The 116,473-nt window shown below is 61.4% G+C and overlaps 17 protein-coding genes across 70 annotated transcripts; 8 read left to right on the top strand and 9 right to left on the bottom strand.

Annotated features, from left to right (window-relative positions):
- Positions 1 to 721: 721 nt before the first annotated feature.
- Positions 722 to 1,719, bottom strand: LOC308182515 (uncharacterized protein; the record flags this gene model as incomplete). Its single annotated transcript, XM_080567325.1, has 1 exon — positions 722 to 1,719. A coding segment is annotated over one exon (630 nt), but the record flags the coding sequence as incomplete, so codon positions are not given.
- Positions 1,720 to 6,253: 4,534 nt separating this feature from the next.
- On the top strand, positions 6,254 to 11,238 carry ZNF683 (zinc finger protein 683). Of its 2 annotated transcripts, none has more exons than XM_080567290.1 (4): positions 6,254 to 6,873; positions 8,487 to 9,143; positions 9,434 to 9,562; positions 9,654 to 11,238. In XM_080567290.1, exons 2-4 carry the CDS (start codon positions 8,601 to 8,603, stop codon positions 10,086 to 10,088), a joined length of 1,107 nt encoding a protein of 368 aa, XP_080423416.1. In that variant the 5' UTR covers positions 6,254 to 6,873; positions 8,487 to 8,600; the 3' UTR covers positions 10,089 to 11,238. The 2 variants fall into 2 exon arrangements, with proteins under 2 accessions (XP_080423416.1, XP_080423415.1); XM_080567289.1 differs by having other exon boundaries at positions 8,448 to 9,143.
- A 188-nt stretch (positions 11,239 to 11,426) lies between these two features.
- On the top strand, positions 11,427 to 22,441 carry CRYBG2 (crystallin beta-gamma domain containing 2). Of its 2 annotated transcripts, none has more exons than XM_080567204.1 (19): positions 11,427 to 11,577; positions 14,428 to 16,589; positions 17,222 to 17,266; positions 17,346 to 17,464; positions 17,809 to 17,965; positions 18,049 to 18,188; positions 18,289 to 18,415; positions 18,497 to 18,660; positions 18,829 to 18,955; positions 19,180 to 19,322; positions 19,404 to 19,530; positions 19,618 to 19,650; positions 19,751 to 19,863; positions 20,074 to 20,203; positions 20,477 to 20,616; positions 20,706 to 20,829; positions 21,256 to 21,414; positions 21,761 to 21,920; positions 22,020 to 22,441. In XM_080567204.1, exons 2-19 carry the CDS (start codon positions 14,493 to 14,495, stop codon positions 22,106 to 22,108), a joined length of 4,194 nt encoding a protein of 1,397 aa, XP_080423330.1. In that variant the 5' UTR covers positions 11,427 to 11,577; positions 14,428 to 14,492; the 3' UTR covers positions 22,109 to 22,441. The 2 variants fall into 2 exon arrangements, with proteins under 2 accessions (XP_080423330.1, XP_080423329.1); XM_080567203.1 differs by having other exon boundaries at positions 17,219 to 17,266.
- Positions 22,442 to 24,093: 1,652 nt separating this feature from the next.
- LOC308182509 (uncharacterized protein) lies at positions 24,094 to 38,650 on the bottom strand. Of its 3 annotated transcripts, none has more exons than XM_080567317.1 (6): positions 38,515 to 38,650; positions 30,633 to 30,885; positions 28,593 to 28,757; positions 28,263 to 28,372; positions 25,721 to 25,991; positions 24,094 to 24,471 (listed from the first exon to the last, which is right to left on the bottom strand). In XM_080567317.1, the coding sequence occupies exons 3-6, from the start codon at positions 28,739 to 28,741 to the stop codon at positions 24,444 to 24,446; spliced, it is 558 nt and encodes a 185-aa protein (XP_080423443.1). In that variant the 5' UTR covers positions 28,742 to 28,757; positions 30,633 to 30,885; positions 38,515 to 38,650; the 3' UTR covers positions 24,094 to 24,443. The 3 variants fall into 3 exon arrangements, 2 of the variants coding, with proteins under 2 accessions (XP_080423443.1, XP_080423444.1); XM_080567318.1 differs by lacking the exon at positions 38,515 to 38,650 and adding an exon at positions 37,507 to 38,191; XR_013941840.1 differs by lacking the exons at positions 28,263 to 28,372; positions 28,593 to 28,757; positions 30,633 to 30,885; positions 38,515 to 38,650 and adding an exon at positions 27,646 to 27,786 and having other exon boundaries at positions 25,721 to 26,997.
- On the top strand, positions 28,316 to 40,348 carry UBXN11 (UBX domain protein 11). 3 transcript variants are annotated; one of them, XM_080567274.1, is made up of 12 exons: positions 28,316 to 28,452; positions 28,705 to 28,805; positions 29,590 to 29,644; positions 30,685 to 30,761; positions 31,267 to 31,378; positions 32,791 to 33,008; positions 33,343 to 33,420; positions 34,786 to 34,906; positions 35,902 to 36,005; positions 36,242 to 36,309; positions 37,033 to 37,179; positions 38,085 to 40,348. In XM_080567274.1, exons 2-12 carry the CDS (start codon positions 28,722 to 28,724, stop codon positions 38,257 to 38,259), a joined length of 1,239 nt encoding a protein of 412 aa, XP_080423400.1. In that variant the 5' UTR covers positions 28,316 to 28,452; positions 28,705 to 28,721; the 3' UTR covers positions 38,260 to 40,348. The 3 variants fall into 3 exon arrangements, with proteins under 3 accessions (XP_080423400.1, XP_080423399.1, XP_080423401.1); XM_080567273.1 differs by having other exon boundaries at positions 36,242 to 36,399; XM_080567275.1 differs by having other exon boundaries at positions 28,415 to 28,452; positions 29,595 to 29,644; positions 36,242 to 36,399.
- SH3BGRL3 (SH3 domain binding glutamate rich protein like 3) lies at positions 39,870 to 41,910 on the bottom strand. Its single transcript, XM_080567321.1, is given in 4 exon segments — positions 39,870 to 40,792; positions 41,187 to 41,354; positions 41,723 to 41,829; positions 41,832 to 41,910. Coding segments are annotated over 4 exon segments (405 nt in total). The 5' UTR covers positions 41,896 to 41,910; the 3' UTR covers positions 39,870 to 40,726.
- Positions 41,911 to 43,128: 1,218 nt separating this feature from the next.
- Positions 43,129 to 54,968, bottom strand: CEP85 (centrosomal protein 85). 4 transcript variants are annotated; one of them, XM_080567211.1, is made up of 14 exons: positions 54,857 to 54,968; positions 53,843 to 53,915; positions 53,146 to 53,298; positions 50,236 to 50,960; positions 49,453 to 49,586; positions 48,462 to 48,579; positions 47,882 to 48,067; positions 47,365 to 47,517; positions 46,931 to 47,085; positions 46,302 to 46,425; positions 45,783 to 45,833; positions 45,591 to 45,698; positions 44,730 to 44,958; positions 43,129 to 44,461 (listed from the first exon to the last, which is right to left on the bottom strand). In XM_080567211.1, exons 2-14 carry the CDS (start codon positions 53,895 to 53,897, stop codon positions 44,298 to 44,300), a joined length of 2,355 nt encoding a protein of 784 aa, XP_080423337.1. In that variant the 5' UTR covers positions 53,898 to 53,915; positions 54,857 to 54,968; the 3' UTR covers positions 43,129 to 44,297. The 4 variants fall into 4 exon arrangements, with proteins under 4 accessions (XP_080423337.1, XP_080423334.1, XP_080423335.1 ...); XM_080567208.1 differs by lacking the exon at positions 54,857 to 54,968 and adding an exon at positions 54,000 to 54,406; XM_080567209.1 differs by lacking the exon at positions 54,857 to 54,968 and adding an exon at positions 54,009 to 54,406.
- A 1,176-nt stretch (positions 54,969 to 56,144) lies between these two features.
- On the top strand, positions 56,145 to 56,744 carry LOC308182254 (claudin-19-like; the record flags this gene model as incomplete). The annotated part of the gene is made up of 1 exon (XM_080566528.1): positions 56,145 to 56,744. The coding sequence occupies one exon, from the start codon at positions 56,145 to 56,147 to the stop codon at positions 56,742 to 56,744; it is 600 nt and encodes a 199-aa protein (XP_080422654.1).
- A 438-nt stretch (positions 56,745 to 57,182) lies between these two features.
- On the bottom strand, positions 57,183 to 63,960 carry CNKSR1 (connector enhancer of kinase suppressor of Ras 1). Of its 3 annotated transcripts, XM_080567207.1 has the most exons (21): positions 63,824 to 63,960; positions 63,229 to 63,386; positions 62,573 to 62,763; positions 62,407 to 62,491; positions 62,132 to 62,173; positions 61,829 to 62,044; positions 61,703 to 61,762; positions 61,215 to 61,283; positions 60,857 to 60,976; positions 60,605 to 60,711; positions 60,078 to 60,199; positions 59,830 to 59,984; positions 59,586 to 59,616; positions 59,291 to 59,463; positions 59,133 to 59,206; positions 58,890 to 58,961; positions 58,723 to 58,796; positions 58,430 to 58,494; positions 58,240 to 58,354; positions 57,763 to 57,944; positions 57,183 to 57,688 (listed from the first exon to the last, which is right to left on the bottom strand). In XM_080567207.1, the coding sequence occupies exons 1-21, from the start codon at positions 63,873 to 63,875 to the stop codon at positions 57,485 to 57,487; spliced, it is 2,367 nt and encodes a 788-aa protein (XP_080423333.1). In that variant the 5' UTR covers positions 63,876 to 63,960; the 3' UTR covers positions 57,183 to 57,484. The 3 variants fall into 3 exon arrangements, with proteins under 3 accessions (XP_080423333.1, XP_080423331.1, XP_080423332.1); XM_080567205.1 differs by having other exon boundaries at positions 59,830 to 60,199; XM_080567206.1 differs by having other exon boundaries at positions 59,830 to 60,199; positions 60,605 to 60,690.
- Positions 63,961 to 66,554: 2,594 nt separating this feature from the next.
- ZNF593 (zinc finger protein 593) lies at positions 66,555 to 68,325 on the bottom strand. The gene is made up of 3 exons (XM_080567320.1): positions 68,092 to 68,325; positions 67,194 to 67,256; positions 66,555 to 67,039 (listed from the first exon to the last, which is right to left on the bottom strand). The coding sequence occupies exons 1-3, from the start codon at positions 68,286 to 68,288 to the stop codon at positions 66,898 to 66,900; spliced, it is 402 nt and encodes a 133-aa protein (XP_080423446.1). The 5' UTR covers positions 68,289 to 68,325; the 3' UTR covers positions 66,555 to 66,897.
- Positions 68,326 to 69,586: 1,261 nt separating this feature from the next.
- LOC308182506 (uncharacterized protein C1orf232) lies at positions 69,587 to 71,134 on the top strand. The gene is made up of 3 exons (XM_080567311.1): positions 69,587 to 70,273; positions 70,365 to 70,462; positions 70,674 to 71,134. Exons 1-3 carry the CDS (start codon positions 70,013 to 70,015, stop codon positions 70,933 to 70,935), a joined length of 621 nt encoding a protein of 206 aa, XP_080423437.1. The 5' UTR covers positions 69,587 to 70,012; the 3' UTR covers positions 70,936 to 71,134.
- Positions 71,135 to 71,267: 133 nt separating this feature from the next.
- Positions 71,268 to 74,142, bottom strand: FAM110D (family with sequence similarity 110 member D). Of its 2 annotated transcripts, none has more exons than XM_080567294.1 (2): positions 74,048 to 74,142; positions 71,268 to 72,824 (listed from the first exon to the last, which is right to left on the bottom strand). In XM_080567294.1, exon 2 carries the CDS (start codon positions 72,744 to 72,746, stop codon positions 71,676 to 71,678), a length of 1,071 nt encoding a protein of 356 aa, XP_080423420.1. In that variant the 5' UTR covers positions 72,747 to 72,824; positions 74,048 to 74,142; the 3' UTR covers positions 71,268 to 71,675. The 2 variants fall into 2 exon arrangements, with proteins under 2 accessions (XP_080423420.1, XP_080423421.1); XM_080567295.1 differs by lacking the exon at positions 74,048 to 74,142 and adding an exon at positions 73,145 to 74,035.
- A 1,326-nt stretch (positions 74,143 to 75,468) lies between these two features.
- On the bottom strand, positions 75,469 to 88,390 carry PDIK1L (PDLIM1 interacting kinase 1 like). 16 transcript variants are annotated; one of them, XR_013941833.1, is made up of 5 exons: positions 88,164 to 88,321; positions 86,376 to 86,677; positions 78,910 to 83,730; positions 78,245 to 78,294; positions 75,469 to 76,000 (listed from the first exon to the last, which is right to left on the bottom strand). XR_013941833.1 is itself a non-coding variant. In XM_080567293.1 (3 exons), exons 2-3 carry the CDS (start codon positions 86,658 to 86,660, stop codon positions 82,987 to 82,989), a joined length of 1,029 nt encoding a protein of 342 aa, XP_080423419.1. In that variant the 5' UTR covers positions 86,661 to 86,677; positions 88,262 to 88,390; the 3' UTR covers positions 75,469 to 82,986. The 16 variants fall into 16 exon arrangements, 3 of the variants coding, with proteins under 3 accessions (XP_080423419.1, XP_080423417.1, XP_080423418.1); XR_013941835.1 differs by having other exon boundaries at positions 75,469 to 78,294; positions 78,910 to 79,030; positions 79,656 to 83,730; XR_013941837.1 differs by having other exon boundaries at positions 75,469 to 77,851; positions 79,656 to 83,730.
- Positions 88,391 to 88,551: 161 nt separating this feature from the next.
- Positions 88,552 to 93,652, top strand: TRIM63 (tripartite motif containing 63). Of its 11 annotated transcripts, none has more exons than XM_080567251.1 (9): positions 88,552 to 90,501; positions 90,603 to 90,769; positions 91,741 to 91,906; positions 92,192 to 92,287; positions 92,417 to 92,650; positions 92,794 to 92,816; positions 92,990 to 93,114; positions 93,213 to 93,290; positions 93,430 to 93,652. In XM_080567251.1, exons 1-9 carry the CDS (start codon positions 90,013 to 90,015, stop codon positions 93,438 to 93,440), a joined length of 1,389 nt encoding a protein of 462 aa, XP_080423377.1. In that variant the 5' UTR covers positions 88,552 to 90,012; the 3' UTR covers positions 93,441 to 93,652. The 11 variants fall into 11 exon arrangements, 6 of the variants coding, with proteins under 6 accessions (XP_080423377.1, XP_080423376.1, XP_080423374.1 ...); XM_080567250.1 differs by having other exon boundaries at positions 91,738 to 91,906; XR_013941821.1 differs by lacking the exon at positions 92,794 to 92,816 and having other exon boundaries at positions 92,966 to 93,114.
- Positions 93,653 to 94,462: 810 nt separating this feature from the next.
- SLC30A2 (solute carrier family 30 member 2) lies at positions 94,463 to 97,705 on the top strand. 6 transcript variants are annotated; one of them, XM_080567270.1, is made up of 8 exons: positions 94,463 to 94,635; positions 94,906 to 95,105; positions 95,321 to 95,467; positions 95,615 to 95,768; positions 95,843 to 95,999; positions 96,170 to 96,275; positions 96,362 to 96,496; positions 96,593 to 97,705. In XM_080567270.1, exons 1-8 carry the CDS (start codon positions 94,586 to 94,588, stop codon positions 96,736 to 96,738), a joined length of 1,095 nt encoding a protein of 364 aa, XP_080423396.1. In that variant the 5' UTR covers positions 94,463 to 94,585; the 3' UTR covers positions 96,739 to 97,705. The 6 variants fall into 6 exon arrangements, with proteins under 6 accessions (XP_080423396.1, XP_080423395.1, XP_080423394.1 ...); XM_080567269.1 differs by having other exon boundaries at positions 96,362 to 97,705; XM_080567268.1 differs by having other exon boundaries at positions 95,321 to 95,768.
- EXTL1 (exostosin like glycosyltransferase 1) lies at positions 96,964 to 105,340 on the bottom strand. Of its 6 annotated transcripts, none has more exons than XM_080567241.1 (13): positions 105,302 to 105,340; positions 104,459 to 104,587; positions 103,054 to 104,334; positions 100,237 to 100,330; positions 100,042 to 100,149; positions 99,549 to 99,668; positions 99,330 to 99,462; positions 99,127 to 99,236; positions 98,668 to 98,763; positions 98,501 to 98,587; positions 98,132 to 98,292; positions 97,870 to 98,041; positions 96,964 to 97,784 (listed from the first exon to the last, which is right to left on the bottom strand). In XM_080567241.1, the coding sequence occupies exons 3-13, from the start codon at positions 103,986 to 103,988 to the stop codon at positions 97,602 to 97,604; spliced, it is 2,199 nt and encodes a 732-aa protein (XP_080423367.1). In that variant the 5' UTR covers positions 103,989 to 104,334; positions 104,459 to 104,587; positions 105,302 to 105,340; the 3' UTR covers positions 96,964 to 97,601. The 6 variants fall into 6 exon arrangements, with proteins under 6 accessions (XP_080423367.1, XP_080423368.1, XP_080423370.1 ...); XM_080567242.1 differs by lacking the exon at positions 105,302 to 105,340 and adding an exon at positions 104,964 to 105,013; XM_080567244.1 differs by lacking the exon at positions 105,302 to 105,340 and adding an exon at positions 104,964 to 105,002 and having other exon boundaries at positions 96,964 to 97,742.
- Positions 105,341 to 106,509: 1,169 nt separating this feature from the next.
- PAFAH2 (platelet activating factor acetylhydrolase 2) lies at positions 106,510 to 114,628 on the top strand. Of its 7 annotated transcripts, none has more exons than XM_080567284.1 (11): positions 106,510 to 106,555; positions 107,807 to 107,901; positions 108,178 to 108,328; positions 108,553 to 108,649; positions 108,735 to 108,803; positions 108,937 to 109,051; positions 110,035 to 110,148; positions 110,288 to 110,379; positions 110,462 to 110,632; positions 110,749 to 110,897; positions 111,227 to 111,562. In XM_080567284.1, the coding sequence occupies exons 2-11, from the start codon at positions 107,812 to 107,814 to the stop codon at positions 111,319 to 111,321; spliced, it is 1,143 nt and encodes a 380-aa protein (XP_080423410.1). In that variant the 5' UTR covers positions 106,510 to 106,555; positions 107,807 to 107,811; the 3' UTR covers positions 111,322 to 111,562. The 7 variants fall into 7 exon arrangements, with proteins under 7 accessions (XP_080423410.1, XP_080423409.1, XP_080423411.1 ...); XM_080567283.1 differs by having other exon boundaries at positions 106,532 to 106,587; XM_080567285.1 differs by lacking the exon at positions 106,510 to 106,555 and adding an exon at positions 106,641 to 106,663.
- Positions 114,629 to 116,473: the final 1,845 nt, after the last annotated feature.

Below are 116,473 nucleotides of genomic sequence, written 5' to 3'. Positions count from 1 at the left end.
CGTCCCCCCCCCCATTTAGGGGCGAGGACCACCTGCCAAGGGGGGCGACGCGACCCGTTTGGGGGGAACCCCACGGGGGGAGGCGAGGACACGCGTGGGGGGGGGCGGGCACGGGGCAGAGCCCCTCGGCCTTTACCCGGGGGGGGGGTTTTAGGGGGGGGGGGGGGTTCCAGGACACCGGCACCTCCCCACGGCCTCCTCCCCCCGGCCTCCCCCCCCCTCGCACCCACCCACGCGTGTCCGGGGCTGGGGGGGGGCGGGGGGGGGGGGGGGGAGGCCGCTTAGCCCCGGAGCCCCGGGGAGCGGGGCCGAGGCCGGGAGCGGGGCGGAGGCCGGGACAAAGGGCGAGGGCCCGCGGCCTCCCCAGCCTCCATTTCCGGCCGGAGGCTGCGGCCTCCCCTCCCGGCGGGGGCACAGCGCCTCCCGCCGCCTCCCTCCCGCGTGGTGCGAGCTGCGCGTGGGGGTCACCCCCCCCCCGACCCCCCCCCCCCCCGTTGTGCCCCCCCGGAGAGCCCCAGGAGCGGCCTCAACCCCGCTCCGCGCTGCCTCCCCACGCGGGATGCCGTCCCGAGGGGGTTCCTGGAGCGGGGGGGGGAGGATGCGAGGGGAGGTCGGGCACAGGGGGGGCGTCCCGGGGGGGTTCGCGGTGGGGAGGGGAAGGGGCAGCCCCCGCTCGGGGCACCCCCGTGAAATCCCGCGTGGGGGAGCCCCGCGTGGGGGGCGCCGCGCCCCCGGGCTGCGGCAGCGCCGCCGGAGCTGGCCGCGGTGCTGAACGGCGCCTGTCCAGGGTGCTGCGCCGCGGCCTTCCTCCGCCCCCTCCTCTTCTTCCTCCTCCTCTTCTTCTTCGTCCCCCTCATCATCATCACCTTCTTGCTCCTCCTCATCTTCTTCCTCCTCCTCCTGCTCTTCACCTCTTTCCTGCTTTTCCTCCTCTTCTTCATCTTCCTCCCCTTCCTCCTTCTCCTCCTCTTCATCTTCTTCTCCCTCCTTCCTCTTCCTCCTCCCCATCTTCTCCTTCTTCTTCCATCCTCCTTCTCTTCTTCTTCCTCCCCACACTCTTCCTCCTCCTCCTCTTCTTCCTCCTCCTCTTCATTTTCTCCTTCTTCCTCCATCCTCCTTCTCTTCTTCTTCCTCCCCACACTCTTCCTCCTCCTCCTCTCCTTCCTCCTCCTCTTCATTTTCTCCTTCCTCCTCCTCTTCATCTTCTCCTTCCTCCTCTTCTTCCTCCCCATCCTCTTCCTCCTCCTCGTCTTCTTCTTCCTCCTTCTCCCCCTCTTCTTCCTCCTCATCTTCTTCCTCCTCCCTCTCCTCCTCTCCCTCCTCCTCATCATTGTCCTCCTTCTCTTCTTCTTCCCCTTCCTCCTCCTCTTCCGTTTCCCCCCACTCCTCCTCCTCTTCTCTCTTCCTCTTCTCCTTCTCTTCCTCCTCCTCCTCCTCGTCTCCTTCCTCCTCCTCCTCCTCCTCACCCACCGCTCCCAGGAGCCCCGCATTGCCCCATCCCCGCGGAGCCAAGCAGCCCCCCGGGCTCCCACCAGTGGGTTCGGGGGACGGAGGAGGAAGAGGAGGAGGAGGAGGCTGGTTTTCCTCCTGCACCCGAGGGCAGCGAGGCAGGTGAGCCTTCGGGAGGACGTGGCCAGACCCGGGGCAGGGGTGTCCGTGTGCCAGCGCGGTGGGGACCTGCACGGCCCCCTGGGGCTCTGCGCCCTCCCAAAGCGCGGCTCAAGCAGAGGCACAGCGGGGCCGGGCAGGGCAGGAGGCGTCCACTGCCTGAATAAACCAACGCTGCGCACACGCTGCCATCTTTACAGCCACGATGACAAGGATAGACGGCGTGGGGGGAACGCCACTAACGCGCCTCTGACTCACGACATCCCCCATGAGTCCCCAAAGCCGAGTCCCCAAAGCCAAACCCCCGTGTGGAGGTCAGAGTCCAGCCGGCTGCTCTCCCTCCCAGTATGACCACCCTCCCATACTGGGGACGGACTGGCCATCCCTCCAAAGCCCCCACCGCGTGCCCTCAAGGGCGACCACCTTCTGCTTCCATCCCCGCTCTCCGGCCCAGGCCAGTTGGGGTGCGCCCCATTTCCCCTCCCACCCCCGGCTCCCCACCAAAATCTGAGCGAGGAGCACGGAGGGAACCCGCGAGCGCATGGGGAACAGGGACTCCACCTTGGGGGGGGGCCCTAAAGACCCCCCTAAATCCCAGCCCAGCGAGAAGAGGTGCCGAGAGCTTTCAGCAGGTACCGACCAAAGCCGGGCGTCCCCTCTGCCGCCACCCCCCCCCCCGAGCTGCCGCCAGCCCCCGGTGGGACCGGGCTGGGGCCGGGGGCGCCGGGCAGCGTCTGGCAACCTCTCCTGGCCGGCCGCAGCTCGCCTGCCTCCTTTTCCTTCTCGGGTGGGGGTGTGCGGAGGGACAGGAGAAAAAAAAAAGAAGGAAAGGACAAAAAAAAAAGAAGGAAAAAGTAAAAAAGGAATAAAGAAGACCAAAAAAGAGGGAGTAAAGAAGGAAAAGATAAAGAGGGAGTAAAGAAGGAAAAAATAAAGAGGGAGTAAAGAAGGAAAAAATAAAGAGGGAGTAAAGAAGGAAAAATAAAGAGGGAATAAAAGAATGAAAAAATAAGGAAAGAATAAAGAAGGAAAAACAAAAAAAGAACTGGGGGAGACTTTTCCATCTCTCCTTTCCTCTCCGCTCACCTCTCCTTCCAGCCCCTCTCCGTCCACGCCAGCGGGATGTGGGGATGTGGGGATGTGGGGATGTGGGGATGTGGGGATGTGGGGATGTGGGGATGTGGGGATGTGGGGATGTGGGGATGTGGGGATGTGGGGAGGGGACAGCCGCCTGCCCACGCGTTTCGCTCCCGAGCTCGGCCCCATCACACCTGGAAGACTCAAAGAAAAACGCCCAGGAGCAGCCCCAGCCTGCGCAGGGGATGAGGGGCGCCTCCGCGCTGACATGCCCCCCACATGCTTCGCAGGGCCGGGGCCAAGTTGTGCAGAGCAGCCCTGAGGAATGTCCCTGTCCCTTCTGTCCCCGGGGGGGACACCCGGGTGCCAGCACGGCCTGGGGACGGGCCACATCGGGGGCATCCCGTAGCGGGGCAGGAGGTGGGCAGAGGTGTGGGGCCATCTCCTGGGGGAAGGACGCAGCGAGGCGTCAGCGCTTCCCTTCTCCAAACCAAATCCTTCCAAAAATAATCCAGCACTGCGCACCGGCTCCCCCAGCCCCTTCCTGTGCCGGCCTGATGGCAGGACTGCCAGCCCCCTGCGACACTTTCCTGTACACCTTTAAGCTCAGCGCCACTTCTCAGTGATCCCAAATTTCTGCCCGTCCTCGGTGACTTCCCAAATGACAGCCCCATGGGGGGGGGGTGACCCAACCTCGCTTCCCCCAGCCCCCGCGATGCGGCCCGCAGCGGCGACGGCCCCGCGTCATATTTCTGTGTGTGGCGTATTTGTTTTTTTTTTTTTTTGGGGGGGGGGGGGGTGTTGCTGAATGGCGAATGCAAACGGGAAGGGGACTCCTTCCTGTTCTTTCAGAGCCGGTCGCTGCGCCTGGCTCCGCTTCAAGGGGCTAGCCAGCAAAGCGGCCGCTTTCACAAATAATGGCTTCATTAGATTGAAAGAAGTGGACAGTGACCTCTCCGAAATGGACTTTCTGACCCCTGCTGACCTCTGGCCCCGGCTCTGACAGCCGGTAAATCTTCCCCCTCGCCGTACGGCCGGGGCGAGGGACGAGCAGCACCAGGCACCGCGGTGCCGCCGGTGCCGCCCGGCCTGCCCGGGTCCCCAGCCCCGCAGGATGAGGCCCAGGGGCTGTGCGAGGCACGGCAGTGGCAGAGATGGGAACCGGTGTCCTCTCGGTGCTGCAAATCACGTCGGTGGCCGGCCCGGGGATATTGCATTTCCAAGGGCTGGGGCTCCGGTGCCACCTCCCAGCATCGCCGCCTGCCCGCCGGGACGCCCAGCCTGGCTCAGAAGCATCCTCGGCGCCCACGCTGCCTGCCGTGAACCAAACCCCCTCCTCCTCCTCCTCCTCGTCCCCGGTCACCCAACCTTCTGGTGGGGAAACTGAGGCACGAGGGGGACACCTCAGGAGCCCCGAGGCTGGCACTTGGCCCCGTGGGCACGGTCCCATCGCCGCCCGCCCGCCTCCTCCCCGGCCCTGCCCGCGCGCCGCTGACCTTTGGCTACGAAGCGATCAATAACGGAGGCCACGGTGCTGCTCCTCCCCCTCTGCCGTGCCCCCTCCTCGTCCCGGGGCCTCTAATGAGCCCGGGGCCTCTAATGAGGCCGGCGGTGATTGAGGGACCCTCGGGTACCTCCCCTGGGTGGGGACACCCCCAGACACAGGTGTGCTCCCGAGGATGCCCTAACGAGGCGTCCCCTTCCCAAAACCCCCAAAATGCTCCCCCGGCAGCGGCATGGCTCAGTCAAGGGGCGAGGAGAGGGCGTTTGGGGTGTCCCGTGGGGTGCTGCCTGGTGCCACGGGTCCCTGCCGTTTGGGTGCGGTGGGAGGGGTGCAGGGAAGGGTCCTGGGCCGGGGCGAGGGGGGCTGCGGAGGCTCGGCAGCGCCTCGGTGCTCCCCCAGCTCCCCCGATCGATCGGCTGCCGAGCGGGGATTGATCAGGATTGATCGGCCCCATACATATTCCTGCTCTCTGATAGAGGGAAATCAATAGCTGGAAGAGATCCTCCTCCAGCGTGGCCTCTCCAGAGGCAGAGCCCTCCAGCACGCCGGGGCTTGCAATCCCCTCCTCACCCCCTAAATCCCCCCGCCCTCCCCAAAGCCTTGCTCCCCCCCAAAACCAGCCGTGCCTCAGTTTCCCTACCCATAAAATGGGATTTGCGCCCGGGTTCTTCCCCTGGACGCTCCCTTTGGGGAGAAGCCCCCCCTCCAGGCACCTTTATAGGGATGAACCCAGGGTGGGGGCTTTATCCCAGCACCCCTGGGTGCCCCCAGGGCTCTGAGGACATGGGTAAAGGCTCATCGCGGGGGTGTCCCCATCCCCACGTGTCACCGCAGACACCCCACATCCTCGCTGCACCCATGGGTGCCACTCTCTCAGCTGGGTGCTGCTTGGCAGCCGGCCCCCCAAACTTTTTCTTCTAAACACCCCCGTTTATTTTAAGCTTTCAGGCCCTTGCAGGAAACCCCAAAGGGAGAAAGGGCAGGGAAGGGCTGGGGGGGTGTTTCCGAAAGGTGCCCGCTGGGGGGGGAGCACCCTGTGCCAGGGCACTGCGAGAGGAACCGGGGACCGGGTGACACCAGGGGGGCTTGGGGACACCGGGGGGTGGCTTAGGGACACCACCCGTGGTGACAGGGACACCGCCAGCACCGAACCCCAGCTCCAGGGACGCCTGCGGAGGTCGGGGACCGACGCTGGGCGCTGCAGCGAGGGGGCTGCAGGGCTCCGGGCGGGGGGCACGCGGGGGTGCGCAGCCACAGCCGGCACCGGGCGTTTTTATCTCGAGCCATCTCGGGCGGGCAGGGAAGGTGCGAAGTTTCGGAGGGAGAGATATTCAGGTGTCGAGCTCCTCTTCCGGACCCTCACATCTCTTCTGCTCCCCTGCATGCAGCTTCCCCCCCACACCCCCCCACCCACCCCCAGCAGCCGAGAGGACGTGGACGTGCAATGCCCCGAAGGCGTTAACCGCAGCGGGATGGGGGGGGGGCTGCACCCGCAGGGTCAGGATGAGGGTGTTCGGGGTGCGGGGCAGATGTCTGGGGCTATGAAGGGCCAGCCCCCTCCCCAGCCACGCTGCCCCAGTGCCCACTGTCCTCTGCCAGCGCTGGTGGGGAGGAAGCGGGGGCTTCCCGCTGTGGTCGGTGCGCGCTCGCCGACCTCACGTCCCCAGCTCCCTCCCTCCCCGTCTCGCCTCCCTCCTTCCCTGCTGGCGTCACTCAGACGCTCTCAATGCACCCCAAAAACCACAAAGCTGTAGCCAGACACCCACCCTGGGCACCCCATTACCCCCTAGCATCTTGTTACCCCCACTTTGGGCACCCCATCCTTTGCCCAGCACCCTGCCACCCCCTCCTTGGGCACCCTGCCACCCTCCTGCACACCCCATTTTGCCACCCTCCTGCGCACCCTGTTTTTCCCCAGCTCCAAGGGCACCGCTCCAGCCCCAGCTTGGGGGGGGGGTAAAGTCTGGCTGTGCGAGGCTCAGGGCTCGGCTTTGTCCCCATCCCACCCACCCAGGAAACGTGCCCGGCCCCCGGGGAAGCGCTTTTCGGAGAAGCGAGGGGAAGATAAAGCACACAAGAGCAAAACGACTCTGCCGCAGCTGCCCACGGAGCCGGGGCAGGGATGGGAGAGGTGCCTGGGGGGCTGCAAAACCCCCGTCCCCTCCCCAGGGACAGCTCCATCCCGTCCTGGAGCCATCACTGGCTCATTCCAGGGCATAGAGGGACACGAGGGGAGCTGGGGACGTCCCCGCTGGGGTCCCCCCAGTCTCCGCATCCCCCAGCCCTGGAGCAGCCCAGGATGGGGCAGCCCCCAGAGCCCCCACGCTGTGGCTCAGCCCCATCCCCGCCGTCCAGCAGCGGTGGCAGGGGGAGAGGACAGTGACCCGGGGACCTTCCCCTGCTTCCTGGGGGATTTTCTGCTCCTGGGGGACCAGGACGGGGCGAGGGGAGCAGCACCCCAGCCCGTGGGCCAGGTCTCTAAGAGACACCTCGCTTTTCTCCTCCTCCTCTTCCTCCCCGCAGAGGTGCTGAGGCTTCACCTCGCCTCTCCTGATTTAGCAAGGGCCCCCGCACCCCAGAGGTTTCCTGTTCACACACTCACTCCCAGCAGCCACCGAAGCATCGCCCGAGCGTGACGCGGCGTGGCCGGGGCTCACCGCACGGCCACAGCGCCCGGCGAGCAGGTAGGGGCCCCCGCGCTGCCCTGACCCGCGGGAACATCCCCAGCACCCATCCCTGCCCCTCCTGCCCCTCTGGCAGATCTCTCCGGCTCTGGACCGTGGCTTTTTGCTGGTTTTTGGGGTGCAGCTGCAGCTCACGGGAGGAGCAGGGGCGCAGGGTTGGCGATGGGCACCGCGGTGCTGGATGCCGCATACCTGTGTCAGCAAAGCTTTGCCATCCCCAGCCTGCATGGAAAACGCAAGTTTTAGGCTTGGCCGTTGCCTTGGGGTTGGTTACCCCAAACATAAGCACTTTGGGGGGGGGAAAATAGGGTCTGGTTTCCCTTCTGAGGACAGGGGGAGCGGGGCAGGGCTCAGAGCCGAGCCGAGGGCCCCGCCGTGCCCGCACGCTCCCAGCCCCGGCTCCGCTCCCTGCCAGACCCCCGGTTCACACCTGGCAGGTCTGCATTTGGCTTCAGCCCCCCCAAAAGCCACATTTTGCCCTGGTAATGGATTTTCTGGAGTCTGGGGTCAGCAGGGGGCGGGGTGCAGACCTGTCACAGCGCTGTCCCCAGCCGCGCCAGGGCAGCACCGTGGTGCCCAGCAGCCGGCCCCATTTACCCCTTGCTGGGCTCAGTGGAGCCATTTGGGGCACGGATTTCCCCCCAGGACACCGACACCGCCCCCTCGCTGTGCCCTGGGGGGGGGCCATCGCCCCCATCTGGGTCCCGGTTTGGGCACTGGGTGCTGGGGAGCACCCACGGGGAGGGGATTTGGGTGGGTGCTGCGGGGTCAGCGGCTTGGTGGTGCAGTGGCTCCCTGCTCCCTGCTCACCGTGCCGGTGCTGGCACCAAGGTGGGGGCACCGCTGCCTGCGGGGCGGGCAGACAGGGCTGTGCCCCCCCAGCTCAGCCCTACTGGGTGCTGCTGCAGGGGGCAAACTGAGGCAGGGCTGCGGTGGGGCGCTGCGCGGACGGTGACAGCCAACGAGCCGAGCACCGCGTCCCCTGCCACCCCCCCCCCCCCGAGGCTTTCTGCTGCCGGGGGGGCCGCCGTGGAGCCGCTCCCCCCAGTTTTCCCCGTTCTCGGAAGGCAACAGCCCTGCGGCGGCCATGCGGGCAGCACCCAGCCCACGCCGCCCTCCCCGCTCGCCGAGCTAAACCGGGACGGAGAAACCCCGCAGAGCTGCTGGTGGCTGCGAGGTCCCTGCACCCCCGCAGGTCACCGGGCCTGGAGGGGGTCCCCAGCAGCCCCCCCGGACCCCCACAGCTCCTGGATGGGTGACGGGACCCCCGTGCACGAGCCCCTCACCTCCTGCTCTGCCCCGGCACCATCGGTGCCTGCAGCCTGCGGCCGGGGCTGGCGGGTGAGGGTGCAGCAGGGCTCGGGGTCGTTCCCCGCTGCGTCCTGCTCGTGCCTTCCTCCCCAGGGGACGAGAGCTCAGCGGACGCATTGCTGCCCGCAGAGCCCCCTCCCCGCGTCCCCTTTTTACCCTCCTGCACTTGTGGCTTCTGCAGACCCCGCGGCGAGTGCCTCCGCCTGTCCCACGGACGCAGCCGTGCTCCTGCTCCGCCATCTCGTGTCTCTGTCCCCCTGCAGGGTCACCGCGAGCATCCCCACCCTCTCCTCTGCCCACAGCCCCCCGGGACACCAGGGCAGCCGGGACCCCCGCAGGACTGCCCCCCCCCTACAGTGTGGGTGCTCTACGCCAAAGACATCCCCATCGGCAGCACCGAGGAGGAGGAGGAGGAGATGAGAGCCGAGGCTGAAGGGCTGCACAAAACCCCAGAGCAAACGCCGGAGCCGACGAAGGAGCCGGTGCTGGCGGGGGCTCGGCCGCCCCCCGCGGTGCCCAAGGGGCTGCGGCTGCACCCGGGCAGCCTCTGCCCCCTCCTCGTGCCCCAGCCCTGCCCCTGTGGCACCCGCTGCCCCCCGTTCCTGCTGGCCCCGCACCCTGCACCACCCCTCGCCCCGCTGGGTGACACGCGGGCCCTGGTGTCACCTCCGCGGGGTGGCACGGGCTGCGGTGCCCTCCTGCAGCTGCCGCCCCCCCTGGGGACGCACGGCACCGTCCCGGCCCCACGCAGGCAGCGGGTGCCTGAGCTGCAGAAGGCACCGGTGGCTTTTCTGCCTCTCCCCACAGCGGGTGGGTGCCCGCCACCCCAAAAAGCCCCCGCCTGCCCGGCCAAGCCACCCGCCCGTGCCACACTGGGGCCGCGGGGGAAGCAGGACGGCAGGAACAAGTACGAGTGCCGCGTCTGCAGCAAGCGCTTCAGGCAGCTCTCCAACCTCAAGGTATCGGGGGGGGGCCCCGCTCCTCATCCCCAGGCCAGCAGCACATCCCTCCTCCCTCCTTCGGGCTTTGGGGACAAGGCACAGCAGGGGATCACCCCAGCAGGTTGGGCTCCTCGCTCTGTGCCTCAGTTTCCCCCCATCGGCACGAAGCACTGGGATCTCCACACCCCTGTGTGCTCCAGCCGTACCCCGGGGGCTGCTCCCATGGAGGGGGGGGGGGGGGGGAATGTCTGGAGCCCAGGGTCCCCTGGGTGCTCCGTTCCCCCCCCAGCCCCCTGCCTCCCCCCCAGGTCCACCTGCGGGTGCACAGCGGCGAGCGGCCCTTCCAGTGCGCGCTGTGCACCAAGCGCTTCACGCAGCTGGCCCACCTGCAGAAGCACCGCCTGGTGCACACCGGCGAGAAGCCGCACCAGTGCCCGGTGGGTGCACGAGGAGGGCTTTGGGGGACACGAAGCGGGGACGCAGCACCCCTCGAGCCCCCCCCCCCCCCCCCATCCTTTCTTCCCGCAGATGTGCTGCAAGCGCTTCCGCAGCAGCAGCAACCTGAAGACGCACCAGCGGCTGCACGCGGGCCAGGACCCCATCCAGTGCCGCCTCTGCCCCGGCCGCTTCTCCCCACGCGTCCATCTCCAGCTCTGTCGGTGCCCATGCGAGTGCTGGCACCTGCCCCGTGCCCCCCCCAGACCCCCGGAGCCTCCTCGTGCAAACCCTGGGATGCTGCAGCCTGGGCATGGGGTGGCTGCAACGGGAGGAAGAGGAGGAGGAGGAGAAGGAGGAAGGGCAGAGCTGCCCTGCGGCACTGCTGCGGGGCTGGGTGCTGGGGGAGGGGGGGACGGGGGTGCCCGGGTGGGCAGGGGCGCACGTGGGGTGCCCTGTGCCTGCCTGGCCCCGCTTTGGTGGCCCCTGGAGGCAGCCGCGTGCCCCGTTGTGGCTGGTCTGAGCTGAAGCCGTGCCTTTGTGCCGCAAACGCCCCTTTCCATGGAAAAAGGTTTAATTTCTGTTTTCTAATTTCTGTTCATGTTTTAATTTCTCAGCCCCCTCCATCGCCGGCACACCCCCAGCTCCGTGGTGCCTGTGGGGACGTGGCCCTGCCCACCCTCACCCGCTGCGGGGCTGGGGACATTATTATGGCATCATTCCCGTGTTTTTGTTCAGTGAAAACTCCTGCCGTTGGATCTGGCCTGCTGGTCCCTGGGGCCTTGTTTGCTCTCCAAATAACCGGGCTGAGCTCCCGCGGTGCCGCGGCCCCAGCCTGGGTGCGCCAACCTTTGGTCCCGGCACCCTCCTGTGCCGGAGACCCCATCCCCGGGCTGGACCCCGCGCTGGGGCTTTGCTCCGGGGGTTTCACAACCCCAGCCCATGGCTGCAGCGGGGACGGACAGGGCAGAGTCCGGCCGGCATCGGTGAAGGTGGGTGGAGAACGGCAGAGCCACGAGCTCCCGGGGCCCATCGGGACCCTGAAACTCCTGGCCGAGGTGCGGTGGGACCGGGGTGCCCCAGGCTCCCCACTGGAGCCGCGTCGTGGCTGCGCGCACCGAGCTGGCGGTGGCCGAGAGGCTCCCCGGGCGGTGGCCGGGAGCAGTGGCCTGGGGCGAGGCTGGCACGGCTCGGCAGGGCACCCGCGGGTGCTGGGGCGGAGCGGGAGGGGCAGGGCGAGGATCCAGGGCGGGTGCTGGCTCTGCCAGTGCCCTGAGCCCTTCCAGGAAAGGGCCCCGCGCCCGCGCCCCGGGCCAGGTCTCCTGCGGTGGCCCAGGGCCACCGTGACCACTGCTGTGTCCCCAAGCCAGCGCTCAGCCCCTGGGGCCCTGCGGGACGTGCGAGGCCGGTGTGGCACGGGGACGGTGGCCTGGCTTGGTGGCAGCAGTGGGACAGCCACGGTGGCCGTGCAGCCTGCCCTGGCCCTCTGCATGCTGTGGGCAGGCACGGTGCGGAGCGAGCTGCCCCTGGCCAGGGCTGGCAACTAATTCAGCTGTGGTGGTGGCCACGGGCCCCCCCCAGCGCCTCGGCACAGCGTTGGGACCCCAGAGGTGGCACTGAAAGGATCCCGGTGGTCAGAGGCGGCCAGCGGGCGGGAGCCACGGGAGCCACGGAGCCCCCACGGAGGCGGCAGGGGAAGGGTCGGCGGGGCAGGGGGTCCGGGGGGGGCCCCGCCAACCCGGGCGGGCCGGTCTCCCCGCCGGCGCTGCTGAGTCGCAGGAAGGAGAGGAGCAGGGTGCTGGGGAACCAGCCCGACCGGCTCCCCGGCTGTCAGCACCTGAGGAATGCCAAACCTCCGCTCGCCAGGGCTGGGTGCTCGGCGAGGGCTGGGTGCTCGCCGGGTGACTCTGCCGGTCCGCCCAGCCGCGGCGTGCCGGTGCAGGGAGCAGCACCCCGAGCCCCGCACGGCGCCCTCGGCACGGCCAGCCCGGCGCCCACCAGGACCCTCGGCCAGCAGGTACGTGGGGGTGCGGGTTTGGGGCCCGTGGGTGCTGCCGGGGCGCGTGGTGGTGGTGGGAAGGGCGGCGGTGCCGTGCCAGGAGCGGGAAGGCACCTGCTGCCAGCGGCACCGCGGCCGGAGCCGTGCCCCGGTGTGGCGGCGCTGTGCTGGGGCTCCCAGCTGAGCCGGCATCGCTGGGGACGGGGATGGGGGCTGAGCCCCTCTCAGCTCCAACCTCTTCAGGGGTTTAGCCCCACTCCCACATCAGAGTGTGTCACCGGACCCACTGGGGACAAACCGGGGCTCACCCACCTCCGGTGGCCTCGTGGCTGGGGGTCACGGGGGCCTGGCCGCCCCCATCCCCTCCTCTCCGCAGGGCTCGTGGCTGGGGGCTGCCCGCGACACCTCCACACCGGGCAGCAGGGGAAATGGAAATCGCCCTGCCCTAATTATTAACCCCAATCTGAGCAGCAGCCGCCCAAACCAAAGTCCTGATTTTCCTGAAGGTGGCAGGTCCGCGCTCACCCACAGCCTTCGGGTGCATCCCGGCGTGTCCGCAGGCCCCGCTTTCTCTGTGGCCACCGGCTCAAAGCTGGCCGCAGGTCGCTGCCACCCGGCAGCCGCTGCCCTCACCTTTTGCCTTTTAAATTGGGTGCTCAGAGCCCCAGCCTGGCTGCTCCGAGACCCTGCGGAGTGCCAGGAGCTGACAAATGAGCCGAGCGCCTTCACCTGGGTGGGACGGGGTGATTAATTGGCCGTGCCAGGTGCCCGTTGCGACAATACGGCTCGGTTTCGCCGCAGCGTGTCCCGGCGTGCACAATGGCCCGGCTGGGTGGCCGCATCCTGCACCTGCCTCCATCCAGGGTGCTGGTGCCAGGCAGGGGAGCCCGGCGCTGGCTCACCCCCAGCACCGCTGGCACCCCGGGTGTCGCTGGGTGCCGGATCCTGCTGCGGGCGTAGGGTGCGGAGGGCTGGGAGACGCTGACCTGGAGATCTTTGGAAATCCAGCTCGGGGCAAGAGTCAGCCGTGGTGCTGAGTCAGAGCCTCCCAGCACCCCGGTGTCCCCATCCCTGTGCCACCTGGGGCCATGGGCACGGCGGGGACGGCTGAGCACTGCCGGCGAGTGCTTGAGAAACCGGGGCTGAAGCAAGCTGGGGATGAAATCAGGAGCCAGGCGGCGCGGTGACGCCGGCTTCATGGGGAAGGTGGCACAGCAAAGAGGGGTCCGTGTCCTTGTGTCCCCGTGTTCCCCCCCTCGTCACAGCCAGGATCAGGAGTGTCCCCAGCCCCGGGGTCCCAGGGTGACCCTGTGGTCGTGGCGCTGGGGCTCCCTTCCAGCCTAAAGCCACCCGTGGTCCCCAGCACGCCTCCACCGGTCCCTTTTCCACCTGGGACTTGCGGTGGCCCTGTGGGTCCAGCTGCGGCCCTGCGGGTCTGCATCCAGCTGTGGCTTTGCTGGTGCAGGTGCGTGACCCTGCCTGGGCTCATCCCAGCCTCCAGCCGTGCTCGCTGTCCCAGACGAGGGCTCCTCGCCTCCTGGAAAATGACACCAACCCTTCCTATCTCTACTGGAAAGACCTGCCGGGCCGGGGCGCGCGAGACGCGGAGGGCGCGTGGCGGGCAGGCAGGAGGGGCGGGCAGCTGCCTGCGCCCAGCACTCCCCTGCCTGGCCCCGGCACCCCCAAAATGTCCTGGTGAAGGCCAGCCTGGAGGCAGTAGGGCTTGGAAACATCCAGGCCTGGGCAGTGCAGGATGAGGCTATCCCCATGGTCGGGAACCCCCAGTGCTGACCCCAAGGATGGGAGACTCCTCCCCAAGGAAATCTCAGGTCCCGGCCCGGAAAAATCAGCCCGGGGAGGTTTTCCCCCATCCCCAGCCAGGAAAGCCCCAAATTTGGCCTCTCCCTGGGCTGTGCCCAAGCCCCTGATCCTCCTGCAGCCCCCGCAGCCTCACGGGGCTGGTGACACGGCGCAGCTCGTAACTGGGAGATGCCGAAATGCTGCCACGCTTCCGGCTCACTCACACGCAGCTGCCTCGTCAGCTGCTTTCCATATCCCAAACACAGCAATAAAACCCTTCTGGGGCGGTCACGCAGCCTCGGCACGGCGTCGCCTCCGCCGGCCTCCCCACAAGCCGGGGCCCCGGGGTGCCCGTGACCTCCCCGGCGCGCACCAGGGGCCGGGGGGTGATGCCCGGTGCAGGAGCTGGGTGCTGGGTGCCCACTCTGCTCAGGGTGCAAGCGGTGGGTAATTAGCACAGCTCGTTTTCTCGTGCCAATGAGGCTGCAGAGGCAGCTGGAGCGATCCCACCTTTGCCCCGATGCAGGGAGGGTGCTGCCCAGGTCCCCACCTCCTCCTGCAAAACCCCATGGGTGCAGCGGCTGCGGCACAGCCCTGGCGAAGCCTTTTCACCCCGCGGAGCTGCCTCCCTGTTATTTTTTGGGCTTGTTTGTTTGCTGTGCTTGCTGACTCGGCGCAGCCCTGCGCCCTCCTGACTCATCCCGCAGCTCGGGGCACGGCCCGGCCTGGGGCATGGCCCGGGCTGGCCGCATCCTGCCTCGGTGGCGCGGCGCAGCTCCCCGTGTGCTGGCCGCAGGAGCGCTGGGACGTGCAGGCAGAGGGGGTGGTGGTGTCCCACACGTCCTGCGTGTGCCAGGAGGGTGTGAGCGTCCCAAGAGATGCTTGAGATGCATTTGGGATCCCCAAAGCCACCTCCTGTATGCATGGGATCCCCCCTTAAAACATCCTAAAAGGACCACAGGGATGTATAGGGCGGTTTAGGGTCTAGAAGGGTGGGCACAAGGGTGGATCCCAGAGGGTTTCAGCTCGGGTGCCCCACAGTCCGATTTCTGGTGCCTCTCCCCGCAGCACCGACAGCCCCAGCACCGCAGCGGGGGCCCAGGCGAGGTGGCGGGGGCCGCAGCCCCCCCGGCATGGATTCACCGCTCCGGCACAGCAAGGCGAGGGGCCTCGTCTCCAGCACCGAGCTGAGCATGAAGCAACCGCCGCCGGGACCCGAGGGCCGGTCCCGCTTCCAGAAGGTCTCGCTGGTGTCGCGACGGCTGGAGCAGGCGACGGCCGGGGGGGCCCGCGACGGCAGCCCCTCCCGCGTCTCCTTGCTGCTGCAGGCCTGGGAGCGGGAGATCGTGGAGAAGACGTCGGCCGGGCCGGCCCCCGTGGCGCACCGGGCATGCTCGTCCTCCGTCAGCATCCTCAAGGACTTCACCGCGCACGGCCCTGTCTTCTCGCAGGTCTACTCGCCCGCTCAGAAACCCCGGCAGAAGGACGAGAAGGGGGGGGATGACAACGGCACGGCACCGGCGGCTGCGCCCCGGGACATCCCCGTGCACCGGGAGAGCTACATGCACGGCGCCCTCCTCCCCGCCAGCCCCGCGGCCGCCGCAGCCCCCTGCAACCGCTCGCCCCGTGACGGCTCCGGCGCGACCGAGCCCAGGCCCAGGCACGTCACGGTGCTGCGGGCGGGCAAGGAGGGAGCCGGCCCTAAGCCGGGGGGCGCAGAGGGGAGGAGAGCCCAAAACGGGCTGCACAAGGCTGCCGGCACCACCACGTCCCCGTCGCAGAGGGAGAGCTGCGAGCAGGATGGTGGTGGCTCCGCTGAGGTCGCAGCACGCACGGGAAGCTCGCCGGGCGCCTCGGGTGCTGGGGGAGCCCCCGGGGAGAAATGTTCGAGGCAAGCTGAAGCCGTGACGGTGAACGCGGCATCAAGAGATGGCGACAGGCCCCAGGACCCACAAACCAGTAAAACCAGTGCCCAGCATCCCCCAGAGGACGTCGGCAGCCAGGCAGATCAGGCTGGTGTGGGAGAGGGAGGCACGGCGGATGGGGACGGCACTGGTTTGGCCACGCCGCCCAGGACAGAGAGCTCTGGGGGAGCTGATGGCACCCCCGAAAACCTCTCCTTGGAGGTGAGCAATGGTCCTGAGCCCTTACCTGAAGCACGAGCATCTCCAAAGGGTGCAGAAGTTAAGAAGGAGGAGGGTGAAATGTCGGGGGACCCCCAAAGCATGGTCCAAGGGCCTGAGAGCATCCCTGAGCCCCCCACGGAGACCATCCCAGAGCCCCCCACGGAGACCATCCCAGATCCCCAACCTGAGAACATCCCAGAGTCCCCCACGGAGAGCATCCCGGAGCCCGAGCCTGAGAGCACCCCAGAGCCCCAACCTGAGAGCACCCCAGAGCCCCCGCAGAACCCCCCAGCCCCTTCCCCACTGCCTGAGAGCCCCCCGGACATGGCGGAGGAGGACCCCGAGCTGGTGGTGGACATGGAGATCTTCGTGGACACGCTGCGCAACATGGAGCCCTCGGAGATGCGGAAGGCGCCCAAGGCCCCGCGCCAGCCCCGGCCCTCGGCGCTGGGTCGCTGCGCGGCGCTGCCGCCCATCCACGAGGACCGCGTGGCCCCGCGCGCCCCCGTCTCGCTGCCCGACGCCCTGTGGGAGCTGCTGGCGCGGGGCGGCGGGGGGCAGCGGGCAGAGCCCCCCCCGGAGAGCAGCAGGAGCCTCGAGGAGGAGGAGGAGGAGGAGATCGAGAACCCCTACCTGAGCCCCGGAGAGAGGGCGTCGCGGGGGCCCCGCCGTGGCACCAGCAATGGGGAGCCGGACGCGCTCCTGGGGGGGCCGAGGCTGGAGGGAGAGAAGGAGAGAAGCAAAGGGGCGCAGGGCAGGGCGGCGGGCGAGCGGAGCGTGCTCTTCCGAGGGAACGTCCTCAAGGGCATGGCGCTGCTCTCCGACTTCCTGGAGCACCGGGCGGCCGCGGCGGACGAGGCCAAGCCCTACTCGCGCCTGGACAACAGCGTGCTCTACAGCCGCTTCGTCGCCCCCGCCGCCACCCCACTCTGCAGGGACCGGCGGGACCAGAGCTCGCCCCCCGGCGGGGTCCCCGGTGGGACGGGCACCAGCGAGCACCCTGGCACTGAGGCGGTTGAGCTGGAAGCCCCGAGCCTTGGCCACATCCCGCCTGTCACCGAAGAGCCGGAGAGCACCATGGCCCCGTGCCCCGCTGATGTCCCGGTGAGTGATGCCCATCGCATGGCCCCTGGGGATGCCCTGCCCTGCTGGGCACATGGGAGGTGGTGGGGTCTGGCTCGGTGTCACGTCTGAATCCCCCCAAGCAGCTTCTCCGGCTTCCAGTCTATGGCTGGTGCTTCCCAGAGGAGCGGCTGGGTTGGGAAAGGTCCCAGTGTGAGGGGAGGGTACTGGGATGGGAAGGTAATGGGGTGAGAGGGTACTGGGATGGGTGACGGGACGGTACCGGGATGGTTGGGTACTGGGACAGGTGAGAGGAGGGTACTGGGATGGGTGATGGGAGGGTGCTGGGATGGGAAGTTACCAGCACTGGTGATGGGAGGGTACCGGGATGGTTGGGTACTGGGACAGGTGACAGGAGGGTACTGGGATGGGAAGGTACCGGCACTGGTGATGGGAGGGTACCAGGCCGGGTGATGGAGGGCAGGGGCCGGGCGAAGAGGCCGGTCCTGGAGGTGCAGGAATGTCGAGGTGTGGCTGCTCGGGGCGGTGGGAGGGATCCGCAGGCTGCAGACGTGAGGCCGCAGCTGCTGCTTCCTCGGGCTGCGGCGATGGCTGGTGTGGGCGACATCGCCCCGCGCTCCTCACGCGCCGGTGTCCTCGGGTGTCCGCAGCAGGAGGACAAGGAGGGCTTCGAGAAGATCAACACGAGACCCGGCAAGGTACGGGGTGTGTGGCCGGGGCCGGGCTGGCCGTCCCGGTGCCGCGGTGCCGTAGCACCTCTGCTGTCACCCCTCCCAGATCGTCCTCTTCTCCGAGGCCGGCTTCGCGGGACACAGGCGGGAGATCTGGGGCGACGTCCCCGACGCCACGTCCTGGGAGCTCTCGCACACCATCTCCATCAGGGTCATCCGCGGCGGGTAGGGGCCGGTGGCGGCGCGGGGACGTGACACAGGGTGGCACTGGCGCGGGGACGCTGAGGGAGAGCTCGGCCGGGGCCGGCACTGCCCGTGGCCGGGGTGGAGGCCACCAGGTCACCGCCCGGGGTTCATCAGTGGCCGTCCTGCTGCTGCTAACGACCGTGGCCACGAGCCAGCATCGCGGCGGCACGATGTCCCCACCCCGCTGTGCTGCCGGAGGCTCCTGGTGGCCGGGCCGGCGGCATCCCGCACCCTGCCATTACCCAGGGCCGGGCGCGCGGCGGTAACCAAATGAACGGGGGCGTGGGGGGATTTTCCCCCTGGTGCTCCCGCCCCGCTGGCAGGTGGGTGATGTACGAGAAGCCGCGGTTCCACGGGCGCAAGTGCGTGCTGGCGGAGGGGGACGTGGAGATCGACAACCCCTGGACGGCCTACGGGCAGAGCAAGGAGCCCCGCGGCAGCCGCCCCTTCCGCATCGGCTCCTTCAAGAGGGTGGTGCGGGTGAGCGCACGGCCCCTTCCCTCGGCACCCAGAAAATGGGGGGCACTGGGGGTCCCCCTCACGCTGCTCCCCCCCCCCGGCAGGACTACCGCACCCCCGAGATCAGCCTGTTTGCGGAGGAGAACGGTGAGGGCGCCAGGCTGAATTTCACCGACTCGGCCGAGGACACGCGCGTGGGCGGCCAGGCGCTCGCCGCCTCCTCCATCATCGTCCACTCGGGGCTGTGAGCGGGGTGCACTGGGCTCGGGGCGCTGCCACCCCGGGGTGCTGCCACCCCAGGGCGCTAGCGGCCGCCCTCGAGCGTTTGGGTGTTTCTTCCCCAGGTGGCTGGTTTACTCCAAGCCTTTCTTCGACGATGACCCCTACGTCTTGGAGCCGGGCGGGTACCCCAGCTTAAAGGCGTGGGGAGCGAAGGATCCGTCCATCTGCTCCATGCACCCCATCAGGCTGGTGAGCGCTGCCTGCCGCGGGGCCGCATCCCGAGCGCGTCCCCTTGCTGCTGCCTTCTCACCGGGGCTCCTCTCCTTCCAGGGCTGCCCCGTCGTGGAGCGGCCCGGCGAGCCGCAGGTGGTGATCTACGAGGACGCGGGCTTCCAGGGCCACAGCTTTGCTGTCAACCGAGATATCTACGACCTGAAGAACCTGCCCGGGCTGGCGCTGCCCACCCTGGGCTCCCTGCGCGTCCTGGGCGGCTGGTGAGCGGCGTGGGCAGGCAGAGCTGGAAGGGGACGGAGGTTCCCGGGGCTGTGGGATGATCGGGAGTAGCGTCCCCGTGGCAGGGAGGGTGGCACTGGAGCAGTGTCCCCGTGTCCCGACACGTGCTGGAGATGGGGGGACCTCACTGCCCGCGTGTCTGCACGCAGCTGGGTCGGCTACGAGAAGGAGGGCTTCCGAGGCCACCAGTACCTGCTGGAGGAAGGGGAGTACCACGACTGGAGGCAGTGGGGCGGCTACAACAAGGAGCTGGTGTCCTTACGGCTCATACGGACGGTGAGGGCACCGCGTGGGGATGGAGCCACCCGCCCTGTCCTGTCCTCATCCCCCCGCTGGGCACGGCCTGAGAGCCCCCAGACTCATCGCACACAGAGGTCTGGGTGCAGAGAGCTGCTCCCACCGGCCCCTAACACCACGCGGGACGTGGTGCGGCGAGCACCCAGCCTACGGCCCCTTCCCCACCACAAACCAAGGACTTGGGGGTTCCTCTGTCCCCGCAGGACTTCTCCGACCCGGCGCTGGTGCTCTTCGAGGCCATGGACTTCGAGGAGGGCCCCAGCGTGGAGCTGAGCGAGGCGCTCCCCGACACGCAGCTGGCCGGCTACGGCACCGTCACGCAGTCCATCCACGTGCTGAGCGGCGTGTGAGTGTGGGCACGGGGGACCAGGGGGACAGAGGGGACAAAGGGGCCGAGCCTGAGCCAGCACCCGCGTCCCCCCGGCAGGTGGGTGGCCTACGAGGGCCCCAACTTTTCGGGCGAGCAGTACATCCTGGAGAAGGGGGTGTACCGCAACTGCGAGGACTGGGGCGCTGCCGACTGCCGCATCGCCTCGGCGCAGCCCATCCTGCAGGTGAGAGCACCCAGACACCCCCCCATGCACCCATGGGTGACCCTGGGTGGGCAAGGCACCAGCCAACCCCGCTCTGTTTGCTTCCAGGTTGGGGAGCACAACCTGCACTTCGTCTCCAAGGTACGGGGTGGTGCACGGGGAGGGGGACACGTCCCTCGTTGCGATGCCGCCCTTTGCGGGATCGCCCCCGTCACCGAGCCCCTTTGTGCCCCCTCCCCAGATCCTGCTCTTCTCAGAGCCCGACTTCCTGGGGGAGCACCTCGCCTTCGAGGACGAGCAGGGCGCCCTGCCCGATGGCTTCGTGCCCCGCTCCTGCAGGGTCCGCGGGGGCAGGTAGGACACCCCGGGGCTTGCTGCCTCTGGATGGGGACTGGGACAAAGAGGAAACCCCAACACCCACGGGTGTTAGGGAGAACGGGTGTTAGGGAGAACCAGGCACGGGGCTGGCAGCCATGGGGACACCCATGGGGGCTCGCTGGGAGGGCAGGGGACACCCACCCGGCACGGTGGCCACGTCAGCCCGGGCACACTCCTCTCTGCCAGCTGGATCCTGTTCGACGGCCAGGACTTCTCCGGGGAGCAGCACGTGCTGTCCGAGGGCGAGTACCCGACGCTGGGCGCCATGGGCTGCCTGTCCTCGGCCACCATCCGGTCCCTAAAGAAGGTCCCGGTGGTGAGTGTGGGTCCTCTGGTCTGAATTTTTGGGTAGACCTGTGTGGTGCCAGGAGCTGGACTCGACGATCCTTCGTGGGTCCCTTCCAACTCGGGATATTCTATGATTCTACGTTTCTCCCTTTGCTGGGGCAGAAACCCCCAGGAACCTCCTCCTTCCCCTCCCGTGGCTACCCCAGTGCTGGCTCTCCAGCCTCGGATCCCTCCTGCACCCACGGGTGCTCGCTCCCCCTCCTTGCCCCCCTCTCCCCTCACCTCCTGCCCCATCCCGCAGTTTTTCTCGGAGCCCTCCATCTTCCTGCACGGGCTGGAGTGTTTCGAGGGGAAGGAGATCGAGCTGAACAGCGAAGTGCGGAGCCTCCAGGCGGAGGGCTTCAACAACCACGTGCTGTCGGTGCGCGTCAAGGGCGGGATGTAAGTGAGCCCCGGCCCCGCTCTCCCCTGCCCCGCATGGGGGGGCTCTGCGGGTGCCCGGGCTGACCACGCTTTGCCCATCCCCGCAGCTGGGTGCTGTGTGAACACGGCGACTTCCGAGGCCGCCAGTGGCTGCTGGACTGCACCGAAATCACCAACTGGCTGACGTACAGCGGGCTGCAGCACGTGGGGTCCCTCTACCCCATCCGCCAGGTGAGCGCGGGGTGCCGGCACCCAGGGAGCCCCAAAAGCAGCCCCGGGGGGCAGGCGGCTCGCAAGGAGCTCGAGTCACCAGCCCTGACGCAAGGGGCCCGGAGGAGGCAGCGGGGCACGACCTTGGGGAGCAGCACCCCGCCGACGGCGCTCACCCATGAAAGGTGCCGCCAGCCCGTCGTCGGCACCCGGCTCCCTGCCCTGGGAGCGGCCGCCGTCGTGGCGAAACGCTCCCCGGGGACAAACGCCTTGCACAACGTCCCCGGCGTCGTGCCGGGGATTGCCGTGCCCAAAACAGCTGCGAGAGACAAGCCAGGGCCACATCCGTCACCCCAGCACCGCGGGGACACGGCGCAGCGCGGGTTTTGGGTGCCGTGGGGACGCCGGTGTGCAGAGCCCGAGCAAAACGGGCTTCTCTCCTCGCAGAGACGGGTCTATTTCCGCATCAGGAGCAAGGAGCTGGAGCTCTACCTGTCCGTCCCCGACGACGTGGAGGACATGAAAGCGGGGCGCGTGGTGGTCTCCAGCCTGAGCGAGCAGAGCAGCTCCGTCTGGTACTACGAGGATGGGCTGCTCAAAAACCAGGTCAGGGCTCATTGCGTGACAGCCGCGACTCGGAGCCGGAGGGGACCTGGGTGACGCACCCCAGAGTGATCTTTTAGGGCTTACAGCAGCTTTTTCCTAGGCTAACCTCAGCCCCGACACCAAAGACACGTTGATTCTCTCTTCCCCTGGAGACATGAAGGCATTTCTGCCCCACCTGAGGGCTGTTATCACCCCAGTCATCCCCACCCCTCGCTTGCTCTCCTGCCTTTCGCGTGTCCCCCCCCAGCCCCAGCTGCGTTTGACAGGGAACCCTCCAGGCTCGAAGGCCCTGAGCCTCATGGGGTGGAGGGGACGGGGCTGACGTGGCCACCGCTGCTCCCCGCAGGTTGCCCCCAACATGAGCCTGCAGGTCATCGGGCCGGCTGGGAAGGGCTCCAAGGCCGTGCTCTGGTCCGAGACACGGATGCCGCGTCAGACCTGGAGCATCGACGCCCGGGGACGGATCCGCAGCCAGATGTTCGAGGACATGATCCTCGATATAAAGGGTGAGGCCGTGGTGCCGGCACAGGGGCTGCTGTCGCTGGGACCCCGTGGAAATGGGGCACCAACCTGCTCTGCCCTCCCCAACCCTCCCCTCCCCGCAGGCGGCCGATCGTACGACCGGGACCACGCCATCATTTGGGACGCGGCTGAGGAGCGACCCACGCAGATCTGGGACGTGCAGGTGCTATGAGGGGGCAGCGTGGCCCCGGCGCCGAGTAAGTGCCACGGGGCAGGGCGAGGACACCGTCAGCCTCCCTGCCAGCGTCCCTGCAGCGGTAGGGGGCTGCCCCTGCCCCGCCGGACACCCCTCGGCCCCGGCTGCTGCTGTGAAGGATGCCCGCGACCACCTCCGTCGCCGAGGGGCCGACCCCACGGCCCTCCTGGGAGCCCCGCAGGACACGCTGCCGACCCCGTGGGACGCTCTGGAGGGTGGCACAGCTGAGCCCCTTCCCCTCCCCAGTCCCCTCTGAACTGTATTTATGTACGTGTGTAAGATACGGCCCCTCGCACGGGGCCAGCCCCGCCTGGGTTTGGTTTCCTTGTCCTGGTGTTGGCCACTGCCCGGCTCCCCCCACGCCAGGGAGCTGCTCCCTCGCCCCCATCCGTGCAGTGTGGGCCCAATCCTGCTCCCCGGGCGGGAGCTCAGTGCCCTCTAGTGTCCGAGGGCCACAAGCAGCACCCAGCTCCGGGTTTGGAGAAGCGAGGTGCGTAACTGCACCCCCCGAGACAGCAGCATGTCCGGTTCGGGATGCTGCTAAGGAGAGGGGGCTCTGGATCCCTTTCCTCCACCATTTCTGTAGGGGTGCAGCAGGATGAGGACCCCAAGCGCTGGGAGGTGCCCTGGGGATGTGTCCTGGTATCGCTGGACAGGGCTGGGCTGTGCCAGCACGGCGCTCAGCAGGAAGACGTGGCTCTGCACAGGCACAGGACCCCCAGCCCCGGTGGGAGCCCAGCCCCTTTGTGCCCCCACCCCAGATCCTGCTTGTGTGGGGGCTTTGGCTCTGTCCCTGTCCCAGCCCCAGGCAGGGAGAACAGAGACGTGCATGGCGGATGGAGGGTGTTTAACCAGGGAAAGCTCTACCATGGACGAAGGTAAAGGTGCGGGGGGGTCACACAGAGGACGTTTGGGTCATGAGGTGGCAAAGGACACGGGGGGGCTCCAGATGGACACAGTGATCATCCTGATGGCCATCAGCATCCTGCTCTGCTGTGGGCTTGGGACTGCTGAAACCCACTGCTGCCAGCATGAGCTTTGTCCCGTCTGCACGTCCGTCCGTCCGTCCGTGCTGCAGGACACGGGCAGAGCCGTGCCGCGGCTCAGCTCCCCAGGACAGAGGCGTCCTCCCTGCGAGCAGAGGGCAGGGCAGGGCCGGAGCTCCCCGGGGACGTGACTCAGAGCCAGGAGGGACGCGCGGGGAGAAGCCCGTGCAGCCGGACACGCGGAGCTGCAGCCGGACACGCGGAGCTGCTGTCCTCGCTGCGGGCACAGGAGCCCAACGCTGGCGGGGGCCCGGTTTGCTGAGCAAGGCTGAAGCCAGTTTGGGGCAGCCGGCGGTTATCGGCCTGGGGCAGGGCTGGGCTTACACCTGGGGTGCTGGGAGGGCACGGGGGGAGCGGGGCGAGGCCGGGACTGGGGGAGGAGGATGAGGATGAGGAGGAGAAGGAGGAGGAGGAGGAGGAGGAGGAGGTGGGCGAGCAGAAGGCACGCAGGCAGCGGGAAGGACGTCAGATGCAGAACCACAGAGCTGCCGCCAGCCTCTGGGGGCCGGAAGAGGTCCCCAGAGAGCGGGGTCTGGCTGAGCCCGGAGGCCCCCCAGCCACGGACACTGCGGCTCCCCCGCAGCGTAGCCCCGCGGGCCCTGCCCGCGGCTCCCTCAGGAAATGGCCGCCTCCTCGGCCCGCCCTTATATAGCCCGCCGAGCCGGGATAGGCCGCGCCGGATTGGTGAGGAGCACACGCCCTGCCGTCCGATTGGCCCGCACGGCGGGGGCCACCTTGCGATAGGCCAGGACTCGGCCTGGGGGCGGATCCGCCCGGCCTGAGGGGGGCGCTGCGCCCCTGCCCCGCGCCTTAGGGCCCGGCTGCGGCTTCCAGCGAGGCCTGGGGCCCCTCAGCGAGCCCAGCCGGAGCGTAACACCAAAATAAACACCGCGGTGTAATAACGCAATAAAGAAATACCACAAAGCCTCCACGCTTTATTTCTCAAAGCCTCGCAGCGCTCCCGCTCCAGGGCCGAGCAGCTCCGGGGCTGCCGGAGGCTGTGGCCATGGCGGGGCGCCGCGGGCATGGCGGGGCAGGGGGAGCGGCGGCAGCGTGCGGGCAGGCCCGGGGCAGGGGGAGCCGTCCTGGGGGCGTCTTCGTGGGGGGACACGGGGAGGGCAGGGAGCTGGAGGTCCCCCATCAGCACAGTCGCGGGAGGAAGGCCGCAGCCAGCCCCAGCGCGAGGAGGAGGATGGCGGGGCTGCTGCCCGGCGGGCTCAGGCTGCTCTGAGGCATGGTGCTGTTGTTGGTGGCGGCACCGCTGTTCACCTTTTCGTGCGCCTGGATGAAGGGCTGGAAGAGAAAAGGGGACAGTCAGGAATCGCCACGCGTGGGATCAGGCAGCAGCGCCTTGGGGGGAAATCCCCGGCGGGACCCGTCAGGCGGTGCCCCGGTGCCAGACAGGACGCATGGTCTCCTCTCCCCCAGCTGCACGCAGATCAGTCAGCTTCTGGGTTTTCCCTCTGCATGAAGTAAAACATGCGTGAAGCCTAAACGTGAAGCCCAAAACAAGCCCTTGCCATGCCGTTACCACAATTCTAGCCAGGGGCTGTTAGAAATTGTGAGTGGGGGAGCAGGAGTGAGGGGGTGGCCTCCTCCTGTCCGCGCCGCTCTGAGGAAGCGGCTGGGGACGTGGGGCCTGCGAGCCCTGCCATGGAGGATGTGGGGCACAGAAATGGAGCTGGGAAAGCCCCGTGCTGGAACCAGCGGTGAGGAGGAGAGAACCCCTTCCTGTTGGTACAGTGGGCTGTTGCAAGCGGTGGCATTGCAGTCACTGTGTGAAATGATAACGCAGCTGGGGTGGAAATTTCAGGGCAGTTTCCTTCCCTCTCTAAAGAGACCCTCCCTTCAAATTAGGGCATTTGCTTGAATTCCTCCTGCCCTGGCTGTACAGAACCACTTTCTCTGGGGGGTCGGTGCAAGCAAGCAGCAGTGCATTTCATTGTTTCTCAGCCCCACTGGGTCTCTCTGGAGCTGGAACAATGATGAGGATGGGGACAGCCCGCAGTGCCATGAGGAAGGGGTTCGCTTCTCATGGGAAAGTAAACAACCTGCAGACGGACGAGGGGATGAGGGAACTCTCTATCTGTGCCCAGTGTCCCTGTAGCCCCACGGCCGTGCCTGGTATCCCTCCAGCCCCACAGCCATGCTCAGCATCCCTGAACCAGGCGTGAGATGGGGACAGGGATGGGGCCAGGATGCGAAGGAGAAGCTTCAAGATGGGACGGAGAGCTGAGAAGTGCCAAGGTTACAGTATACGCACAATGCTCTTAAGCAAAAAACACTTAAAAAAGCAACATATAGTAGTATTTAAACTTTGCAGACTACAGTGGAAAGCTCCTAGTAAGACAGCCAGGGTTAAATTCCAATAGGAAATATAATGCTGTTTTCCTGCTAGCGGCAGAAATTCTCCCACCAGTTAACTGGTTAACCCCCCAAGGTTACCCCCCTCCCAACCGCTTCCATACCCAAGGGTTCTGATCTGGCTGCCCCCCAGCTTTTGGGGTGCCCAAGCTCCCCTGGGCTGTGGAGTTTCTCTTACCAAGCAGAGGGCGAAGAGGGCAAGCAGGAGGAACAGGTGGGCACGCTGGAGGGGCTGCATGGTCGGTGCTCGGTGCACAGTTTGCTGCGACGCTTCCTCATCTGCTCGCGGTGATTGCAGTCGGAGGCTTTAAAGTGCAGCCGTGGCCCCATCGCACCAATCACACCTTCCTTCCCCATGCCACTGCTGCTGAGCATGCCTTGCCGCCCAGAAGGGCAGCTAGAATCAAACCCATGGCGATTCAGGCAAGGCATCGAGAAGGCTGCTGATGCTGCAAGGGAGAAGGTTCACGGGATGACATGAGGGGCATGCAGGTGGGGATGATGTCCCAGCCCATCTCCAGCAAAGGCAGCTGGAGCCTCTCGCCCTCCCATTTTCCACACCATATAACACTGCCTGCGGCACAACACCCCTGGGCTGAGGTCTGCCCCCATGGGGGTTTCTTGTCATGAGCTCCGTGCCTGTGTAGGACCAGTGCTTGTTACAGGTTAAAACCTCCTGCTGCACCAGGAGGGTTTGCAAACATCGCACCTGGTAACAAACCTCGTCCCCTGCAGCTCAGGACAGGAGCTGGGCTCAAGCTGTTGCTCGGAATTTTGGTTACAAACACGGATGACAGGGAGGTCTGATCCAGGTAGTGGATGGGGATGATGCTTCCTTCCAGCCCCGACACCCTACTGCTCACAGCATGTCTCTGAGCTCCAGCACCCATCTGACTGCAGCAGCAGGAAACAGAGGCTTATTTTAAGACAGGTTGAAATAACTAAAGCTGACAAAAGGTGACGAGCATGGGTGTGAAATGCACTTGTCTTGGTTTTGCAGTTGTGTAGCGCATGCAGTCGTGAGCCTAGTCCACCCAGCGCTGACAGCGCCTGAATGCAGCAGCACACCTTCGCTTTATTTAGTTCGTCTTTGCACGGTACAGAATCGTCAAAATGAAAGGCTCCTGCAGACAGCAAACGTGCCATAAAAAGTGCTGCCCCTCTCCAGGGAACGAGGCCGAACTCTGCACAGAGCAGAGAGACGTGGCGGTGGGATGGCGACATGCAGGCCAAGGGCCCTCTGGAAGAGCCACGGCCGCAGGCACAGGGTCTGGCTCAGCCGAACCCAGCTTTGAGCCAAAAAAAGGGAAAATTTGTGCAGCGTGCAATGCCTCTGGGGTGGCCTGCGGATGCAGACCGTGCCCGTGGGAGGGCAGGGGCGCGCAGGAGGTGGCTAGGAAGAGGAAACGTCGGTTTAGCTGCCATTCGCTGCGCCACGAAGCGTGGAGAGAACCCCTAAGCGAAAAACAAAAAGTTTAAAAATCGCCATGACGGGGCCGGTTTGCAGGGCAGGTCGGGGGGGGGGGGGGGCGGAGCGGTGCACGCCGGGACTTGTAGTCCTCGAGCGGCCTCTCTGCCCCACGTGATCGGCGCCGAGCCAATCGCAGCGGCGCGGCGTCGCCGCGGCAACGCGCGGTACACAAGATGGCGGCGGGGGGCAGCGGGCCCGGGGCTCGCTGAGGGCAGCCCGGGGACCCCCCCCACCCCGCGGGGCCCCAGCAGGTAGCGGGGACAGCGGGGACAGGGCCCAGCCGCCGTGTGTGACTCTGCCCTTCCTCGCTGCAGCAGGGCAGGCTGGCTGTGCGCCTGCGGCGGGACTCGCCTGCCCCCAGCCCAGCGCTGCGCTCCGCTCCCGGTTCCTCCTCGTTGCTCCCAGGCAGCCAACGCAGGGCGCACCGCGGGGAGCTGAACGGCTGCTGCTCGAGGCCAGGCTGAGCCGCGGGTGCGTGACCCCCCCCCCCGGCCAGAAGGCGAGCAGTTTGCACCGGGAAGGCGGGCTGGCGAGGAAAAGGTCTGCGGTTCAGGCGTGGTTGGGCAGCCTGCTCAGTCACGTTTAAAAAGTTTGCCTGTCAAGCAAACCTCCCCCCTGATTAATGAACTTACCTTTTGATTCTACATATTCTCTCCTCATTTTTAGTGAAAGGGCAGAGCTAAGTTGTTTGCGTCTTCTGGTAAGGCTTTTTTTTTTTTTACCATCTTACGTGTTTTGCAGCGATCGTGGCTCTTTCTCCTACATGTCCAAAATCAGATAAGTAACAAAGGGTTTCCACATCCTCAGCAACCCCTAGTGCACATTAGAGCTTCATCGAGTTTTACAGTTCCATTTTAGGTCACATCCTTCCTATTAGATCTTAGAGCAAAAGCCGTCTTTCCACTGTCAGTGAAGGCTGCTGCTTCTGTTCCTCCCAGAGTGAACTTTTTGTTAGCGCAGCTCGGTGTCACCGCTTTCAGCCTCACAGCACAGCACAGGATGCTCTGCATTAGCGTCATGGTCTCCTTCTGCTAGCCCCGTTTTGTGATCGCTCTTTCTGGCTGCTGAGATCGTATGTTCCCTTGGGTCCTGTGCCATAACGAGTGCCCTCATACCCTTATTATTTTGAGAGTGCTTATGGGAGTGAACAGACCTGGGCCGTTCTGTTTTCTCCTCCCCTCTCGTTCCCTTAGCATAACCGTCATGTTTCTTTACCTCCTTTCGGAGAAGTCATATGCAAAATGCTGACCTGTTTTCTTTCTTCCATGCTCTTTGTGCCTCTTCTCAGGTGACAGCCTGTCTCCTTGGTCAAAGAACCCAGAGCAAGGCAGTCTCCCCTCCTGCTCAAGGGGGACGATACTGGAAAAGAATACACAGGGTGAAGTCCCTCAACGGTTAAGGGGTTCTGGGCCATCACAGCTTCTTAGTGACAGTCTCAGGTACTCAATACCCCAGGCCAGGGCTAATTTGTGTGGTCTCCCTCTCACATACACAGCATGCTGTCAGTGATGCAGCCATCCCCCTACCCACCAAGGGATTTGTACCCAGCACCCACCAGAGGTCCACACGGGGTACTCACAAAGGTCCTGTGGCAGAACTGGAATTCTTGGATGTAGTCCCCTGTGGTGCAGATGTACCTCCGATAGCAATTGCCCTTTTAGAGAGGTAACGTGCTATATTTGTGTTTTCAGGCGCAGCTCCCGCTGACATGGAACTCATGTCATCCATAATGCAAAAAATCAGTCTGTTGGAACAAAAAATAGATAAACAAGCACAAGAAATCCAACTGAAGGTAAAAACCCTGGCTTTTTCCAGGCCTGTTCTGTGTCCTGCTTTAACTGTTCGAGCCAAGGTAGCGATACACTTGCTCAGATGTAGCCTGGTCTGTTAATTAGACAAATAATCCTTTGCAAAGCAACAGAGCAGTCATATCAGTCCTTGACATTGGAGACTGAACAGTCCTTGCTGTGCTGACCCTGCTGTGACTTTAAGAATTAATGACTCGCTGCATCCTTCCACTAATATCATTATCTGTTTGACTTCGGACCTTTCTTTTCTTCCTTTTGCTTAGACAGTAAAGTCGTCCTAGAACAGGCCTCTTTGTAATGCTGCAGTTTAGAATAAATAGCTGTGGTTTTTTGTTGGTGGTTTGGTTTTTTGTTGGTTTTCTTTTTGGGGGGGGTGGGTGGGTGTTTTGTTTTTGATTATTTGTTTTTAGAAATAAGAGGGTGCGAAGACGCTGGTTTGGCTTCTAGATCAGCCACTTCCAGCTCAGAGCACGAGCTGTGCCTGAGCAGGGAGTACAGGGACATGAGACCACATCTCTTGTGCAGATGGCGGCGAGGAAAATAGGTTCTCAATGCCCCTTACCTATTTTTGAAGCACTGTGTTATATCCCACCCCTCAGCTGAGCCTGATGATTCGTGAGGCGATACAGCCTTTCTAACCCTAATTTTGCCCATCTGAGAGAGTATGTGCAGCACTGACTCACCCAGCCAGGACTAATTATGCAGACTGCCTCAAGGTCCTGAAAGCAGAGGAGCTTAACAAGGTCATTATTCATTCTGATCCTGAAGGACAGGAGGATTGCTGAACTTGAAGAGAAAATGAAGACTCTTCAGAAAGGAGAAGGTAAAAAAATTGTTCTGCCCTTGGCACCTTGCTCCTACCTGTGGGAGAGTTACAGGTCTCCTGGTACTGCACCAGAACAGGCTTGGAGACCTTCCCTCTGAGCCATCCTTGCCTTAAAAGCCCAAGAGCCTCTTCAGTGAGCGAGATCAGTTACACACGTGGTGCTGTTTGCCAAGGTAGATTCTCACTTCATCAGTTACTCTGCTTTTCTGGTGCAGTGCAAACATTATTTCCTGACCTATTTTCTATGGCTTACTAAATTTCCATGAGCAAAAAACAACCACAAAGGTACCTGAGGATGGTCAGAAAAAAAAAAAAAAAGAACAGTAACCACTGCAGAGTTCAAACAGGCTGGGGAAAAAAAAAAAAAAGAGGACTCACAGCTAAGCAAAACCAAAAATCTGCTTGCAGTTGCAGGTCCAGGCTCACTTGTCCTGTAAGGCAGCCTACCTCTAAATTGAGCCCAGCTTTGAGTGAGTCACTGGAGTTCTTTCACCCCTCTGTTGCTTGGAATCCAGTAACTCTCCAGCTGATCCCAGATACATTTCCTACGATGGCTGAACTATCTTATTAGCACAAAGCTGCGGTGAATTCTCTATTTCCTGAGCAGAGAAAAATACGCCTATCAAACCACAAACACGTTTTGTACCTCATCGTACATTGTTCCAGCTATTAAGCCTAGGTTTCTGGACCCAGCTTTAGTGGACATCTGCTGACGTTCGGAGAAGTTTCTTATGACTAAGCCAAGCAATTCTCCTTGTATAATTGTGAACAGCACTGCTCACATCAGCTTCCCGCAGCATAAAACTTCACCAGCCTCATTCACAACTATTTTTGAGAAAGATACGAACGGGCTAAAAGTGCTGCAAGTCAGGTTGTCAGGGACCAGCATGCAGAACTCACATTGAGTTCCTGCGTCTTACAGGCTTGAGTTCATTTATGGTACAGGCAGACTGCTGGGGCATCTGCACCGTGGGACATGCATTACCTGTAGCTCTTCTTTAAGGCTGTGCACAGAAAAACCAAGTCTTCCCTTTCAGATGCTCCTGACTCGTCCACAGCAGAGGATCTGGAAATGAGGTGCCTTCAGCTGCAGACCCAGGTCTGGGAGATGGAGGTGAGATGTCTGCTTCACTTGCTCTAAGCCATCCGCGTCTCTGGTTTGAGATTGTTGCAGTCCCAGACTGCTTGGTTCTTTTCAAGCTGCCACTTTGATAATCACAAATCTTCACCTCACCCCTCTGAAAAGAAAGAACAGGTTGGATGTGAACTACAAGGTAATCTGTTATTATGTTTATTTTATACACAGACATTTAAGCCTCCTCCAAGCCTCTTCATTTTGATTTCAACGACCGTAGAAATAGTCTATGCAGCTATTAGGCACTTGGGAAACTACTGTATCACTACAGATAGTTTCATTCTCCCTTTAGCCTGGTACTTCTATTCTGTCAGAGAGTTTGTCTGTCTGCCAAAGCCAGGTAAACTTAAGAGAAACCTTCTCTTTCACTTCTGCTTCTGGTGCTCACAACTGCAGCCAAGTACTCTCAGGCTTCCATTTGTAGTTTTCTGAAGGTCTAGTTTTCTGTTGATCTGCAACACTGGCTCGTGCTTTCCTCTTACAGCGGTTCCTAAATGACTATGGTCTGATTTGGGTTGGAGAGAGGCATGAACAGCTGGAAGATTTACAGTCACTCAAAGATGAAGACCTGCCAGCAAAGAGCCTCTGGAAGCCAGGTAAAGCATCAAGGCTCTTTGCTGAAGCAACCATCCTAGCTCCCCTTGTGTGCTTAGAGAAGGTATGACACTCCTTAGAGCAGATAAGCAGGCCATCAGAATTTGTGATCCTGTGCTGGGTCTTCACATCAGTCCATGTCTCTGGGACAGAGACATGGAACAATTTAACAGGAGCTAGGCCAGGCAGAACAGTGGTATTTTATATATCGAAGTTTTATAAGCCCCATCTGAGGAAAGAGGAGAGAACCTGGTGGCTCAGCCATTTGGAAGAATACCCTCGCAGCAGCTGCTTCCTGGAGAGTTCACATACGCTAAACGTTTGAAGCTCGATTGCTCTAATAACACTGACGTAAAATGGGTGGAAAATGGAATCAGATGCTTTGTATATATAGTAGCTGTAGCAACTTACCCATATTGTCTGGCTCCATCAGAGAGTATTGTTTGCCTTTCCTCCCAGCCCCTATGTGAGTGGTTTAATTGGGACCTGATTGTGCTGTGTAGGGTCCAAGCATATTTGGCAAAGGCTTCTTAGGAAGTGGTAACAGAGAAAAAACAAAATAGAAAAATACTTGGGCTATACAGCCAATACTGCTTCCTAACTGCTGTACAAATATTAGCTAACTAATCCATCCCTCCCTCAGATGCAGACTGGGTAAAGCAGGAGAAATGTTTTCATGATTTTTCAGTTACCCTTTTTACAGGAGAATTTCCCCTCTCCTATTTAAGGCAGCTTTTTTTCTCACCTTTTTCAGATCTTAGAAAAGCAGAACAGAAAAGCAAAGGCCATACCCTCTGCCTTTCGTTTCCTCTTCTTATCTCATTCTTCTGTCCATTATAACACTCCTACCACTTTACCCTGCCACCCTCCTCAAACACTCAAACATCCTCAGCAGCATCCCAGCAAGAGAGAAATCTGCTTTAGAGGGGGAAATCTGCTGGTGACTGGGAGCACGCAGCCAGCTGTGTTTACACCGACATTTTTTCGTCAAGTCTGCCCTATTCCATTTATCCAGCCTAGATACCTAGTTCCTCCCTCCATGCATTTTGTAGCACCGCAGTTAAGGGACAACACTTACGAACCCACAACCAAACACAAGCTGCTGGATGTGATTGCTAAACAGCTGGCTGCACCTTAGTTAGCAGCAGAGTTAAACTGGCTTGTAGGCAAGAGGGTTGTTTCTCTGCTACTGTGCCTTTGTGGTTTTGCACACGCCCATGTAAACCTGGCAGCCCTGCACCACAGCAGGATTGTTGCACCATGCTTTGCAAAGGTATGAAAGGTGAAAAATGGAGGCAGCGCTGACAGCCCCACTATGCTAGCATTCAAAGGCAAGTCAAACACATCCGCCCAGAGGTGAAAGTGGCTCAGCTGGCATCTCCTTCCCTCCGTAACTCTGCTCCTTCTGCCACAGGTGAGGCAGTTGTTTCCAAACATGAGATTGATTTTGATTTAATCTTGGAAAATGTGAAGGATTTGAACATGCTAGCTGGAGAAGGCATTTCTCAAATTGAGCACACGCCTCAGGGTGCCCGGCTGAGACAGCAAGAACCCCTCCCTCTTACGCTGTATCAGAATGGGATCGTCATGCTCGATGGACCCTTTCGGTCCTACGAGGAACCATCAGCACAGGTATGGAAATGTTTGTAGAGGAATTAATGAATCTTAGCAGGGTGACTCTAAGCCTAAGTCTCAGGAAAGGGAATATATAAGAAGAGGGTGTGAGAGTTCATCCTAAAAACAAGCAGCTACCGAGACCTCCAGCCCCTCACCCGTGTTCCTACTTGCATACCACTCTAGTATGCAACTGTGTCATGATTTATTAAGAGATGAACAATCTGGGCCGTAGGTGCAGACATTTTGCACAGCAGTAACAACACAAACAGGAACAGCCCAGGATGTAAATATTAGTCATCAGATAAAGAGAAAATTTGAGGTATGACCATGAGCTCTTGTTTTATTTCAGCAATGCCTGCAGGATATCATGGATGGCTATTTCCCTTCAGAGCTGCAGATGCGCTACCCTGATGGCATCCCTTTTCAGGTAAGGAGTGCAAAGCCCTGTTCTCATCAAGTTTTTGAAAGAAAGCGGTCTGCTTCCTAAGAAAATGGTTCCAGTTTCTTTCCCTTTCACCAATCTTCTGGATGTTCCACACAACAAACTGAGTTTAAGGCTTCTAAACACAGCATGCAAGCAGCTAAGTTCTCTGCATGTGTGTCTTGGGGAAAGGGTGGCTAGGAACACACCTGTGAGCCGTTAGAGGAAGCGAGTATTTGCGCATCAGGACTGAACGGTTTCTGTGTCTCGGTGAATCTTGGCTCTGATCAAGACTTCTGAGAACATAACAGGCTTTGCAGAAGAGAAGTAGCATATGCAGCATCTGAAGAGCTGTGCAACAACAACAAAAAAAACCTCAACTAGTTCACCTGCAAGAGCTTTTAAAAACAGATTGAACAAGCATCTCTCAAGGAGGTTGTAGGGAGAGTTTATTTTGCCATAACTTAAATGGATGTAGGCACCTGAGGTTCTTTTGGGTCTTTTTTTTATTTATTTCTCAGAAATAGCAAAAAGCTAAAGCCACATTTTCAGACAGCTTTAAAGGACTCTAAATTAGGTCTTCAAGTGCAGCTGAAACGTAATGAAATGTAAGCAGGCAGGCCACAGGGGTGGCACACCTGCCCACCACCACGAAGAAAGCAGGACACATCTGCACAAGCAAGTAGAAGGTCAGAACAGCTAGCATGAGCTGGTAGGTGGGGAGGTTAGAAAATCAAATGGAAGAGGAAGGTCTGTGCAAGGTTCACGGGTCTGTGGTTCCCTGTACTACCTTCGTAGCTGACTACATCTGGAAACCACAGGGCAGTATCTTAACCCAGACAGGAAGACTGCCCCTATTTATACAGCTTTCCCCAGTGCTGGGGGCCTCAGGCTGGCACTCTCCGTCCCTTGATTTGTTGGAGCCTCCTGTCAGTCCCCACTGCAGCTTCTTCTACCGTCAGCCAGAGCAATACAAGTCTGACAGTAAATCCCTCTCCAACCCCAACCTGCTGGTTTCACATCTCTTCCCGCCCTAAGAGCATTATTAAGTGTGGAGACAGAGGAAAAGTCAGGTCCCAGCACATTTCTTACAGCTTGTGGAAAGGGGGGAGCTGTCCGGTGCCTGTTGAGATGGATGAACGACTTGACGGGCCATCTTAGGGACCCGAGGGATCGTCCAGGATTTGCTTTCTTAGCCTACAGGACCTAATGGTACATTTCACTGAGTTTGGGCAGCTGGAGCAGCTTCCAAGGAAACATCTGTTTCATTTGGGGTTTACAGCTCCAGATTGTTGCTAAAATTTATTGTCTTCTGATACAGTAAGAACTGCAAGTCAGATTTGCTTATAGCCGTTGGCCTTAATTCAACAGGTCACCGACAAAAGGGATGTGGTATTTCAGGAGGGAGACCTTCCATGGAGTTTCCCTGGCCTCGGCCAAGCTGTTGGCCATTCAGAATCACGCAAGGTGCAGGAAACCGACGAGATCCCAGGTAAATTCCTACACCTGCCTTGAAAACGCAGCTCCCAAAGAGGAGAATCTAAACCTTACCAGGGCAGTCCAACCTGCAAGAAGTGAATGTGTGGGGTCTCAAAGAAGAAGGCAACACTTCTGGGTCAAAACCCTGCACTAGTAGCCCCAGTATTGCTTCAAAAATTAGGCGCCAACCAGCACACGTGGTGTCTTCTCACCATTAAGTCTTAAAGAATGAGGCATGACAAGCCACGATAGACTAGAAGATCAGTAGGTTTCCCAAAATGTATCTGGCTCCCACCTCTCTGAAAGCCCAGGCTCCTTCTGGCTTCACCCTTACCATCAAAGGATGTCAAGGGAACCGTGCATGCCTGGGCAAGAGTAACTTGCAACCACTCCAGTTCTCCTACAAGCTCATTCCATAAATGGGGACATCTTCCAGCTAGACCAATCTTAGCTGTTCTGAATGAATGATTCCTCTTCAGACTTTCATGAGAGGATATGAGACATGAGGTCAGGCCTCACGTTGCTCATTTTGCTTCTGGATTCTAGCAACCTGCAAAGCAGAGCCATACCTGCTAGATACTGTCACTGCCTGGAAAGCCAAATGCAGTGGAAGAAAAAAAAATAATTGCCCAGTGACACCACAGAAAGATGAACTCACTCCTACAAATACACCCTCACAAGATGAAAACCATTTCCAAGCCCGTAAAGTCATAGTTTCAGTTTTTTTCTGTTCACAGCAGGACTAACAAGGAATCTGCCTGTTGCACATCACAGGTGAGCTCAACAGGCTGCACAGTCACTCACTGGTTACGTTGACAAACATTTAGCGGGCCAGAGAGCGGGACAAGCTGCTGCTGGGTACACCCAGAGCCAGCCTCTGCCTAGCTAAGGGAGGTTAGAGCTCTCTCTGTTGGCTGATCTGGTCTCTTTTCACCAAATCAGTCTATTCTGACAGAGAATCGTCAAAAGGACTGTACACACACACACATCTCCCTTCTGCTCTGGCAGGTCCCAAACCCTCCTCGAAGCAGTTTCTGAACAAACTTTCTAAGTCCTCAGTCCCTGGAGGAGAAGCGATCAACATCCGAGACTCAGTCAGAGCAACACAGCAGGTATGAGCGGGCCCCAACACCACCCAGACGAGGCTGGCAGCGATTCCTTGGGCTCAGTGCCCTGCCCAGTACCGTGTACCCCTTCCTCAGGCCTCTCTCAGCTCTGTGTAACCTCCTCCTCCCAAAGAGGCTCCACCAGAGCACACGTGGCACTTTGGCACCTGCTCCCGGGTTTTTCTGGCGCTGGTTTTGTCTCCGTGCAGGGGAGGCAGTGGTGACACTCGGTTTGGTTTCAGGGCTCTGATGGGATGTGGAGCAACAGAGAGATCTTGGTGGAGACACCCAGACTGTCTGCCCTGAAGAGGTACAGGCACAGCCCCGCCATCCCTGCCTCGCCACGCTCTCATCTTCCCCCTATTCAGTCACTGCAGGTTTTTTCAGGGGGTTCTGTCGGGCAAGTCCATTTACTTCCTCATTTATCTTGTACCTTGAAAATCATTTTTTTTTTTTTAAAAAAAGGCCAAGTTTGGTCTTTTGGGAAGAACCTTCCTTCTTTCACATCTCTAACAAAAGCTCCTATTGTTTAAAGCGTTACTTACTTATTGCAGCAAAATACTTTTCCCGACAGCAAGCCAAGGCTTAAATATTTAAAACCATCCAAAAAGCTGTTTGCTAAATGGGAGAATCCCTCCAGGAAACTGATGTGCAAGGGGGAGGTCACACTAACAGCACTTTTTTCCACTCCTAGTCTTCCACGCAAGACAAGACCCAAATAGCTGATGAAAAAAACCCAAGCAGATTATTTTTAATCAAAAAAGTAGGGCAAAGATCTTACCAGACAATCTTGATCTAAAATAAAAAAAGCAAAAAAAGGTCAGCAACCTTCTTTTCCAGGCACATTTAAGCAGCGAAAGCAAAGCAGCAGTTTGGTCTGTGGGTCAGTTTGCTTGCACCCCGTCAGGCCATGCCACTCCTAAACGAGAAGCCCCCCTCCCCAATTCAATTACCCCAGCACACCAGAGGCTCTGCCTGTTAAGAAGAGCTCGCAATCTCTGCTCCTCAGCTAAAGAGGCTTTCTGACCTCCAGGTTAAAGAGAACCGAAGAGGCTGGGGCTCCTGCCCCTGAAATCTGCACTCTCCGCATAAAGTCTGAGAGCGGGGAGCAGACGTACACCGTGAGGATGCTGTTCACAGAGACCATAGGGGAACTGCGCCAGCACCTTGCCCGCGCCAGGTAGGGCGAAAGCTTCCTCCCTCCTTGCTCCCCACCCCGCTCCGTCACGCCCCAGGGAAGGCTTTGCAGCTGCTGCTCAAGGCTCTGGAGCCGTGCTTCGAGCAGAGCAGCCTGCACTGAGCTGAAGGGCTCAGCCCCAGACCCCAGGAGGTCCTGGGCACCTTCTGCTGCTGCTTTGGCTTCTCCCAACACCAGATGTGCTCTCTAGCACCGCTGCCAGGGTTTTAGCTTGGAGTATTTCGGAGAATTATAGAACATCCAAGTTGGAAGGGACCCATGAGGATCAGGGTCCAACTGCTGGAACTCCAGCTCCTTTTTAATACCCACCTTTGACAAAAAGCTGACACATCGGAAGAGATGCCTCTTGTCCTCTCAGAACTGCCATCCTGCCCAGGTCCATCACTGCCCTCGCTTCCTTCCAGCTGCTCAGCAGCACTCACTGGCCTGTCGCCACCATTCCCAAGGTGTTGGTGCAGCCTGGAAGCTGAGCTGCTGCCTTCAGGCCAGCTGCTGGACAAATGCCATTCCTCGCTCAGCCAGCTCGATGTCCCAGCGCACTTCATACTGCCCAGAGGCTCACCCATCCCCTTGGGGACCATTCCACATGGCTGTGGGGATCCCTTTGGTCTCCCCTCCTGTCACAGGCCGCAGCCCTGGCCTCTGTCTGAGCCCACAATGAGCTCACTGCTGGGATCTAACGGCCTCACTGCAGCTGGGGAGCCTGGAACAGCCGCCCTGCGCCTGGCTGCATGCAGTGAGGGCAGGAAGCCTTGTTCTGCTTGGCCTGCGCTCGAGAAGCAGCCTCTCCCTCTGCTCTTATGTAACTGCAACTGGATTAGGCAGAGCATCTCAGCAAAACCTTGGGGGATCTTGTGCATAGGAAAGATTGCGCTGTTCTTTCCTAGGGGTGGAGACTCCAGCTCGTATGAAATCATCAGTACCTTTCCCCAGAGGGTGTACGCGGACAACTCCAGGAGCCTGCAGGAATGCGGCCTGATCCCCAGGGCCTCCTTGCTGCTGCGGAGAAGAGACCCCCTCCCACGAGAGGGGCAGGGCTGTACACAGCGTAACAGCTCCTAGAGCTGCTGCCCTTGCACTGTGAGCTGTGTTATAACCTCCCCCTGGCTGGCAAGAGCAAGAGTTGTCTTTCCAGATCCAGTTTCACCGCGCCGTTACCTGGGACGGAGAGGAGGGCTCCTGCTCTGGCCTCCCTTTGGCACGGGGTGCCACGTGGCAGCCCCAGTCTCCCGCTGCCTTGTGGGTGGGTGTTCTTCCCCAGGCAGTTGGGTTCCTAACACAGGGGATTTCTGTCAGCTCAGAGACCTGGTTTCTCACCTCTGCCGAAGGTTATGCAGGCTGATCCCTGCTCAGGAAGACTGGCAGCTTTACACTGGTACTGGGGCAGTCACTGGCTGGGCTCAGGGACTCTGGAGCAGCACTCCTCTCCGGGCAGGACAGCCACACAGCCAGGGTCAGCCTGCTTTCCACACTGCTGTTCCCCCGAGATTTCATCTGCATTTACACCGCGAGAGAAACAGGCTCAGTTATATGGTCTCGAGCAATGGCCTTGGGCCACCGCACTGCTGGGACCGAGCCAGACCCAGTGCAGCCAGGAGATCCTGCTACTGGGTTTCCTGTACGTGAACAGCTTCTTCCCTTGGACAGCCCCCAGCTCCAGAGGGGCTGAGGCTCACAGCTACACCGAACGAGCCTGCCGTGGCCCTGAGCTGCTGGCCTTCCTTCCTCCCTCCCTCCCAGCCCGCTGCAACAAGACACCGTGTCATCGGGGAAGAACATAATCCCTTCGGTTCTTCTCTGCTGAACCCCGAGAGTAAACCATCTTCCTCTCCTGTGGGCTGGGGCCGTGCTCTGCAGGCCCCTTTCCCAAGACATTCTTCCCATTTCGGCTCCGACAAGTTCCCACTTGACTCCCAGCTGACAACACTCCCACTTGTGCAAGGCAGCACCTTCAGGCAGGTTCCCCTTTAGCAGAGGCCCAGCACATGCTGCCACGCAGCCCTCATTAAAGGCTCCCAGCATTTATTTAGTTGCAATTTCCACTTCCGTAAACTTCGAATTAGCTACAGGAGGAGGCAGGATCCCCTGAGCACTTCCTGGAACTGCTCTGCCTTCCCCAGGCCCCTCTGCCTGGAGCTCGGCCATGCGCTGCTCACACGGGAAACACCACCAGCACGGGCCAGCTGCTTCCACAGGCTCCCTGTGACCAGTGACTCAGTCCCACAGCTGTAAACGAGCTTCCTTCTTTTTTCCACCTACAGCACATACAGGAGTGCACCAGGGACCCTCCTACAGAGCAGCCTTTTCCACTGCCCCTCTGCTGTGAGCCAGCCTATAAACCACCAGGGAATTTTTACGCTACAGGTTCGTTTTTCTCCCCATGGGTCTGTCTGAAGCTGTCCCTCCCCCATGCTGTCGTTCTTACCCCACGCAGGAGAGGGCTGCTTGAGAGGTACCTGTCACTACTGCACTGCAGGGGATTCAGAGTCCCACGAGCCTTTGATTAGTGGCAGCAATCTGAGGTGTTAAGGTCTTTGTGTCAAGCTGCAGCAGCGAGTACAACTGACTCAGCTCCTCCGAGCTGGAACTGACTCAGAATCGTTATGGAGGATGATGTTTAACCTGTAGTCAAGATAAAACCAATTTAAAAGAAACCCACGAGTACCAACACGAAAGGTACAGTAACATTTAATAGCATCTCGGAAGACGACACTGGTTATAAACTTGCTTTTTGGCAGGAAAACAAAATGCACTTGGTCCAGGTTGCAAAAAGCCAACTCAAAAAGGAAAGGTAAAGACAGCTGCAGCATCAGCTGTTCCGGAGCAGCCCTGAGCCATTAATGCTCACGAGGGAGCCCTTGCACTGCAGCAGAGGGCACCGAGGGAGCAGCACGGGTCCCAGTTTTGGGCCTATCCATCCCCCTCACGCAGCCTGCCAAGGGACACGAGCCTTACACCTCAGCCCCAGCCTGCTCCGTGGCGGGCGGTCAGGCCCAGCTTTGTGCAGTATTTCTGCATTAAGTTAAAACAAAACAAAAATTAGTCACCGTAATTCTGTGCAGTTGGGATTAAAAAAAAAATAATAAAGGAAGTGAGGCAGCAGGATTTACAATTGTAACAGCAACCGGGGGAAGTGGGAAGTAACATGCAACCTTAAGCCCTTCCCTCCTAAAGCAGAAGCTCTCCCTGTAGAGGAGAGGGCTGACGGACAGCTGCACTTCGCACAGCCCGAGAGGCTTTGCTGTTTACAGAGGCACTGGAAGCTGCGGAGTGAGCCAGGCCCAGCTTTGTTCAGAGGCCATGCGCAGCGAGCGTCAGACTTTCTTTGGATCCCTCTGAGATGATGTCGGGGTTAGGCAGGAGGGAATCGTAGGCAGCTGCAAGGAGGAGTTTTGGTCGTGGGGTTTCCCTGTGCTGGGATACAGGTCATGGTGCCAGGACAGTGCTGACAACCTGGAATCGGATGTGGTCAGAGATGAGGGTGCTCAGGAATGCAGGTAGAGTCCAGGACGGGAGGGGAGCCTGGGGCTCAGGCCAGCTTCAGGAATTCCTGCAGGGTGTTTTGTTCCACCGCTTCCACAAAGAGCTCGTAATCCTGCAGGGAAAAGCCACGGGGTTGCTCGCAAACAAGAGGCACGCAGCCCAAACGCTGCGCGCTGCGCGCTCCCTCCGATCAGGCAGCGCGGGGTCCCCTGAGCACGCAGCCCAAACTGGTGCCAGTCAGAGGGAGGATGACGGGGCAGGGCCAGCCCCGCACGCTGCAGCCCCGCTGCCCAGGGGTCCCCCGACTCCCAGCACGGGCCCCATTTTTGCAAGCCATCGTGTTCCAAGTGCACGTTAACCCAGCCCACGCCCTGTCAGTGTACCTCATGGGAAATGCCTTTTAGAAGGCATTTTGACACCACTTCGAGCACAAACAAGGGCACAGGATTATTCCACGCCCCCCAGCTTTCAGGGTACCTATCCCCAGGGCAGCGCAGGAGCCTCACCCCGCAGTAGTGGTCTCCGTTGACGATCTGGGGCGGGATGGCTTTGGGGTTGCCTGCCTTGGCCCTCATCTCCTCCCGAAGAGCGTTGTCCTGGGAGATATCCACCAGCTCGTACTTGATGTTTTTCCCATCGAGGATTCTGGTCACTTCACTCTGTTGGGATTTGATCTGGAACCCCGGGTGAAAGAGGCACGTTATCAAGAACTGGGGAGGAGCTCAAAGGGTAAACACACACCCAGTGCGCCAGAGATGCCCAGCACACAGAGCTCCCACTCCTTACGGGCCGCAGTCCACCCTACACCTGGCCAGGGGGCTCGGCCCTTTTTTTGGGGGGAGACACGCAGCACAGAGAGCCGAAACCCAGGCGGGCGGGGACCGGGCACTGGGTGATGCACGGCAGGAGGCTGCAGAAGGAACACCCGGACTGGGGCGGCGTGGGGAGGCTCACGGCTCCGCGGGGAAACGACAACCACCCAGGAAAGGGACCCCCCGGGGGCTCCCAGCCCTGCCCCACCGCCACCCCACGCCCCGCTCACCTCCCGGGAGCCGGTCACCGAGGTGCTGTAGACCTTGAGGGTGCTCATGCTGCGATCGCGGCCGCTCCCTGCGCGCAGCCCAGCGGAGGGAGGCTCGGAAGGCGGGTGCTGGCGGCCCCTCCGCCGCCCGGCATGTGACTGCGGGGACCAATGGGGCCGGCGGGCCCGGGCATGCGGTGTTAGCGGGGCCGGGACCGCAGCAGCCCTGCCCGGGAGCCGCCGCCACCGCCCCGCCGCGCCCCAGCGAGCGCAGCGCCGGGCGGAGCCCTACCCCCCCCCCCCCCCGTCCTTACCCTGCCCCCCAGGACCGCTTTGCACGAGTGGAGCAGAGCAGCTTTATTTTATACTCAAAATACTCGGTACAAACAAGTGGGGAAGACAAACGCTCGTATAAACGCACCTGCGCTCGGCTCGACAAAACCGCAACGCGGGGCTGGCCGGAGCGAGGCACGGGAACACGCTGCACGGGCAGCGGGGCAAGGCGAGGGCCGGGGGCCCGCCGCCCCGGCCCCGGGTGCTGTGCAAAGAAAGGTCCAACATTTCCCCCACCCGGGGGCTGGCAGGCACACGGACGCGAACGGGAATCGTCGTTTTAAGCCAACGGTCCGGTTTTGCAGGATAACGACACGGGCATTTCTCTTCCCCAAAGGGAATAACACGACCTGAGCGACACCGAAGCCCGGGCTCGGGGAAGGGGCCCGAGCCCACACAGCCAGCACAGGGCCAGACGTGAGGCTGCGAGCACGGGCTGCGGTGAGGGTTCTGTGCTGTGATCCCATTTGCACGGCCAGTTTTGTAGGGGCACGCGTGTCCCCGCGCAGCACCTGGGAATTAAATCTGCCAGCACCCCGAGGACAATGTGGGGAGAAGGGCGTACCGCCGGCCTGCCGGACAGCAGCCTGCAGAGCTGGCGCTGCCCTGCCTCCTGTGCCTGGAGAGCTCCCAGCAGCCAGGGCAAGTGACTTCAAGCAACAGCCTCGGCCCACAGTTAGCTCAGGACATGGCATCAGCAGTCTGGGGACAGACACAGCCAGAAGTGTAATAATACATCAGACGCTGAGAGCTCCACAAGCTGTGCTGTGGGATGGCACACTAACCAATTCATCACCCGTGGTAGCCAAACTCCAAGAACAAAACAGATTTGGTCTTAACTTTTAACTCAAAGGAATAACAAGAACATTTCTCCTAAAGGTGGGGCTCAGAGCCCCAGCACAAACCAAGAACATCTGAACGGGCAGAAGTTTCAGCAGCATTTTTCCCCTATTTTATCACTGTCTCTTAGCTTGTGAGTCAAGAGTGAGACGGCAACCAAAACAAGTTTCACCCTCAGCACCACAGCATTGTCTCATCAACACTCAGTACCGAGAAGTTGCCACTCAGATCCAGGAGGCTGTGACAAAATGAGCTGCACCCCATGCTGATTGATTTAGAAATCCAATTATTTAGGACAAGAGTCGGGAGCAACCAGAGAAGCAGGGGCACTAGAACAAAGTCAGAGCCTCGCCAGGATCAGGAAGAGCTCTCGGACCCAGCTGTACAATCCTGCTGCCTCTCAGGACTGGAATGGCTTTCTCCCTAACAAGCAGAGACCCAAGCAGAGGCGTCTCCCCACTGGCCTGCAGCAGGGCCCCCCCTGCAGCTCAGGCAGGGGCTCCGTACATTCAAGGCTCTGCAGATGGTTTGTGATGGCTCTAAAGGCTGCTTCCAAGAAACAGCCACTCCTCGCCCTGCCAGCAGATGCATTAGGCACAAGGCAGCGCGTGGACAGGAAGTTTCTCTAGCACATTAAGGCACTTCAGCATCAATCTGCTTCCTCTGCGGGCTGAAGCATAACTCACACTCGGAGTGCCATTTCAAGGGGGATAAAAGGCTTAAGGCTTCTGGGGGTAACAGGGCTCAGGGGGAGCATTTGGAGTCTTTTTTTTAGTGTTGATTTATTCCCTAACTTCTGCTGGCTACCAGAAGACTCTGGTTGCATCTACCTGAGCAAAGCAGGTCCTGTTCCGCGTACGGCTACGCAAGCATCCAAGCCAGAACTGCGCACAGAGCATCTGAGAAGCCTGTAGCACCTTCGTGTAATTAGCAGTGGTATAACTAGCACACCTGCCTGCCTACGAAATCCAGAATTCCCCCAAACACCCTGATAATACTCCGGTCTTACAAGTTGCACAGGATCTGCACAGAGAATTTATCAGAAAGACCAGGGCATCTGTTTCCTTTTAGTGTTGGTTTTAACTGTCACATTTGCATGTTCAGCGTTTGACATGCCTGGAAGGCTATTCAGAATTCATCTCCCAGAGTCGGAGACCACACCAGCTCCAGCAAATACAGCACAAACACATTCCACAAGATCAAAGCTACTGCAAAGCCCGACACCGAAGCCCTGAATGATTCCAGTTAGCCAGTCAGCAGCTCAACGCTTCTGGCAACAACCCCCCTGATTTCTCATGGATAAGCCACGTCTTGTACCCAAGCGTAGGGATGGTAAAGTGCTGAATAGGTTTTCAGTTGCAGGAGCTCTAGTCTCCCGAGAGTTTCAAGTCTTCGTTTCCTGTCTTACTTTGGGGAGAGTTCTTTACTGAGTGATGCAGTTGTCTCCCATGTCCTGAGCATATCTGTCAGATATCGCCGTCCTCAAGTCCTCCACCTCTTTGTGAAGCTGTTTTACCTCCACCAGTTTTTTTGCAAGCACATCGGGGCTCAGCAGGTCATCCTTCTCCTTAGCTGAGTACTGTGCAGCTGGGGAGTCAGAGAAAGGAGTTACCTCAGACATGCAATTCTGACCAAGGGTCATTAGCAAGCGACACAGAAAAACAACGCGTGTTTGCAACAGAGGTACTACTTATCATTTAGTAGTTACAGCACGCATCTTTACAGCATGCTAACTACAGAAGGAAGGTTCAGAAGCCCAGAAAGATGAGAACCTTCCATGCTTTATGTGAGGTACTTAATTCTATTGCAGCACATGAGCCAGAGGGTTTGCTATGCCATCACTCCGCATACTTACATCGAATGCCCAGGAGCAGGGAGAGATTGGGATCCTTGCCCTGCGCCCTCTGAGTGACAATGCTGTAGACAGACTGCAAATCCTGCAGGCAGCTGGCCAGCTCGGCGTGCAGCTCCTGGGCAAGGTGGGCTGTCTCAGCAGGCAGCGGCTGAGTCGTTAGCTCTGCCTGCCGCAGTCGTTCCTGAAGGGTCAGGTTCTTCTCAATGAGATCCTGGTTCTGCACTGAAAGCTGAACAAGTGGCCGCAGCAGATTAGTGGTCACTTAGTACAGAACAAGAGCACTTCACAGCAACATAACAACTGCTCCACGATGGGAACACTGAGGACAGGAGGAGCAGGTTTCTATATCGAGCCCTCCAGACTCTCACTAGATGAGAGAGCGAGCAAGCGGCAGTCCTACACAGGGTGTGAGCAGTCTGCTTTCCGGGCTCAGACAGCTGCACCATCCCTGCTGAGGTGCGAAGCAGCAGAGAGCCTTTCAGGAAGTTGTGCACCAGCCTCTCACCCCAACGTTGGCCTTCCCTTCCCACAAGGGCTGCCACCATGCTTAGGTTCCTTTTAGGCTTGAGACTGGGGCTCAGCCCTGCCCTTCAGCCAGGGCTGCAGGGAGTTCGGACTCCTGCTCGCTGCCTTACTGCCCCCAGCTGGCTGCTTCAGTGCTCTCCAGCACAACCCACAGCCCCAGCTGAAACTGGCTTTCTGCTCCTGTTTTGGAACAGCAAGGAACTCTTTTCAGAGCACTGACAGAGCAACAGGAAGCAGGAGAGGTTGTGCTGTTGACTGCGAATTAAAGGCATTACTAAAACACATAATCCGCTGTTCATTCAACTGCCATGCTCAGGTGTTCTACACCACTCTGACCTCTTTCACAGCAGTCCGGAGCTGCTGCAGTGTGTTTTCCCTTCTCATTGCCTCCTCTTTCAGAGCTTGGCTTGTCCCTTCTTCCTGGGCCACCTGTTCTTCCAGGTTCTGGAACAGAGCATGGGAAAACAGTAAGTCTAACTTGCTTTATAGCAGGTTCAATTTCTAGTTGCCTCCACAGTCAGCCCTCACCTTTACTTGCAAAGACAACTGCTCCATCTTCTTCTGCTGTTTGTCCACAATCTGGAATCAAAAGCAGAGACATAAGAACTGGCCACACAGACTTCCAGCAATAACACCAAGACTTCTCCTTCAGTAGGACAGCGTCTCCTCTCCTCCTCATTCCTATCCACTTACTGCTTTAATTACTGCCTGTTAGTAGAGGACCTCGATTCCCCGATAAAAGGCACCCGATGAAAGATATATCAGCTATAAAAAGACTGGTGAAGTTGCATTCTTGTGGTTTTCCTCCGCCTTTCTCTGTATTCTGCAACTTCTCTCTAGTGTTATCCTACGAGTGAGTGCATGGTTATCGCACCAAGACCAGTTCTTAAAACTCTTACAACTTCTCTGTTTAGAACTCCAGAAACTGCTGTTTTAATGCAGTTGTAACTGCCTACTAATGCAGAAGTCCCTGATTTCATTTTTTGTGCCTAGTGACTCAGTGGAAGGAAAAAAAGAGTGTGGTTCCTGGTTGGAAGGGCCTGTTACCTTCTTGAGACAGTCACATTCTTTCTTCAGAGAGTCATTTTCTATCTTCTGTTGTTTCTCCCCATCCTGTGCAAGAGGCCCTCTCTCCACATTCTTGACACACTGCTGCACCTTGTCCTGCAAGCTGAAATTAGCAGAACACCATGGGAAAAAGAAACAACTTTATGTGGGGTGTTTCCCTCTCTCGACAACATGAGGAAGCAAATGCTTTTCATAGCAGATGTCAGTGTCAACCTGTTTGCGTCCCAGCTTGCAGACCGGAAGAGCTGTGAAAGAAGCACTCCCCCTCCCTGGACACAGCCCTGGGCATAACATTTACAGAGACCTAAGGACTGAAGGCCACAGATCTGTTTTTCCAGAGAGTTTCACTGAGACCAATAACCACGAGAGAAACTCGTGTGACAAAGAGGAGCCACTGTTTCCTTCAGCTATTTTGTTCTGCTCCCACCCTCCACTCTTGGCATGCAGAATTTGCACAGTGCTTTGGTGAGTGGTCACATAATCATCACGAATCAATGGTAACCCAGTTCTGAGAGGTGGGACAGTGGCTGTGCTGAATTATCACTGTCCTCGGGCAGCTACTGCTTCAGTCCTAAGATGAAGCTCGTTCTAATCCTCCAGATTTTTACCTGCGCACCGTAGAAAGAAGCTCCAGTTCCTTGTGTTTTTGGGTTTCCAGCTGCATCTCTTGCTCCCTGAATGCAGCCCGGACATCTCCAAGCTCTGTTTCCAGTGCCAGCACTGTTTCTTGCAGAGCAGTACTCTTCAGTTCAGATTCCTTTAGCTGCAAAGACAATCACAACTCTAGAGGTCTCCCAGGCATTTCAACACATACACACAACATGTTTCAGCCACACTCACGAGGCAGATTTTTTTACTACTTGTGTGGCCATTCTGAGCTACAGCTCAGAACATTTGTCCTCCAAAAAGGGCAGACTGCAGCTTAACTTGGGCAGCTACACAAGGGATTATTTGTGCATCTAGAAAAGCCACCTGAGCAAGTATCTGAAGAGACAACTCAGAGAAGTAACAACACAACTTCATTACTCAGAGAAGGTTTTACCTTCTGACTCTGTTTCTGGTGGTCCTCAAGAGTTGGCAGATCAGCCAGGTATCGTTCCAGGGTCTCGATTCTCTGTTGCCTCTCCCTGTTTTGTTCAGATTCCTTCTGGCATTTCTTTTTAAGATTATTAATGTGTTTGTCTCTTCCCTTTATCTGCAGGGATGGTTATATACAAGATTAGTTTATATAATTTCTTGTCTGTTCTTTAGTCCTCTATATGCCCACTCATTTACCTGTTTGCACAGCACTCAACCTCAAAATGCAAGACCACCTTACCTCAGCACCATCTCTGCTCACTTAAAGACAGGCTTCTTCTCTGGTTAAAAGAAGAGGTGCTGAAATACTTCTAACTACTGGAGGAAGGGGTTTTGCTTATAAACCAAAGCACTCTACACGGAGATCAGAAAATACCTACAATACTACATTTCCATGGAAAGCTTTCATTCGCCAAGGCACTGTGATGAATTTTGGCTTCTTAAAGAAGAGACATCTCAACTCTAGAGCAATGGGATCATACCCTTTCTTCCTGCTTCTTTAACTCCTCTGCATGTTTCTGCATAGTTTCCTTCAGCGTTTCCCGGATCAGCTTTGCATCCACCTCTGCAGCAGCCAGTTTTCTCTCCAATTCAATCTTTTCCTTACTGAGGGATTCAGTCTTCTCTGTGAACTGTGCTCGGAGAAACGTGTTCTCCCGTTGCAGCTCCTGCAAACACAGACAGCCTGTGAGTTCCGTCCGTCAGAGCTAACAGTTAGTTAGAAACTGGCACTAAGCAGCTGGCTTGTCTCAGAGCTGTGGCTAAGCCCTCCTAATATCCAAGCATCGCTCAGCCCACCTTATACATAGCAAGAAATAACACTTGTCGTAGTGCTGCCAGGCACTTGCAACACTAGCACAGCTTCTAAACAAACCTCAGTGCTTCAGGGCTTGAAATCTCTAGAGTCACAGCCGCTCTCAGAGATGTCAGATAATCAGGACCACACACAAAGGATAATTATACTCTGCGTAGCCCTCCTACTCAGAAAATACCTAATGAGAAGCGGTAGGACCAGGGGATTCAATACATATTTCCCCCTCACAGCCTGCTGCACCTAATTACCTGCATTCTCAACATGTAGACGTCTCCATAGGGCGCTGCACAGCCAAGCAGGGCACTGTGAACCTGCAGTTCACTTTCCCGGACCTTCTGCTCCAACTGGGATATGTGCTGCCTTTGCCTGTAAAGAAACAAAACCAACCAAAACAGATGATACGCTGTTCTCAAACATACACCTTCTTTTTAATGGTAGTAAAGAGCAAAACAACATAAACGGAGCCACAGCAACTCTTATGCTTGATATAATGACAAGCACAGAGGAAAGACAGCCCTACAACTCAGAACTGGCCCGCAGAGAAGTAATCTGAAAGTTACTCATTTTTGACCTCTTCACAATTTACACAAACTTTTCTTCTGTCTCTTCCCTTAAAAAAAATTCCTGCACCACTCCCCACAGCAGCAGTTGTGCATAAAACACAGCAAGCCCTGCACGTTCCGGAGAATCCAGCTTGACTGTGGATCTTTGAGTGAAATTAACAAACAGGGGACTCAAAATGAGCAAACAGAAGAGGTATTTACAGTCCAAATGCTGAAGGCAGTTTTCTTTAAAACTAACTTTTTCAAAAAGCATACAGACCACCAGCATTAGCTAGAAGTGTTCCTTGCCAGCCCAAACTCACAAAGAACAAATTTGAAATAATTATCGCCAAGAGCTCCCAGAAGCTCCTCAAGGAAAGAGGCGGTAGTTTCGACATTCTGCATAACTGTGATGTAAACAAAAATCTTTATTTGTTATAAAACACAGAAAATTATAACCAAAACTGCTTTATTTGAACCCTTATGGGTCACCATCCCACTTCCACGACAAAGGGCAGGAGAGCGTGTGAGAATAGCAGACTGTTCTCAAAGGTCACTGTGTTCTTTAGAGAACAAGAAAGATCATTCAGGTTAAAAGGACTCAGAGACATGAACTTTCGTTGGTATTTTCAAAACCGTCCCTTTCCAAACGGAAATATGCAAGTCCTTAAACTACGCACCAGTATCAAGCCCTCACCTGTCAATAAGGAGCTCTTTCTCCTTGAGCAGGTTTTCATTGGAGTTCAGGATATTGATCCACTGGGCTGGATCAGGTGCAGGTAGTGAAGGAGAATACATGGAGGGGTGGTGGCAGGCACCTCCGTTTTGTAACTGAAAGAGGAGACAAAATAACGAGGGAGAGGTTTATGCTCCGCAGAGGTAATTGCAACATTGCTAGAGCTATTTTGCACACAGTGTGCTCATCTGCATGCCAGGACACAGCTATTTCAGTCTCTGTTGATGTCCAAGAACAAGTAACTTTGCCCAAGCACAACTGGAGATTAACAAATAATTTTAGATCACTGTGCTAGCTCGCTGGAAACAATTTGTCTCCATTAGGGTACAGCTGGTAGGAGGCAATAAACAAACTTTCTCTCTAAAAAACCAACGGCATCTTTTGAGACAATCTGCTTCCTAACTCGTACATATGGAATCAAATTATTCTATAAACCACTAAGAACTTCTGGAAACCGATGAGTTTTCTTGCAGTTTCTGGTGGACAGAATATTCACCTCTTGATCCGAACCAAAGCGATGTGCAGTGCTGCAACATAATAAAGGACCGCTCAGCATAAGCAGCATGTCAAGTGATACCCGTGATACCCCCCATGTTGTAAAAACAGGTAATTAGGACACTTTTAACGTAAGATGGGGAGAAGCAGGAGACATTTTCTCCCATGCTTCGCAAGTCCAAAACAACGATTCACGATTGAAGAGAGGAAGAGTTTCAAACTGGCACATTCACACCCCGTGCCCCCTACCTGCATTTGCTCTATTTGCAACCGCACGTTCTCCAGCTGTTGTTTCCAAGCACTGAGCTCGCAGACCCTCTCATGCGGATGTAGCGTGCAGGTGTCTTGCATCCAAGATCGAGACGAAGGAGTTACTGGTTTTGAAAAGAAATTGTTAGCCTGGAGTCCCGTTGGCATCAGCCTGCCGCCATTTGGCCACGTTCCGTCCTGGGTTTCACAGACTCCATTAGCCCCTGCAGCCTGCTTGCTCTCTGGCAGCACCTTATAATGTTCCTTCCCTGCTTCAGCTGCCCCGGAGTTCGGATTGAACTTCTGAAACCTGTGGAGAGGGTCGGCGCACAAACTATCCAGAAAGACAGACTGATTAAGGGTGCGCTCAATGGCAGGGGTGTCAAACTTCCAAGTATCTTCTGTTCTCATGTGATCAGAAACAGGATGCCAGGATTGCTCAAAACCATTTTCCCCTGAAGTCCCGTAGAGACGCAAGAGATCCCTGGGCGGCACCTGAGATGACTTCCCGGCACTAAAGTCTCCGTTTCTCATGAGTCCTGCATGTTCAGAAGCCGAACCTGGCATAGCAGTTTTGGAAGTACTCTGCGAACAGCTCTGCTCCCCTGCCAAGCACAGCTTGGAGGGCGAGGCACCCAACGTGGATGGCATAACATGGGCTGTCGGGATGGTCACTTGGGTTTTGATGGGCTGGAATGAGGAACCGTTACTGGAATTGCAAAAGTCTAGGGAAAGAAGAGCGATGCTTTAATTACAATCCTGAAAATAGCCTGCGCGAACAGCTGGACAACTTTCCTAAAGAATCTAAAAAAAGTGAACCTTTCCCCCATACAAAAGCACAACTAAGGCACATCTGTGTTCCCCCTCACTACAAGTTTCGGGAGCCTGTTGACATTTTCCTACCACAGTAAAACCACAGGTAGAACCCACGTTTAGATCAGTACACATTTTTAACTGACTCTAGCTAGCTAATACACTAGCTACTCAAACATAATCTTATGTTAATAAGGTTATCTTTCAACACACGTAGAAACCAAGCCCTTTAAATTGAATAAAAAGGCTGAAACTTACTCAGCTGAACACTGAGACCTTGATTCTGCTCTGCCCGTCCCACAGCTCAGCGACTCTGAATTGTAACCAAAGCTAACTGGAGACTCCACTAAGCCCATGATGAGCTTCAAACATAGCTGAACACTACATCACCAGGTAGTTGACCTTCGAACTCCTCCAGGACGCAGCAGGAAAAAAGCTTTTTCCAGAGGCTACAGGAATGGCTCTTGAATATTGCCACAGGAAATGAGATACAGCAAACGCACCCCGACGCGAGCCTGTCCTGTCAGACAGGCACCAAACCTGGCTGCGTAGGGTTATTCTTAGCAGCTCTCAGATTTCAATACAGCAACAGCAAGAGCTGAGAAAAGCAAACACCAAAACGCCTGTTTCCTCTCCTCGTCCCAACACATCGTGTATCACACTAATTTCAGGTTTCTCCCGGATACACAAGCTTGTTTTCTTCATGGGTTTGGCTAAAGGCCCATCCCCATATGATGTTTCTTTAATCCAAGGACAGGACTGCAAGGTCACCCTTCCCTGTGGTTATAACCACCGCTACAAGGAGGAATAAAAGGTAACAATCTGAAGATGACTGAAACCAGGTTCTGCAAAGACCATCACCAAGCCACAGAAAACTATCACGATAAAGGCACAGGACCCTTTCCTCAAAAATGAGCAGAAAGCGTGGGGGGGGAATCTCTTCAGACACTGCTTGGCTGTGCCCAGGAACTCCAGAGAACACCGTGCTACCAAGCAGTCCCAAGTACGTTCACCTTGGCAAACAGCGGAGAGACAGTACAGTTTCCTTTTACAGCCCCTAAATTTATCCCCCAGTGTCACTATCAGGAACTTGATTTCACTGACCAGCACGCCACGTGCGGATGCTGGAATCGGTTCCCTGAATGTGCTAAGGGTCGTCACAACAACATTTCTAAGCGATGAACTGACCTGAAAGTCAGCGTGGCTCAGCCAGCTTTTGGTGCTGCAATTCAGCCTAAGCTCTAAGAAAGAAGGCTATCGCTCTGCGATATTCAGAAGGGCAATTTCCCAAAGAAACATCACCTCCCCTGCCCTCAGCATACAACTGGGAGCTTTATTATCCTGAGAAAGGCTAGAAGAGACTCTTAAACACACCCTTTAGTAATATTTCCACGGGCGAAGGCTTTTAAAAGCCTTCATTTCACCTCACAGATATTAAGATCTGTAGCTCACTCAAAAGACACAGGGCAGCTTGTGAAACACACAATGGGTGAAGTATATTGCTTTAAATAACGCAAACTTCCTCACTGCTGGAAGAAGAAGCAGTGAATCAACAGCGTTTTATGTCACTCTTGTGAACGAAGATGAAAATACAAGCACGAGGGAACACCAGGTCAAGCAGTTCCACTTCACATGCTTTAGCTGAGTGCAAGACTCCAGCACTTTCCAGGAAGAAGCACACAACTTTAACGCTGACAGAACTTATGCACAAAGGCACACTGACCTTAAGTCTCTAGAGGCAGCTATAAATGATTTGTTAAAAAAGTACACAAGACTAAATCACCCATACACCAGTATCAAACAGCAAGTCACCGATATGGCCCTCTAGTCAGTTAAAAATGCTTATTACAGTTAAAAGACAAGCAAGCTAGCCTGGAGAAAAAGTGATTTCCTTAATTACTTATCTGTATTTTAGGCAGCATATCTGTGCAGTTAAGCACTGATTTTTAAATGGTCTCTAAACATCACTACAGATACTGCTCCCTCCGAGTTCTACATTCTCTGGGGTTCGGTAATATTGGGCCGTTTAATGCCTGTTGGTCTGAAGGAAACCAAAAACCTGGGACCGTTACTGTGTGATGCCGTGCTGACAACCACCTTCTGTGCTGTCTGAGCAGGAGGTCCCAATGCCTGCATCCCCGCTGTCGGCCACACTCGAGCAGCGACTGATGCGGCTCTGGAACTTCACGGACAACATCGGCGTCTTCCAGTCGGTCTCTGAGAAACGACTCTTCTGAGTGGGGCTGGGAGCTAGAGAGAAAAAGGCAGTGATGTTTATGTATTAGCCAACAGACTGAAAAGCCTTTTACTATACAATTTAATAAGCCGTACTTAATTACCCTTAGTATTGTTGCTAAAGAAATCTCTTTTGTAAGCACAAGGAGGTCAAATAATATCAACAGATATAAAAAAAATCAATCTTGTTAAGGAAGTCAGAACAAACAGCAATAAATTATACTCCCACTGATAAGTTTGGTGATAGTACACTAAACTGACGCTCTGATAATTAGGAGCAGTGTTGGCGCGTGGCAATACTATTAATGGTAAAGCTACATTCTTGCATTAGTTGTTAAGAACTCTTCTCAATTTATCAGTTGCTATTCAATAGATGGGTCCATTATCAAACGATGGTCTACCCTTGGATACCCACACGATGATTTAACTTGGCAGGAACAGGACATTGTCTTTTATTAAAAAGCTTTTGGTAAATAACTCTTCCCAGGGTCACGTCTCCTCAGGGAAACTGAAACAGGATCCCACAGCAGCGCGGCTTTAAAGAAAAGACTGCCCTTACCCGATGGACTGTTCTGCTGGAGCCTCAGGTCTGGGTGTTTCTCAAGAGCAGCCATCTTATTTGCTCCAGTCAACTACAAGGCAATAAATAAAAACCATACTTTAAATGAGTACAAACCAAACCCTGCTCCCACTGACCAAGCACAGCGTACACACACATCAGCTACCCTTCGTCCAGAGTAACGCAGCATTGCGGATTTAATTAGCATCCCCCGAGGGCATCACTGCTTCATCTCTGCAGCAACAGAGGCAGTTCTTAAAAGCGAGCAATTATTGCAGGATTTCTTCGTGCCTGAGAACTGAGGAGAGTTCCTGTTTGCAACATTCTCCAGGTACGCAGCTGCTCAGCAGCGCCTTTCAACCGGGGCATGTGTTATACCCATTGCAGTTATTTATAGAGCATCAGTCACCATGGCATCTATGCACCGGCTCTTACAGCGACTGGAAATTTCCCTTTAAAAGTCTTAAATCCAACACAGTTCGTTCCTGCCCTCTGTGGAGGTCACTGAGCAACTACACGCAGAAAGAACTCCGCGTTACGTACCGCGACCGCCCGTCAGCACCTACCCCAAAGTGAGATTTATCTATTTATCACAGCGCTTGGGGCGATGGGTTTCCTGAGGAAACGGAATTCCCTCGCTCCCCAGCACTGCGGCGGGACCCTGAGGGGGAGAAACTCCAGCGTGCGCCGGGCAATGCCGGAGCCAAAGCGACCAAAGCGCTCGCAGCGCCCGCAGAGGAGCCCCCGGCCGTGTTCCCAGCGCCAGCAGCGGGCCCGGGGCCGCTCCCGCAGCGGGGGACGGGCCCGGGCCGTGAGGGGAAGGGGGCAGCGCCCGGCCTGAGGCGCCGGGATGGGGCTGAGGCGGGGCTCGGCCGGCCCGGGGGGGCTGGTTTCACCTCAGGGGGGCCGGTTTCACCTCAGGGGGGCCGGGTGGGGGCCCGGTACCACCTCACGGGGCCGGTTTCACCTCAGGGGGGGCCGCGCTGCCCCCGCCGGGCCGGGCCCTGCCCTCACCTGGCTCCGCGGCGGCGCCCGCGCTCCCCGCGCGCCGCGACCGTTACAGCCCCGGCGGGGGGGCGGGGCCAAGGCTCGGCGTCTTCCCTCGCAGCCTATCAGGCGCAACGGCCCCGCCCCTTCCCATCGCTCATTGGCTGTCCCCTACGCCGATTCCCCGCCCCGGCGGCGGTTAGCGGAAGGAAAGTGTCCGCGGCGGCCACCCGTAGGGCGGGGCCTCGGGGAAGGAGGGGCGCCGGCTGTGCCGGTGCGCCTGCGCAGTGTAGAGGCGGAGGGGGGCCGTTGCCTAGCAACGGAAGGGAGGCGTTGCCTAGCAACGGGGCCGCAGCCCGCCCCCCCAGCTGCCTAGGCCCACAGGGGGCAGGGAATCCTGTGGTCATTAACGTTGGAACCCTAAAATAATTAAATTTGGAGAAGGAACCCTAAAGTCATGAAATTTGGAGAAGGAACCCCCAAAAGTCATTAAAGCTGGAGAACACCTCCAAGCTCACCTGCTCCAACAGTCCCCCCCCCACCAGTGTCACCCACTACCGTGTCCCTAAGTCCCGGCCCCGCACAGCACCACCCCAAAACCAGACCCTACATCTGAGAGCACTGTCCAAATGCTCCTCGAGCTCCATCAGGCTCGGTGTCATGACCACGTCCCTGGGGAGCCTGTCCCAGTGCCCGACCACCCCTGGGTGCAGAACCTTCCCCTAACCCCCACCCTGACCCTTCCCTGTCCCAGCTCCATGCCGTTCCCCCGGGTTCTGTCGCCGTCCCCGGGGAGCAGAGCTCAGCGCCTGCCCCTCCGCTCCCCTCAGCCTCCTCTGGGCTGAACAAGCCGAGGCACCTCAGCCGCTCCTCATACACTGCACCCCCCAGACCCTTCATCCTCCTATAGCCCTCCTCCGGACGCTAACAGTTTTATATCCTTATGTTGCAGCACCCAAAAAAATGCACACAGTGCTCAAAGCTACGCCAGAGCAGAGCAGGACAATCCCTTCCTCCTTGCCCCCATGTTGCTCCCCACCCACAGCCCCAAAGGTCCCACCACCTCCTCGGGACCCCCATGTCCCCGCAGGCCCCAAGAACCGCTGTGGGGCAGCTTCCCCCAGCACAACCCCTCACCCGCTGGGCCGGGACGGTCGGCGCTGCGCTGGGCGCGGTGCCCTTCGTTATGCCTGGCCACGGCCCCTCAGCGCCGCATGAGCAGTGGCAGGGTCACCTTCCCACCCCAGCACCACGGGCACAGCCCGCCCCGGCTGGAAAGCACCGTCCCCAGCAGCAGCGAGATCTAGGGCCAGCGATGGGGACCCTCTCGCTGGCGTCAGGCCTGGTGGTGGCCCCCATGGGCTGGGTGCTGCTGCTGGCCGCCACGGCCACCCCTCGCTGGCGGGAGCTGCCCCAGCGGCCTGGGTACCCCCGCGACGTCTCCTTCAGCGACGGCCTCTGGGAGAGCTGCGTGGAGGTGCTGGCCCAGCCGGGCCCAGCCTGCCGCTCGTTCCCGGAGGACGCAGCCCGGTTCTGGCCCGTGCTGGTGCTGAGAGCTGCCACCGTGGGCTCGCTGCTGCTGGGGGCCGTGGCGTACGCCCTGGCCATGCTGGGGGCGCGGTGGTGGGCTCCCCCGCCGCGGCGCAACCTGGTGGCCTCTGCCGGGCTCCTGCTGATGCTGGCGGGCGCCGTGTACCTGGGCGCCGCTTCCTACGTGGCTCACCGGGTGCTGCAGGACTTGGCCAGCCCGCAGACCCCCCCGGCGGACCGCTTCCACCTGGGGACGTGTCTCTACCTGGGCTGGGGCGGCGGAGGGGCGGAGGTGCTGGCCGGCCTCTGCTTGGCCACCAATTTCTGCAGGAAGAGCGGGTTCATCGCCGGGCCGGACGCTGCCCCTTACGAGGTGGATTACTGAGGTGCTGGGACGGAGCGGGTCCCACTGCGGGTCCCGTGGGGACCATGCTGCTCGCCATGGGGTCACGGTGGCTCCTCAGCCTCCCACCGTGGGACCAGAGCCCCTGGACACCCCTGGGGTTGTCACTGGGTGGGGAAGGTGGATTCATTCCCCATCTTTACCTCTTTGCTGGTAGTTTTTCACTTGAAATGAAGCCGGTGTTGACGCTTCCTTGCCTGCTACTTGATTGTGGTCTAATTCTTACACAGGCTTTAGCCGAATAAAGAGCATCCGCACATCCAGCTGTGGCTCCTCTGTCAGGGGCCGGGTGGCACAGGGAGGGGCAAGACCTTTCTGCCACCTCCTTCCCCAGGAGGACGGTGGCACATGGCGTGAGTGGGGGCTGGTTGTCGCTGCAGGGACACTTCTGCACCAGGAAAACCAAGGCACAACCAGCCCTCACCGACACGGTTTTTATTTACAGAAGAGAGCCCAGCTAGAGGCACCACGCCGGCACACGGCGGGAGCGTGTTCCTCCAGGAAAAGGCCCCCATTGTGAACATGTGGCCGAGGCAAAACGTCCTTGGAAAAAGCAAGGCCATCCCTGCAACGTCCCGCTCCCGTGGGCGACGTAGCAGAAGGGGTCAGAGCCTTCAGATCTGCCACAAATCCTGCCACGCACCCACCCCAGGGCGGGCAGAGCACCGGCAGCACCATGAGTCTTATGGAGAATGATTGATGCAAGACAGGTCCTGGGGGTGTCAGGGTTTGGCTGCCTCTCCTGGGGAGCTCTGCTCGGCCTTGGGGTCTCCACCGCCGCCGCCCTGGCCCTGCCGCTGTGCCCAGCACTCCTGCAGCTCCTGGTACAGGTCCTGGTGCTCTTCCTTCCAGCGCCTGAACTTCTCCGAGGTGAGCGTGTCGTCGTCCAGCAGCTGCTCGAGGGCCTGCAGCTCCGCCAGCTTCGCCTGCCAAGGGAAGAGGCGGTTTTTGGGGCAGCCGTGCAGGGGCTGGGGAAGGGCCGGGGGCTGCGGGCTCCCACCTTGAGCGTGCTCTGCAGGGCCCGCACCGCGTGCACTTTCTCGTTGACGTGGGGGTTCTTGTTGCGCCGGATGAAGGACTTGCGGCACTGCTCCTGCGTCAGGAACCGCTGCCGCCCGATGAGGGACACCCCCCCCTGCTTCAGGCACTGCATCAGGCTCTCGAGGTCCTCCTCGCCGGGCTCTGGGTGAGAAGATGGGCACCATAGCACGGCGCAGCCCTGAAACCCTGCAGGGCCGCCTCTGCCTGCGACCCTGTTGTGAGAGCATCCCACATCCAAAGGCGGGGACTGGACCAGAGATTAAAACGGGGGTGAAGACACAAAAATGCAGCCCAACAGTGCTGCAAGGACTCGATTTACCCCCCTCCCTTGCACACATACATGCAAAAGGGTGGCTGTGAATTCAGTCACAGGGTGACAGGGAATGGGACCCCATTTAGCACAGGGCATGGAGCCCCCACATCCCCCAGCACCTACCCTCGGGTGACCGGGGCCGGGGGCTGCCCTGGGGGCTGCTGGCTGCGCTGCTGGATTCGCCGCTGGTCGGGAAGAGCTGGCCTCTTTCTGGGGTGTTTTGCAGCCTTTTCTTCGGCTGCAGGAGAGACAGGGCGGGAGGTGAGACAAGGACCTCCCGTCCCCTCCCTGGATGTCCCTTAGGGCCACTCACCGAGTCACAGCCCTGCCGGGGAGATTCGTCATCGGGGTCCTCGGCTTCTGTCTCGCTGTAGCAGTCTGGAGGCCACGGGGGAGGACGGTGGGAGCGGAGAGAGCAGGAGGTCCTGGGGTGGTCCCAGCAGCGGGGCAGGGACCCCCATCCCCCCCAGGGGCTGAGCATCACCCCAGCACCCCTCCTCTCAAAGAACATTTCTCACTTTTTCCCCAAACCGTGGGCAAAGCTCCCAGTGCTCCCACCCCCAGCTCCCAGCAGGGTCCCTGTATCCCCGGGCAGGGCCGTGTTACCTTCCTCCCTGTGCGGCACCGGCTGGTGGGCCAGCGCGTGCTTCGTCTTGGCCGTTACCAGGTGACTGACCCACCTGGGGGAAAAAGGACGGACAGACGGGCAGATGGACAGAGGGTCGTCACCAGCCCGCTGTGGCAGGACTGCCACGGCCCGCCGCGTTACTCACATGCTTAAATCCGCCAGCGTTTCTGCGGCGAAGATGAAGGGCTTGTACCTCTCGTGGGAGAGCTGGAAGACGCTGGGGGAAGGACAAGCGGGCGGCTGCCCTTGCTGCTGGGGGTCCCCGGGACCAGAGCCGGCCCCGAGCCCCCATCCTCAGCACCCTCGGCACCACGGGGACCCCACTGGCACCACGGGGACCCCACTGGCACCACGGGGACCCCACTGGCACCACGGCCCACCCACTCACTATTTCTTCTTCTGCTCCCTCGTGCTCTCCAGGTTGTAGGTGGCCAGGTTGATGAGACCCGCAGCCTTCTCATCCTGCAGGGGAGACACGGCTGCGTCCAGAGCCCGCCTCGGCCGGCAGAGCCCCATGGCGGGGGGCGTGAGGGCGTCCCCACTCACGTTGGGGTGGTGGTACCAGTACAGCGTGTGGCCCTTCAGCACAAACCAGCACCGCTTCCACTTCTGGGCCATGAAGCCCACGTGGTCCTTCTTCTTCAGGAGCCAGCCATCGCAGTCCACCCGGCCCAGGTCCCGGCACGAGACCCGCCGGCGGCTCAGCCTGGTCGCCACTCCTGCGGGCGCAGCGTTTGGGGGCACATCAGCGTGGAGGGGGGGGGGATGAGCTGCAGGAGACCCCCCCCCAGCCTGGCTCTCCCCAGCCTGCTGACACCAGCCCTGGCAGCACCCTGCTCACCTTTGGGTCTGCGTCCAGTCTCGGGGCTGCCCTGGAAGGGGACGGATGAGCGATTAGGGACGATGCAGGCAGGCGAGGGCAGCGCTGCGAGCCCAGGCACTGCCGAGACCCCCACCCCAAGCAGCACCTCAGGGTCCCCACCTCACCCACCCTGCAGCAGCAAGCCCGGCAGGCTGTCCCCACTGGGGACAAGCAGGACATAAAAAAACCCTTTTCCCCTGCTGCTGCTCCCACCAGCTCTCACCTCCCCAGGGATCCGGTCGGGCTCTGCGCCCTGAGCCCCAGCCCCGGGGGCTGCCAAGGGGCTGAGCTCCGCCGTGCGGGGTCCAGCGGGGGCGCGTGGCGAGCACGGGGTGCCCGGCGGGGTGCTGGCCTCCCACGCCGCGTCCTCCGCAGCACCTGAGAGCAGCGAGCGGGGCTGCAGCCTCCCTGCGGCCTCCCGTCCGGTGGGGAGCAGCGGCTCCTTCCCCTCCGCTCCCCTCCTACCGCGGCCGAGCGGTGCCGGGGGGAGCTCGCCCACGTCCTCCCCGGGCAGGCTCGTGTCACACTCGTCCTCGTCGTCGGTGCCGGGGTCCGGTGCAGAGTCCGGCCCCGAATCCACGTCGGCGGCCGCGCTGGGGGAAGAAAGGACCCCTGAGCTGCAAAATGTCCCCTGCGGGGTTCCCAGCCCGGGCACCAGCCTCGCTCCCCACCCCGAAAATCTCCCGGCGGCACCGAGCTCAGCCCGGCCCGCCGCGCCAACGGCTTGGCGCACGCCTTTCCATTCCGGGAGAGGAGAAGGGTCATTTCTAAATATAGGTTCTGTCCAATAAAACGTTACCAAGCAAATTAATTACAAACAGAGGCACTTTTTGGTTGTTGTCGTTGTTATCGTTGCTTAAGACTGCCGGCAGCTGACCCAAGCTGCGCTCGGCCGCCAGGACGCTGCTGGTCCCACAGGGGATGGGGCCGTGGGGTTTGGGGCTGTGGGGTTCGGGGCCGTGGGGTTCGGGGCCGTGGGGCACGAGGCCGGGGCTCACCTGGACGTCAGGGACACGGGGCTGCCGGGGCACTCGCTGCTTTTGGCACCGGGGGGATCCGCAGCATCCGAAAAGGCTCCTGGCACCTGGGGATGGAGCCTCAGCGCCTGTGTCCCGCAGCATCACCTCGTTTTGGGGTGACACCCCCCCACAACCCTGGGGCTGTAGGTACCACCAGTACTGGAGGTGCCCGGCTCAGCCCAGATTCCCAGCACAGCCCAGTCTGGCACTGGGAGCACTGGGATTGCTCACCTGCTGCCGGGGAGATAAAGGGGAGCCAGGTGGGCTGAGGGGGACCTTCTTCAGCACCAGCGTCACCCCACTCGCCTTCTCCAGCAGCTTCTTCGCCAGGTTGGTGCGTGTCCAGCCCACCTGCCACAGCACCCTGCTGACTGGGGGACAAAACCCGGCCCCATGCACCCTCCCGGACCCCAAATCCCCCTTGGCCCCGGTTCCTGCATCCCCCAAATCCTCCCCCAGCCAGAGGTGAGCGTCCTGCAGCCCAGGGGAGCCCTGCAACCCCAGCTGTGCCGGGCTCCCCGACCACAACCTCCCGGCCGAACCCACCCCCCTATAGGCCCCCCCAACCCCGTCCCCGTCCCCGACTCACCACCACCTGCTCGTTGACCTGCACGATCTCATCTCCGGGCAGGATGCGGCCCCCCTGCGCAGCCAGGGCCTGGGGCAGAGGCAGGGCAGGGAGCGTTCAGGAAGTTTCCCAGCTGGGGAAACCCGGGGCAGGGGGGACGGGATGGTGGGAAGGGGGGGGTTAACGGGGGGGGGTTAACCATTAACCCGTGGGACTGACCCTGCTCGGTGCCAGCCAGCCGCAGGGGGCCGAGGGGCTGGCGGGACGGGGGCGCAGAGCGGGGCACTCTGCACCCACCCCTGTGATGAGCTGCCCGGTCTCAGCCACACGCAGCCACCCGCCAGTTTGGGGACGGGGGGGGGCGGGTTAGGGCCTGGAGGGGCTCCCAGGATCCGGCCCCATAGGCTGCAGCGGTGGGGGGGCAACGTCTCCTGTGGCCGGGGTTAAAATGGGGACAGGGTGACAGCGGGGGACGGGCACAAGCAGCAGGGGGGGAGCCCCCAACTCACCTCCAAGTTGGTCGCGGACACGAAGTGCAGGCAGGAGCTGGTGGAGGTGATGTCCAGGCCCTAAAAGGGGGGCGGTTTGAGGGGGGGGCAAGGGAAAGGGAAGGTGGGGGGCACCGGGGGACTCACCAGCGGGTTGCAGGGCAGCGTCGGGGTGCTGGGGGATGCCGGGGGGCTGCTCCACAGGTTGGGGGGCAGTGTGGGGGTGCTGGGAGATGCCGGGGGGCTGCCCCACGGCTCGGGGGGCGGCACCAGCCCCACGCGCTCCAGCACAGCTCTGCGGTCCAGCAGAGCCGGGGGGCTGCAGCCCACGATGCTCTCGCAGATGCCCACGATGTGCTGGCACTGCGGGTGAAAACACGGAGATGGGGGGGGCATGGGGCCACCAGGACCCCCCCCCCATTTGCAGCCCCCTCCTCGCCCCGCACTTACGATCAGCAGGATCTGGCCGTTCCTCTCCACTGCCGAGCAGTCCTGGGGGGGGGGGGGGGGGCAAAGCGCAGGGCTGAGCGGGACGGATCAGCCCCCCTCTTCCAGCCAGGGGGGACCCCATAGGGAGTTCCCCCCACATATCCCCCCTCACCCCATCTCTCCCCCCCCCCACATCACACAGACGTTTAGGGGAACGGGATAGCGCCCAGCTGCCTCCCCCTGCTCCGTGCCCATCGCCGCGGCCTCGTGGCTGCGCGGCCACCCCGGGCACCCACCTCCTGCAGCACCTCCGCCAGCCGGGCGCAGAGCAGGACGATGTCCCTGCTGGCTGAAAAGTCGTTCAGGGTGGAGAAAAGGTACCTGGAGAGCCGGGCAGGGAGCTCAGCACCAGGCACGGGGGTGCGCCCAGCACCCACGGGTGCCCCCCTGCCCGCCCCAGACCTGTTGAGCCAGGAGAAGAGCCCCTTGGCGGCCCCGATCAGATCCACCACGCAGGCCAGCAGGGCGAAGGGGGGCGGCTGGGGGGTGGCACCCCCGGGCGGCCCCTCCAGCACCAGGGTCTGGGCGCGCTGCGCCAGGTCCCGCAGCCCCTCCGTCAGCGTCCGCAGGCTGGTGCTCGCCAGCTCCGTGTCCTGCGGCGGGGACGTGGCCGGGACGGGGGACAGGGGTGGGCGGGATGTGCGTCGGGGATCTCCAGGATGCCCCCACGTCCCTCCCTCCATCCAGCCCAGGGTAACCCCCCCCCCCGTGCCCCCCATCCAACCCAAGGTGCTCCCCGCTCTCCATTCAGCCCAGGGGGTCCCCATCTCCCCCCGCTCCATCTAGCCCCGGATAACCCCCTTGTGTCTCATCCAGCCTAGGGTGTCCCCATGTGTCCCCCCCCCCAAAACCCTCCATGCATCCCAGGGTGCCCCCATGTCCCCGCCTCCATCCACCCCAGGGTAACCCCAAATCCCTCCTCCACCCACCCCAGGGTGCCCCCCTGTCCCCCCAGGTTACCCCCGTGTCCCCTCTCCACCTCCCCCCAGGTTACCCCCATACCCCCCCCCCTCCACCCAGCCCACACCCCAGCAGCACCCATGGGTGCCCGGGCTCACCAGGGCTCGGAGCTGCTCCACGGCGTCCAGCAGCAGCTCCTGGTGCCCCACGCGCCGCACGCCCAGCGCCTCCAGGACCCCCGCCGACAGCCCCAGCAGCTCGGCACCCGCCAGCCCCCACGCCTCGAAGGGGTACCCCTGCACCGCCGCGTCCAGCCCTGCCCGAAACGCCCTCCCCTGGAGCCAGGCGGACAGGGTGGGGGGGCCGGGGGGGGCTCTGACCCCCCCCATCCGCTGTCCCCTGGCTCGGTGCCCCCGTGTCCCTTGGCTGGGGGTGACGCCTGGCCACCAGGAGGGCCCCATCCATGCAATGAGCCCTCCAGGTCTCAGCCGGCACCGTGACGGGTGGGGGGGGGACACACACACACGCAGCCCCTTCCCCACCCCGCTGAATATCACCCCCCAGGGATCGTTTTGGGGAAGCTCGGGGAAAGCTCTGCCGCCCCCGCCGCGGCCACAGCGTTGTCCCCAAAGCGGGGACACCCCGATACCTCCTCCCCACCCGCCCCACTGCTCACCCCGCTGGGGTTCCCCCATGGGGTAGGGGCACCCCTGGCTGGGTGGGGGGGGGTGGTCTCGGGGCCGGGGGTCTCACCTCGCAGCCAGGCCGCCACCTGCGCAGGGCCCCAGGCGCCCACAGGCTCCATGGCGGCGGCGGCAGGGCCGGAACCACCGCTCGTCCCCGCCGCTCACCTGCGCCAGGTCAGGGCAGCCCCATTGGCGCGCACGGGTGCCGCTCACCGGGGCCTCCCTCCCTCCCAGTACAGCCCAGTACGGCCCAGTACAACCCCGCGGGGCGAGGCACCCGCGACGCGCCCCGCTGACTCACGGCCCCCGGACGGTGACGCGCGGCCGTCGAAACCCCCGCGGGGATGGCAAACCCAGCTTGGGGGGGCCCCCGGCCTCCATTTTATGAAGGCCACGAGACGAGGAGACGTTGAGACGAGGACCCCCCCCCCCCCGGTACACACGGCGAGGGCTGAGCCCTGGCACAACTCACGACACCAATGCACCCCCACCATCCCAGGAGCCCGCTCCCCACTGCGGGGATTTTGCCCCCCCAGCCCCAACCCCACCGCCACCCCTTCCTTTGCAGATGGGGAAACCGAGGCCGGGGGCTGCCTCCCCTCCACGCCCGGCTCTCCCGAGCCCCAAACCCGCCCCGGCCCCCCCCCGAAACGCCTCCGTGCCCCCCCCCCCCCGCCGCGCCGTGTGCGCTTGGGGGAGCAGCGGGTGCTGATCGCTGCTGACAGCGGCGCCGCGCTCGCCGGCGGTTTCGGAGGGGCCGCGGGGGCCTGATCCTGCCGCTCCCCTCGCGCCATGATCATCCGGCCCCGACGCCTCACCCCGGGGTATTTCCGCCTGCTCCAGGTAAGGGGCGAGCAGGGGCTGGGGGGGGGGGCGACAAGTGGGGACCCCCCAGTCCCTCCCCACGAGGCCTGCCGGCTGCGGGAGCCGTGCCTGGCCGTATCCTGGCTCCACGCTGGTGCCGAGGGTGCTGCGGCAGAGCTGGGGTCGCAGGGCACCCCAAAATCACCGCGGGTGCTGCACTGGGGCCAGCCCGCCGGAAAAAGAGCCCCCCCTTTGCCCCCGTATGCCAGCTGTGGGTGCACTGGGGTCGCTCAGGGCAGGCTGGGGGCCGTGTCTGTCCCCTGGGGGGTCTGGGGGCGGCGTTGCCCCCTTCTTCCCTTCTCCCTCTCCCCCTGCAGATGCAGTTGGCGGCGGGGCGGGGTGCTGAGCCCAAGGACCGGGCGCTGCCCCCCCTGGCCCTGCTGCTGGCGGCCGCCGGGCTCTGCCTCTCCCTCTACAGCGCCCGGAGGATGGCCGGACCCGCCAAGGCCCCCCCCGAGCCCTAAGCGGGGGCCATGGGGACGGTCCCCAGGTCCCGAGCCAGGCCCCAGCTTCCCCCCCTTGCCCGAGAGGAGCTGCTGGATGCGGCCCCCCCTCGCAGCCCCGCCACGTCCCGCCCGGCCCCTCCACGCCTCGGCCGCATGATGCCAAGGAGCTGAGGGACACTCGCGCCTCTGCCTGCTTTGGGAAATGGAGAAATCGACTCGAGACCCTAAAAAGACGCAGCCAACAGGTTCCAGGGCCGCCAGCACAGCCCCGGGGCTCGCTGCCATGACGCTGAGTCCCGACCAGGCCGCAGGATGCGGCCACTACGAGACCGGAGGCTGAGCGGACGGACAGACCCCCCCTGTTAGAGGGGTTTGGGGTTCCTCACACCCCGCTCTTCCCTGACCCTACCAGCGGCACGGGGACGCGCTGTGCCTGCCGCCAGCCCTGCCACGGCCGGAGGAAAGGAGGTCAGCGCTGAGCGGCGTTAGGTAACGCGGCAGGGAGGGCTGGGACCGGGATCAGCCTCCGAAATGAGGGGATACAGGGCCAGCCTGGGCCTCGAGGTAAAGAGCACGGTTCAGGCAACGTTTCCCCAAGGACGGGCACATCCCCCCGGGACCGGCGGCCGCAGCTTTCCCCTTCCCCGTGCCCACCGACCCCGCGCGGAGCTGGGCACGGAGCTGCGCCCAGCAGAGGGCTGGCTGCTGACAGACGGCTGGCTGCAGGCGCCCTGAGCTCCCCGGGCAGGGGGGGGACAAATCCGGGCAGCTTGCATGGAAATAAATCCCTTCCTTCTGAGCAAAGCCGTGCTGTTGTCGTGCTGCCTCCCCGCTGCTCGGCAGGAAGGACAGAGCCCCAGGAGCTGGGTTAGCTGTGTCGGCTGAGCCCGCCCTGCGGGAACTCGCAGCGGTGGCACCCGGGGCCACGCGGCAGCACGGGGTCACATCACCCCTGGGGATCGGCTGCAGCAGGCTGGGGGATGCAGCGAGGGGGCTGGATCATGCCATACACACGGCCCCAGCCCTCTAGGAGCATGAAATCACCTCCGTGCAGTGAGTTTTAGGGCATCAAACTCAGTGGTATTGTTTTCAGAAGCCCCAAACTCTACCTGCTGGGGAGGACACCAGCTCACCCCCAAGGCTGGCAGGGCCAGCCCCATAAAAAGCTGCTTACTACAAACCCTAGTGCTCGATGAAGGCTTGGTTCACACACGAAGCTCCCCCCAAGCAAAAACAAGCCCCGTACCTGCTACCAGTGGGTGGGATCCCTCCCCTAGAAGGGAGCAGGGGGGGCCTGGCCATCCTGCCAGCACAGGAGCACCGTGACAAGGCTTTGCCCACAGACTCGCACACACACACAGTGTTTTCCTTTGAGGGCTCAGGAAGAGCACAGCCGGGGAAGGTACCCTCCTCCCGAGGGGTGGCTGCCCTCGCTCCCTCCAGCCAGAGCCTGGAACACGCTCGCAGAGAGCTCTCAACACCGGCCTGTTGGGTGACGTATTTTAATGGGTGACTAGCGGGGTCTCTGACCCAAGGAGAGACCTAAAACCGCTCCAAAAGCCAAGAGACGAGCGCACAGTCATGCCAGTGTTTGCAGCAAGGAGCTGCTTGTCCCGTCCCCAGAAGGAGGACACACGCAGCCCGCCCCTGCAGGGGCACGCGGGGTCTCGCTGGCTCCTTCTCCTCGTTAGTGCCCAGCGAGGAGGAGCGCGGTGCCTTGCTGGCCGGCTGCGATGGAGCGTGGTTTTCTCATGGAGCTGGGGACAAAGACGTCCTTTCAGCGGCACCGTGACAAAGGCACCTGCGAAGGGAGCAGCCCGGCCCCTCGGGCTCAGCTGGACGCCTCCATCTCGACCGCTTCGTCCAGCGGCTGGGTCTGCACGTGGACCTTCTTCGGCGGGATGTAGGAGCCCATCCCCGCGGCGCGCTCGGCCTCCTCCTGCGTGTAGGGCTCCTCGCTCAGCTGCTTCAGCCTGCGGCAGAGCAGAGAGGTGCTGAGACCACCCACGGCGGTGCCCTGAAACACGGCAAATCCCCACAGCGACCGGCCCAGCACCGGCACCCCCACCTCAGCCCCCTCGGGGACCAGACCTTAGGGTCTTAGGGGCTCAGGACCCCCCCCCTTACCTCTTCTTGTGCACCTTGGACCTGAAGTGCTCCTTCATGCTGGTCAGGTCCACGAAGTAGCGCCTGGGGGCAGAGAGGGGCTGGGGTCGGGGGGGGTTTGGGGTCCACACCCCTCCAGAACCAACTCCCAAGGGGTTAGGGAGCCCCCCCAAGGGTAGGATAAGCCCCCAAGGAGTCAGAGCCCCCTGGGCCAGCCCAGGACCCCCAGACCTGTCACCCCTGGGCCCTGTCACCCTCCCCAAAACCTGTCACCCCCCCCCAAGACTTGTCACTCCTCCCTGCGTCCTATTGCCCCCCCCCAAGATCTGCCGCCCCCCTCCCAGGCCTGTCGCCCCCCCCAAAGCCCTGTCACCTCCCCCAAAACCCGATGCCCCCCCAAAACCCTATCACCTCCCCCAAAACCTGTCACACCCCCAAAACCTTGTCACCTCCCGCAAAACCTGTCGCGCCCCCCAAAATCCTGTTGCCCCCCCCAAAATCCTGTCGCCTCCCCCAAAATCTGTCGCCCCCCCCAAACCTGTCCCCCCCAAAAAACCCTGTCACCTCCCCCAAAACCCTGTCACCTCCCCCAAAATCCTGTCGCCTCCCCCAAAATCCTGTTGCCCCCCCCAAAACCCTGTCGCGTCCCCCAAAATCTGTCACCCCCCCCAAACCTGTCCCCCCCAAAAAACCCTGTCACCTCCCCCAAAAACCCTGTCACCTCCCCCAAAATCCTGTTGCCCCCCCCAAAACCCTGTCACCTCCCCCAAAATCCGTCGCCCCCCCAAAACCCGTCCCACCCCCAAACCCCTGTCACCTCCCCCAAAACCCTGTCGCCCCCCAAAACCCTGTCGCCCCCCCAGTCCTGCCGCGCCCCCCCCCCAACCCCCCGTCACCCTCCCGGCCCCGCCTGCCGTACGCGCAGTGCAGGCAGTAGAACTGGGCGCAGCCCGGCAGGTCGGGGTCGGGCTCCTGGCGCAGCAGCCGGGCGGCCCGGCCGGGCTCCAGGTCCGCGTGGATCTCGTCCAGGTCCCGGCGGCGCCGCTTGGTCTTGGCCCGCCGCGCCTCCGAGTGCGCCCGGTGCGCGCCCGTGCGGCGGCTGCTGCGCGGCGCCATGGCGGCGGCGTGGCCGAGGGACGCACTGCGCAGGCGCCGGGGGAGGGAGCTCCGCCCCCCCGCGCTGGCCACGCCCACATCCGCGCGTGGCCACGCCCCCACACCCATAGGCTCCGCCCCCCGGTCGGTGCCCGGCAGGCAGCCCCCCCCCCCCCCCCCGGTTTCCCCCCCCCCCCACACCCGGTGTCCCCCCCCCCAGTGTCACCCCCTGGTGTCACATCCTGGTGTCACCCTTCAGTGTCACCCCCCCCACCCAGTGTCACCCTGCTGGTGTCAACCCCTCAGTGTCACCCCCCCCCCCAGTGCCCCCCCGCCCAGTGTCAACACCCCCAGTGTCACCCCCTGGTGTCACCCTTCAGTGTCCCCCCCCCCCCCAGATTCCCCCTCCCCCAGCGCCCCCCCCGCCCGTGTCACCCCTCGGTGTCACCCCCCCAGTGTCACCTCCCCAGTATCCCCCCCCAGCGTCCCCCTCCCAGTGTCACCCCCTGGTGTCACCCCCTGGTGTCACCCTTCAGTGTCGCCCCCCCCCCCCCCCAGTGTCCCCCCCTCCCAGTGTCACCCCCTGGTGTCACCCCCCCCAGTGTCACCCTTTGGTGACAGCCCCCAGTGTCACCCCCAGTGCCACCTCTCAATGTCACCCCCCCAGTGCCACCCCCCGGTGTCACCCCCCCCCCCCCCCCGGTGTCCCCCACCCCCCCCCGGTGTCCCCCCCCCAGTGTCACCCCCTGGTGTCACATCCTGGTGTCACCCTTCAGTGTCACCCCCCCCCCCCACCCAGTGTCACCCTGCTGGTGTCAACCCCTCAGTGTCACCCCCCCCCCCACAGTGCCCCCCCCCCAGTGTCAACACCCCCAGTGTCACCCCCTGGTGTCACCCCCTGGTGTCACCCTTCAGTGCCCCCCCCCCAGATTCCCCCTCCCCCAGCGCCCCCCCCGCCTGTGTCACCCCTCGGTGTCACCCCCCCAGTGTCACCTCCCCAGTATCCCCCCCAGCGTCCCCCTCCCAGTGTCACCCCCTGGTGTCACCCCCTGGTGTCACCCTTCAGTGTCGCCCCCCCCCCCCCCCCAGTGTCCCCCCCTCCCAGTGTCACCCCCTGGTGTCACCCCCCCCAGTGTCACCCTTTGGTGACAGCCCCCAGTGTCACCCCCAGTGCCACCTCTCAATGTCACCCCCCCAGTGCCACCCCCCGGTGTCACCCCCCAGTGTCACCCCCCCGCCCTGCCCACACCCCCATCCCCACACCGCCCCAAGCACGGCCCCGACCCCCCCCCGTGGCTGCCCCCCCCCTCCGTCCTGCCCCCAGGGTCCCAGGCTCGGGGCCAGGGTGCCCCCGGTGCCCCCCCGGTCCTGCTCGGGTGCCCCAAGGCCACCGATCGCGTTTCCTGCCCCGGGCGATCAGTTACACCTTGGGGACAAGGGGGGGGGACAGCAGTGACCCCAGCACCAGCTCGCCACCACGGGCTCGGTGCACCCCCCCATTGGTGACCCCCCCCCCCCGGGTGAGGGGCACCGGGGACCAGGGGGCGGCTTTGGGGTGACCGGAGCGGCCGCCCCCGCTGCGCCCCCAGCTCTGGCCGGGCTCAGGTTCCCCTTTGTGCGTCGAGAGCGGCCCCTGAAACTTTAATGAGGACACCGGATCGCCGGGGTGGCGCGGGGGGGGGGCCCGGCCCCCCACCCCTCCTGCTCCCCGGCACCCATCGGCTCCGTCCCGCCAGCCCCTCGCCATGACCCAGGGCTTCTGGGGGCTCTACAAGGCCAGGGTGCTGCAGGCCCTGGGGGGCGCGCGGGCTGACGGGGCGCTGCAGGAGGAGGTAAATATGGGGGGGGGGCCACGGGCGGGCAGAGCCCCCCGTCCTCCCCCTGCCCTCACCGGGGGGGGGGGGGGGGCTTCGTTGCAGGGGGACCCCGCCGAGCTGATGGAGGCGGCCGAGCCCCCCGCGCTGATGGAGGAGGGACCCGGCCCCGTGTCGCAGCTGGCGAGGAAGGTGAGGCTGGGGGGGGGGCAGTGAGAGGGGGGCTGCTGTGGGACCGGAGGGAGCCCCGGTGACCCCCCCTCCCTCTGTGCCTCCCCCCCAGGTGCAGGGGGTGGGCGCCAGGGGCTGGCGGACCCTCTCGTCCCTCTTCGCCCGCGAGGACGAGCACCAGCTGCTCAGCCCGGAGCCCTGCGCAGACCAGTAAGTTGTGGCTCGGTGCTGGGGGGGCCCAGAGCCACCCCCAGGGCTCTGTAGCCCCACGTCACCCCCACCCCGTCACCTGCGGTCCCCCACCCCGTGACCAAGAGGTTGGGGGGCTCGGACACCCCCTGGTGTGGCAGCGGGTTCGGGAAGGGATGGGCACGGTGAGAAGGGCCCTGCGGTGACGTCCCCGACCCCGCTCTCCCCCCAGCCCGCTGGCTGCCTCACCAGCAGAGCCGCCCCCCTCCCAGAAAACACACGGATTTTGGGATCTCTTCGCTACCAAGTGGCAGCAGGCGTCGGCCCCCCACCAGGAGGAGCCCCCGACGGAGCCGGGCGAGAGCCCCGGGGAGCCGCCGGGGGACGAGGGCCCCTACGACCTGCGGGAGCCGGAGGAAGGGGCCTTCAGGTGGGGCTTCCTGGCCAGCAAGCTGGCTGAAATCCGAAATAAAAACGCCCCCAAGGGCAACTAGAGGAGGAGGAGGAGGAGGAGGAGGAGGAGGAGGCGCCGGCTGGACTCTGCGGCAGCCCCCGCCGGTGGTGCCGTGGTGGGCTTCGGGGATGTGGAGGTGCCGGCACTAAAGACCCCGAGGTGCCTTTTCCCTAAGCGCGTGTGGTGCTTTCTTTGCCTTCATGCCCCCCCCAGCAGCCCGGTCACCCACGGAGCCACCCCATCGTGTCCCCAAGGCCTCGGAGCTGCCCCAGGCGGCCAAGACCCTCCGGAGGGATGGAGGGGGGGCACCACCCCCAGCCCCAAAGCATCACCCCCAGGCTTTGCTGGCAGAAACCACACACACAGCCAGGCTAGAAAAAAACCATGGGTTTATTGAGCCCTGCTCCCGTCCCAGCGGCCCCTTTTCTGGCGAGGACAGCATTGAGGAGGGGGCTTGGGCTCTGCCCCCCATCCCAGACCACATCCACAGACAGGGAGGACCAAGAGGAGGGGACCCAACGGGGCACAGCAGCCTGCGGGCCCCCGGGGCTGTGGCTGAACCCACCCAGGGGAGCCCCCCGGGCACCCCACCACACTCAGCCGTGTGTCCGCACCCCAAAACACGTCCCCCAAGGGGCAGACCTGGTGTCCCTGCCGGCCAGCAGCAGCCCCGCGGTGCCGGGGCCGAGGATGGCCGCTGGCTGCAGGCCTCCTCCAGCCCGGGCAAGGGGCCGCATCCTGCCACCCCGACCCCCGCGGGGCCGGCCGGGGCTCGTTGTTTCACACCGTGGACTCCTTGGCGGCCGCCCAGGCTCGCTGGCAGCCGTAGAGCCACTTGATGACACGGGCGTTGCGCTCCACCACCGAAACGGCGGAGCAGAGCCGGGCGTCCTGCTCCTCGTCGCCCGGCCCCGCGTCCTCCCCGCTGCCCCCCGAGGCCTGGCTGGGCTCCCACTCGCAGGAGCCGGGGAACTTCGCCGAGGCGTTGTCCCAGCCCGCCGGCACGAACCGCTCCTGCCCCAGCCCCTCCACCAGCGCCCGGTCCAGCCCGCAGTAGTTGAAGAAGCGCTCCTGCTCCGACAGCGGCAGCGAGAGGCGCAGGCCCAGCGCTGGCTTGCTGGGGCTGGGGGAGGCGGGGGTCTGGGCCGGGCTGGGGGCTTCGGGGGGCTGCGCCACGGGGCCGCCGGGCAGCTGGAAGATGTTGCTGCCGCTGCCGCTTCTGCTGCTGGTGGTGGTGCCCGGTGTCCTCGGCTCCGCTCGCTCCGTGGGCACCCACAGCATGGGGCTCTCAGGGGCTCCGGCCAGCCCGCGGGCTGGGGGGGAGCTGGGGGGCTTGTCCCTGAGCGGCCCCTGGAAGAGGCGCCTGACCAGCCCGTAGCCCTTGTTCTCCTTGTTGATGACCGGGCAGTCCCGTTTCTGCCGGTAAATGATGAGCGAGTCGGGCCTCAGCAGGCGCTTGCCGCTGCCGCCCCTCCGCAGCACGGGGGACTGGGGGCACGGCGGCTTGCGGGGGCCGTCGCGGCTCAGGTCCGAGCCCTGGCAGAGCTCGTGGCACTGCTGGAGGGCGAGCAGGCGCCGGCCGCGGGGGGAGAAGCGGGGCGAGCAGCCCCGCAGCGCCGGCTCCTGCCGGCTGTTGATGACCTGCTGCGATTTGACGTATTTGGCTTTGTCGGCCTCCAGCCGCTCCACGGCGCTGGGCGCGCGGCCCCCGCTGCCCCCCGCCACCTGCTCCCGCAGGTACTCGGGGCCCCGGTTCAGCAGGCGCAGGGGGGAGACGCCGCGGCCGGGGGACGCCAGGCGCACGCTGCCGGGGGAGCACACTGCTCGGGGGGAGCTGCCGAGGGGGACCATCGCCCGCCAGCCCCCAGCCGGCTCCGGGTGGGACGGGGACCCCAAAGGTCTGCTGGGCGCCTGGACTCAGCTACGGCCCTGGGAGGAGAGAGGAGAGACGGGGTTAGTACTGAGGATGGGGCTGGCACCGAGGACGGGGTTGGCACTGCCAGCAGAAGGACCAGGAGCGAAGAGGGGACCGGGGCTGTCCCCTACCCCCAGCAGAGGTGCCCCGCAAGCCATTGCGGGAACAATCACGGGCAGGAAGAGCGAAGCGCCGAGCATCCGCCGGCTTCACCGAGATCCCAAGAGCGGCTTCAAACAGGAAAAAATACCGGAGCCACCGCCTTATCTTTATGAGCCCGGGGACAGCAGAACAAAGACAGCGCGGGGAAGCCAGCGAGCTTCCCTGGCCCTACCTCTGAGCGTGCCGGCAGCGGGGCCGCGTTGGCCGGGGCCGTTTTGGCCAGCGGGGTTTCCGTGCCGTGCGGGCATCGCGGCTCCCCGCGGCGCTGGCCTGGGCCGGGCCCTGGCCCCACTTCCCTTTTCGGAAAGGAAAACAAAGGAGCTCAGGGCAGGTTTATTTTAAGCGGAGGCTGCTTGCGGCAGACAGTCGGCACCGAGGCTGCCGGGGGCAGTGGGGTCAGCCCGGCCTCCCCGGTCCCTCCGCAGCGGGGGGATCCCGAGCGCTGGGATAAGCGATCCTCTGACCCTCTCCTGCCTCCATTTGTGGGGTTCAAGGAGCAAAGGGCTTCTGTTAGCCCTGGGGGCTAACGACGGCTCCTGCTCAGCTTTACCCGAGCATCTGTGAGGGGACAGCAGAGGATGAGGATGGTTCGGAGGCAGCCGGCGCGGGCGTGCAGGGCCAGGGCCATAAATCGGGCGGCGGAGGTGGGGCCTGGCCGCGGGCTGTAAATGCCCAAAGCAGATGGTGGCCCTCAGGAGAAGCCCAAATGGCCGTGAGGAGCCTCCTCTGGGGAGGCGGCGAGGACGGGCAGAACACGGCTAACAGAGAGCAGACAGCCGGGGGCCTTCTGCCCCGACACGCAGCCCGGGGGCTGCAGCGTTGCGCCCACCCCATTTTACAGATGGGTAAACTGAGGCACGGAGCTGTTCTGCTCCTGTGCTCCTAAGGGGGCAAACTCCCAAACCTCCCTGGGTTTCGGGCAGAGCTCTGGGGTGGTTCAAGGGATGCTGCCCCCACACGTGGTCCCATCACTGGGCACTGCCAGCACGCCCAGGGTGCCAGCGCCCCCGCACCCCCAGCCCAGCGCCAGGCCCCGCGCCCAGCAGCTGGGCCAGCAGAAGATGCTCTCGCTCACCTGGGCCCACGCAGGGGTCAGGGGTGCTCCGCTGGTCGCCGCCGCTCCTGTCCCTCCGGCCGCCAGCAGCAAACTGAGCCCAGAGCTGCAGGAGCCTCATATAGAGGGGGAGGAAGAGCCACCCCGTTAACCCCTGCCAGCCCAGCCCCGTCAACACAACCGCTGCCTGCCAGCACCCTGCTGGCATGGGGGCCCCCATTCCCACAGCCTTCGCACCCCAGACCCCCGCACAGCCGGCATTAACCCCTCTCCTCCTGCAGCCGCAGGCTCCATCTCCTCTCCCAGCCCTTTTTGCCTCCCTATGGGAGCCCGGCCAGGATCCTGATTTAGGGACGGGCTCCCCACCACCCTCTGCCCCTGGGGGGCCGCTAGCAGCGGTGTCTGCCTTCTCTCAGGTGGGGCCCAGCCTGTCCGCCCCCCTCACACACTTTGCACCAGGAGCAGAAGGATGGAAGCGCATCCACTGCACCAGCTTTTCCCCCCCTCTACCTGCCCTGGAGATGCTGAGCCCAGCTCAAGAGCAGGAGCCCACCGCAATCCCCCTTCCCCAGGGTCCCGCAGCGGGCAGGCGGAACAGAGCAAGGAAAAGTCCCGAGCCCTCCTCTGTCGGTGGTGAAAGGGTCAAAGCGAGCTCTGAGCCAGGCAGGTTCCTGCCTCCTCTTCCCCCGGGAAGGGCTGTAAATTGCAGGAAGCCACAGGGACCGGAGCCAGCCCAGGGGGTTATTTTTACCTCTGCCCTCTCCCCTTCCTGGAGGGCCGAGCATCTCCCTGGCCCCACACGCCGCCCCAGCCCACCTGGAAGGGGGGGACTCAGGCTCCCCAGAGCTTGTGCTGCAGAGCCTGGGCAACCCCAGGGACCTGCATCAGCTCCCTGCATCCAGGAAGCCGAAGAGGAAACCAGGAGGCTGTAGCAGGGACAAAGCCACGAAATTTGGCACAGGACCTGCAGGTTCCCTTAAAGAAGGGGGACATGGCCGCGAGCCTGCCTGCCCCCACGCCAGTTCCTTCCTGCAGCGCCGGTGTCACTGCCGGTGTCACTGCCAGTGCCGGGAACCGGGGCTGGGTCAGCGCCCAGCAGCTCCCCGTGGGCAGGAATGGGGGCCAGGAGGGGGGGGGACTTGGGCCAGCACCCCCCAGTGCTGGAAAAACCGAGCCTGAAGTTGAGGCCTTAGCAAGATCTGAGACACCAAAGCTTGCCTGAGCTCTGCTGGCATAAGCCAAACCCCAGCAAAAGCAAAAATAGGGACAAACCCGGGGAGGAGCAACGCACCGAGCTGTGCTCCCAGCACCACCCGGACAGTGCGGGATGCTCCAGAGGAAAACGGGAAAAGTATGGGGACAAGAGGCTGAGAAACCCGTACCAGGACTGGGATCTGCTCCCCACCCACCTCAGTTTTAACACCAAACAACAGGAATCGCGGTTCATTAAGACAGGTTTATTTTCCGAGCCGGAATTCAGGCAGCCATTCTGGTAAAGACAGCCATGAGTAAGAGCAGCCTCTGATTCCCTTTTTCTGTGGCGTGTCCCCGTGATGCACTTCCACCAAGCGCCTGCCACTTCCCCTGCCCTGGGAACAGCACAGACAGACAGACGGGGGGGGGGCACAGGCAGCAGGCACTTACTGCTGAACTACAATTTGCACGAGCCAAATTCCTTGGGGGATTCAAAAGGGGCGGTTTGAGGGATCCTCCCTGGCATCAGGAGGCCAGGCAGCTCCTTAAGCCCTGGGTGAGGGGGGGGTGGCTGTCACCTCAGTTTCTAGGAAGTGATTTAAGTGATTTACCCAATTAAGCAGCCTCTTGTAAACGCACTGGGTGGCATTTCTTAGTCACACAGCCCCTTCAAGTTTCTTGTTATTTAATTAAGCCTGTCTGTCTTAATGCTTCAGCACTGCCTGGCCAGTGATTACGGGAGAGTCGCAGGTTTGGGTCCAGCTGGAGGATGCTTTCAGCCTGTGATGGGAGAGAAGGTTGAGAAAGTCCCCAAAGGTCCGAGAGCACAGCTCACCCCTCCCAAGTGACTTCTCAGAGTACGCCCAGCTCCTGATCAAACAGCTCCGCTCCCAGCAAGACCTCCCCTCTCCCAGTTTGTGGAGACACGTACGAGGTGGGCAAGTAATCACACACCGCAGGCTCCAGGAGGAGGAACCACAGAGGAGGATCCCCAGAAGAGCTCTGCAAGATCACCAGGGCCCTGCCACAGCCCTGACCCACCCCAGAGGAGCAGCCCCCAGGCTATGACAGCCACACCTGGAGGAGGACTGAGGCTGTCGATGGCCAACTGCCTCTGCGGGGAGGATGAGCTGATTTCCAGAGAGGGAAGTTTGGTGTGGATAAGCAGAGCTCACAGCCCTGCTCCTCCAAAGGCAGAGAAGGGCTCTCTGTATAGTCCTTAACCTGCCGTCCCACAGCTCTGCTCGGGGCATGCAGAGACGTGGCCTCCTAGGGAGGAAGCTCTGACCCCTCAGCACCACTGGGCTTCCCGGGAAAGGTCTCAAAACACCCAAAGAGCCCAGCATGTACCAGGATACAAGAAAAAGCTGAAAAATAACAACCTGGTCTGCAAACAAACAGTAAATATGGAGATCCACTTCTCCGGAGTCGAGCCTTTCCACGGGATAGTGGTCAGGGCTCAACATGCCCCTCAGTCACCTCTCCAGATGCATTTCTCCTTTGCAAATCACTTTAACACCGCTGTGACCAGGTGCAGACATGACTGAGGGAACTGATAACATCGCCATCTGTTTCTACTTGCCAGTTTACTTTCCCAACCCACAGAAGCCCTTTCTGGTCTGAGGCCCATGTAAATACCAAAGAGGGGAGAGCAGCCGAAGTGAGCTGGCAGGCTCAAGGCTGTATGGCTGCAAGCCAGAGGGCTCAAGATGCGCAAACGTGTATTTGGGACAGAGCAGGAGTGGAAGGCCTGCTATACAAGTTTAAAAATATCAAGGGCTCAAATGGGCATAAATAAATCTGAAACCAACACCTCATCTAAGGCAGCCACCCACAAGTTTGTGCAAGTAGGAACTGGAGAGCAGTTGGGCACAGGAGAGGAGGACACGGAGCCTCACGCAGATGTTCGTGCCCTACCGACAGGCAGGGCTTCAAACCACACTGCAGGGTGAGGCTGGCCTCGCTGACTTGGGGTGCCTGCGCCAGTCTGGGAAGCAAAAGCAGTCAGTATTCGGACCACGGACACAGGTTGAGAAAGGGAAGGTAACCACGACAGAGGGGTCTCCGAAATACGAGTGTCTGGGCTGAACCCCCCACCTGCTGCAAAGGACCCACGGACATTTTGTTGTTTTCGTTTCAAACCCCAGAGCATTTGCAATTCTAACGCTGCTGCTCCCTTCACCCACTTCAAGAGACACACAGCATGTCAGCCATGCCCTCTAGCACCCAAACCCAGCGTACGTTACCTGGTTAAAGCATTTGAAAGGAGCAGGATTTATGGGAGAGGCACCCAAGGGAGGTTGCCTTCCTCCTGCTCCTCCTCCCCAGGCCCGTGGCAGCCACAGCTCCAATTCGCCACCTGCCAGCTCAGCCCACGGGGCCCAAGCACCGGCTGCTCCTCGGGGACTGCAACCCTTATGCAAGTGTTTCTGCTCCAGGCACCCAAGTAATCTGGAAACTCATCTGGGAACAAAGGGACTCGAAGAGGAGAACATCACCTGGGCCGTGGCTCCTCTTGCAGCGACGCACTGGGGCTGCTGGCTGATCTTTGGGGTCGCTCAGCTTCTCCGTGCTCCCCCTGCTCTGCTTACAGAGGCAGACGGCCTCTGACTCCCCCAAATGCTTACAGACCTGGTGGTAAGAGGGGAGAAGCAGCAGCAGCTTGGGCTGGGATTTCCACCTCCCAACCCCTCCCCGAATACAGTGCAGGCACTCAGGACAGCTTGTGACACTTGAGACAGATCCCTCTTCCTTAATTGCGTGTAAGAATAGCCAGCACTTTGCATGAACTGCTCCCAGACCCCGAGCAAAAAGGAAACGAAACCCGGTCAGTGCTCAGCAGCGCCTGAGCTGCCAACGAACTGCAGTTTATGTTTAAAGACTTGTAACAAGCTCCCCGAGGGACCCCGCTTCTTGGGCTTACAGCGCAGGCCACCAGTGAAGACCGAAAACACTTCGCGATGGATCCCAGAGAGGATTCGGGCGACACGGGCACAGCGAGGGGCAAAGCACCGCAGAGGTTACCTCCGTGCTGCCCGCAGTCCAGAGTCCACCCGAGCGTGTCTGCTCAGCCGCTGCACGAGAGGAAAAGAGACGTTACTTCAGAGCGAGGGCATCCTTCCAAGGGGCGGGCAGCGCTGCCACCGCAGGCAGGGCCTCATCTCCCCCAGAAAACAACGCCCGCCATCGCGCCGCGGCTCAGGCAGGAGCGGCAATTGGCTGGCACGACGGACAGCCGCGTTCAAACGGGCACCAAGCACCAAACACAAACACGAGCTCGCAGCCCCAGCGCTACGGGGCAGGGAGCTCCCAGCCAAACCCTGCCCGAGGAAACGGGACGGGCAATCCGCAGCCCAAGGACTCTGCACTCTGCGAGACGAGCAAAATAAAGCAGGGGGTGGGTTATTTGAGCTGAGATGCAGCTTTGTTTAACTTCTAGGGTCTGTAAGAGCATTTCTTCAGAGATTTTAATTCTCTTTTTCCACGCACTAGGCATATTTCAAGTGTGCAGGTTCAGTTTCCTCCATTTTACGGGGGAGGGATTTAGCTTGTGTCTGTATTTAAAGTCACCGGTCTTACAGCTAACCAGAGGTGCAACTCTCCCCTTTAATTAAGGTGCTTATCCTTTAATGGAAAAGAAAATTTAAATTTCAAACCCTTTCTCTTTTGCAATGACTGTGCTGACTTACAGATTTCACCACAGCTCCTGGCCGGGCGGGGACCTGCCTGCCTGCAGCACCAGGGAACACAAAACTCCAGGCGACGATGCAAGCACACCCGGCATCCATGAGGCTACTGGGTTTGGGTTTGCTGGTGGGGTAAAAACAGGAGGACGGGATAATTTATAGCATTTCCAGTTTGCGCTAGTCTCACTCCCAGTCTGCACCACCCTTTGTTCTGGAGCACTTTTTAATTAAAAACATGCAAATGACCTTTGCCTCCTGTACCATGTATAAGTAATAGCATTTCTTCGCCTTTATTTCTAAGGTTTCTCGGGGCGTGTGAGACCAGCGGGTCGCCAGCACCTCGCGGCCCCCAGGACACCATTTACAGCTGGGTCAGCCCCAGCACCAGCTCTGCCACCAGCTCCGAACAAAACCAGGCTGGATCAAACAGCTCAGCCCCCGCACGCAGGAGGGAAGCGTGCGGGAGGATGCTTTTACCCGGCTGCCCTCAGCTCTCTGCACGGGGGATTGCAGCGTGCTGGGGAGAGGGGAACAGGGCTCACCCACCGAGGAACAGCTGGAGGTCTTCTGGGTGAGAGTTTGCTATTCCAGCACTCGTTCCCCGCAGGGGGAAGGCTTGCTTCAGAGGGAGGAGGAGCAGCAGCGCCCAGAAAAGCAGCAGCATCTATTCACAGCCTCAAATCCAGTCATACCAGTAACAGAGCAGACAGGCTGCCGGAGATTTCCATGCAGCCCAGGGTGGTACTCACTCTGCTTGTAGTAACAGCTTCAAGCACGCAGTGGATGCGAGACTTCTTCCGTCTTTAATCCCGTCTTTGAAAAGGAAGCAGCACACCCAGAGGAGCAGCGCTTTGACTCTTAAGAGGCTCAGCAGAAGGCTCCACACAGCCAGGGCTCACCTCAGCTGGTCCAGAAGCCAGCTGCGGGCACATCCAGCAGCGCCGGGCTCTGGCAAATCCTCCAGCAGCATGTAGCGTACCTGCCAGAGCCTGGCACCGCCGCTACCCACACATGTTGAGCACAGCTCCTGGCCGACCCAGCATCTTTTCCACCCTGAAGGCACTTCGAGTACTCCTACAGCTCACTACTCCTCTAGCAGAGCGAGTAAACCTTTCTGCAGCCTGCCTGGCACCTGGGTGACATTGTGCTGACTGAAAGGAAAGCATTTCTCGGTAGAGAGTTCAAAAGCTTCATCGAAATCCAGGTTTTATTTCAAAAAAAAGTCATGAACTTAATAAATTACACAATAATCTCCCCCATTATAAATTCTGCACAAAATATATTTTACAATTTTTAAAGAAAGATTTGAAAAAAACCTTTTCTGAGTGCCGAAGAGTATCTTGACTTTGTGTCACGCTGGTGAATAGTTCTGTAGCTGCTACAACAGTTTGCTTTACCGAAGGTTTGAAAACAAAGACCTCAGACAACAAAAATCAAACAGAACACAAACCTCAAGGACTGTCATTCAACGAGCCAAGGAAATGCTCGGTGTCACCCAACAGCAAGGCTAAGCACCATGCGAGGGATTTCAGGTACCCCCACCCTTTAAAGTGGCAATCAGTGCAAACGCATCCTGTGGGAGTCAAAAAACAAGTTTTTTGTGCATTCATTAGCACTCATTTCTGCACCGCAGGCAGGCAGCACGTTTGGTGCTCATCCTTTGAAGTACTTCAGAGGAGAATCAAATGATTTGCAGAGAGCCTTACCGGTAAGTACTATTATTCTGGAGTAGATTAATACCGTAAAATTAACAGAGTTGAATTAACAGAGCTGATTCTGTCTTTTGGGTGGGCAGGAGAGAGGAGGAAGTTAATGCATTTTCAAAAGTTTGACCTGAAAGGTTACCTACCCTCAGCTTTACGCAGCCTCCCTGAACGACCACGCAGGGATGTAAGTGCTGTAGAGGTGTTAGCACAGAGAGCAAGAGGTTTGCTTTCCTCCTAACAAGCTGAGTCTCCAGTTGTACCGAGCCCAGTTAAGACAGGAGAATGAGCAGACCTCCACTTCTAGAACACGGGAACAGAGCTCTCCTCGTCACCCATTACTCAGAGAGGCTCCCAGGCTTCCTTTACAGACGAAGCTCCCTGCAGGGACGGTGCAGTGCTGGGACATCCGTGCAGGCAAGAGGCCGTACCTTCAGCACGATGCACTCGCCTCCATCCCTGCCAGCTCAGGCGCAAGGCACTCTGCCGGACCCAAACACCTCGGTGTGACGCAGCACCACCCTCCCGAAGTCACTTCGGAAAGCTCATCTAGACACTAAATATTGTTTTGCTTTGAGACAGGAAAATATGTCTGTCTGAGCATCACTGTTCAGGCAATCTGCCTTACACCAAGTGACGCAAACTACGAATTAACCACTACGGACCCCCAGGTAACTGCTGCCACCAGGACTACACTCGGCAGGCAAGGCCTGCAGGTGAGAACTTCCTGCTGTAGCCTGTCAAGCCTCAGAAGTCCGGTAGAATCAGAAACCTTTGCTTCTCCTATAAATTTGCTGGTTTTGCTTCTTTCTCACTCTGGGCAGAGTTTCAGGTTTCATGGCAGTTTCCAGGTAAGATTTAAGAAAACCAAAGTATTGAATTGATTTTATTAAGAAAAAACAACCTTTGCTGCAGCTTTAATAAAAACTGCTTTTTTTTTTAAGGACTACATTTCCAGAAGGTCAGATTGATGGGAAAGGTCATGCTCCTGCAGCCAAAAGAAAAAAAGTGTTATACCAGCACAAAGCAGCTTCTGTCCGGCCTGCAGTGTCAGGTAGCATAAATGAAACATCTCTTAGCACGTGAACATGCTCCTGTGCAGTACGGAAGGGGGATAAGCAGCCTTCCAGCTGCTCCAAAGCTTTCTTTCCTACTGGCAGCGGTTTTAAATATTACTTATTAAAAGGAGGAAAATAAATCCAAAGATGGGCCAAGGTCGCTGCACAAGTCTGAGACGCCTTCCACTGATCACTAAGAGTTTTCTCCCGTATTTGAGGTGTGTTCAAGAAGACAGCCATCCCTTCATCTCCTCGTCGCTACCAGGTTACAGGCAGCACCAGAAAGGGAGACCATGACCAGTAACAGATCCGCTTAACAAGAAAAACGTGCCGTAACCATTATTTTGGAGAATCTTCAGAACAATGCTTTATGCTGCTGGATTCCCTCATCAGGGATTTGCCTTTTCACATGGAAGCTCTACCGTAACTACTCAGTTTGCTACTGGATTCTAGTTTAAAGGAGGGAGCATGTTGTGAAGCTGTAGATTAATGGATTAATAAAGTATTTGATTAGTAGGGGAAAGCAGAATTGAATGGTTAATGAACTAGCCACCATGCCAGCACCTGATTGCATGCACTTGTAATTTGACTCCCACAGTGATGAGCTCATTAGGCTGGAAGTGCTAAACTCAACCACCTCAGCACTTTTAAAGCTGCTGATACCCTTGCATTGTATATTTTTTTGTCTACAAAGTCAAGTCTCAGACCCTATCTTTAACATTAGATAACAAAAATAAATAAAAGTTATCCAGGACTGGAGAAGAAGGAATGCTTCTCACCCATCTTCCTCACCCGGTGTTCTAGCAGACCCCAATCATTCAGACCCACAGCAAATAATTTAAGAGAAGTGTCATTTCCCCATGGAATGCAACACACTTACAGGCACACGCTCCCAGTCACTCGTAGACATAAATATATACACAGAATTACTTTACAAAGCCTGAAGATTTGCACTGCCAGCATGCAAACCTCTTTTTCCATGAGAGTTCCTAATACTGATATAGGAAACTGGAATGTAGGAAATACTCTGAGATATTGCTGGAAACCACGTCTCAGCTCTTAAGACATCCCACTGCCAACGTACACAAACGAACACCGTCACGTCTTACACTTGCATATGGACATCCTGGTAACACACACATCGACGCAGTGCTAACACAACGGCCAACTCACATTCTGATAGTTTATGAAACCCAAAATTCTGTCGGAAGGAACTAAACCCGCAGGTTTGAGATCAGGCTCGTTTCTTTTACTGCCACGAAGTTGCACCATCAGTTAGGCCAGCAGCAGCTCTACCAAGAGACGGGCTGCTCGGCGGGTCACGTCTCCCAGCTGCCATAGTCTTTAAAAGCTATGTTGACTAATCGCAGCTCGAGTTCAAAAGCATCGGGACGGTCCTGCGGGTTGGCAGCCAGCATCTCCTTAATCAGCTGTTTCATGCGAGCGTTCATGGATTTTTTCTTTACAGGGATGAGTAGCTCCATTTTAGGGTTTTCTAGAAGCGCCTCCCCAACAGGCACGATCGCTGTCCCCTGCTTGACGTAACTCCCCAGAAGTTCTTTCTTTGTTTCTGTGTCTATGAATGTGATTCTTTCTAGCATCGCCCAGATTATGATCCCCAGGGCAAAAATGTCTGCTTTGGCAGTGTAGTGTCCTTCCCAGACTTCGGGGGCCATATAGAAGTCAGTCCCACATGCAGTTGATAGAAAACACTTATTTACATTGACTGGTTCCTCGGGGTTCTGTCCTGAAGCCGAACACACCTTACTCAGCCCAAAATCAGCTACTTTCAGCGTGGGCTCCAAGTCACTAGCATCCATCCTGCTCTGGGATATCAGGATATTGTCAGGTTTGAGATCACGATGAATAATTTGGTTTTTGTGCAGGAAAGCCAGGGCACTGCTGAGCTGAAGCATGAAACTGGTGTTGGTCTTGCGGTTAGGCTTTCGGGACAACAGATACTCATTCATATCTCCTCCATCACAGAAATCCATTACAAACCATAGGTAATAAGCACTTCTGGGGTCAAAGACTATTTCTCCTTTTAACGAGGTCTCTACAAGCTGCAACAAGGGAGAGAAGCGTCATAACTACCTGATGAGCACAGGAATATAAAGATATGATGGAAAAAACGCATGAGTTTTGGATCTTCCTCTCAACAATCCAGAGAGTAAGATACCGCAACCGGTAAAAGTAAAGGTTAATGCAGAGCTTATGATTTAAAAGAAAATCACAAAGTATTTGACAGCCTCTTTATTTGTGTGTGCACGAAGCATATCAAGCTCACACTGCTGCCCAGAAACTAGAGCTAGACCCCGATAAGAGTATTTTGAGAGATACCAAGTGGCTATTTCACTCCCATCTGTTTCAGCTGGGCAGCGTCCCACCCCAACAAAGCCTGTCCCACCCATTTTGCTAACAGCCTCATGTACAAACAGCTCCGAGTAACCCCTGCACAGCACCAGCAGATTCTGTTTGTCCTCTGCAGCATCACGATAGGTTTTTAAAGCCTGCTCTCCGTTCCTTACACATGAAGGCATTCTAGCAAGTGTCAGTAAAGGATCTCTTGGCTCAGGAGAACACTAATCTACAGGCACAACTGAACAGCTGTTGCAAGTAACACCTTTCTCACCATCATTATTCACCAGCTACTTCCTAGAACACAAGCACTGAATGACTCCAGCAGCTAGTTCTAAGAGCCACTTCATACAAAAAGCAGGAGTAAACCAGCAGTCGCTTTTGCTAACCCTGTTTACACAGCTACACATTTGCCTTTTCAGCTCCTCTGAGCTGGCTGTAAGACTTGCCATTATTTGTTAGTAGCAAACAAATGTTTACCAAATGTAGCTTCTACAGGCTTCCAAAAATTAAGGTAGTTATTAATATTTAGAGAGACATTTTAAAATACTTCTTTAAAAGTGGTGTTTTCCATTCAAGAGCAAAATTAGTAGCAAATTATAGCTATCTTGAATTACAAGCACGGCTAGTACTCAAACCAGACTAACTTAGGAGTAACTCCATGTTAGAACTCAAACTGTGTACTCAGGGCTCAGAGTCAATACCAGGAGATTAAGGTATGGCAGCACAGGAGGAGCCTCCTTGCCAAGAGCACACCAACACGCAGTTCCTCCCTCCACATGGGTTTACAGAAGCTGGCCTTGTATTTTGGCTCAGAGCATCAGGACAGCAAAAACTAGCCCGGACGCCAAGCTAGTCCCCAGGTCTCACTAAATCAGCTTGGCTGAGCTGACACTAGTTTAGGTCCTGCCCCAGAGCACTGCAGGGGACACCGACACCCCCTTCCCAGCCAGCCTGCTGCCCACTGCACCAGCCCAGCTCTGTAATGTAATAGCACCTGGGGCAGGGAGAGGAGAGGGCACACCACAGGAGATCTGGGGTTCTCTATTTTAGCATATGCTATTATAAAGCGAGCCCAGCTCAGCCCTGCCCTTTGCCCTTCTCTGCTCTCTGGAGAGGAAAACAATCTGCAGCACTTGTGCCCCACGCGCATGCAAGATCTACGCACTGCATTACTAACAGACTACCAGCAAAAATCAGTGCTGCAGGTGCCCTGGAAGCTCTCCCCCCACCTCGCAGTTCCACCCTGCAGCCTTCCCCTCAAAACCCCCTTTTTTAAACTCCTCCCTGTTCAGCTGTCTTCAAGTTTCATGCAGTATCTCAGGGATCCACTAACAACTAGGAAGGTAAGGCACTAATTTCTCCTGTATGAGCTGAGCAGAGTTGTTTTACCCTAATGCCTTCATGAAAGCCAGCCAATAACAACAACCGAGCTATGGCACGTTCACAACGGCAAGAGTCCTCGCTCTCAGGCTCATACAGCACCCAGCACAACGGGATCTGGACAGCCGTGAAGTGCTGTCAAATCGATGTCCAGTAACAAAAGGCCCTGTGCCAGGCATGCAACAACAACAACAAAAACCAAAACAATAAAAGTCAACTATGGATAACAATAAACATTGAGCAGGCTACTGACTTTTTAAACCAAACGGACAAGTTTCTGTCAAGGGTTGACTTAAAGTTTGGGGCAGATCCCTGACAAGGGAATGAATCAGACGAGATTTCAAGGTTCTCCCTTGAAATATACTGGAGTACTTCTTCCAGAAGTATGTGCCTTCAAACTTTAAGGCAACTCAGCTTGTAATAGCCACACAGGGAAAAGCAATATTTATTCCTCCGCTCCACTATTTATCATACCTTTGCTTCTCTTTGAAGAGATCCAGTTATTTACACAAAGAATTTTAAACAGCTCCATGTACTCTAGCAATTGCTTATTATTTAGGAAGCCAACACTTAAAATTCTTTAAGAAATCAGACAGCTACTTCCCCTCTAAGGGCATCCGAGAGGAAGAAATTCTTCAGAGCTCTGTCTCAAGACACTAGTACGACTTGTTAACCCTGCAGCGGGACTTCTATCAACTCCCTTGTGCTTTATCTGCGGTGTTTCCTCAAATTAGCAAAGCACATCCCGGAGTCTTTTAGAGTGGCATGGCTTTAAATTAAAAGATACAGGTGATTGTTCAATACATGTGCTCTTTTGAGGACAAAGTAGCTCTTGGGTGTCAGCAACGTGAAAATACCCTCTCCTAACTAAGAATACCTCAAAAGTAGTCTTAGCTACCCATCTCCTTCCCTCCCAGCTGCACATCCATATTAAGCGCTTCCACCCCGTTACCTCAGCTTCATGTACCTGTAAGTACAGGGAGGAACTGGAGCCATGGGACATCTTCTGCACCATGCCATCTTTCTGCAAGATGCACTCCTCCAGATGAATGACGTTGGGATGCTGGCTCTTGATACTGCTAAGTGCCCAGAACTCACGCAGAGCTAGTTCCACGTTCTCTGGAGCATGGCACCGAATCTTTTTCACAGCGACCCGGGCAGAGGTCTTCCTGACGACTGCTTCGTACACCACACCATAACTGCCACGACCAACCTCCCGTATTAGATCGTACTTAGGCTGGCTACTCACCATCTTCAAGATCAAGGGTTCTGGGGAAGGGGGAAAAACCCACAGAACTATAACTTATGAACAAGAACTGAGCTGCATTTTCCCCCATATGGCGTGGCAATATGAAGTCTATCAATACCCTTCAAATAACAGGGCAGCACCTCTGGGCATTGCACGGAACGTAACGCTGCGTTCGAGTGCTAGAATATTTCAGAAGTTATTCTGTAAACCTGGACCTCTTAAGGGCTAGCTAAAAGTGCATCACTTTGGTGGGACTGTTAAGATTTAAAATACAGCTCAGTTTTCAGGAAGGCAACAATTCAAACCTAGAATTGTACTGTGCTGAGACAGGATTATCATGTACTCTCCTACTCCTTTCTCTCAGTGTCCTTTGTGAGTGTCTACGTGAGTAACAGCACTCTGTCATGCTCTCCATCCACGCCTGGGAGAGCAGAGAAGAGGTTCTAGTTGAAGCCTGTGGTTGAGGAGTAACAGATTTAAATAAAGCTGTCTTTAAGAACATAATTGCATAGATAAATATTTCTGTTGGGATTTAATAATGCTTTTGTTTCCTCTGGTACTAAGATAAGAGGATACTTCACAGACTTTTAATTTTACTATGATGTTCCAAGTGGTTTCATCTGTACGAATTCTATTGTTACAAAAAGAGTAAAAGAGCGACTTATTACAGAAGCTTGTACCCAGCACCTAACTTGCAGCTTTGCTCAACGGGGTAAGGACTTCAACAAAAACAAGCATATTGCTCTGTAAGGAAAACAAGACACACACACACTCAGGAAAAAAACACCAAACACTGCCACAGATTTATGAACCTCCCTGCACACTTCCCTCAAGGATTACAAATCAAAACACACCAGCACCGCCTCCATACAAACAGACCGAAATGGGACACTGCCTATAGACAGAAAAAAATTGTCTGGCCAAATATCACTGGTCAAACAGAATGAAATGCAAGAAAAAAAAGATATCACAGTTAGTGTATCAGAAATAGCTTGCAAGAATGCCAGTGATAAATGTAATTCTCTAGGTCAGTAAACCAGGCAATAAGGACCACATCAAAAGAGCCTGTTATTAGGAGGGAGCTTTCAAGTATTTCCAGCGTTTTAGGTACTATTTTTTTGGAGGGAAAACAAAACAAACAAAAAAAAGAGACAAAGAGAGAGAGACAGGTATCATCAGTCTCAGGGCAATACTACCGCGGACCCTTCAAAGCTCTCCTCAAAGCCCTGCAGCCAACGCTTCCAGCAACGCTCGCACGGAGCCAGGGCCGCTTCCACGGGGGGGTTCAGGGCTCTGCGACCTCACCAGCGGCCAAAAACCTCCCGGGGAAAACCCCTCGGTGCTCAGCGAGCAGAAAGCGCCCGCAGCCCCGGGGCTGCCGGCGGAGAGGCCCCGTCCCCCCGTCCCCCGATCCCCAGCACCGGGGCCTGAGGAGAAGCGGCCCCACAGGGCCCTGCCCGCCGCCGGTAGCCGAGCCCCTCACGGCGGGGCTCCACACACACACACCTGAGGCGGAGGCTGCCGCCTCCGAACCTCCCCGTGGAGCCCCGAACCCCGCGGCCATGTCCCTCTATGACAGAGGGGGGACGCGGCCCCCGCGTTACCTCAGCGCTGCCGCGCTGCCGCCGCCCGGCCGCCATTATAGGGCCCGCCCCCGGCCGCCATCTTAGGGCCCGCCCCCTCGGCGGCCATCTTAGGGCCCGCCCCTCGCACCGCCCCCGGCCGCCTCAGTTCTGTGTCATTAATTAATCAATCGCCCGGCGTTAATCAATAGCTAACGGGGGTCCCTCGCGCCTTTTGTGGCGCCTTAGCTCTGTGTGGAGCTGCTGGCTGAGAGCTGTCCCCCCTCTCTGTGCCCTGTTCTCCCTTATTTCTGTGGGTTTGCCACAGCTGGGGTCCCGCAGCCCCCTTGAGGGTGTTGGGGTGCGGTGGGGCTGCTGCTTGTGGGGGTCCTGCGAGGAGCCCGTGGGGGTCCTTCGGATGTGCTCCTACTACAGCAGAGCTCCCACATCACTCCCTGGTTAATTGGTAACGAGCCCAGTGGTGATTAGTGCCCCACAGCCCTGCCTAAGCTGCCCCAAGCCAATTAGGGGCCAACGAGCCCCTTGTAGGGTTTGGAAGCCGATTAAAGCATTAAAACCCGTCCTCTGCCGTGAATCCCCTTAATCGAGTCCAGGAGCAATTAGTTAATCAATGCCAGCCTTGGGCAGGGCAAAGTTTTGGACATGGGGACGGGTGCCCGTCCGGTGGCCAACCCCCCATGTGCCTGGCCAGCCCTGCTTCCAAGCACACAGCTCCCTGGAAGAGCCCCAAGTGCCGAAACGGGGACAATTTTGCAAGATGTGCTTGGCCGGTGCCTGCACAGTCACTTGGTTGACATGTGAGCCTGTCCGGAAGGAGCACACAAAACAGCCCTAAGGCTGCCCTGCCCCAGGGGGGCTGGCTGCGGTGAAAACAGGGCCCCTTGCACCCATGTACCCCGTGCCTATGTGCACAAGTGTACCTGTGTGCCCCTACACCTCTGTGCACAAGTGTGCCCATGTACCTGTGCACCCATGGGCACCTGCACGCAGGTACCTGTGCATCCGTGTACCTACACACCCTGCACGCCCATGCACCCATGTACACCTGTACCACATACCCCTGTGCCCTTGCACCCATACATTCATGCACCCATGTACCTGTGCACCCACACATCCCCAGCTACCCCTGAACCCCTAAACTCATGTCCCCCCATACTCAAGCACCTGTGCACCCCATACACAGGTACCCGTGTACCCCTGTACCCTGTGCACACCGACACCCCTGCACCCCACACGCATCCCTGCAGCCTGCAGCAGCGCTGGCGCTCGCAGCACCCCCTGCCCAGGGGCTCTGCGCGCTGCAGAGCAGCCGCCCCGTCCCACCCCGTCCCCTGTGACCCGCAGCCAAGGCGCTATAATTACCCGCTCTCCTCATGCAGCTGCTAATATTTACAGGTCTCCCTGTGCACCGGTGCTGGGATTTGGAAGAACACCCTGTTTACCGCCAGGCAATGTGATCGGGGCCGCTCCCAGCTGGGGCAGCTCCGGAGGGGTTGCGATGCTGCTGTTTTCCTGCTGCGGTTTCTGGGTCAGGTTTTGCAAACAAGCAGAGGGCACGGCCGGCCACGCGGGTTGTGCCAGCATGGTGGTGCCAGCCTTGGGGAGCTCCCCATGGGCTGCCAAGTACATTTTGGGGTGCAGAGAAGCCCCCATGCCCTGTCTGGGGGGGCTGCACGCACCAAGCACAGTGCTGCCATCCACCCAGAAAGCCCCCCCACACTATGTGTGCTTAGCGCCCCAAAAGCGCTCACATTTTGTGGGTACAAAGGGAGATGCTCCATACAAACCACACTACCAGCTCGGTGTTGCCCATTCCTCACCCTAAACCCCACGTAGGACCGAGCCCCCCCCGTCCCCCCCCACGGGGCCCCGCTGCCCACCAGCATGGGCGGCTGGGCCACGCGGACAGCCTGTCCCCGGCTTGTTTACCGCCGGCCTTGCGCCCCGATTGTCACCGCCATGTGACAGGTGGCGGTGCCTCGCCGGACACCCGAGCCGGCCGGCGGTTTCGGGCTCCACGTGACGCCGAGCGAGTGATAAAAAGCCGCGCGAGGGGCACCGGCGGCAGAAGCGGGGGCTGCTCCGACGAGGTGCCGCGTACGATGGATTTCCAGCCCAGCATCCTGCGGGATGGCAGCCCCATGGAGAGCCTGGAGAAGCAGCTGCTCTGCCCCATCTGCCTGGAGATGTTCAGCAAGCCCGTGGTGATCCTGCCCTGCCAGCACAACCTCTGCCGCAAGTGCGCCAACGACGTCTTCCAGGTGAGATGGGGACCTCACCCCCAGCCCCGGACCCGCTCCCCTGCTCCGGGATGCTCTGCGGGGACACCTGAGGACCCCCCGTTGTCCTTGTCCCCCTCCAGGCCGCCAACCCCTGCTGGCAGAGCCGGGGCAGCATCATCCCGGGGGGCCGGTTCCGGTGCCCCTCGTGCCGCCACGAGGTGCTGCTGGACCGCCACGGCGTCTACGGGCTGCAGAGGAACCTGCTGGTGGAGAACATCATCGACATCTACAAGCAGGAGTGCTCCAGGTTGGTCCCACGGGGACACGGGGACGGCCGTGTCGCAGAGCCCTGCGTTGTGCCTGGGAGGCGATTCTGCTTTGGGCGAGAAATTGGGGGGCTGGCTTGGTGGTCCCCCACCGTCTTCATCCCCAGAGCCACCTCTTCACGCCCCAGCCCAAATCTCCGTCTCCCAACCCAAATCTCCCATGCCATTCGGGTCTGTGGTCTGGTGGCTCACTGGGGACGCTGGGACCCTGGGGGGGTGGCAGAGGAACAAGTCCTGCCCCCCCCCATAGCACTCTGCAGCCGAGGCTTTCAGTTGGAGATAAGGGGTGTGAGGGACAAATCCAGGCTCTGCTTGTGACAGCAGGGAGCTGATAAGGGACAGGGGGACAGTCAGGGGGGACCCTGCTGGGTAAAGGCATTGCTCAGCAGCAGGGTTACAGTGTTGGGGGGGGACAGAGAGGGGGGTGACGTCTTCTTGAGGGACCCAGGCGCAGGGGCTCACCTCCCCGGTCTCCTGCGCCACTGTAAATATTGTTCCGGTGCCATGGGGACGGGGACGGATGGCACGTGGCAGGTGGCTGCGGCCCCGGGGGGGGGGGGGTGGCGAATTGGCTAAATCCCCCCACTGGGGACTCAACTGCTGTCACCCTCCCCCCCACCGAGCTGCCCTGGAGCCCCCGCTCTGGTCACGCGTCGGGTGATAATAATAAATGCCAGCAGTGCTGCTCTAAAATTAGGCGCTTGTGCAGCATCCCTGGAGCGCGGCCCCCGACCGCTGCCACGGCCAGTGCCGGACCGGTGCAAACTGGGGTGTACTGGGCTTGCAGAGGTGCAGGGTACCCGATTGTAGGGTGGCTCTGCAGCATCAGTGGGGATGTCACTGCAGTGGGGACGTCACCACGATGGGGACGTCTCCGGGATGGGGACATCAGTGTGATGAGGACATCGGTGTGACGGGGACATCACCACGGCCGGGCTGCTCTCTCCAGCAGGCCACTGAAGAAGGGGGAGCACCCCATGTGCAAGGAGCACGAGGACGAGCGGATCAACATCTACTGCGTCACCTGCGAGGTCCCCACCTGCTCCATGTGCAAGGTCTTCGGTGCCCACAAGGACTGCGAAGTCGCCCCTCTGCAGAGCGTCTTCCAGGGCCAGAAGGTGCCACGGGGGGGACCTGGGGCCATGGGGGGGCATGGCAGGTTCCGGGCAATGTGCTGAGGGTGGCCACAAATAGCACTGGGACGTGCTCATGGGGTATTAATAGTCAGCAAGCTGACTTCAGCCAGGAGACAGCCCTATATTTAGAGTGGTGGATACAGTGATGCCCCCCCGGCTCCCGGCCCATCCCCACGTCAGGATAGGGGATGGACCTTGACATCCCGGCAGTCCCCATCCCTACCCCACTGGGGTTAAAGCTGCTTCTGTCCGTCTGTCCCTGCCCAGAGCGAGCTGAACAACTGCATCTCCATGCTGGTGGCGGGGAACGACCGGATCCAGACCATCATCTCCCAGCTGGAGGACTCCTGCCGCAGCACCGAGGTGAGGGACGGGGAAACGAGCCCCCCGAAACCCCGGCGTGCTGCGGGGAGCCGGAGCGAACGGAGGAGGCAGCCCCGGGGAGGGGACACGCAGGGGCTGGAGGGACACGGCTGTCCCTTGTCCCCGCAGGAGAACAGCGAGGCGGCCAAGCGGGAGCTGTGCACGCGCTTCGACGCCTTCGTGGCGCTGCTGGAGGAGAAGAAGACGGAGCTGCTGGGGCGCATCGCCCGCGAGCAGGAGGACAAGACGGGCTTCGTGCAGGGCCTCATCCACAAGTACAAGGAGCAGCTGGAGAAGTCCAGCCGGCTGGTGGAGACAGCCATCCAGGCCATGGAGGAGAACGGGGAGGCCGCCTTCCTCATGGTGAGACCCCAGCCCCACAGCCCCTTGGTGCCCGTGGGGTGCCTCTTGTGCAGGGTCCTGGTGGTACGGGGACATCCCGGTGGCATGGGGACATCCCAAGTGGTGCCACTCTGACACCCTCACCTTTTTTCTTGCTCCCACAGAACGCCAAGCAGCTCATTAAAACGTAAGTGTCCAAACTGGAGACCTCGGTGTTCCCCAACCCTGTCCCAGGGCCAGGATCTGGCCGTGGGGCTTTGCTAGCCGGGGCTAAGGAGCAGCGGGGCGAGCACCGCGAGCCTGGCCGGGGGTGTCCCCATGCTCGGGGGCCGCAAGACCATGGCCGTGCTCTCCACACAGGATCGTGGAGGCCTCAAAAGGTGGCAGGCTGGAGAAGATCGAGCAAGGCTACGAGAGCATGGACTCCTTCTCGGTGAGCCTGGACCACCTCGCTGACGCCGTCCGCGCCTTGGACTTCGAAGCAGGTAATTCAGCCCCAAAAACCCCTCGTGTGCTCCTGGGATTCAGCGGCTGGGGCCCCGCTGCAGCTGCCCCTCACTGACATTTGGGTGCCCCTTTGCAGATGAGGAGGATGAGGAGTTCTACGAGGAGGTGGAGGAAGAGACAGAAGGGGACTCAGCGCCCGGGAGGATGGTGACGGGTAAGGACGGCCACCTCCGTGCCGGTGTCACGGCGGAGCCCCCGCCACGAGCACCCCCACACAATGGGGGGAACAGGGAGGATTTACTGGGGGTCCCATCCCTCCCCAGCACCCACCCACCACCCTCTCCCTCCCGCAGCCCCCCAGTAGCCGCGGCGGGCGCAGGATGTCCGGCGACGGGACCTGGGGATGCGCCGATGGGGGCTGGCTGCCTGGCGAGGCGACGGCTGCTCCAGCACAGGACACTTTTCTATACGGGTGCAAAGGATTATTCCGCACGTTTTATATGTTCCTTGTTTTGTATATAATTGTAACGGAGTTGAATTTTGTGTATTTTATAAAGAAAACCAGTGCTTTGGGCATTTTTCCCTCTCTTGCCTCTCATTTTCGGCTCACTGGCCCTGCGATGGGCTCTGGGGATGTGGGAGGGTTTCCCAGGGCAGGTCCAGCACCTAATTTTCAGCCTCATTAACACCTCCAGCAGTGCTGGCATCCCGTGCTGGGGTTTTAAGTGGTCAGCACCCTGCAGGATTTATCCCCTGGTGACTGGGGCACACGGGGCCAGCGCTCACCAGGGTTTGGGAACATGGGGTGGGGGTAAGGGGGGGTCCAGGCTGTGCCAGCCCCGAAATGGGGCCGGCCTCGGCATGGAGCTGCCAGCTGAGCTCACGGGTGTGCTTCTCCTGCAAAAACACAAACTCAGCTCAGCCCCTGCTCGAGGGGAAACTGAGGCTGCGCAGCGAGCGGTGCTCTGGGCTGTGCCCTGATTGCAATTAGCCCCGGAGCAATTAACGCTGCTCTCGGAGGGGGGCAGGCAGCAGCTGCTGCCGTGGGGGTGTCTGACCCTGACCCCTGTGCGCGGCCCCAGCTTCACCCGTCAGCTGTTGTGCAGCTGGATTTAAACCGGGGGGGCCCCGAGGGCTTCCCATAGTGGTGAACCGGGGTGTCTCTGGGGGGCTCGGGGGGGTCCCCGCCCTCCCCCTGCCTCAGTGGGGTGACCACAGCCGAGTCCTGAAGCATGCGCAGCTCCTGGGGCACCCCAGGGTGCCTACAGGGGGGGAGCTCACAGCAGCCCCCCAGCACCGGGACCCCTCCCCAGGGTGCAGGGTGAGGCAGGGCCCCCCCAGGGGGGCGAGGCGGCGGCGGCGGCGGGCGCTTTGCAGCCGGCCTGGCCCTGCCTCCCCCGGCTTGGCTTTGCACACGAGTCCCCGGCGCTTTCACACGGCCGCCACCGAGGCCACCGGCTGCCACCAGCGCCCGCCACGCACCCACCGGGGTCACCGGCCCCGGCCCCGATGGCGGCCGGCGAGGAGAAGCGGCACCTGCTGACCGAGGGCGCAGCCGGGTAAGGGGGTGCCCTGAGGGATGGGGACGTGCACGTCCCCCCCCTTCCCCTTTTGGGGTCCCAGATGGCGTCCCCAAAAGCCTTTTGACCGGGGAAGGGTGGCTCTTGCTGGGGAGGAGAAGGGGATACAGGGGGAGCAGTGCTGAGCACGAAGGGAGGGCAGCGCGTCCCCTCTTTTCCCCCTCTTCTCCCATCCGGGCACCCCGCCGTGCCCAGCGCCAGCACCGCTTGGCGCCCCGCTGTCCCCCGCTGTCACCCGTCCCCCCGCAGGTCCTACCTGGGGACGGTGCAGGAGGACGGGCACAGCTCGCCGCAGGGCCAGGCGCCCGCCCTGGAGCTGGGCACGCGGCGCCGCCGGCACTGCCACGCGCTGGGGGCCGCCGACCACCCCGGGCAGCAGCAGCGGGCGCGCAGGAAGCTCTACGTGGCCGCCGGCATCTGCCTCGTCTTCATGGTGGGGGAAGCCGTGGGTGAGTGCTGGGTGCGGGGTGCGGCCAGGGCGGTCGTGCCCTGAGCAGCTGCGTTTCCCTGCGTGGCCTCTCTTGTCCTCATCTGCGCAATGGGCGCAAGCAAGGTGCGGGCAGGGCGCCCCATTTCGGCCCGGGGTGACCTGGTCTGTGTCTGGCCCTGAGTAGGGACCCCCCCCCCGATCTCTCCCCCCCGCCCCCCTTTTGTGTGACCGCAGGCGGGTACCTGGCGCACAGCCTGGCCATCCTGACGGACGCTGCCCACCTCCTGACGGACTTCGCCAGCGTCATGATCAGCCTCTTCGCCCTCTGGGTGTCCTCGCGCCCCGCCACCAAAACCATGAACTTCGGCTGGCACCGGGCAGGTAACGGCACTGTCCGTCCCCCTCCCCCGGGAACCCCACTGCCAGCCCCACGGGGTGCACACGGGGAGCATCCCGGCAAGGTGGGGGCACCCCAGGGTGCTGTCCCCACGGGAGCCTGGCATGGTGACGACGTGGGGCTCTCCGCAGAGATCCTGGGGGCCTTGCTCTCCGTGCTCTCCATCTGGGTGGTGACGGGCGTCCTGGTGTACCTGGCGGCCCAGCGCCTGCTCTCGGCCGACTACGACATCGAGGGCGGCGTCATGCTCATCACCTCCGCCTGCGCCGTGGCCGTCAACATCGTGTACGTACGACGCGCTGCCACCCCTCCGCGGGGGACCCCGGTGGCCGGGGACGTCACCGCTGCCCTGCCCGCAGGATGGGGGTGGCTCTGCACCAGACAGGGCACGGGCACAGCCACGGAGCGCCGGGCGAGCAGCCCAACGCCAGCGTCCGCGCCGCCTTCGTCCACGTCGTGGGGGACCTGCTGCAGAGCGTCGGCGTCCTCGTCGCGTCCTACGTCATCTTCTTTAAGGTCGGGGTGGTGCTGGGGGCTGAGGGGACGCTTGGGAGGGGGACGTGGGGGTGGTGGCTCGTCCAGTCCTGGCTGCACGTGGGGGTGAGATGGATGGGACTGAGTCCGATGGGGATTTGGAGGCGGGGGATGGCACTGAGCAGGACCTCACCCTCTGCCACCTCTCCCAGCCCGAGTACAAGTACGTGGATCCCATCTGCACCTTCCTCTTCTCCGCCCTGGTGCTGGGGACAACGCTGACCATCCTCCGCGACGTCCTCCTCGTCCTCATGGAAGGTAGGGACCCGCCGGGGCCGGGGGATGGGGAAAACCACCCACGGGTGCAGTGACCCTGACCCACCCCGCGCCGTGTCTCCCCCCAGGCACCCCCAGGGGCATGGACTTCAACGCCGTGCGGGAGACGCTGCTGGCGGTGGGCGGCGTGGAGGCCGTGCACAGCCTCCACATCTGGGCGCTGACGGCAGCGCAGCCGCTGCTCTCGGTGCACATCGCCATCAGTGAGTGTGGGGGGACCAGGGGGGTGGTGGGGGGAAGGATTTGGGGGCTCACCCGCACCCCGACACACACACACACACACCCCCGTTTCCTTGCAGACGCGGGCGCCAACGCGCAGGAGGTGCTGGAGGAGGCCAGCTCGCGGCTGCAGCGCGCCTTCCGCTTCCACACCACCACCATCCAGATCGAGAGCTACTCCGAGGACATGCGGGACTGCCGCGAGTGCCAGCCCCCCCGCGACTGAGCCCCCCCCCCGAGCCCCAGCGACCCCGTCCTGCTCCTATGAACTTTTAACAGGAGGCAAATAAACCAGAGCAAACGGTGGCCCCGCGGGGGACGGCCGCGCCGACGGACGACCTTGTGTCTGCGGGGTTTGGTCTGCGGGCGACGGGAGCAAGGACGGGGCCAGGGCTGCGGAGAAGGGCGGCGCGGGGGCCTTGATTCTCACAGTTTCAGTGCAGCTGGGAAAAGCAGTTGAAATATCCCTTTTATTTCACTTTGGGGAGGAAAGGCGGGTGCAGGGGCGCCTGGGGAGGAGCCCCCGGGTGCTCGGGGTCCGTCCCAGCCTGGGGAGGGAGGATGATTGCAGTGCTCTCACCTCTTATCACTCCCCTGTTTGCTTTTGGGAAGCTCAAGCACTCGCTGTCCCCTCCCTGCTGCTCGTGGGGTGGGGACGGTGGCAGAAGCGCCCGGTGCATGAAACCATCGCAGGGACACGGGCACCTCTGCAGCACCTGGTGGGGACGCTGCTAGTGTGGGGCTGCCCCGAACGCAGCCTCCTGGGTGCTGCCACTGCTTGGGGACCGTGCCTGGGAACGCAGCAGCCACCACCAAGCCCCGAGGACGGCCCCGATGTGCTGGGCACGGTGGCACCGGGGTCCCCTGCTGCGCCGCCACCAGGCACAGCTGGCTCATCCCGCATCCTGCAGCCTCCAGCCGGACTCTGCTCACCCGGCATCCGTCTCCGTGCCTCCCCTGACCTTTACTGTACTGGTAAAACCCAATACCGAGTAAAACCCCATCGGCAGCCACCCCAGCGCTCACTCCGGGAGGGATCCGCTGCTCCCCGCGAGGTCCGTGCGATGGGGACGGGGCGCCCAGCAGGGCTCAGGGCCTCTCCAAGTGGCGGTATTTCTTGCGCAGGACGGAGACCTGGTCCTTGAAGAGCACGGGGTCGAGGCGCAGCCGGGAGGACACGAGGGGCATGTACCCGAACCAGTCCGCCACCTGGTTGAGGCAGTCCTGCTGCTGCGAGAAACCCTGGCCGCTGGTCGCCGCCGTGCCCTTCACCTGGGCAGGGGGAAGAGCGCGGGGGTTCAGGGGCTCTGCTCCCGGCTCTGGGGGGGGGTCTCAGCACCCCCTCCTCACCCCCTACCTGCTGGGGCACGGCCTCCTTGTGCTGCTTCCTCTGGGCGACCTTGATGGGCGGCAGCTTGGTGACGGCGGCCACCAGGACGTTCATCAGGATGTCCTCGCAGGCGGCCAGGCTGCCCGCCAGCTCACGCAGCCCCGCGGGCAGGTACCCGGTGAAGAGGCTGTGGTAATACCTGGGGGAGGCAGCGAGGCGGGGGCAGGATCCGGCCGTGCCCCCCCCCGGCTCGCGGGGCTCTCCCCGGCTGCCCGGCGGGCTGCGGTACCTGTGGTAGAAGGCGGCGGCGGTGAGGACGATGGAGAGCTCGTTGGTCCACCGGGAGGTGTAGCCCCAGCGCTGCTGCTCGGCGTCCCAGAAGTGGCTCGAGGCGGGGAAGCCCACGATGCGCTCGGGGAAGCTGCGCCACACCACGAAGGCAAAGTCCACCTGGCACGGGCAGGGGATGGCGTCAGCGGGCCGTGGGGACCCATCGCCGCCCCTGCCGTCCCCCTGAGGTGTCCCTTGGGTGTGGGGACACGGGGACAGCGGGCACGGCTCCCTGCCAGCCCCACGGTGGCCGCTGAGCATCCTGCTGGCTCGGCACGGGGCTCGTCCAGCTCTGTGGGGCCGGGGATCGCGGTGCCCACGGCCTCACCTCGCTGGTGGAGAGGCTGCTGTGCTCGTCCAGGCTGAGCACCGCGTCCGTCCGGATGGCCGCGTAGGGGAAGAAGCGGTCGCTGAGCTGCAGCAGGGGGGGAAATTCAATTTGGGTTGTGCCCCAGGGTGGGTGCCCGGCTCCCCACGCATCCCGGCTCCTCGTACCTTCCTCCTGCCCTCGATGACGGTCAGGGGCACCGCGATTTGGGGCCACTTCTCGGTCGGTGGCGGTGGCTTCTCGCAGTTCCACAGCACCAGGATCTGCAGGGGGGGTGTGAAAAAGCAGGGCTGGGGGGTGTCAGGAGGGCATTTGGCCAGGCTGCCCCCCTGGGGCATGTTGGTGTGTTGGGGTTTGCAGGGCTGAGCCCCCCCGATCCAGCAGCGGGACCGGCTCCAGCTCAGCTCTCAGTAGGGCTGCGCCTCTTCCACCCCAAAACCATCCCACGAGGGTTTGGAGCCAGGATGCAACCAAGGGTGGTCCCAGCACCGCGAGGAGGGGCCAGCTCTGCCCCCCAAGGGGTGACACAAGCACTGCCAGCCCCCCAGTCCCACCCCAGCCCTTCCCAGCCCCCGGGAACCTGCCCCATCCCTCCCGATGTGCCCCCGTCCCCCATCTCCCCCCACCTGCGCGCAGTACTGGGACTTGGAGACGGCCTGGACGAGCCTGAGGAGGGGCTGGGACAGCGGCGAGACGGCGCGGACGAGCGCCGTGAACTTGTCGGAGGGGCTGGAGCCTGCGATTTGGGAGGGAGAGGGGCAGCGGAGAGGCGTCAGGATGCGCACCAAGCCCGCGGTGCTCAGCCAGGGGGGGGACGCGGGGGTCCTACCGTGCTGCAGGTAGTAGAAGGGGAAGTCCCCGACGTGCGTGGAGAAGTCGGGCAGGGCCAGCAGCCCCCCGGGGGGCGCGTTCCAGAGGAAGCGGGAGCGCGAGCGGTGCGGGAGCAGCCGGTCCTTGATGATCTGCCAGGGGTCGAGGAGGTGCCGTCGGCGTCCCGGGGGGGGTCCCGCTAACCCGGGAGGGGGGAGCCCCGTGGGGCCGCGCTCACCTCCAGCGTGGTGTGCACGATCTTGTCGATGGAGGAGAAGTAGGCGTCCCACAGGAACTGGGTCTGCTGCTGGAAGGCCAGCACGCGCTCCGGGTGGATGCAGCGCACAGCGGAGGGGATCTGCGGGACGGGGGGCGCTGGTTTCTCACTTCGCTGCCGCCCCTCCCCGATAGCCCCCAGCAGGGCTGGTTTGTCCCCCTGAGACCTCCAAGGGGTCCCCCCGCAGCCAGGGATGCTGTGCCGTGGCCCCAGCCCTCTCTGCGGAGCAGGATCAGGCCCAGAACCTCCCCGAGGGTTTGCGGAGATGCTCAGCGCCCCCCAGCTGAGCAATGCCCGAGGGCTGGGATGGGACCCCCTGCATCCCCATGCAGGAGGGATGCTGCGGTTGACTGCAGAGGTTTTACCCCCCCCAAAAGCGGGGACATTTGGGGTCAGCCCCCCCACACTGGGGGTTCCCCGGTGCCCAGCACGGGGCAGGATCCGGCCCCGGTACCTGCAGGAGCAGCCTCTCACTGCCCACCACGGCGGCTTTGCTCCAGTCGATCACCTCGGAGAAGGGCAGCTCCCAGCCATCGCTCAGCAGCACGGGGATGCAGGCGGCCTGCACGGGACCCCACAGGGGCTGGGACAGAGCCCGGGGACCCCGCAGGCGGGTCCCTTGTGTCCCCCCCCCAGACCCCCCCCGTACCTGCAGCGCCTCCAGGAAGCGGAAGGAGCCCAGGCGCCGGCCGCGGGGCACGATGCAGAAGGTGGAGTTGTGCAGCAGCTCCTGGTAGTCGAACCTGGCGGGGGGACGTGGTGGGGGTCGGGCACAGCTCCCCCCCCCCCCATGTGCACCCCACAGGCTTTTGTTGGCACCCTACGAGGCCGGGCACCCACCCCGTGGGGTTAGGATGGACCAGGGCTGGGTTTGGCCCCAAAAAGCCGCAGCTCCACAGGGCTGGTGGGGCTGCAGCGCCCTGGGAGATGCCCTCAAAGGGAACCTGTTGCAGAGCCAGGAACCAAACCCACCCCAAAAAAAGGGTCAGGAGACCCCCGGCGTTACCTGGGGGGGGGGGAGCACAGCCCCCTTCACACCGCCCCGCAATGCAGCGCCCGAACCCCCGAGCCCGAAACTGCGGTGACTCCTGCGCCGTGCCCGGGCTTGCAGGGCAGGAGCGGCCGTGCCCGCCCCAGCAGCATTTTTTTTTTGGGGGGGGGCAGAAGGGCTGGCAGGGCCGCGGGCTATGAAAGCCCCGTCTGTGCCGCCGGGGGGGGGAGAGGCGCCTTCGCTGCCGGGGCCCTGCGACCGCACCGGAAAATCCAATATTGACACTGAGCTGGGACAGACCCCGTCTGTTCCTGCCTGCGGGGAGGGCCTGGAGGGGATGGGGGACACACACACAGCCCGGCCGGGGGGGCTGCGGGGCCAAAGGGGTGCTGGTCCCCGGGGGAAAGGTCTCCTAGACCTGGCTGTGGTGGGGACGTGGGGGACGAGCCCCCCCCTTGGTGGGTGCTGAAGCACCCTGGAGCATCCCTGCAGGAAACCAGCCCAGCACGCAGGTTTAGGAACAAAACCCACCTCCGGAGGGCTCATCCCCGCGTCCCCGATGGACACCAAATCCCCGTGGGTGCTCCCTGCCTCGCAAACACCCCAGCTCCTGGCCCGACACCCCACGAAACCACGGCAGCGACAACCCCGACGGTGACATCCTTCGGGCCGGGCACCTCCAGCGCTCGCCCTTCGGGGCCGCCCCGCTGCCACCCGCTCGGTGGGGACCCGGCAGGATGCGTCCCGGGGGGGAAGGGGGGGTCCGAGCATCCTTCCCTCGCCGGCAGCCGTGGCGGGGAGGCTGGCGCCGGCTGGGCTGCGGGGCCGAAACCTCCCGATGGAAATATTTGGCTCCCGACGCGCTGTGGTTTCCGGGCGCTCGCGCCGTCAGGGCTTCCTTGTTTTGTTAGGGGCCGGGCCGGGCGCCCACCACGTCCCCTCCGAGCGGCTCCGGGCGGGCACGGCGCTGCCGGGGGACCCGCGGGCTCCAGGGAGCCTTCCCCAAAGGCTCTCGGGTGCGGTTGCAGCGCGGGCAGGATCGCGGTGCTGCTACGAGCCCCGCTCTGTGCGGGCACGGAACCGGGTGGTTTAGGCGACGCCGGGCACGAGGAGGGCGACGGAGCCCCGAGCGAGGCCGGCCCCATCCCGCTGCACACCACGGGCTGGTTGGGGGCCACGGCTCCTTCCCATTTCCCCCAGCAAAGCGGGACGGCCCCGAAGCGCTGGGAGAACTGGGCTCTCGCTTTGCCCAACTTGGTGTGTCCTCCCCCCGCTGGCCTGTCCCCACCGTCCCTCTGTCACTGCTCCGGTGCTGGGCCTGTCTCTCTTGGGGCTGGAGGGCACAAATGCCCGAGGGAGATGCCGGTGGCTTTCTGCCCGCGTGTCCCATGGGGGTGAGGGGACAGCAGAGACACGGGGTCACGCGCCAGGACCCTGCCACGTGTCCCCCATCTATCTGCCGGCCAAAGCCGTCCCGGGCGAGGTGCAAATCCCCCTGTACTCGCACACAGCATTACGGGATTACCTGGGAGGGGCATTTCCCACCCCACAGCGCAGGGCTGACCTTGGGCCCCGTCCCGCCAGCCCACCTCGTGTCCCACCGTCCCGCCGTGCCCCGTCCCCAAAAAACAGCCCCACAGCGGGGGCCGACGGTGCCGTGTCGGGGCCAGGCGACGCTCGAGCGGCCCCGGAGCCCTGGCTAATCCCAGTGCCCCCAGTCCCCGGCTTCACTTTTACCTCCCGGCACCTCCTAAGACGCTTTGAGGATGATGTCCCACGCGGCCCTTCCATCTGCTCTCGGGGCCGGGTGGCCGTGGGCTGTCCGCAGGCAGCGGGACGGGGACCTCCCCGCTTGTCCTCGCGCTTCGTCCTGGCACCGACCGCTTTTTTTCCCACCCAAACCGCCCTGGCTGAGGGCAGGACGGGGAGGCGAGGAGCCGGTGTGCATCTCCTCGGTCCTGGGACCCCACAGACTCGCAGAACTTTGTCCCCCCCTATTTTTCCAGCAGGTGCCACCGCACAGTGCCCCCGCTTGTCCCCGAGGAGGGAGCTCGGGGCTGTCTCCCCCCCGGGACGCCGAGCACCCGCCGGTTCGATGGGATTTGTAGCTGAGCCGGGGCGGGGGGGATGCTTCGGGCTCATCTCCAGGACAAACATTTATGTTAGGGGAGGGCGGGAGGTGGGGAGAAGAAAAGCATCATTCACCAGCGTCGGGAAAAAGGGAAATCGTATTAGGGGCGGCCGCGGCGATCGCAGATAAGAGCTGCTCTGGCCAGATTGCTCCAACTTTAATGCACAGCAGGAAAACCCCGCACAACCAACACCTTCCTGCCCACCTCGAAACGAGGCCGGGACGCCGGGGGGAGAGCCCCAAACCCTCCCCTCTCCCCGTTGCTCACCCAGCGCGGCCGCATCCCCCCAGCGCACGGGGTTTGGACCCCTTCTCCCATCCGTCCCCTTCCCCACCCCACTCACTTCTCGTAGTCGACGTTGTCCTTGTCGCAGCGCGTGTCCTTGTGCTTCTCCCAGTCCTTGCCGTGCTTGCAGGTGGTGAGCGAGACGATGTCCTTCCCGTTGTGGATGTGGTGCAGCGCGTTCCTGGTGCCGGAGCCGATGCCGGTCAGGTAACGCTTCCCCTTGAAGGCCAGCAGGTATTTCTTCTTCGGGGGCACCGTGCCGCGCCGCAGCCACCCCCTCTGCCCGCCCCGCTGCGGGTGGTCCCTGGGGAACAGGGGGATGGAGACGTCGAAGCCGGGCCTGAAGCTCTCGGCGTAGAAGCTGGCCTTGGCCAGCATGGCCTGGCCGACGTCGAAGCCCAGCTCCTCGGTGTAGTTGGGCCACGTGCCCGAGTAGAGGTTGAAGACGAGGTGGTTGCGGCCGCCGTTCCACAGCGGGAAGCCGCGGATCTTCTCGTCCACGTCGGGGACGTAGTGGCCCGAGAGGCGGTCGCGGTCCAGCGTGTCGATGCCCAGGACGAAGAGGCAGGCCTCCTCGGGGCGCGGCGTGTAGTAGCGCGAGCGCTCGATGGAGGCCAGGATCTTGCCGTAGCTCTCGGACACGGGCTCGCCGCGCTCCCGCGGGTAGGTGAAGACTTTGAAGCCGTGCCTCTGGCACCGGCCGAGGTCGAAGCAGGTCTCCATGCGGCACCGGCTGCCCTTGTAGGCGCTCAGCCGCGCCGCCCGCCGTGCCCGGGGCGAGGGCGGCGGGGGGTCCCCATGGCTCTGCGGCTCCTCGGGGTCCCCGAAGCTTTTGAGGAGGGACCGATCAGCCCAGCGGGGCCAGCTCCTCCGGGCCCCGGCTTTCGTCCGGGAAAAGAAAGCGAAACGGCGCAGGCGGTCCCCTCCGAGGAGGAAGAGCAGGAGCCAGGAGGCGAGGAAAGTCACGAGAATGTATTTCTTCCTGGCCTGCATAGGTTCACGCGCGGCCTCGGCTGCTCATCGGGCTCCGACGGGTGACGGAGTCCGGTCGCGAGGCTGGCGGGGGACGGCTCCGGGCTGGCCCGTGGTGTTGGAGGCGTGCGGGGACACCGAGGACCCGCGGTCCCCTCTCCGTGCCCGGCTCCGTGGGGTCTGGGAACCCTCCGGCTGCGGAGCAAGAACCGGGGCTGGTGCGAGGCGTCCCGCTCCTGTCCCTCCGGTGTCCCGCTCCTGTCCCCTTGGTGTCCCTCCCGTCCCTCCGGCGCTGCGTTTCCTCGGCTCGCAGGCTCGGTGCGGCGACAATCACATTTCCACCGCCGTTTGGCCCAGCTTCAAATCCCTAGAGAGGGAGCGAGGTCGCATGATCGCCTCCCTGCCAACTGTGTCAGCCCGTGGGGCCGCCGGGACCCCCCCCCCCCTCATCCCCCCCCCGGCACTTCCCAGCCCCGTCCCCGTCCCCGTACCTCCGGTGCTCCTCCGGTGGTGCCGGTGCCCTCGCGGGTCGCTGCGTGCGGCTGCCCCGTCCGCCATCCCCGGCCCTCCCGTGGGGCTCGGCCTCCCGGCGGAGGCGCTGCCGGAGGCTCGGAGCCTCCCTAGGAGCAGCGGGGGGAGGCTGCGGATCGGTCCCAGCGCCCCCCCGGCCCCCAGCCCCGGGGGGGACCCCGCCGCTGCCTGCAGCCCATCGCGGCGAGGGGATTGGGACTGGGATTGGGGTTTGGGATGGGGATGGAGATTGGGATGGGGATGGGGATTGGGGTTTGGGATGGGGATTTGGGAATGGGATGGGGATTGGGGTTTGGGATGGGGATTTAGGATTGGGGATTGGGATTAGGATTGGGATGGGGTTTGGGATCGGGATGGGGATTTAGGATTGGGATTAGGATTAGGGGTGTCCCAGTTTTCTCCCTCTCTCCCCTCCCGTGGTCGTGTCACTGCCCCCAGGTGACAGCCCCCCCCCCCCCCCCCCGCCTCCTGTCGCCTTGCTGTCCGTCTGTCCCTGCCCCGGGCTGTCTGTCCGTCCCGTGTCCTGTCCGTCCGTCCTTGTCCTTCCCCCCCCCCCCCCCCCGGGCTTTGCTACCTGTGCCCCCCCTTGGCTGGCTGTCCCCGGGACCCCGTGTCAGGCTGCGTGTCCCCCCCCCACCTCGAGCCGTCTGTCTGTCCGTCCGTCCGTCCGTCCGTCCGTTCCCCCCCCCCCGTCCGTCCCCCCGGGGCTGTCCGGCTGTCCCTTCCCCCCCCCCCCCTCCCGCCCCGTGACCCCTCCCCTCGGTGTCCCCCCCCGCCCCGCGCCCCCTCCCTCCCGGTCCCACCGTCACAACGTTCGCCCTCGGCCACGCCCCCTCCGCTCCCATTGGCCGCCCTCCCCCCGTGGGCGTGGCCCGCGGACCCCCCCTCCTCCCCCGGCGCCCTCCCATTGGCCGCGCCCGCGGGGGTCCCACGTGGGCCAGGGGTTCCCCGCGGTGGGAGGGGGCGCCCGGGGGTCCGCGGGGTCCTAGCGCCGACCCCGCGGCACGCCCCGTGTCCCCACGCCCCGTGTCCCCACTCGTGTCCTTGCTCTCGGGGGTCTGTCCCGTGACTGGGACCACCTGGCCTGACCCCCCCCTCCGACCCCCGCCCCAATTAGCCATCCGCTGAGCAAACTGGAAAAAAAACCCAAAAAACTCGCGTGGGCGGGGTGAATCCTTTCAATGAAACCCCCGTGGACGCTGCCCCGGGACACGCGTGGGACACGGGGGGGACACGCCAGGGGCTGGCTCCCACGCGGGGCAGGGGGGGCGACCCGCGGGACAGGCGCGGTGACACCCCCGGAGCCCACCCGTGCCTCAGTTTCCCCGGGGGAGGAACCGAGCGCACCGGGAGCCCCGCGTGGGCTGCGTGGGCAGGAGCTCGGCGGGGGGGGGGTTTCTGTGTTTTTAGGGTGTTTTGTGGTGTTTTGTGGTATTTTTAACCCAGCCTTTGGCTCTTTGCCCGGCCCCGGGGACAGCTCGGCCACGCGGGGAGTTTTAATCCCCCGCCGCCCAGGGGATTACCGCGGGGGGGGGGGGGGCGGGAGCCAGGGCACGGAGCGGGTGGGGGGGCAGCGGGACCCACGCGTGGGGTCGGGGGGGGGGGCGTGGGGACCGTGGGGACCGGCCCAGCTCCGGCAGGTCAGGGCAGCCCCGCGGAGGCTGGGGGGACTGGGGTGAGTGGGGCACTGGGAGCTCTGGTTTTGCACTGGATTTGCACCGGGAGCTCTGGTTTCCAACTGGGAGCTCCGGTTTTGCACTGGTTTTGCACTGGGAGCTCTGGTTTTGCACTGGGTTTGTACTGGGAGTTCCGGTTTTGCACTGGGAGCTCTGGTTTTGCTCTGGGTTTGTACTGGGAGCTCCGGTTTTCCACTGGTGGCACCGGGAGCTCAGGTTTTGCACTGGGAGCTCCGGTTTTGCACTGGGAGCTCCGGTTTTGCACTGGGAGCTCTGGTTTTGCACTGGTGGCACTGGGCACTGTGTCCCGCACTGGTGGCTACTGGGAGCTGTAGTCCCCGCCCACGCGTGGCACTGGGAGCTGTAGTGCTGGGAGCACTGGTGTGTGCTGGGAGCTGTGTCCCCCTGCACTGGTGACAGCGGGGAGCGCTGGGGGGCTACTGGGGGATACTGGTGCCGGGGGGGTGCTGGAGCTGGAGGGCACAGAGGGTAACTGGGAGCTCGGGGGGCTGTGGGAGGGGCACTGGGAGCCAGAGGGGGAACTGGGACAGGGGTCACTGGGAGTTATGGCAGCACTGGGAGTTATAGGGGGTACTGGGAGTTATGGGTGGCACTGGGAGCTGTGGGGAGCACTGGGAGTTAAGGGGGGGGAGCACTGGGAGTTATGGGGGGTACTGGGAGGCATGGGGGGGGTACAGGGAGCTATGGGGGTATACTGGGAGCTATAGGGGGACACTGGGAGTTATGGGGGGCACTGGGAGCTATGGGGGGGCACTGGGAGCTATGGGGGGGCACTAGGAGCTATGGGGGGGCACTGGGAGCTATAGGGAGGGCACTGGGAGCGCACTGGGAGCTGCACTGGTAACTGGGAGCACTGGGGGGAGCCCTGGGAGCTGCAGGCAGGGCTGGGGGGGGGGAGGGGGGCGCTGGGAGCTGTAGTTCCGCGGGGGGTGCTGGGAGCTGTAGTCCGGAGGGGGGGCTGCGGGGCATTCTGGGAGCTGTAGTCCCCACCCAGGGGCACGCTGGGAGCTGTAGTTCTGCGGGGGGTGGGGGCAGGACTCTGCCCCCCGTGTCCCCAGGGGTGTCCCCAGGGGCGTCCCCAGGGGCTCCGAGGGCTCCCGGGGCTGTCCGGCCCCGCAGCCCTGCGCTGACCTCTTGCTCGCGCGCTGCGTGCTCCGCAGGGCCCGGCCGCGCTGCTGCGCCCCGTCCAACGCCTCCCCGGGGACAGGGTGGGACGGGGACGGGTCCCCGGGCACGGCGAGGGGCGAGTTGGGCACAGGACGGATTAAAAACCCCACGGGGCGAGGAACCACGGCCTCGGGTCGGCCCCGGGGACTTTGCCCCCGCCGGGGCAGCACGTGGCCGGGCAACGTGCGGCGGTGGGGCTGGGGACAGCGCCTGGGACCCCAGGTCCCGCTGTCACCCCTCGGTGCCACCCCAAGGTGCCACCCCCAGGTGCCCGTGGTCGTTCGTGAGGGGCGGTGGGAGCCGGGACCCCCCTTTCTCCCCCCCCGTCAGCACCCCGGTGGCCTCAGCGCGGGGTTTTGGTGACGGGGAGGCGACGGGGGAAGGAAGAGGCTGATCCTGGTTCGGGGTGCGGGGCACGGACGCTGACCCCCTGCCTCCACCCAGGTGCCATGGGGGGGGAACAGTCGCTGGCGCTGCCCCCGGGGAAGGGACCTCACTGCGTGGGCTGCGTGGACGTCATGGTGGGCCATACACAGCAGGTACGGGACGGGGGAGAGGGACAAGGGACGGGGATGGGGACAGGGACAGGGACAGGGACAAGGGACGGGGACAGGGACAGGGGCAGGGACGGGGACAGGGACAAGGGACGGGGACAGGGACAGTCAGGGTGGCCGCAGCCAGCCGGGTTTTGCAGGGCCTGAGCTCGCCGAGGATGTCCCGCGGTGGGCACGGCTGCGAGGGGCCGGGGCGCAGCCCTCGGTGGGCTCCACGCCGCCCCCCCCGCGTCACCCCCCCGTCCCCTCTCTCTCCTCCAGGGGCTCTTCCTCCGCCTCTTCTACCCCTGCGAGCCCCGGGAAGGGGCCGAGCGGCCGCGCTGGATCCCGCGCTACGAGTACTGCCGCGGGCTGGCCGACTCCACCGGCCACAGCCAGCGCTGGGGCGCGCCCCTGCTCCACGTCGCCTTCGGTAAGGGGGCGGCCGGCACCCCGACCCCATCCCGGGTGCCTCCCCTGCCCTGGGACCCCATTACTTTAGTGGGGTCTGAGGCCACGGAGCCTGTCCTCGGCGTGAGGAGGATGCGGGGAGGGTGCTGTGGGTGGTGACGGAGCCGAGCGGGGACCCGCTGCGGCGGCAGCACCCCGGTTTGCCCGTCCCCCCGTTTTTTCCGGGGTCCCTTCTCTTCCCCGCAGGCTCCTGCAGAGTGCCGGTGAGCTGGAAGGCGCCGTTCAAACCCCGCAGCGGCGGGTACCCGCTGGTCATCTTCTCCCATGGCCTGGGGGCTTTTCGGTAGGAGGACGGGCGGGGGGCTCGGGGCTGGAGCCGGGACGGGGACCCGGGTGGGAGCCCTGACCCCACCGGGGGCCCTCCGCAGCACCCTGTACTCGTCCATCTGCACGGAGCTGGCGTCCCGGGGCTTCGTGGTGGCGGCGCTGGAGCACAGGTTGGCACCCGGACCCCGCCGCCTCACGGGTCCGGTGGTCCCGAGAGGGAAACGATCCCGCTGGTGCCTCCAACGGGGGCCTGGACGTGGGGTGCTGCCCCCCCACGTGCCCTCTGCCCTCCCGCTGCCGCAGGGACCGCTCTGCCTCCGTGACGTATTTCTGCACGGCGGGGAGCGGGCAGGAGCAGTGGATCCACCACCAGCGGGTGCCCCAGGGACAGAAGGAGTTTTATTTTCGGAACATGCAGGTGCTGGGCTGGCAGGGCTAAGGGTGGGCAAAGCGGGACGCGCCAAATCCCCACCCCAGGGCAAGCCGAGCTGCACTCCCTGGGGGCTTCTCCTGCCCTTCCCCAACCCGTACGGGGGCAATTCTGGGGCTGAGCCCGAGCTTCTTCCTCGCAAGATGATTAAAATCCGCCCAGCCTGGTTGGCTTCGTTTCCTGGGCCCCCTCCGCCTGGCTTTAGGCTGACACCGGCTGGAGCCTGGCAGGGTTTGGCCACGTCCCCGCGTGCGTAAGGTCACCGGTGCCCCAGGGAGCCGGGCTGTCCCCAGCCTGGGGGGGCTCGGCCGCGTCTGCAGCCCTGCTGCTGCTGCTGCTGCTGCTGCTGGTGCTGCTGCTGGTTGTGCTCTGCTTGCTCCCTCTCGGGGATTACCCCGGCAGCTGAGATTTGTGGCAGGAGAACTGCAGGACACGGAGTGGTCGGAGGTGTTTTAGCAGCCCCGAATCGCTTCCCAGCCTGTTAGCTTCACATATGCCCCATTTCACAGCACGTGGCACGGACAAGGTAAATAGTTCCCTGTAAAAATGACCCCACGAGCTTATGCTCATGTGCTTGTGCTCAGTTCACGTGTTGAAAGGGAACGATAAATCCAGCAGAGATTATTATTATTATAAATATAGCAGAGGCTCGGCCGAAGGGCAGCATCTCCCCGGCACGGCTCAGCACTGAGGGATTTCGGGGGCTTTGGGTTATCTCCGGCGGTCCGTGGTATCAGATGGAGTGAATCGCAGTGGAAAAGGAAACCACCCCAATAAATTCACTGCAGCCCTGCGGGAGCCGCTGTGCTGCAGCCTCTCTCGCCCGCCGTAATTCAGGGAAAGCCTGGCCGAGCGTTGTGGGTTTAGAGTGAAGAGCCTGGGGGGGGGGGACACATTGGGGAAGGCAGCACCGTGAGGACCCTGCCTGTAATTAGCAGGGGGCTAATTGCCCAGGGCAACTCTCGCTGCAGGTTCATCAGAGAGCAAATGAGTGCGTGCGGGCGCTCCGGCTCTTCCAGGCCATCCGCGGCGGTCAGCCCGTCCCCAACGTCCTGCACCCGGACTTCGACCTCTCCGTGCTGAAGGTACCCGGCTCCGGGGGTGCCGGGGGAGCAGCCCGGGGGCTTCGTCGGGCTGGGGGGGTTGCAGGCAGGATCAGGTCGCGTTCCACGCGTCTTTTCCTGGGGACGTATGCGGAGCCACGCCGGCTCACCCTTTTTTCAGGACGGCGTTGATCTGGCCAAAGTGGCTGTCATGGGCCATTCGTTCGGGGGGGTGACCGCCGTGCTGGCCTTGGTGAAGGAGCCCAGCTTCAGGTGAGCGGCTCCGGGGGTGCTGCCGAGGGGCTGGGGGGCCGGGGGCTGCCCGAGGCCAGCGCCGTGCGTCCGTCCCGCGCAGGTGCGCGGTGGCTCTCGACGCCTGGATGTTCCCCCTGGAGAACACGCTGTACCCAGAGGTGCCCAGGCCCGTGCTCTTCATCAACGCCGAGAAGTTCCAGACGCCAGAAAGCATCGCCAAAATGAAGAGGCTGAGCTCCAGAAACAGCCAGACGAGGATCATAACCGTGCTGTGAGTCGGGGCTGGGGGCAGGCACCCGGTGGTCCCCCCCCCCCCGCCCCGAAAGGAGCAGCGAGGAGCCGGCCGGGAGCAGCAGGACCCCTGCCACGCTCCCTTCCCTTCCCCAGGGGGTCCGTGCACCACAGCCAAACCGACTTCGCCTTTCTCACCGGGAAGCTCGTCAAGCGCATCTTCAGCGTGGGGGGCACCCTCGACCCCCACAAGGGCCTGGACATCACCAGCCGGGCGGCTCTGGCCTTCCTGCAAAGGCATCTCGGTACGGCGTGCGTGGGGGGCACGTTGGGTGGGGTTTGGGAGGGCACGAGAGCCCCCAGCTTGCAGGGCCGCCTCCCCGGGGTTGGTTTGGGGCTTCTCATCCCGTATGGCCACGAGCCGCGTGGCTCCTGTCCTCCAGGCGCACGTGGCCGAGGCTCTGGCACCCCACGCGGCTGTGGGTCACTGGTTGGGAAATCTTTGGGTCACCCCTTGCCTTAAGGCAAAGCTTCGCTGCGCAAAGCACGGTGCCCGGTGGCTGCTCCTCTTTTATACGTGGGGCCAGGCCGGGAACTGCTGCAGTGACCCCGTGCCCGGCTCTGCCCCACGCAGACCTGAGGGAGGATTTCGATCGCTGGGACCACCTCCTGGACGGCATCGGCGACTCGGTCGTGCCGGAAGCACCTCCCTGCCTCTCCAACCTGTAACCGGCTGCGAGGCCGCTGCTGGGAGCTGGGAGCTGGGAAATCATCCGCCCGAGGACGTTCGGGAGCCAGCCCCGAAGGGCAGGAGGGCCCCTGGGGAGAGCAGGGCCTGGGGACTGCGCCTGTGGGACACGGCTGCGGCGCTCGTCAGGAGTGCCGGGAAATCCCTCCCGGCCCGAGGGCTGCCTGCGGTGGGGCAGCGAGGGCTGCGGAGCTCAGGGAATAAAACCCCTGGGGATGAGGACTTGGGCTCCCTTGGGTGGCGGCCTTCTCGCACGCGTGGGGCACGGGGGCAGCTCCGGTCCTGGCTGGGTGCGCAGCGGCGGTGGCACACGTGGCAGGGGCAGGGTTGGGGATGGACCAAGCGGGGCCACAAGAACCAGAGCAAAGAAAGACGCAGCGAAAGGGCTCCGAGCACGGAGGCGATGCAGATCTGATCGGGAAGCTGAGCTGATTGCTGGCTTCAAGTGCAAAATTTGGGGAGGGGAAAGGGGGGGGGAAGAAAGTGGTTTAAGGAAGCATCTCTGAGCAGCCCGGCGGTGCAGGGATGTGACACAGCAAACAGCCGGGTCGTGCAGCACCGAGAGCAGCGCCGCGAGCAGGCTGCAGGCACGAGCACGCGCTGGAGGCAGGATGGAAGCAGTCCGGAAGCATCCACAACCCTGTCCCCAGGAATACCGGAGACGTGAGCGCAACGGCTGCTCTTTAAGGAGGGTCCGGTCCTCAGCTGTCCCGAAGCAGCCCGGCGGCACTGGGGCCGCCGGTTTAGGGCCCCGCAGACCCTCCCCAGATTTCCGTATGGGCTCTGTGGCCGGGGCCGCAGCCGGTGGTGCTGGACGCGCTGCCTCGGCAGCTGCTGCCGCCGGCGGGGTGGTGGCGTCCATCTGCTTGGTCTTTGTCCCCCGCGGCTCCCGCTGGGGATGTGCACGGTGCCACAGCTCGCGGGACCCTGCGGCAGCAAGGTTTCCTCGGGTGCCTCGGGTCTGGGGGGCCTGAGCTGTTCCTTGCCCGGTGACAGCAAACCCCAGGGCCCTGGGGGAAGCGGGGAATGGAGGAGCAGCATCCTTCCCTCCCTCCTCCGGTGCGACGGCCGCATCCCCTCCTCGCTGTCTCCTCTTAATCGAGGGCTGAGGATGCCCTGGGGTGATCGGGGAAAGGTGTGGCAGCAGAGAACACATCTCCTGTCCTCCTCCCATGGCACGAAGGACCGACACAGACAGGACCGCAAGCCCCCGGTGCTTTCGAGGCTTCCAGATATATTTTTAATTGATTTACAGCCTCTGGTGCTGGGAGCAGGCTGGGGCGTGGTAACGCGGGGAGCAGCGGGACCGTGCTGCTGAGATGCTGAGGGTGGGGTGGGGACGCTCAAGGTCGGTTCCTGCGATGATCTGGGGGGGGACAGAGCCTGTCAGGGGGGGACGTGCTTCTGCATCCTGCCTAACAGCGAGAGACAGTGACCGGTGCAGAAATCAAGTCCCATCTTCCTCCCCGAGTTAGCGCCGCCGCCATCTGCTCTGACACCGCACGGAGCAGCCCGGTGGCGGCACCAGCTGAGGAAGGCCATAAATTGTGCAGGAGCCTTATGTAAGGGCCTTCGGGAGCCGGGGGGGAGCGGCTGTGGTCGGAGGGTGGCTCCCGAACACGTTAACCCCTGGGCTCGCCAGGAGCTGCTCCTTGCCATCGCCGTGCCCGTGGGGCTGGGAGAGAGGGGGAGCAGGGGCTGCCCGGCCCTGCACCCCCCGTGGGCTGCTCCCCTCTCCGGATTTGGCCCCCGTGCCCAGGGCCCCGTCCCTGGCTCTCTTCTTGCCCAGAAGAGGAATGAGGAGGGTTTGGAAGAGCCCCGGTGTCGCTGGGGCAGGGCAGGCTCCTTCCCTCCTCCGCTCCATCGTCCCCTCCCGGCTCCCCTGTGCTCAGCTGCTGGGGGATCCCTCTCCCAGCACTCCCTGACCTCGCTGCCCCGCTGCATCTGCTGCCAAACCCAGCCTGGAGCCTCCCCCCCAGCAGCCTCCCCCCCAGCAGCCTCCTTCCCCGTCTCCATCACGTTCGCCACCCCTTTAGCCCAAGAGGAGCAGCACAAAACCCCGGTGCTCGCTGCCACGCGATGGAGACCTTTGCCCTGCTTCCCAGCGCGGTTGCTTTGCTTCGCTGGGGCTGGCCAGAAGGGTTTTGTTTTATTTTGTTTTGTTTTGTTTTTTGGCAGGAGGCAGCAGTTCAAGGTTAGCCTGGGCTGCCAGCTGCCCCAGTGACCCGCCCTTATCAGCTCTAGGTCAGCCTGAGCCGACAGAGCGGGGGTTCAGGGCTGACTGTGGCAGAGCTGGGTTTTAATCCATGGGGTCCCGCTGGCCGTGGGGTTTTGGGGTTGTGCTGGTTGTGGGGACGCAGCCGGCCCCAGAGCTCTGAGCTGCGAAGGGCTTGCCTCCAGCCAAGCACCTCGGAGCGTCTGACCGGCTTTCCTGTTCAAACCGGTGGCTTCAAAAATAAATAAATTTGAAACAAAACAGCAACAACAACAAAAAACCCAGCTGCCCATTTGTATTCCCCTCACAGCTGTGCTTGCAGCACGGCCGGGGTGTGAATGGGCAAATTCCTCTTACCCACGCCTCGCCGCAGCGCAACCTCCGCTCGCAGACCTGCTGCGGCTCCGCGGGCTCGGGGCTGACAGCCGGCGGCGCAGGCCGGGCGTGCGGCTCCCAGCAGCTCGCAGCCGCCTGCCTGCCCGCCAGCCTCCCCAGCGTCCTCCCCAGCCCCTGCTGCCTGCGGCTGCCTCCCTGCCGGGAAGCCCCTCGCAGCTGCAGGACCCTCCCCAGACCGCGCGTGCAGGCAGCGAGGTGCGGGGACGTGCAGCGAGGTGCGGAGACGTGCAGCGAGGTGCAGCGACGTGCAGCGACCAGCCCCAGCCTGCTGCAGCGCTTCCTGCTCCTTAGACAACCTCGTTTACTCCACCGAAGCTCCCCCGGTTGATTTAATTAATGCAAATTGAGACTTGTGTTGAAACCTCCTTTTAATTACCATAGCAATTACTGGAGCTTTTTGTTGTTGTTGTTGTTATTTATTTTTTTTTTCATTTTTTCTCGTGTTTTTAAGGGCAATAGTAAGGCCTGAATGCACAATGGCTCCCGAAGGTGTGCAGCCCTGCAGGCTGAGCTCCGCGTGCGCCGGCGAGACCCGCGCGAGCTCTGGCAGGGGAGCTCGGTGGCCGGCTGCGAGCTGCGGCCCCAGCCCTGAGGAGCAGCAGGGATGCAGGTGCCCCGCTCCTAGCCCAGACCCAGCAGCGCCCACTTGAGCAGAATCCCTGGGACTCCGTCGATCGGTGAGTACACGCTTGCTTTTGTGTCGATTTTTTTGTTTGTTTCTGTTGGCAAACCAGGACTTGGCTCTGCGCGAGGTTTGTAGGAGACACCCGGTTTCTCACTCGGAAGCAAGTTGTCACCCAGCTTCCAGGCCGCCTCGGGCTGAAAACCCCCGGATGCTCGCAGTCACGAGGGATTCGCCTCGATTTTGTCACCTCCCGGAGCACCAGCTCCTCCTGCCCTGGGTCGCACAGCGGGACCAGGGCACGCGCTTGCCGGTTCCCTGCTGCGATGCCGCGGGGCTGAGCTGCTGCTCCAGGCCACCGAAATGCAAAGCTGCGGGCACAGCAGGCTCCCGTGCTCTCAACCAGCTGCATTTGAAGCATTTTGAGGGAATAACTGTTTTTTTTTTGACAGTTTTCAGTCTGCAGCAGAAGCCCTGTTTCAGGCTGCAGCGGTCCCTCCTGCCCCTACACAGGGCAAGAGATGGTTCCTGAATAAACAGGATGGAAAGGACTAAGGGAAACTGAGGCACGGGAGGAGGAAAGGGGCTGCGTGGGGTCTCTCTAGTTCCAGGCTACCCCAAAACACATCGCAGGGATCGTTTTTGGTCCTTTCCCCCAGGTTTAGGAGGAAGCACAGGCTGAGCTCAGCGCCACGGATGCTGGCGCGTGCTTTGTACCTGTGCACAGTGGTGGGGGAGAGCAGGGGGCTGTGCGAGGTGGGACGGGGACCCCAAACGCCCCATCCTCCTTTTTAACCCCCGGGCGTGCATTTACCCCTGTCGGCACCCATCCCGGGTGACACGGGGGCACCGGACCCCCCAGCCCACCAGCTTCAGGATCCCTTCGTCTCCTCGAATCGACGGCCGCCCTCTGACAACGTTCATCACACAAGGCCTGGGCTGGTTTATTTATTTATTTATTTATTTTTAATTAAATGGAGCACGTAGGTTAGCAATCGCAACATCAGCGTGTTTCTCCAGGTATTGATTTCAGCGCACGGCAGCAGCTTGCTGCTTTATGGCACAGAAGGCAGAGCTGTGTTTCCCCCCATGAAAGGCTGCCTTTGTTCGCCTGTAGTGGACGTGCCTGGTCTTTTTTCTCTTAATACATATATATTGATCCATTACGAACTGAAATGAGTGGGGAAAAAGAGATCAACCAGCACTGAGCAAATGCGAAGTGCGGGTATTGTTTCCGTGCTGGTTTTGCTGAGCGATTGGAGGCAGCCAGCGGGACGGAGCAGGCATTAACCCATTTGGATACAGAACCGTCGGAGGAGATGGGAGGGGAATTGCTGGTTGTGTCCTGAAGGGATCGAAATCTGAAAATGAAGGTCTGGTCCTCGTGGCTGGACTGGGGTCGATTTGTGCTGTTAACCCCCGTACCTTGTTTCCTTGGCTCACGCAGCCCGTGGGAAGAGGCGTGGTGTGGTGTGTCCGCGGTGTCCGACCCAGATCTCGCCCGCAAACAGCACCAATTTGTGCTGCTGCTGCAGGACAAATACCTGTGGGCTCCCTGCGTGCGGGGCTGGCCGCAGGGAGGGGGGGGATGCTTCCAAATCCTGCCTTTTGCTCCGAATCTGACCTTGCCCTGCCCGTTTGAAGGAAGTCGGGCACCTGAGAACTGCAAACCCACCTGCTCCCCGGGCGGCGGATCTCTGCGAAAAAGAAGTGAACCCGTTACCGTGAGGCTGCGCGCCGACGTGGGCAGCGATAGCGAGCGCCCTGGGAGCTCTGCGTTGGGAATTATTTCAAAACGTGCGCTCAGTGAGGGCAGGCTCGGCCTGGGGGTCGTTACAAGCTCATTCCTCTCGGTTTTTGACACAGGGGAAGTCGTACTCCTTTAAAAGGATTTCCATCC

The sequence above is a fragment of the Anser brachyrhynchus genome, assembly GCF_964034855.1.
Source record: "Anser brachyrhynchus genome assembly, chromosome: 24".
In the NCBI taxonomy this organism is placed as follows: Eukaryota; Metazoa; Chordata; class Aves; order Anseriformes; family Anatidae; genus Anser; species Anser brachyrhynchus.
This window is presented reverse-complemented; position numbering and strand designations above follow the sequence as displayed.

Coding starts and splice junctions, on each gene's coding strand:
- TRIM63 (XM_080567246.1), top strand. CDS start 90,013: ATGCTCCATACAAACCACACTACCAGCTCGGTGTTGCCCATTCCTCAC. Junction 92,651..92,793: donor GGGAGGCCGCCTTCCTCATG/GTGAGACCCCAG, acceptor TTGCTCCCACAG/AACGCCAAGCAGCTCATTAA. Junction 92,817..92,989: donor GCCAAGCAGCTCATTAAAAC/GTAAGTGTCCAA, acceptor CTCTCCACACAG/GATCGTGGAGGCCTCAAAAG.
- ZNF683 (XM_080567290.1), top strand. CDS start 8,601: ATGAGAGCCGAGGCTGAAGGGCTGCACAAAACCCCAGAGCAAACGCCG. Junction 9,144..9,433: donor GGCAGCTCTCCAACCTCAAG/GTATCGGGGGGG, acceptor CCTCCCCCCCAG/GTCCACCTGCGGGTGCACAG. Junction 9,563..9,653: donor AGAAGCCGCACCAGTGCCCG/GTGGGTGCACGA, acceptor TTCTTCCCGCAG/ATGTGCTGCAAGCGCTTCCG.
- UBXN11 (XM_080567273.1), top strand. CDS start 28,722: ATGGAACTCATGTCATCCATAATGCAAAAAATCAGTCTGTTGGAACAA. Junction 30,762..31,266: donor CCCAGGTCTGGGAGATGGAG/GTGAGATGTCTG, acceptor TTCCTCTTACAG/CGGTTCCTAAATGACTATGG. Junction 36,006..36,241: donor CAGTCAGAGCAACACAGCAG/GTATGAGCGGGC, acceptor GTTTGGTTTCAG/GGCTCTGATGGGATGTGGAG.
- LOC308182509 (XM_080567317.1), bottom strand. CDS start 28,741: ATGGATGACATGAGTTCCATGTCAGCGGGAGCTGCGCCTGAAAACACA. Junction 25,992..28,262: donor GCATGGAAGAAAGAAAACAG/GTCAGCATTTTG, acceptor TCTCCCTTGCAG/CATCAGCAGCCTTCTCGATG. Junction 24,472..25,720: donor CCCTCTTCGCCCTCTGCTTG/GTAAGAGAAACT, acceptor TTTCTCTTCCAG/CCCTTCATCCAGGCGCACGA.
- FAM110D (XM_080567294.1), bottom strand. CDS start 72,746: ATGGTCCCCCTCGGCAGCTCCCCCCGAGCAGTGTGCTCCCCCGGCAGC.
- EXTL1 (XM_080567241.1), bottom strand. CDS start 103,988: ATGCAGGCCAGGAAGAAATACATTCTCGTGACTTTCCTCGCCTCCTGG. Junction 98,588..98,667: donor TCATCGAGGGCAGGAGGAAG/GTACGAGGAGCC, acceptor CCCCTGCTGCAG/CTCAGCGACCGCTTCTTCCC. Junction 98,042..98,131: donor GCCGCCGCCTTCTACCACAG/GTACCGCAGCCC, acceptor TGCCTCCCCCAG/GTATTACCACAGCCTCTTCA.
- SLC30A2 (XM_080567267.1), top strand. CDS start 94,586: ATGGCGGCCGGCGAGGAGAAGCGGCACCTGCTGACCGAGGGCGCAGCC. Junction 94,636..94,905: donor CTGACCGAGGGCGCAGCCGG/GTAAGGGGGTGC, acceptor GTCCCCCCGCAG/GTCCTACCTGGGGACGGTGC. Junction 96,276..96,361: donor CCTCCTCGTCCTCATGGAAG/GTAGGGACCCGC, acceptor GTCTCCCCCCAG/GCACCCCCAGGGGCATGGAC.
- PAFAH2 (XM_080567284.1), top strand. CDS start 107,812: ATGGGGGGGGAACAGTCGCTGGCGCTGCCCCCGGGGAAGGGACCTCAC. Junction 108,650..108,734: donor CATGGCCTGGGGGCTTTTCG/GTAGGAGGACGG, acceptor GGCCCTCCGCAG/CACCCTGTACTCGTCCATCT. Junction 110,380..110,461: donor GTGAAGGAGCCCAGCTTCAG/GTGAGCGGCTCC, acceptor CGTCCCGCGCAG/GTGCGCGGTGGCTCTCGACG.
- LOC308182506 (XM_080567311.1), top strand. CDS start 70,013: ATGACCCAGGGCTTCTGGGGGCTCTACAAGGCCAGGGTGCTGCAGGCC. Junction 70,274..70,364: donor TGTCGCAGCTGGCGAGGAAG/GTGAGGCTGGGG, acceptor CCTCCCCCCCAG/GTGCAGGGGGTGGGCGCCAG. Junction 70,463..70,673: donor CCGGAGCCCTGCGCAGACCA/GTAAGTTGTGGC, acceptor CTCTCCCCCCAG/CCCGCTGGCTGCCTCACCAG.
- ZNF593 (XM_080567320.1), bottom strand. CDS start 68,288: ATGGCGCCGCGCAGCAGCCGCCGCACGGGCGCGCACCGGGCGCACTCG. Junction 67,257..68,091: donor TTCTACTGCCTGCACTGCGC/GTACGGCAGGCG, acceptor CTCTGCCCCCAG/GCGCTACTTCGTGGACCTGA. Junction 67,040..67,193: donor TCCAAGGTGCACAAGAAGAG/GTAAGGGGGGGG, acceptor GCTCTGCCGCAG/GCTGAAGCAGCTGAGCGAGG.
- CEP85 (XM_080567208.1), bottom strand. CDS start 54,050: ATGCTAATTAAATCCGCAATGCTGCGTTACTCTGGACGAAGGGTAGCT. Junction 45,699..45,782: donor AGTTGTCTTTGCAAGTAAAG/GTGAGGGCTGAC, acceptor GCTCTGTTCCAG/AACCTGGAAGAACAGGTGGC. Junction 44,959..45,590: donor TCCGGACTGCTGTGAAAGAG/GTCAGAGTGGTG, acceptor CCACTTGTTCAG/CTTTCAGTGCAGAACCAGGA.
- CNKSR1 (XM_080567205.1), bottom strand. CDS start 63,875: ATGGAGCCTGTGGGCGCCTGGGGCCCTGCGCAGGTGGCGGCCTGGCTG. Junction 62,764..63,228: donor TGGAGCAGCTCCGAGCCCTG/GTGAGCCCGGGC, acceptor TCCCCGCCGCAG/GACACGGAGCTGGCGAGCAC. Junction 60,977..61,214: donor AGGTCAACGAGCAGGTGGTG/GTGAGTCGGGGA, acceptor GTGCTGTGGCAG/GTGGGCTGGACACGCACCAA.
- CRYBG2 (XM_080567203.1), top strand. CDS start 14,493: ATGGATTCACCGCTCCGGCACAGCAAGGCGAGGGGCCTCGTCTCCAGC. Junction 19,323..19,403: donor ATCCACGTGCTGAGCGGCGT/GTGAGTGTGGGC, acceptor TCCCCCCGGCAG/GTGGGTGGCCTACGAGGGCC. Junction 20,830..21,255: donor CCCTCTACCCCATCCGCCAG/GTGAGCGCGGGG, acceptor CTCTCCTCGCAG/AGACGGGTCTATTTCCGCAT.
- PDIK1L (XM_080567291.1), bottom strand. CDS start 88,221: ATGGCCGCGGGGTTCGGGGCTCCACGGGGAGGTTCGGAGGCGGCAGCC. Junction 86,678..88,163: donor GGCGGCAGCCTCCGCCTCAG/GTGTGTGTGTGT, acceptor CCCCTTCCCCAG/AACCCTTGATCTTGAAGATG. Junction 83,731..86,375: donor GTTCCTCCCTGTACTTACAG/GTACATGAAGCT, acceptor CCCTTGTTGCAG/CTTGTAGAGACCTCGTTAAA.